The sequence below is a fragment of the Mytilus trossulus genome, chromosome 7, assembly GCF_036588685.1.
Source record: "Mytilus trossulus isolate FHL-02 chromosome 7, PNRI_Mtr1.1.1.hap1, whole genome shotgun sequence".
Taxonomy (NCBI): Eukaryota; Metazoa; Mollusca; class Bivalvia; order Mytilida; family Mytilidae; genus Mytilus; species Mytilus trossulus.
The window spans coordinates 80,611,855-80,756,033 of record NC_086379.1 but is presented as its reverse complement, the minus strand read 5'-3'; the positions used below and the strand labels follow the sequence as shown (position 1 = coordinate 80,756,033).

Sequence of the window (144,179 nt, the reverse complement as noted above, 5' to 3'; positions counted from 1 at the left end):
CAGAGGATTAATATATATCGCTATTTGAAAAAAAGTCCCTACTCTTTACTTAAATGCATACTTAAAATCATTGAGTCTTCTTTCAAGTTCTAACAACATTGTTGTTAACTTTTGTTGCCTTATTATAAACTCATGAAGATACCCACATACAGCCATTTGTGCATTTTTTGTATTATTATTCATCCGAAAAATACATCGTTTACCAACACAAATCAATTTGTTGATGATAAAAATATGTCTTAATCACATTATTCATTTTGGTCAGATGCCCTTTGATACAAAATTTAACAAAAACATTTAAATTTGAAAGTAAATATGATTTCAACGGCAACATTTATCACTGCATTACATTTTGCGTTCATTGAAACATGTGAAATTGTTTAAAAATTAAGTTTATGATATAAATAAAGGCAACAGTAGTATACCGCTGTTCAAAACATATATATTTGGACAAAAACAAAATCGGGGTAACAAACTAAAACCGAGGGAAACGCATTAAATATATGAGGAGAACAATACAGCATTGAAATGTAACACACACAGAAACGGACTAAGTATTAGACAAAATTCGATGAGAATTAGAAATATAACATCAAAACCAAATACATGAATTTGGGATAGAAAAGTACTGTGACACGTCTTATAGTTATGTGAATTCACACTCAAATATAAGAGAAAATAAACGACACAACGTTAAAATGTAGCACACACATAAACGAACTATAATATAACAATGGCCATATTCCTGACTTGCTATAGGACATTTTTAAAGAAATAAAAATGATGGGTTGAACCTGGTTTTGTAGCATGCCAAACCTTGCAATTTAATGGCAACATTAAATATAATATTAAAAATATAATAATACAGGACTACAATACAAATAAATAGGAGAACATATTAGACAACGAAACACATGAATAATAGCTAACAAAAGGCATCAGGTTTAAAATTCAATACGTAAGAAACGCGGCTCGTCCACAAAACTCTCTAATATTCATCTATTTCTCTTAGTTTATGTCTGTTACCTTTATTTGTTTTCTTTTTTTTTGTAGTTTGAACATCGGAAAATAACGGTTGTCTCAATATTGAACTTCAAGGAGGAAGTGCCAGCTTTTACACTTAAACACTGTTAGTGGAATAAATTCCAAGGAAATGGGTCCTATCTCATCTTCAAAATTGGTGTAAAAAAATCACAGTCATGCTATCTTTAAAAAAAGAAGGGAAAAGTAAAAAGGAAACACGATTACAATTGAAATTTTTAATGAACAAATGTTATTGCTTTTCTACAATTTGTTAACATAAACTGACATATGTTCATATTGTTATATTGAATGAGAGATACATTCAAAGTCAATATCCACATTTTCAACACTGCAGGATCATTCGTACTGAATCATTATGACTAAATGTTTGCTATAATTTACATTATTGCAGCTTTTTGTTTGTACTTTGATTTCCTAAAACCATTAAGTTCTGAAACGGTGCCAAATAAATTGAATGCTCAAAGATGATACATTTTAAAAAATATTAAGGACTTATTCCCAAGTTTGAAAAAAAAAGGAAAGTTTTTCAGATAAAATTATGTTCTGCAAATCCTTTTGTAAGTGATTTCGCCTGTAAAGCAGCGGTCCGGATGCATAAAATGTATCAATTAACGTATCATACTTACCAGGATTGAAATTTAGTATTTGTGCCAGACGCATCAGTGACGCTTGAGTAAAAAAAAAGGTTAACAAGGCCAAACAATGTACGAAGTTGAAGAGCTTTGAGGTAGAAAAGCATTAGTATTGTAAAACATTTAAAGTTTGGTAAGCAGATTTATGTCAACACAGAAATGCTGACTACTGGGCTTATGATACCCTCGAGGAATTAAAACTCCACCAGCAGGTGCATCGACCCAATGGTTGTCAATAAACTTATCAGTGATAATAGGATTGAAATTAAGTATTTGCACCAGACGCACGTTTCTTCTTAAAAACACTCTCACTAGTGACTCTCAAATAAAAAAAAGTTAAAATGGCCAAATAATAGAGCGACGTTGAAAAGCACTGAGGAATATTTTTAAAAAGTTTTGCCAAATACATCTATGACTCTATCAATGATAATTCATGTTAACACAGAAGTGCTGACTACTGGTAATGTGATACCCTCGGGGGATTAAAACTCCACCATTAGTTGCATCGGCCCAGTGGTTTTAAATATACTCATCATAGATACCATGATTGAAATTTAGTATTTGCGCCATATGTGCGGTTCATTGAACAGCACGGATAAATAGGACTTGATATCACTGTCTATAGACTGTTAGTCCCCAAGGATATCAACAGTTCAGTAGTTATTCCTACAGTACTGACATGATTTGCAACATATTTTTTCTAGTTTTATAGTTCCACGTTGATAAATTAAAAAAACTACTAAGAAATTATAAGTATTCAACAAGCAAAGTTACAGTGGTTGGGTAATATACAAAATGAAGATGTGTAATGATTGCCAATGAGACAACTATCCACAACAGACCAAAATGACACAGACATTAACAACTATATGTCACCGTACAGCCTTCAACAATGAGCAAAGCCCATACTGCATAGTCAGATATAAAAGGCCCCGATAAGACAATGTAAAACAATTCAAACGAGAAAACTAACGGCCTTATTAATGTAAAAAAAGATCTTAATTAAATATAAAAAAGAAGATGTGGTATGATTGCCAATGAGACAACTATCCACAAAAGACCAAAATGACACAAATATTAACAATTATAGGTCACAGTACGGCCTTCAACAATGAGCAAAGCCCAGACCGCATATAGTCAACTATAAAAGGCCCCAATAAGACAATGCAAAACTAACGGCCTTATTTATGTAAAAAAAATGAACGAAAAACAAATATGTAACACATAAACAAACGACAACCACTGAATTTCAGGCTCCTGACTTGGGACAGGCACATACATAAATAATGTGGCGGGGTAAACATGTTAGCGGGATCCCAACCCTCCCCCTAACCTGGGACAGTGGTATAACAGTACAAAATAAGAACGAACTATAAAAATCAGTTACAAAAGGCTTAACTCATCAGATAGACAAAAAATAAAAGTGAAGGCCATTTTACAATTTTCTCTATTTCGTCTTTCATATTCAAAAGGCGAATACAAAAACGCGAATACGAAAAGTCGAATACACGACAACACAAAATAAAACAACGCAAAATCGCAATGACTTTGCGTTTTTTTTCGCATATTTAACTTCGCGTGTTTGCTCCAATTAAATATTAAAGTCCAAAAATCGACATCACGAAAACGCGAAAATAGCCTCAATCGGCAGACCCTACAAAGCTGACTTCTGTTGAATTTTGCTATTTTTATGAGTCATTTTTTTGTAATAAAGATGAAAACGTTTTTAATCAAATAGAAAAAATATAGAAAACCCCTGATTTTTAATCAAAGACGGACTTCAAAGTTATTGTGAAACTGCCTATTCTAGAGGTGGCGTGAATAAGATGTGGATACTTAAAAATTCCAAAGATATTTTAGAGTACATACAATCTAACTCTCTTTCATCTTGTTACAGTATTAAAACATTTGACTTTTCTACTCTTTACACAAGTATTCTACATTCCAAACTAAAAGACAAATGGAAAGAGGAGTTGGTATTGCTTTGCTTCATAAAAAAATGACCAACGTAGATACAAGTATCTTGTCTTAGGAAGGAATAAATCATACTTTGTAAAGGATCACTCTAATTCAAACAAAAAATTCTCTGAAACTGATATGTTATCAAGATGCTTGATATTTTGATTGACAATATATTTGTTACGTTCGGAGGACGCGTTTTTCAAAAGACTGTCGGCATTCCAATGGGAACAAAATGTGCCCCTCTACTTGCCGACTTATTTCTGTATTATTATGAGGCTGACTTCATGCAGGAACTTCTTAAGAAGAAAGATAGGAAGTTAGCAATATCCTTTAACTCTACTTTCCGCTATATAGATGATGTTCTTTCATTAAATAGTTTGAACTTTGGTGACTATGTGGAACGCATCTATCCCATTGAACTAGAGATAAAGGATGCTACAGATACAGTTACGTCGGCTTCATATCTTGACTTTCAACTAGAAATTGACAATGAGGGTCGGTTGAAAACAAAACTTTACGACAAACGAGATGATTTCAGCTTTCCAATTGTGAACTTTCCATTTCTAAGTAGCAACATTCCAGCAGCACCTGCATACGGGTATATATCTCCCAATTAATACGATATTCCCGTGCTTGCATTTCCTATCATGATTTTCTTGGTATATGGTTGCTTCTCACAAGGAAGCTATTCAACCAGGATAGTGAAGTTGAAATCATCCCTTCGTAAATTGTACGGACCCCATCACGAGTTGATTGACCGTTATGGAATAACCGTTTCACAAATGATATCGGATATGTTCCTCACGTCGTAACTAAAATCCCCTCCCCTTTCATGAATGTGACTTACCGAATTAGACTTTTTATCGGATTTGATATCATATAAGCAACACGACGGGTGCTACATGCGGAGCAGGATCTGCTTACCCCTCCGGAGCACCTCAGATCACCCCTAGTTTTTGGTGGGGTTCGTGTTGTTTATTTTTTTATTTTCTATGTTGTGTCATGTGTACTATTGTTTGTCTGTTTGTCTTTTTCATTTTTAGCCATGGCGTTGTCAGTTTGTTTTAGATTTATGAGTTTGACTGTCACTTTGTTATTTTTCGTCCCTCTTTTCAAATGTATTGGTTTGAACTTTCCTATTAGAAAATCAAAGAAGATAAGCAAGAAAAGTGTATAAAACGAACGAAATATAAAGTGTTTACTTCCATTTAGATTTTCAGCTTGCGAACTCAGGAGAAATTGGTACGCGCATGCATGAAATTATTATATGTGAAAAAAAGGAACTTAACATCAAAATTGATGGAAAATATCCACAATCCGATATTTATTTTCACTTCATAATTGAAATATTAATATTGGGAGTCGTATTTAAAACAAATGGTAACACCTGTACCCCGGCCGTTCCCTCAAGTTAAAGGAGTGAAAAGTATAATCACAAAAAAACCTGAATAACGAGGAAAATGATTGTTCCCTTAGAAATAACATTTTTTTTTTTAAATGAACTATAAAAATACTTGCAAGATATCAAAAATTTAAATATGGGGAAAGGTGTGATATAGTTTTTTAGTCAACATGATTGGAACGATATTTCCAAAAGCAATTTAACATTATCTGGTAAATATTGGATTTATATATATTAAAAGCATTTTTTTATGGATCTAACAAAACACAACTACTCACCTGCTAACTTACAACATCGTTAATCTCACTTTTAAAAAACTTACAATTTCGTTTTTCTTATATCGGGTAAAAAAAAAGGTGATCCGGATGTACACTTATTTTAAGATGACTGTTTTGTTTTGGATGACTGATGTTTCATTGGCATATACCTATACTTTTTTTTTAGCAAATAGTAGTAACACATTGTGATCCTTTATAAAAAGAGACGAAAAAGTCACAATTTGTATAATTTTTAACCAATGCCATAACACATTTGGTAACTGGATGTTACTGTATTACCAATATATTTTAAAAATATGTGTGCAAATATATGTTTTAATAGAAATCAAAGGTACCAGGATTATAATTTAGTACGACAGACGCGCTTTTAGTCCAGTCAATCTAGCATTTTGACCCTAACCCGAAAGTAATTGCAACAGAAGATTTTTAGGTTTTAATCTTGAGCATTATATCCCAAATATACACAGAAAAAAGTCCCATTAGATCTAACTTGAGGAAGACTAAAAAAATCACCATTTAAAATTCCTATAGCGATTTGCATTGAAAAGGGAGATAACTCTCGCAAAAAAGACAGAAATATCAATAGAAATTGATATAAAATTATAACTTTACCGCTTCTATTCCTCAGAATGTATTGATTCTTGATTTTTTAGCAGTCTTTAGAGTATAACAAACAACTCTCAAGGTGATTTAATATCAAGCTATAATCTAGATTTCGTAATTCATTTGTTGACCATTTATTGATTTTTTTCAACATGTCAAGGTAAAGAATCTCAAATTTATCAAAAATAATTAAGCATATATTCTTCTTTTTGTGGTTTATAGTTTCTTTAGATAAGTAAGTTCCTGAAAAAATATAATGCACAGATATAAACAATACCAAATTTTCACATTATTTTTTTCAAAATGGTCACAAAGCTTCAAATTTGCAATTTCTTTAATGAAAAATGCACGAAAAAAATTAAACCACCCAAAACACTTCGGTTTTGTACATTTCATGAACAGAAGATTATATAACTTAGTCTAATACAAACTCATACCCTGATCAAAGTATCATACTTTACATAAATTTCAAGAAAAGAACCAAAAACTGACCAAAAAAACCCTCATTTTTGTAAGAGTTATCTCCCCTTCCCATGCTGATTTTGAGTTTTTCTCAACCTAGATTTTATGGGACTTTTTTCTGTGTATATAAAGGGCATACTGCTATAGATTAGAACTAAAACATTTTCTGTTGCAATTAGTTTGAGGTTAAATCTTAGTTTGACTGGACTATTTCGTCTACATAAGACTCATCAGTGACTTTCATATCGAAAAAGTCAAATAAGCACAAAGTTGAAGAGCATTGAAGATCAAAATTCCAAAAAGTTTTGCCAAATACGGCTAAATGTTTTACATTTCCCAACTCATTCGGTATTTCCTAGAGCTTGCAGCTCCTACTCAGACTGTGTAAAACCGTAAACGTCACCAGTGTCTGAGTAGAAAGTAAATAAACGAGGAGCATTTCAAAGAACGTCTAGTCCTTTTTCTAAAAAAAAGTTCATCGGAAGGTACCAAGACCTTGTTCATGAATACGAATGAACTTAACAAATTATGCATGATGATCTGGAAGTATAGATTCTGGGCACTGACTCTATTTTTAAATCTTAATAACGTGTTATAAAATTGAGAATGGAAATGGGGAATGTGTCAACGAAACAATGTTATAGTATTCTTTCATTTGTCTTTATGAATATTGCTTTTACTGTTTAGTCTTTTTTTTTTGTGATATCCATTTGACATGACTCGGTTATTATACATGTCTTCATTGTGTTATTGTTTCATGTGTGTTTTCTTTATTCTTGTTTTCCATTTTGTCTATTTCCTTTTTATTTCTTTGATATATATGACGTGGCTCTGTATTTATACATTCCGTCATTGTGACGTTGTAAATAAAATTGTATTATTGGATTTCATGTTTGGAAAAAAATCAATTCCAACTGAAAGCAGATAAGCATCCACCCAAAGGGTAGACTGGGGCATAGAAATGTGTTAAATCCTGGATCCTTCCATTCGGGTTGTGAAACCGTGAAGCTGTATGAAATGTTTAATTCGCTGCCAAGTGAGTTAAAGAATGGGGAGTCCTATACTCTTTGCCACAGAGTACCAGGAGGGGTCCGAAGGTTGTTTATTGTAAGTAAAAAGTTCTACCCCATCCAACATACCTTTTCTAGAGGCAGACTTCTTTTTCGATCCATCCAACTTTTGTATTATTGTTAATTTGTTCTCATCCTGGATATACATAAAATATTTACCACAGGACTAATAGACACAATCAATCAGACAAAATTGACTTTATTCGAAAAAATTATAATATTAATCACTAAACCATGAAATTATGGGTCAAGCCAAGGTCATGTAAACCACGTCTTATATAATTGTATGCAAACCTTGTAAAGACTCTACATGCCAATAGTCAACAATACTTCAAAAACTAAAAGAAACAAGTTAAAAATCATATAGTTTTTATGCAGTTTTTGAAACTCCGGGCCGAGGGAACCAATCATGAGAAATCAAATTTCTGTGTGTCTAGCTTGTCACATCATAGTAAGTTTCGTTAAGATTGAGAAGTTTGAGAATTTTTTGAAATTTTTGCGCTTTCCATGTCAACAGTGGTCAATTTGGAATTTCCAAGAGTCAATAGTGCCAGGTAAAATCATATTAAATCTCATCATGTTTGAAGCAATTTGAACTTTCTACATGTTTTCAGTTTCCATAGCAACTGTGACCATTTTGGAAATTCCAGAGTCGGACGCCTCATCTATTCTTGCTAGTTTAAAACAATCATATTAAGCTTCATTAAGTTTGGAGCATGTAGAAACTTTTGCTTTTTTTGCTTGTTTCCGTTGTAAATAAAGGTTTCAGCAGTATACCACTGATCGAAAGTCATAAATCGATTTAGACAAAAACAATTCTAGGCTACAAACTAAAACCTAGGGAAACACGTTAACTTTAAGAGGAAAACAACGAAACATCAGAAATACTGAAGTGATAAAAACATATGAACAGAGACCATTCTCAAACTTTTAATGACAGATGCCACATTGGTACATAGGAGAGAACATACCTTCAAACCTTGAATGATTTGACCTACCATTTTAAGAGAGGAAATGCTACAAAAAGGTTTTTGGAGTATTTAGACTTTTTTTTTGCATTGTTTCAATGGTAACTGCAGCCATTTGAGAAATTGCAAAGCCAAATACTGCATCTATTCATACCAGTCAACGATACTGTGAAGTTTCATCAAGCTTAGAGCATTTTGTGATTTTTGTTTGTTTCTATGGCAACTTATAAGTTCCAATGATTAACAAATTCAACCAAAACCAGTATATACCAGACAACAGATAACTACATTGTATTAAAATTTATTGATTTTAAGTTTAAGCATTCTTAAACAAATCACCAAACCCCCCAAAAAGGTTCATGTTTTCTTCAGTTTCAATGGTGAGAACAGCAATTTTTAGTTCCAAAGTTGCACTACAACTCTAAGACATGTTCAGATTGGTCCCTTTGGCTCTGAGAAAACTCCAAGACAAAATAAGGTGGAAGAAAAATAATAGCTAGATTACCGTTCCAGTATGCCACTTTACTGAAACTATTTTGAAGCTTACAAGTCATTGCACATCAATACATCACAATACATCTGTTTGTAAATTTTAAGATGTTTGGAGCATTTTTCATTTTGCAGTTTCCATGCCATCAGAAGCCATGTCCAAAGTCTCATCTTTACTTGCAAATGAACATTTCTATCAAATTAAGTTGGTACCTCAAGTCACCACTGGCAACATTTGCATTTGTTGCAAAAGATTAAGACTTTTTGATTTTTTTTTACATTTTGCTGCAACAGCATCAATTTTTAACCACTCCAATGTTTCTTTCACAACTTCACATAGTAGTCAACATTATGGTACAGTTCCTAGATTTGCCATTGTAAGCAATGTCAGATGGTACCCTTCCCTGTGTTCATTAATGTTGGAGCATTATGAAATTTTCAATTTTGATGACCCCACAACGAAGTTGTTTGTGCCATATAGTTTTACCCTTGTTCGAAATTCCGTAATTCCGTAATTCCAAAATTTCGAAATTCTGTCATTCCGTCATTCCGCAACAAACCATTATCAAAGTTTTTTTCTAAACGCCTTCAGATATTGGGTTGATTTTTGGTATGCGAGTTAACTATGAGTTACAGATCAAGTTGAAGTTTCGTTCTGCTCCACTAATTTTTGCCGAAATAATGGGCTTTGGACATAGAGAAATTGTTGAAAATCACAGTTATACAGACTTTTTTCTAAACGCCTTCAGATATTAGACTGATTTTTGGTATGTAAGTTAACCATGATGAGTTACAGATCAAGTTTAATTAAGTTGCATTCCGCTACACTATTTTTGGCCGAAATTACGGGCTTTGGACTTGTTGAAAATCAGTTATACATACTTTTTTTCTGAACACCTTCAGATATTGGGCTGATTTTTGATATGTGACTTAACCATGATGAGTTACAGATCAAGTTTAAGTTTCGTTCTGCTCTGCTAATTTTTGCTGAAATTACAAGCTTTGGACTTTTGATAAATTATTGAAAATCATAGTTCTCCAGATTTTTTTTCTATAGGGCTCCAGATTTGGAGCTGATTTTTGATATGTGAGACAACCATCATGTTTGTGTCCACATGTGTTTTTAATTGCAGATTTTTCAGACTTTTGTGTCACTTTGACACATTTAGTTTTTTGCTGTTTTGCTGTTTCTATGGTTACAGAGTCCATTTCAAAATTCCAACAACACCTGCAACATTGACTTATGTCATGTCATATATATATATTATTTTTGTTTCATTGTGTATTCCTTAAGAAAATGCTGTTTCAATGCTTTAATGTTTTCCCCATAAGGGTCAATTTTAAACTTTCTTCAGTTTACATAGCAATGGCAGACATTTCAGAATTTCTATGAACTTTTGGTTCCACAAGTCTCCAATGGCAACATTTGCATAAGATTTAATTAGTTGGTTCTTAACAAAGATGAGGAATTTCGATTTTATTTTTATTTTTGCTGTTTCCATGGCGAGGGAAGCCATTTCAAACCACTCTGATGGCTCTTGCACAACTTCAAATAGTTATCCACCCAATGGTATAGTCCTTAGATCTGCCATTGCAATCGATGGTGGATGGCACCCTTCCCGAATTGCCACTCAATTGCAGCCATTTTGAATTTTATAACAGTCAATGAATATAATTACAACACAACATATTTGTAAATTTTCCTTAAGTTAGGAGCATTTTTGAAATTGTTTTGACAATTTTGCTGTCTCCATGGTTGTGGAGTCCATTTCAAAATTCCAACAACAGTTAAACATTGGCTGGTGCCCTATTATATATTCATGATGTATTGTTGTGTTTGACATATATTCCTTAAATAATGCAGCTTTAATGTTTTTCACGTAGGGTCAATGTTAAAATTTTCTCCTGTATTCATGGCCATTGCAGCTATTTAATAATTTCTTAGTACTGTTGGTACCCCAGAGCACCCCTGACGACATTTGAATAAAATTTCAATATGTTGGCTGTTATAACAAGAGATTCTGAATTTTTTATATTTTTATTTTGTTTCCATGGTAGCGATGGCCATTTTGAACCATTCCAATGTCTTTTTGCACAACTTCACATAGTGGTCTACATTATATTGTAGTTCCATTGAGATTTGTCCTTTCAATTTTGAGAACCTAAGAAATGCAATATGTCACACACATTGATGATCGGGTGAAATAATAACTATAATATATTTTTAAGTTTGATTACATATTTGAAAGTTATGTTTACTGTATATATATTACTGAAAAAAAAAAAGAAAAATTGTGAAAAAAATATATCTATATATCATGTATAATAAAACAGGATTTCTATGAAAATATCACAAAACAAAGTTAGAATATGCAGGTATGATATATGTAGCAGAACACATGGTAAAGTTAAATCAAGAGAACACCTATGTGCATTCCTATATAGTTGTCACACATGTGCAAAACTGGACAATTTTGAAACCACACAAATTGATTACTGGTGTCTCTATTTTTGCAAAAATTGCTTACTTTAAAACATTATCATAAACTTGAAACCATCATATAATTTTATAGACAATCAAATAACAATTTTACATGAAAACATGCCTATTTTAATTATAACTATATTAGTATATATTCTAATGTTAGTTCTTGCAGTAACTGTGTTCTGCCTGTAATTTCTTATCTTACAACTCATCTGTTCCTTTATAGAGATGATTCTACATCTAGCATATATGAGTGAACATTGTAAAAGAAATAGAACACACATTTTTAAGTTAAAGTCTAAAACAAAACAAAAATTATTTGTACAAAATAGGGGAAAAAATCAGTAACAAAAAAGGTATAGTGAAAAATATCACAAACAATAACTATAACTAGTAAATATAAAAATATAAAAAATATAACAACCATTACTGTTTATTATTATGCAAATTTATTATTATGACAATGTATGAGATCTTTGTGTTTTCTCATTGATGTATTTATTCTACAGTAGCTCCATCATATAAAATATCAACTATTTACCACAAATAAAGTCTTACAATGTATACCTCTAAAGAATGAAGATAAAATAATTGTCACACAAAAAAAAAATGTCCAGTAGAAACTGTTTATTACAACCTTGACTTAGAGCTAACTTTTAAAGGGGCACTAGCTTCAAGGGTATAATATGATTTTAATTGGTTCAATCATTAATAAAGGTGAATTCATAAAATAGTAATTCAATTACAGCATCCAGTTTGGTTTGATTTTGTAAAAATAAGCAACACCAAAAAATTTCTCTGGTGAACTATTCACTTGCAAGTGAATAATTGGTTCTCATTGAATCTGTATTAATGTGATCCTCAATTTAACCCACTGACTAGAGATGGTTACTCATGTATAAGTCTTTTCCAACCAATAAGTGGAAAATAATTTCAACATTGAAAGTGAAACAAAGGTGAACCATTTCATTGACTGATTGGATCCACAAAAACTTTTTCTTATACAGGTAAAAAGGACGATTAACTTTATTTTTTAATCTATTAAACATGAAATTAAACATACCATCAGATATGATCTCTATTATACTAAGCATCTAGACTTAAATACACAAAAAAATCTGATATCTATTTTCAAGTGCATGCATTATATTAACTGGGTTTTTTTCCAGACTTATAAGTAATATGGATATACATTGTCAATGATTGTACTAGTAGGTTATAAATCAAATACAAGAATTTGAGTCAAAAAGGCAAACAAATTTGAAGACTAATGCCCCTTAAAAATATCCATCATATTACTTAACACAGTATCAAAACTCTGCAATCATAAAAAATAAATTGTCTAAAAATAACTAGACTATTCATTCTCCATTTCTCAAATACGGTTATAAAAAAAGATTTGGGAAAAGGTTGATAAAATAAGTTACAATAAAAATGTGGCTGATTTGCAAACGTGTTATGATAATTACATTACATTACATGTATGTTTTGTTATAGCACATTGTTTTCATTGGCTAAAAGTAATCTTGAGTCTTTGTGAAATAAACCTTCATGCTGACACAAGCTGCTCCGTAAAGTTTAGAGGTAAATAAAATAACAAAAATATGTACTACTTCAGTGATAATGGACGTAATATGTTTCCATGATCCCAGAAAAAATACTATTGAATGCTTCTTTTACTAATTTGATAGGATTGTAATGCTCATGACAAAATGTACTTACTTAGGTTGATATTTTTAATACACACCAATAAATTTACAAATAGAAGTGTTTAATTCTGAAATGACAACATGGGGCCTATATACATGTAGCATATATCAATTCTTTTGTGTTTACCTGTTTATGTGGATACTAAAAAAACAAAAATGGAAAATTATACGGAAATCCATTATGTTTTACATATTATTTTGAAATATCACATATACGACAAAAATATCAGTAAATTTATGTGACAGTCAAGTAAAGGTTTAAGTCTGAAATAGAAAGATATAAAACTGTTCAGGATTCTTTAAACCAGATTAATTAACCAGATATTTCTTACTCAAGATAACTCTGAGTAGGTGAAAGTTACACATGGGGGCCTTGAATTCAGATGGTATGTCAACAATTTTCTTAAAAACTGGATCAAATGAGTAAGAAGTGAAGTTGCTACTTGCACATCCTATGATCAAGATTTTATTTTCCTTCATAACAGTTCCAAAATGTTCAAATCTCTGTGAGAATCCTACAACTTCTGTTCCTTCTGTTTCATTGAATTGAGCAATATTTCCTTCTCTAAATATTATGAAGATATCTTCTCCAAATGTGACGGTCTTCCCAACACCTCCAGCACAGGTTGCTGGCAATTCACCAATTACTTTAGATTCTCCTTCTATGACATCATATGTCTGGATCAAAAGAGATGCATTTCGATCATTTTGCTTTCCACCAAAAGTATAGATCTTAGATCCTTTCACTGCTACTGTCATAGATGAAATGGCTTGTTTCAGATTTCCCACTTTTTCACATGTGTTGGTATTAGGATTGTATCGTTCTATGGTAGATAGAGTTTCCATGGTTTTGGACATTCCTCCAATAAGATAGATATATCCATCAATGGCAACCATGCCATGTCCCCATCTTGCATCATGGATACAGTTGTACTGGTCCCACTTGTTTAGTTTGGAGCTGAAGTGTAGGACCAGGTGTTGTTGGTTATAGCCACCAGATATGTAGATATCATTGTTGAGAGTACAGACAGCAAAACAGGGACCAGGCTCAATAGGTAATGGCGCCAAATGGAACTGCTTCTTGTCTTGGTAACTATAACATTGAACTTCTGTCTTAGAGGGATCAGGCATCCTGCTTCGAGTACCCACCATACAAAATATTTCTTCCTTCCTGTAAGAAGAGTCCAACATATCTGCATTAAGCTCTGCTAATAATCTCTGTTCCACCATGGCTTTTATTGGCCCAATTTGGTTGAGTTCAGGAAACTTAGTCATTAAATTCCTGACATACTTTTCATCCATTAACTGGAATTTCAAATGTTCAAAGATGGCTACCAGTACCTCACTGCTAATATTCTTATTGGCTGTGTACCATTTCATAACCATCTCACATACAAACTCCTCTGATGGAGTGTTAAGATCTTGATCATCAATAATCTTGAGAAGCTCACCTTCATGCAATGACAAGAACTCCATGCAGTTAACAATAACGGGGAATTTCTTAACAAGAAATGTCCACATGAGAGCCTGTAGATCTCCCAGACTATACAGGAATGTCAATCTCCAAAAACCTATGCAGTTTTCAACAGATAGATTCTTCCGTAAAAAGCTTTTACAAAGATCTTGAAGAGTTTTGATCTGTAGCATGGAGGCAGACTGTAAGACATGTACTACATTATCTATGCTTACAATATTACGTCCTGTGTAGATGTATTCCAACACCAAATGGAAAGCATCACCCTTCATACCCTTTATCTCGACTGATTTCTCAGTGCTTTCTTTAAAACCTGAAACAATCAAAAATACTTTAAATAAATACATGTACATTGTGTAGGTATGATTTCATTTCATACATATGAAGGCACTTTTATGCATTATTATTTTAATTTTAGTTTGTTTCTTGTGTACAATTTGGAGTTTAGTATGGCAATCATTATCACTGAACTAGTATATATTTGTTAAGGGTCCAGCTGAAGGATGCCTTCAGGGTGCCGGAATTTCTCTCTACATTGAAGACCTGTTGGTGATCTTATGCTGTTGTTTTTTCTATAGTCGGGTTGTTGTCTTTTTGACACATTCCCCATTCCCATTCTCCATCTTATTATTATGGATGAAAATAAAACATCATTAAACCTCAGGCTGTACTTGTTTTTAAAATAAATAATGTTTTTAAAAAAAAATCTATCTTCTGTAGACTTATCCCTTTTTTAATTTAAGAAATAATTCCTTCATGTCATGCTTTATGGTCATTTTAACATTGGTAGACTTAATATTTGTTGATATTTTACACTGAGCATAAGCAATTTACTCGTTGACTGGATCAATGTACTAATTGATATAAGCAACCATAATGGTATGTGTACCCATTAATATAGTGCCATTATTAGTCAACTAGGGATTTCCTTTTCAATTACAAAATGAAGATTGAAATCTAAGTAATTGAAGTTTATGATACACATAAAAATACATGAAAACATACATGTACATGCAGTAACTATAGCATTTCCAAACAGACCCATATATAAGAAATTTTATAATTCTGATTAGAAGAAACCTGTTTTTTTTCCCTATGATCTTTCTTACTGATAATTTTTTATACATGTATCATGATACACTCTAGAGATAAACATATGATATGTATCATGTCGAGAACTAAGGGTGCTGTCACCTTTGACTAGGTGAGAAACACCCAAACTTGAGAAATCATTAATAATCTATAATTTTCAACCATTATATTCAATTTACATATAAACTGTAATTCTACATTTTTGTTGGCTAAATAACTCTCATTTCAACAAATAAGAGGTTGAATTATTATACAGTGTAGGACTGTCTCCTTCATACATGTACAAGTATATGTATAATATTTTGACTTACCAGACGTAAACATTGTTGAGAAATATTGGGACATTGACGCCAGAATGATACGATGGCATTTGAAATTTTGCCCTTCAACAATGACTTCTAAATCAGCAAAATTCCCTTCAGCCCATTCTTTACTGATGCCTTGAGACAAAGCTGGAAAATACAAACTCTCTACACTTGGTTCCATTGTAATTATTCTGGTCACCACTACTGGATCATGCTTTGTGCTGGAAGTCTAAAAATATACACACAAAACCATTATGAAGAGTCAGACATTTTATCTTCTTGATTCTAAAAAAGTCTTTAAAGTAAGGACAATTTAAAGCATTGAGCATGTCTATAACACTACTGCTGATGTGCAAACTATTACAGGGTTACCTAGCAGCCTGACGCTGAACCACCATCTCATGTTTATTGCAATGTTCAGCAGTATGAGAGTTATAAACCAGGCAAGCATATTCTATAGTTAAGTTGGACAAGTGATGGGTATGCCCGAGACTGTTTGTGATGGATGTTATGAGATTTCTCTTAAAGAAGCCTAGGCTTTTATTTGTGTTTGCACTTTGCAATGATAATGTCTGTTCAAAGTCAGATTGAAGGGTTATATTATCAGATTAGTATATGGCATTTTTCATATTGCAAGTATTATCAGCCCTAGGTTTAATATAAGCCCAAGAGCGGCATGGCATGATCTTTTTATCATATGCTTCAACAGTGGAGAATTCATATATTGATCCTTTTACGTGGTTCCCATATAAAAGTTCAAAAAGTGAAAAGTTCATGCATGTCGGACCCACAATTTAGTACATTCGACATGAAATATTTCTATCATATGCCTCAACAGAGAAGACAAATATTTTAAATGGATGAATCGACAATAATATACATAATGAACACTGTCATGACTGTTTGGAAAGGTTAACTTTTTTAAAGTAACTTTTTAAATTATGTTTGAAACTTTAAAAATGCATTTATTCAATAATTTGTTTCTTTGATTTTTTGTGTTTTTATTATTCATGTTATTTTACACAATATTCTTTCCAGTATCCAAATTGTAGTTTTGTACTACTTTGTAATGTTTTTTACTGAAAACTTAGCATTGATGTGTATTTTTGTGGAATTTGCTGAGTATTAGCGGAATGCCATGTGATAACGTTACGGTTAAGCATGAGATAACAAATCGAAGTATGTGATAAACTTTCCATATCAGCCCACTAAGCACGAATTCCAAAAATATGCAATTTACGTTAATTTAATGCTATTATCATACAGTACAATCATATGTTCTTTAGTCTAAATACGGTGTATGTGTCAGATAAAGACATTTAGCAGAGGAAAATATTCTAGGGTATAGCTGTGGAGATACAGTAATTGTGTTTGATTGTATCTTTTTTGTTTGATGCAGTGAGCAGCGTGCATTTGTGTCAAGACAGAAAGCCATCAGCCAGTCTTTTTCCCACTTTGCAACAGCATCAATATCTTCCTGAAGGCAATCAAAATCTTTTTTAGATTTGTAGTCCAAGATTACTCTGACATCCAATGGCTGGTTTGCTATGGAACTAAGCTTGTCTGGCAAAACAGCCTTTGAAGGTCAAAGTCATCTCAGACTATTAGATTTGATGCTTTTGTATATGAACATGATGATGCTGTCGTTGGCAACAGTCTGAGTCTACTGGATTATGTCAATTAATAGTAGAATGTAATTGCCCTTTAAGGAGGAATGTAAAGGGGGGTAATCTGCACTGAAGAATGCAAAGGATGAGCGAACAATTAAAAATTTCTTGCACTTTGATCTTTTTACCGATTTCACAGAACATGTTGAATAACAAACCTTTTTCATGGCTGAGGAGGGATAGGAGGGGGCCTGAGAATCCGGGGCTGTTTGCGCCCATTCATGTTTGAACCCAATCATGTTCGCCCCCTTTCCCTTTCGCACCCTACAAGTTCACGCCCAATTTTTATTGGTTTTGTGTTTAATAACTTTGTAATCAAGTTTTGGCAAGTGTATTCCTATAAGTATATTTGTTGTCATTGTCCTAAATTAAAGTAAGACATGTTTTTTGTGTTGAATACAACTTACTTATATTGGTTTGGTGTATTGCTAACTTTTATTTCATTGTTTCAAAATAAAGTGAGACTATGACAACACATTTTATTGTGTTAAATTAATTTTAAGTTACTGCATTGCTATAATTTTTTGTTTTGTTGTTTCAGATCAAAGGGGCCCAGCTGTTAAAAATTTTGGAATTTTTATTTAAAATTGGGTGCGAACAGACCTTGGGTACAAATGTGCGAGGTGTGAACTTGTAGGGTGTGAAAGTGTATTGGGAGCGAATGGACCTGATACCAGGTCCTGATCCAGAAATCACAGGCTTAAAAACGTGATATCCAGACTCTGGTCCTGAATTTATAAATTGACATTCAAACATCCCGAAATTTGAAAAAAGAATTCCCAGATCCCGACAGGATCAATACCGAAATCCTCAGATCATGAGCTTAAAAACACCCGATCCCGAAGTCCCAATAAAGGTCATATCTCCCTTCATGGCTACAGTACAGGCAAAACACATTGCATGAAAATTACCCTTTACCACGCTCTTTAAGAAGTTATCAGGTTGGGAACAACCCCTCGAATGTGGGGTAAGCCCCTCAATGTAATATGTAATGACTGAGACAACTATATGTTATAGATAATAGTAGTCTGAGGTAATGATAATCCCTTTTTAAAAGGCTTTTATGAGGGTATACATTTCAAGGAATCTTCAATGCGCTGAATATCAATATTTTTTAGTAGGGCGAACGGACTCTCTGGGCGAACGTACCCAGGGCGAACATGTTATTACTGTAGGGCGAACGATCCCGATACCCATTTCAAGGGAAATAAAAATATTCTATATATATTTTTTCCTAGAAGTAATGTTTGTAGGGTCTAATTTTACCTAAGCTTTATTGTTGTGTTTGTCATACACTATTAAAATAAGTATTTAAATTATAATTCATAGATTACCTGTCTCGTGTCAACTTTCACCTGCTTACTGGTACCTTCGAAGACCTAAATGGAAACCTGTCTGTTAGGGTTTACCTAAAATAATGAAGAGACATTCTATTTTCATATTGTTACTTTTAACTCTCTCTTTTTTTTTTTTTTTTTTTTTTATAGATATCATGCAATGTTTACAGTATGACGTTTTATAAAGTGAGTTTTATTGCCAATTGATTTTACCCATACCCGAAAAAATATTTAATCTATCAAGTATTGTTAGTTTGTTTATGCTAGGACCTCATGCTAGTGACGGAATTACAATTACAAGAATAAGAACTTTGTTTTTAATGACTGTCTTATTTTTAATTTTTTAGCTTTTTAATTAGATAAAAGATTTTAATTTTTATCAATGAAATTCCACATCACCAGTCAAGAAAATTGATGTTCACTATTATGAGATATTTTATCATATTAAAATTGATGCAAAATATATTTTTACTTTTTAAAATACATACTTGCTCCTTTTAAAATAATTAAGTAACCTCATTTTTAGAAAATTAATCTATAACTCTATCCTTTTATAAAAAAAATAGAATTATATATATATAACTACTATCATTATAGACACTTATTTTGTTTTTGTACAACTTTTAAATATTGGATGTTTAAGTTTTAAAACACAAATAAAACAACAAAAAAACATGTATATAAGACACTCACATGTAAATACTGCTATGGTGCACGTTTCTTTTATTATATTAAAATTTAAAAAAAAAAAAAAAAAAAAATAGATACAAAATAAAACAGTCTGTATATATATATATAAAAACAACTTATAAATGAAAGTAAACCTCCTACATAGTGTGCTGTACATAGTTATCTACATACAACCAAAAAAAATCTTACAAAATTTACCCCAAATACTCTAATAATATATATATTAGAGGTGTTCCTATTTAAAGGAAGCTAATACAGAGAAGAAGAAGACATTGAAAGAAATGAAAGTAGACATGTGACCTGTTACAAGATACAAGTGAAAGTACACTTGCAGAATACACTCAGTTTGAAAAGGAACACATATATATTGTATATATTTTCCCAGGTTTGAAACTCTGCTTATCATACAGTGAAATCATCCGGCTTTAAATGTGAGTTTCTTATAAAAATGAACAATCATGGGCCCTTGTCATCATAGCACAACATTCAACAATTTCTTATATTAAAACCATGTAATTCTTTTTACAAAAAAAAAATAAACGATAAGTAAAATTTGAGCAATAAAGGATATTTATCTCAATGATGTAGATTTTTATAAATTAAAAAAGATAAAAAAAAAATTAATTGATAATAAAAGATTCAACTTAAAATGCAGTCATTTTCATAATATTTAGATAAATCTGTTACTTTGGCAACAATATCAAAATATTTTCTAATTATTTTTCAAGAGTTATTCCATCCATGCATAATAAATTTATAGTTACATCATATTGTAATTCATTTGATTGTATAGCTCAAATTTTAAAATTATCTTTTATTAATTATCATCTCATATTGCAGTTGTTGTGTGGGCAAAAATGAATGAGGTATAAGTTAGTGTCTGACGTTCGTTACTTAAAGTTCTATTTTGTGACTTGTAAGTGTAGATAACTCTTAGACATTCAATGAAAATAAGTGTTATTTTGTTTTACACAAGTTTTGTAAGCTTATAATAGCTTGAAATAAAAGAAAATATATTCATTACTTTGTCTGACCAATTTGAAGTAAGTATTATGGATTCAGATTAATTGCTGTTAAACTTTCATTCTGTGGTTAGATCAGACATTTTCTTAATAGTTATCTATGGAGTTTTAAAACTTGAAACCTAACACTATATTTAGCCTCAATGATTCTGATGGAGACGCCAATACAAGCTGCAAAAACAACCCAATAGCAAAATATATCTATTTAATTTTGCATGTATACAGTGATGGGAGACATTTCACTATGGCAATGCAATTTCATCTGCTGTGAAATATATACATACCAGGTTCTTCTAAATTTAACTTTCTATATATTATAGACATAAAATCAAATCTTGCAACAATTTCAGTACATGTACTTATTCATATGTAGTTTAATTATCTCCCTTGAATTGAATATGTTGCAGTTGGCCTCATCTCATACCTTCTCTTTTGTTGAACCATTTAGATAAAATCCTCCAGCTATTAATGGTTGTGGCCCATGCAGTGGTCTAATTAGTTGAACTACTGTATCACTAGTCAGTCAACACTGAGGTTGAGAGTTTCAAATCCAGCACAAAGCAGGTGCACTTGACTCCAATCTTAATTGACTAAGATCATCAGTTCACCTTCCAAAATCAATGGTTCTCTCCAGGCACTTCTGCTTCCTCCTCCAAAAAAATAGTCACTGTCCCAAATAGCACAATAGTGTTGAAAGTGGTGTTAAACACCAAATAATCAATCAATCAATCCAGCTTATATCCAGCTATTACTTTTGTATTATGAAGAAGACTTTTTTAATGAAATGTTTGTTTTTACTATTTATTATCATTAAAAAGTGCATATAAACCTTTTTTCATATTCTTAAATTAGTATTAAAGATGTTACTCTTTCATCAGATTAAGGCGAAATTAATTGAACATCATGTAATGCATGGTAAGTCTAATTTAAGGGGGGTCTCTGGGATCGGAACCCCCCAATGAGAGTATGAGACCCCCTTTAAGGTTATCATTAATTCTTAACTTCATCAAAATCATTAAGTTGACGAAGACAAATATAGGATGAAGCTATATATGATTCTTCCCATGTGAGAAAAACTATTTCAGTTTAGCAAACTTTATGTATCTTGAAAAATATATTTGAAGGTTTATCAATTTATAGAAATATGCCCAAATCACAAGTTGTTCAAAATAATACATTTTAGTAAAAAAAATCCTGCCACTTGTTTCAAAAAGAAGAGATTTTGGACAAATGTCCAGGCAACAGCAATCTAACAAATTAATAAAAAGATGTAACACCTCTGGGTGTAGGATTTTCACACTGTATTGGCCCATTGGTGGCCTTCAGCTGTTTTTTGCTGTTTGGTCGGGTTGTTGTCTATTTGACACATTCCACATTTTGATTCTCAATTTCAATACAGTATCAATTTATTTTGATATCTTATAAACATGAAGGTTATCTTTATCTCTTAATAGATGAATGAGATTTACTTTAACAGTAATTTTGTAGATTAAATAACATAAGGAAGTTCTAACAGGTCACAATAAATATACTTGGGCAAAAATATATTTATAAACATTTTGTATCTTCAGGAAGTGGTTTTATTCGACTACTTCCTTTTATACTTTGATCCTTATGTAATTTATATTGCAGTTTGAAGTTTGAAGATGGGATGTTTTAAGATACTTGTATTACTTAATGTATTATGGCTTACAACCTTCACCACTGCTTATTTAAGACCTATAATTGGTATGTATATTTTAAATCTTTGTTTTCAAAATTAAACAAGAGGCTTTTATAAGCTTCAAGTTTAAATTAATACATGCATGATATAATTGAGAATAGAAATGGGGAATGTGTCAAAGAGACAACATTTGATGAAAGCTAGCTATATTGTACAAAAATATGATGAGAAAAAAAAGATCTATAAAATGTGTTACTAATTCTTTCTAGTCCTCTAAGTCAATAAACAATAAAATTTGACATTTTTAAGCGCCATTTATGGGCATTATGTTTTCTGGTCTGTGCGTCCATCCGTTTGTCTGTCTGTCTGTCTGTCTGTCCCACTTTAGGTTAAAGTTGTTGGTCGAGGTAGTTAATGAAGTTGAACTCCATTCAACTTGAAACTTGGTAAACATGTTCCGTATGATATGATCTATCTTATTTTAAAATCAAATTAGAGATTTTATCCCATTTTCACGTTCCACTGAACAAAGAAAATAATAATGTGGATGGGTCATCCGTGTACTATGGACACATTCTTGTTTTTAACATCTGCCTATGTTATTAAAACCTTTTTTGGTACATAGGAACTTTGAACATAAAAGATGATTAGCAATACAAGATCTACACAATTGTAAATATGACTGAAACCTGTAAAATACCTAGTGTCCTTAAATTACAATGACAGATTTTTGTCGAGCCTGCAACTTTTGTTGCAGAAAGCTCCACATAGGGATAGTGATCCGGCGGCGGCGGTGGCGGCGGCGTTAGCTAACTTCTTGGAAGCTTTATATTTTAGATGCTGGAAGACCTGGATGCTTCATACTTTGTATATAGATGCCTCATGTTACGAAGTTTCCGTCAGTCACATGTCCAATGTCCTTGACCTCTTTTACATGGTTCAGTGACCACTTGAAAAAAAAGTTCAGATTTTTTGTAATGTTGAATTCTCTCTTATTATTAGTTATAGGATTACTATATTTGGTATGTGCGTACCTTGCAAGGTACTCTTGCCCGTCAGACAGTTTTCACTTGACCTGGACCTCATTTCATGGATCAGTGAACAAGGTTAAGTTTTGGTGGTCACGTCCATATCTCAGATACTATAAGCAATAGGGCTAGTATATTCGGTGTATGGAAGGACTGTAAGGTGTACATGTCCAACTGGCAGGTGTCATCTGACCTTGACCTTTTTTTCATGGTTCAGTGGATATAGTTAAGTTTTTGTGTTTTGGTCTGTTTTTCTTATACTTTATTCAATAGGTCTACTATATTTGTTGTATGGAATACTTGTAAGGTGTACATGTCTAGCGGGCAGATGTTATTTGACCTTGACCTCATTTTCATGGTTCAGTGGTTATAGTTAAGTTTTTGTGTTATGGTCTGTTTTTCTTATACTTTATTCAATAGGTCTACTATATTTGTTGTATGGAATACTTGTAAGGTGTACATGTCTCGCTGGCAGATGTTATTTGACCTTGACCTCATTTTCATGGTTCAGTGGTTATAGTTAAGCTTTTTAGTTTTGGTCTTTTTATCTAATATTATATGCCAAAGTTCAACTATATTTAGTGTATGGAAATATTTTATGATCCATATGTCAGTCCCGCACATTTTATTTGACCATGACCTTAATTTCACGGTTCATTGCACAGTATTAAGTTTTTGTGTTTTGGTCTATTTTTCTTAAACTATAAGTAATAGGTCAATTTTTATTTAATGTATGGAAGCATAATTGTTAGCAGTACATGTCTGCCTGGCATGGTTTATCTGACCTTGACTTCATTTTCATGGTTCACTAGCTATCTTGGTTAATGTTAAGTTTATGTGACAGCTGTAATAAAGCTTTATACTTAGGACTATCAACGTAATATCAATGATTAGTAAAGAAGGCGAGACATTTCAGTGTGTGCACTCTTGTTAAAATAGGTTTCCATGTCTTTGCTTATCCGATTTTAACCATTTGTCTTGATTTCTTTTTAATTCACTAACATTAAGTGTTGAAATTAATTTTTCAGATGAATGAATATGTAAGAAGTAAACACATAAAATATAATTGTTTTAAAACTTACAGGTGTTGTATCTCAAAAGTCCTCTGGTGGCCATGGTGACACAGGAATACCAGCAGACTACATTAAATGGATAGAAAGTGCAGGAGGTGGTGTTGTACCAATAAGGTAAGAGACATTAAAAACAAGTGTGTTTAGTTACATCAAATTTAACTATGTACAGCATTGATTGAAGTAGAAAAACTGTGGATAGACAGTAACATTTTTTTTTTTTTTTTAAATCCCTTCCCCTGGGTCAACTTGACTATAAATCTATGTTAAATTTTTGCACATGTACTTTTTTCAGTAGTTTGATGTAAGTGCTAATATTTTTGGTTTGCTAGAACAGTCTTTTCAAGAACCATTGGTGTAACTATGAAAAAAAATGGACATTTGCTTAATGTTAAATTTGGTAAAGGTGGACAAAATAATCCGCTGTCAACTGCATTTAATTTTTTTTTTAATTACAGGGACCAAGAATCTGAAGAATACTATGAAAAAATGTTTACATATACTAATGGGTAAGTTAGAAAAAATTGTTCATTTTTGTCGTTAAGTTTCTTATTTCTCATTTTACTTCTTGAAGAAATAAAGAAAACGGTAAAACAATGATGCTTAAACTTCCTAACCCTAACCCTAAGTAAGTTGAAAAATGTCAACTTCTGTTGAATATAAATAGTAGGTCAGCTGTCATAAATATTTGAAGAAAAAAAATACTGATAAGCAAATGGCTATGGCTTTCCCTAAAAGATAGTCTCTATATATTAACTTCTTTGTAAATTACATATTTTAGGATTATTTTTAGGTAAAGCCAGTGGCGGATCCAGAACTTTTTCTAAGGGGGGCCCGCTGACTGACCTAAGAGGGGGCTCGCTGCAGTCAAGCTTCAATGATTCCCTATATAATCAACCAAATTTTTCCCACAAAAGTGGGGGCCTGTGCCCCCCAGGCCCCCCTGGATCCGCCTATGAAAGCTTTTACTAATTTGGGAAATGGTATACCGGTAATAGTCAGAAACATATTGAACACCACCCTATTATTCAGCTGCCTGTTTCAAGTTGGAAACCTGTAATTCAGTGATGGTTTTTGTTGCTGTTTGCTGTGCATGTTTTTTTAATCAATATGAAATGGAATTAAAATCCCATTGTCACTGGCTTTATTGCTATATTTTCCAGGCCCCATATCTATCTTATATCTAGTTTTAAGAGTGCAAACAATCAGGTGTAGTAAGGAAGCACATTATTTATATCCTATCTATTTCAAATAATTTAGTAACTTCAAGCTACAAAACTTTTAAAAGCTCACTAAATAAATTACTTTGGGTTATATTTTAATGCTCTAGGGTGACCTATAGTTGTTTAAATCAATTTTATTATAGTTGTCTCCCAAACATTAATCCTACTACCAATCTTCATTTTTATACTACAACCCCTTTGCAAAAATATGCCCCATTATATCATGTATTTTATAAAATGATTTGATCAGTCAGTTTGATTTATGGATTGTCAGTTGGATTACTAATCTATTTCATTGTAGAGTACTGCTTCCAGGAGGAGGTGTAGATCTGTTTACGTCAGGCTATGCGAATGCTTCAAGATACTTTTATGAGATGGCACTGAAGGCATGTACCTAATACATTTGTTCTTTAAACACATGTACATTATAAATACTAAGAATTTAGAATTTTTTTAAATTAAAAAAAAATAAAAATTTCTTTGCCATTTTTTTTGGGGTAGCTGTCCCATAGATTGATTCATTTCATTTGTAATACTAGTGTAATAACAAGATGATAGAATTTTATCAAGGGCTTAACTTTCTATTCTAGGCTTATGATAAAGGTGACTATTATCCTGTATGGGGAACATGTTTAGGATTTCAGGAGTTATCTGCCCTTACTGCAGGAGTATTGGTGACAACAAATGCCAGTGTATGGGACAAGTCTCTTCCATTGAATTTGACTGAAGGTAACATTTTAACTTTAATCAATCATATCTACTATTGTTTACTGAATTGGACAATCATTTTTCTCTCATTTTCAGAATAAGTTTTAAACAGAAAAAAATGTTTGATAAGCTTAAAGAAGATGTTTTAAAAATAAGATTAGATTCAGAAGTGATATTTTTGCTGAACCTCTTTAATTTTCAGAATACAAAGAAAGTCGTATGTTTGGTACTCTTCCTGATGATGTCAAGACCTATCTAATGAAGGACAATGTAACACCTAACTTCCATTCATACGGTGTAACAGTTCAGGTAGGCATTTATAATGGTCTAAAAGTTCATGTGGCCAATTCTTGTGGTGTAACAGTTCAGGTAGGCATTTATAATGGTCTAAAAGTTCATGTGGCCAATTCTTATGGTGTAACAGTTCAGGTAGGCATTTATAATGGTCTAAAAGTTCATGTGGCCAATTCTTATGGTGTAACAGTTCAGGTAGGCATTTATAATGGTCTAAAAGTTCATGTGGCCAATTCTTATGGTGTAACAGTTCAGGTAGGCATTTATAATGGTCTAAAAGTTCATGCGGCCAATTCTTATGGTGTAACAGTTCAGGTAGGAATTTATAATGGTCTAAAAGTTCATGTGGCCAATTCTTATGGTGTAACAGTTCAGGTAGGAATTTATAATGGTCTAAAAGTTCAGGTAGGCAATTTTAATGGTGAAACAGTTCAGGTAGGCAATTTTAATGGTGAAACAGTTCATGTAGGCAATTTTAATATGATAAAAAGTTCATGTATGTAATTCTAATGGTGTAACAGTTCAGGTAGGCAATTCTAATGGTGTAACAGTTCAGGACCCGGTTGCACGAACGTCAGTTAGTTTAACTAACTGTTAAGCCTTTAACTGTCAGTTTAAATTTTAACTGCAAGTTACGTAACTATTGATTAAAAATCCGTTGCACAACAGTTAGTTACGTTTGAGTTTACTAATTTACGTTTAACTAGTAGTTTGGTATTTAACAATCAGTTATGTTCGCCCTCGCGCAATTTCGCGTACTTTTGGCAGACATGGCGTCTATTAGAGAGAAAGGCAACCAAACTGGAGCATCTCAGAAATAACTCTATTACAAGAACTTGTAGAAAAGGATGAGTTCGTGATAAAATCAAAGCAAACAAACACCTTAACAAATAACAAAAAAAATGAAAAGTGGGCAGAAATTTGTTCTAAAATTAATGCAATTGGACTTCAAAAAAGAACGACGGAGCAAGTAAAATATAAATGGGGAAACTTACAACAGAATGCAAAAAAAATATATAATGATGTAAAAAAACAGAGGAAATTGACCGGAGGAGGGCCGGCATCAAAGCCACCATCAGCCGTGGAAGAAAAAATTATTGAAATGATGAAGGACAGACCAAATTTTAGTGGAATATCCTGTGGTTTTGAGTCCACTATGCCTCCAGTGTTTGAGAGTACGATTATTTAATTATGCATATATGCTAAATAACTTTATATGAAATATACAGATACACGTATTTATAGCTAGCAAATCTTTCTTTATTGTCATGTATCTATTTGTTTTGTTCACAAACGCTGGGGTTACAGTCATTTTAATGACGTCACAAAATGCAAAATAACCACATTTTTTACGATTTCGAAAAAAAAAAAGAACTTACCTTTCAAATACTGGTTATTCCTTCTCTTTATATGTACTCAATCTAACAGAGCAAGCGATTATTGAACACACTAAATCCTTTTTTTTCCTTTTAGATTGCATGATTACAAGTTTGACGTTTTGTAAAATCATACATATGAACATGTTTATAGTCATTCTGACTTTTCGCTGAATGTCTATCGATTAAAAAGTCTGAATTTCCAGTAAAACTCGAGTGTATTATCCAACTCCAATGTTGACATTCCAATCATGCACACTTATATCAAGAACATGACGTGACGTCATCTTTTAAAACGTGTGTACACAGAAGAGGCCACCCAAATTAATTAATAGCCGAGTCGAAAGTAAAAAAAAAGTTAGCCCTTCATGACTATTTTCGTATACAAACATAATGTATATATAAATAAGAATACATGTATGTGGTATGAGTGCCAATGAAACAACTCTCCATCCAAGTCACAATGTTTAAAAAAAAATAACAATTATAAGTCAAAGTACGGCCTTCAACACGAGTATTATAGATTTTTTCTGACAATAAAATTGACTGATTGATTGCTTATATAAAAATCTGTTAAGTTTTAAGATCAGATGCATCTTTTCCTTTTTTTATTGTTTGCACGTTGTTTGATACAATAAATTAATACAACTAAATCTTTCGTCACAACACAAATTTCTTTTGCATCGCCTCGGAATAGGGGCAACCGCCAGGGGTGGATCCAGGATTTCAGATTAGGGGGGCGCAATGTTAATAAATTGAGGTTATTTTTTTTGAAATAATAAAGGGGTGCAATGTAGGTATTTCGAATTATTGTGAGGTACAGTCAGCAAGAAATTAAAGTTTCAAGTAGAAACCACCTAAATTCAACCTGACAACAATCTACAATCACTAGTATCATGGACGGACAGATGTAAAACAATATGTTCCTGTTCCACGAAAAAAAACTCTCAGTTATGATGGCAAGGTCTCCTACAAACTTGAAAAATCTTCAACAATCTCCTAACACCAATAACTTACGCACTACGTGTAAGAGATTGATTCTGTATATCTATGATTGAGTTTATAAAGCTGCAGCCCAAAACAGAAGCTGAAGAGCATGCGAACATTTTATTTTGATTCTGTGTTCCTATGCAAACCAATCTACACTCAAGACACCAACACTCCTAAAATAATCTATATATCAATATCAGGTCATAAATATCTGTCAACTAATCCTTGAAAGACATTGGTGCTGGTAGTTGTGATAAACAGAAAAATAGAAACATCCCAAAAATAAGAAGCCCTTGTTTGCAGATCGTCAATGTGTCTTAGCCAATCAACATGGTTTCAATTACAAATGTTAAAATATTTGTTTTTCCCCTGTCACAATGAGTTTGAATCAGCAAATTTTGTGGAGTTATGGGACAATTTTTCAACATTTACCAAAGATGGGTCTTTTGGTTGCAACTCCTCTAAAGATTTCTTTGATATTTGGTAGGCGTCTGATATTTAGAGGTGCATATATACAACACTTTCCTTCTGATTCGGCGAATTGTGTAGTCCTGAGAAATGCATGGGTTTAGGACCATTTTCATTATTTGTTCAAACTGCTTGGACATGTAGCTACTGATATTCTGTATATTGTTCGGCAAGACAATGTAGCTCAACAGTACTAGTCATTCAGGAACGATATACTCCATATATAAGACCAATACAGTGGCGGATCTAGAACATCGCTGCAGTGACTGCGTGAGGAGGACGGGGGGGGGGGGGGGGGGGGCTGACAACCAAAACATTTCATGACTTTTTGAAGCTTTTTTTTCACATATGACTTATCATAATTAATCTTTCATAAAAGGTTGATGTTGGTGGTGGTGGTGGGCCGGGGGGTGGGGGGGGGGGGGGGGGGGGTAACAGCAGCAATTTATTATTACACATGTGTATTATACTTAAGCTCTAGGTCATTTTGAAATATATATAACATATTTGCCTTTGGTAAATAAAATTATCAAACTGAGAGGCAAGTGCTTGTGGATAAAAATTGAAAGATTAACTGAAAAAAAATTAAATAATTTGGGTAAACAACTTCTGATTACAAAAAAGGCAATGTGCATAATACCTAAGTAAAAAAGTAGCCATTATGTTAAAAAAAAAATAATGAGCGAAAAAAAAAGAATACAGAAGTGAGAGACCTATACATGATTACATCCATACATTTAAATGTGTCGGTTACGACATTTATTACAAAAGGACTTCTTGTCACTGAATCCAAATATTAAAAACAGCCTCCACGTATTTGATCATACAATTAAACCCATTCTTTTATATAATTCGGAAATTTGTTTTTTGTAATCCCTTCGAAACAATTAAATTCTCAGACTTCTACAGTTGATTAAGCTCTAGGTCACAGTGACGACAGTATAGTTTTCCCAAAGACAGTGTAATATCATTGGGATAATAACTAAAATCAGAAACGAAACCACTTCGTTTCTCCTTTGTTAAGTTTCGTTTTCATTTCCTGCAAATATAATTAACGACCTATTAAATGACCCAGCTTGCGGACGTGATAGAAAGCACTGTTGTTTTTTTTTTTTTATAGGCACACATACATGTTTATCTAAACTGCTAGATGGAAATTTGGAAAAATATGAAACTGCTACAATATTTTGTTTTATAATTACACCGGAGTTGGATTATATATTTATAACTTCCAAAAACAGAATATCAAACTCGTGTGTCTTGTGTAATACACCCGTATTTTCATTGACGATCGAAGCCCATGAAACAGCTATTGTGGTCTATTGTGTGTTGGTGTGTGTGGAATTATATACTAGGTTAGATTGTGTTGGGAGAGATGATTAAATCCATGTTTGTAGTCATTTTTCAATTATTTTTTGTTATGTTTACGTTTGAATGGAGACTTTTCTTATCCTAAAACTGAACGGTACACACATATATATAGAGAGATTTTCTTTGTTACTAAGAAAAATGAATCTTTTTCTAACTCTTACAAAAAGATAATATTCTAAAGAGTATACCTGCATTTCAACTGAAATTGGCTGACTCCTTCTTGTGGTGTGGGACAAATCATTCCGTAGCAAATCTGATATAAATTGGATTGATTCTCTTTTGAATCGAAACCTTGATCGTATCTGTCTATCACTAAGCGTGGCCAGCTCTATCCTATCGCGATATACTCGCTGTTTTCGCAGTGCAAAAACATTACCAAACAATAACTGGTTTGCCATCTTTGATTTTAACTGACTGTTAAATATTTAATGTTATCCCTCGGGCTTAGTTAAATCTGTAACTTAACTGGGTGAACTAACTGTCAGTTTACTGCTTGTTAACTTTTGTGCAACGCTTTTAATCCCTCGTTAAATTTAACGTCGTGTTAAAGCCGAGATAACGGTTAGTTAAATTTAACTAACGTTCGTGCAACCGGGTCCAGGGGTCTAAAAGGTCTGGTAGGCAATTCTCACTGTCTAAAAGTTCAGGTAGGCAATTGTTTTGTGATTCAAAGTGCATAAAAACAATTCATATTGGATAACATTTCAGTTTGTTGAAAATTTTAATAAATTTAGATAGCTTGCAATAGTTTTCTGAACATGGACATTTTTATGATCCTTAAAATTAGTTGCTTGGAAACGTAGCAAAACTTTTTTCTCTACAAATTTTGAATTTATCATTCTGCACTTTATTTTCTTCACATTGCATTGAAGAAATCACATTATCTTTTTTAGACTTACAATAGTAACTCCAGACTAAAGAAATTTTTTAAAGTGTTGTCAACAAATGTAGCTTCAAATGGGAAAGAATTTCTCTCAACAGTAGAAGGTAAGTTTCCATGTATTAAAAGTTTTTATGATTTTAATTTATAATTGGTTTTCAGGTACAAAGTCACTTCAAGTCTGTATCAGCATCAAAATATCTTCATTTAAACTTATACCAACCCTCCATCAAAGAAATCATGGTGAGCAGCACAAGCACTGGGATATTGTTTCATGTGGGAGAAATAGATATACATGTACCATGAATATGCTGGTACTGTTTGAATTATGCTACATATAAATTGAATGTTCGCTACCTGACCCTCATGAACTATTTCTAGATGTAAATTAAGGTATAAAGTAGACCTATACAATAATATGACTTTTTTGGTGTTAATGTTCATTTGTTTATAAAGTATATTTTAAGTAAAAACGTGCAAGATATAATCTTTAGGACATGCATTTTCAAACCACAACAATCATCAGCTCTTAGATGTATAAACCTCCACCTGATATTGGCTATTTTGGTTTTTACTGCTAGTTAAAAGAATTTGGCTATATATTATTCACTGTCAGTGTTATTTTGCATTTTTCTTGTTTTTCAGCACATAAATATCCTGTATATGGTATACAATGGCATCCAGAGAAAAGTAACTTTTTATGGAACAGTAGATATACTGGATTAGTACACGACTTTCAGTCCATACGGGTCTCACAACACTTTGCTAACTTTTTCATCAGTGAAGGTATTTATTGATTTGTATAAGGATTCAGAATGCACAGTTATGACAAGCGATATATTTATTATTGTTTACCTAAAATCATAATTATTGAGCTTTTTATACAATTTGTAAGATAGCAAATACAGCTACAAAAACTTTTCTGAAATAAGGAGATTTGTTCTGATTGCTTATGATACTACTCTCCAACTGAGTCCAATAATTTTGAGTGAAGCAACTATAACTACCGGTACTTCCTTCAACAATGAGTGACCCATACTGTACACAATCAGCTATTTTTTTTCAAGAAAGTTTATTTGAAATGTATGATAGGCTTTTAAATTTATACAATTAAAAAAAACAGTGGTGATTTACTAAAGGGGTCATAATTTGACATATGTAATTTTATTGTTTGTCCAATGAGTAAAATGAATAGCAGTCTTCATGCAACATATTTAAACTAATATTGATGATACTTTGAATTAAAATACAAAGAAATATTGATTGATATAGTTTGTACCATTGTAAATTTTGTGTAAATGAATGCACATTTTTTTTTACATCTTTTTGTTTATTTTCAGCCAGAAAAAATAAGCACAAGTTCCCAAGTGTTGAGATGGAAGCTAAGTCATTGATTAACAATTATCCAATCTGGTATACAGCTGATTCCTCATTTGAAGAGATGTATTTCTTCAACTATACAATTAATTAAACTATGTTTATGATTCCAGTTGTTGTGACTTTTAAACAAAAAATCTTATTTTAAATCTACATAGAATTTTAAACCAAACAATCTTTCACCAGAGGTTAAGGTGCCTCTGATAGACTTTTTTATACTTTGTCAACATGTACATTTAAACATGTTATTTCAGAAGCATAATAAAAAGTATAGGTCACTGACTCACTATGCTATTTATCAAGCTACAAGTCCTGACGAATTGCCAAATTTTGAGAAGATAATTCTTAAAAAACAGTTTTTTTGAGAAAAAAAAAGAAATATGTGAAATAGAATTTTGAAATGAATTATGAAAAGATAGGTTTATATTATGCTGTAAGAAAAAAAAATAAAGTGTCACTGAACTTATTTTCTTGCTACAGGTATTAAATATTTCTTAAACATTCCTTTATAAAAAATTTACTATTTGTTATCTCCCCTGAATAATTGAACAAATTATATTACTGTTTGAATAGTCTATATTTGCCAATTACCAATTTGATTCTATTATTACACACTTTTTAAACAAATTACTTCCCTTTGTCAATAGTAGACTGGTTCCATACCGGACAAAAGTGGCTTTTGCCAATGTAAAGCATGATGAATTGAAAGTAATGTATTGTCGGTTTAACTAATTTTTTATGAAAAATAATTTCTGATGTCAAAAGTATTTAGCTAAACAACAAGTTAATGTTATTAAAAGATTTGAAAACCTTATAGATAACTCACATTACACATATAGATTTGCTCTTTCTGCTAGCTCTCCATTGTAAATAAAAATGAATGTCCCTCATAAAGGGAAACAACAAAAATAAAGGTCTCTAATTATAGGATCAATTACAGGAATTGGTAAATGGCATATTTGTTTTTCTCAATTGACTTTTTTTTTAGATGTATATTATCTTTAGTTATCCTTTTTTTACTGTATTGTATTGGTGTACTACTTGAGACCTTGTCGAAATGTCCCTCTGCAAGTTTCTTTTATAAAAAATCGATCTGTATTATTTTATCAATGTGTGTGTTTCTCAGAAATCAGGTCAATGTAAAAAATAATCAGCAATCTTTTTTTGAGGGTTTTATCATATAATTGTATTAATTTTTTTATTACTGTTCCTGTATACATAATATTAATAAACAATATTTTACTTTTAACTTGTATTTATTTTATTGACTATCAAGTACTGTTAATTCAGAAATTATTGCATATAGGTACATGTATTGTTTCAATTATTTGAAGAATGGACAAAAATGTGAGATAAATTAATGCGATTTCAGAAAAATCTGAACACAGATATATGTACTGTGGTACTTATTTTTGTAGATTGTGGAAAAAAACCTTGCTTTTTCGTGGATATGTGATTTGTGGTTCTGTCAAAGTCTGGAAATAACTGAAAAGAAGTTTGTATTTTGCTGAACTTTTAAATTTGTGGTTCATCTGAACCAATGAAAAATTGGTATCCAACCAATAATAATGTATCCACATTCCACAGTATAAGATATCAGAAAATGCTAGTTATTATTATTGCATTTTTCATCTAATCACATTATTTGCATAAATAAAGACTCAGAATAATTTTCTGAATTTACATTAATGGAAAGTCTCTCAAACAACTGTGAATCGAAAAGCTATTGTCATCCCTTGGCCTACATTATTGGCAACCATTCAATTACTTGTTGCCAACCCTAGCAGACAATTTTTTTTCTCTTTTTTGTTGTGAGTCATCAGGATAACTATCCTGCACCATAAACTATTGGTATAAAGCTTTATATTTCAGAAGTAAAAGACCGTGATTTTTTATACCTTGTATACATATCCCTTATGTAAAGGAGTTTTTGTCTGTCATATATCCATTGTTAGTGACCTCATTTTCATTATGTTTCGACTTCTTGAAAACAAATTAGTTTTTATGTTATGTGAATTTCTCACTTATCAGTAATAGGAAAACTATATTTAGTATATGGGTTCCTTGCAAACTCTGCATGTCAGTTTGACAAGTACAACCAGACCTCAAAATCAATAGATGCCTTATGTTACAAAGTTTCCGTCTATCACATGGCCAATATCCTTGACCCCATTTTCATGGTTCAGTTACTACTTGAAAACAATTTGTAATGTTAATTTCTCTCTTGTTATGAGTAATAGGATAATTATATTTGGTATGTGTGTACCTTGCAAGGTCATCATGCTCATCAGACAGTTTTCACTTGGCTTTGATGTCATTTCATGGATTAGTGAACAAGGTTAAGTTTTGTTAGTCAAGTCCACATCTCAGTTAGCATAAGCAATATGTCTACTATATTTGGTGTATGGAAGGATTGTAAGGTGTACATGTCCAACTGGCAGGTGTCATCCAACCTCAATCTTATTTCTATGGTTCAGTTGTCAAAAGTTATTTTCTTATGTTTTGGTTGTTTTTTCTTATAATTTATGCAATAGTATATTTGGTGTATGGAAATATTTTATGTCAGTCTTGCAGGTTTTATTTGACCTTGACCACATTTTCATAGTTCATTTTATTTCTTGTTTGGTTTATATGAACTTGACATAGCTCTTTTTCTTGAATCATGTTAAATTTATGTGATAGTTGTAGTAAAGCTTTATATTTTGGACTATCAACATAATATCAAGGTTAGTAAAGAAGGCGAGACATTTAAGAGTGTGAACTTTTGTTTATTTCAATACGAAACTTGGGAGGTCAAGGTTGATATAGCAACTCAAAGGGATGCTTCTTTTAGGAATAAACTGAGTTGAATAAAAAAACAACCAATGCAGGACTCTTCTTGAGAAGTTACTTATAAATATTTAAATTTTTTACCTGACGAAAAAATAAAATATTGCTTTAAGGGGCCAAAATTGGTCTTCCATCCTAATTTCCCAAATTATGATAATTTCTGCTAGCCTTTTCATGTATTATTTTGCATTTGTGCTTAAATTTACTGTAAAATCTTAGCGCAGTTCATTCATTGAAAGTCTGCAAATTACCTTTTCCCCCTAAAAGTCCTATAGGTATTGATTTGAGTAACACGGGATGATAAAAGACTATGAAGTTGACACATTCATGGAGTAACAAACAAAATATGTTTATTCTATGTTTAATCAATAGTAAAAAATCTTGACAGCACTGAGAAACAAACAACACAGGCATGAGAAACTTTCTGATTGAAATTACTACATAAGAAGCATAACAAAACTGTCACAAACATATAATGCAAATTAAAATAAACACTGAAAAATAGTGCTTCTTATAAAAATATCAATAATATAGTATCTTTTATGAGTATTCACTGGTGGTTTTTAGTTTGTTGTAATTTTAAATCTTCTGCAAACTTGGACAAATTAAAATCACTTTATTTACTTGTTCAACAAAGAAAAATAAAACCATATGACTCCTCTGATGGAGAGTGTAGTGATCAGTGCATCAGACTTAAAATAGAATATCACTCTCTCAACTCAAAATTCTAAATTAGTTTGAAATAATCTGATATATTGGTTACAATACACTATATGGTTATTTTGTAATCTCTAAAAATAATTAACTTCCATTTCTCTCCAATATTCAGAACTTCAAACTGGCATGTTCATAAAAATGCATCATAATGGTAGCTGAGTTCTGATTCAATAATCTTAAAGCTCTTATACCAGATTTTATGTTACGGATGCAAACAGGGCACAATGCCATATAACTCTTTAAATGTTTACTACAAACTTTACAACATTTGAAAGTGATAAAAAAAGGAAAATTAAATAATACAATTAAAATCTACATAAAGTATAAAATATAATTAAAACTTGGTTTCAGAAAAAAAACATTTTAGAGGTTATTTAGCTCTACAATTTACTGAAAAAAGAAAAAAAAATGTATCTCATTTTCATATAACCTAATTTTTTATAAAAGGAAATTTACAATAAACATTTTCAGAAATTTAGCAAAATACATAAATAAGCTAAAGTTTTGTAGCCCTATTAAGGGACCATTTCAGGAATCGTGAAACTTTTTAAAATTTTTTTGGATAACAATACGTGTACCTCAAAATGCCCTTTTTAATAAAATATTATTTCTGAAAGATAATTGTGAAATATTAAACTTTCTGAATCTATTTTTTTTTATCATCAAAATGTCAAAATTTACAAAAATATCAACTATTGACAAGAATATCTAATCAAAACATGTGTATAAAAATAGCACAATAACATTTATATTTATATCACAGATTTTATCAAGTAAATGATATAAAACATGGTTATTTATGTGTTTATAGACATATAGCTTTTACTTAGTCTCAAAAGTAAAAAAATCATTTGGAAAGTTTGCAATCCTCACTGTAACGAATACACACAAATAGCCATATTTAGTTATAAAATCACAGGTCAAAATAATGCACAAATCCCATTAACATATAAATAACACAACAACATTATTTAAAATAAATGAAAAAAAAATGTTGTTACCATTTTTTCATTTCTACATATTCACACAAAATTCTCAACACAATTAGTAATACTTCTATGGTAAAACAACAGGGGAAAAACGCTCTCAATTTGTCAATTACAATTTTTGGTTCATTTTTTCCCCCTAATAATATTAGATACTTTATATTTAAACTTATTCACGATAACCTGAACCGAGATAGTGCTATTTCATGAAAATGAAAATGCTACATATACAGGCTATACTCCATAAAGCATAGTATGTGTTATTGATAGAAACAAACATCATTCATCTGTTTCTAAATATTATTTTTTAATTGTTTCAAAATTGGATAGAATATTTTTTAATTCCTAACATAATTTTTCATTACAGTAATTCTGGGTGTTACAGCAGACCAACAAATATAACAAAAGGTTTTTTAAATTCAACAAAGGTTTGCCTCATACAATTTCTAAAAATTCAAAAGGATGGACAGTAAACCCAAATTGAAAATGTTGTGCTTAGGTCACATACTGATCCACATAAAATAAGAAAACAATTAATCTAAATACATAAAACCAGACTTGTTGAAAGTTACTTGATTTTACTGTAATCTAACTGAAGACCAAACACTATAAAAATAAAGATATTGAATCATCATGTCCTTCGTCTTCAGACTTCCATCACATATAAGATTGGATAACACTAGCTTCTTTCCTTCTTGAAAAAAATAATCACAGTTTTTTTACTAATTTGACACAATTTGCTATGATCGTTGATCGGTGAAAGACATCATCAGGCTGTATTCTCCTCAGCTCGTGGACTCATTTCCTTTCCTGTCACTGGCTTGTTGAAAGGAAGCAGACAAAACACCTATAAACAGATAAACATATCATTGTCAGCAAAAGCTTTACAGAACAAGTGTGGACACAGATCAGTGAGGATAGTAATTGTTTTATTTGGACAGTAATTTCTCTCTGAGTTTATAATTTGGTTGTGCCGGCAAACCAATGTTTTCAAAGCTATTTTTTACTTTTATCATAAGTTGCATCTGTTAAAATCATACTATAGTATCAAAAGAGCTAAAGTTTCTTTCACCAAAAAAAACTTTAGATTTAATGAATAGCTGCATAAAAGTTTTAAAAATCTAAGTGTCAATAAAACATGAACCAAAGAACATAAAGAAACAAACCATTGGGCACGAATGATCCTATACAGGTCTTACTGAAATATTGCTTGGACATATACCTTAATCACTATGGTATAGCAAGAGTAATACATTTGTATATATGACAATGAAAGACAACATGGTTCTCAAAATCAATTATGAAATAAAAATGGATGCTTAACTGAGCTGTTCTTCTACCTGGATATATATGTCCTTCTAATCATAATTTGTTCACAATTGTAAAAGAAATAGGCAAAAGGGTCAGATGTAAACCCATTTCCCTACTGAAGATAGTATTCCTTTTAGGAAGATAAGAAATGTTATCTTACCTCTTATACATTTCTAGGAATATCATTGGTTTAAAGCAACCATGTATATACAATGTATAATAAGAGATTAGTAGGTGTGGTTTATTTTAAATACACAGTTTAATTAGTCATGTTACATCCCTGTACAAATAGTTGGTGAGTTTTAGAAACAGAAACCCAAAGTCACTTCCTCCCATATGGTGTTTGTTCAATAGAATTTTTTTTAAATTTTATTTTTATACTAAAAATCTTATCATTTTTGTCATTTTTTCTGTCTTAAATGTCCTGTTTCATAATCAATCATTCCTAATTTTGGTGTCAACCTAGACCTTTTGGGCAAATTTCATATATATGCACTGTTAAAGAAAGACTTCTACCCTTTTTCACAACCTCGTATGAGCACATTTGTGTCTGATAGTTAAAAATCTATTTTTACTATGATTGAGACAGCTATCATAAACTATTTATAGATTTAATTACCTATTAGAAGTATATTATGTACTTTGACAAGCATATTCCTTACATGCTATCATATGTTTTGCTGATATAATTTACTACATATTTATTACATCATGCATGATATATTTCCATTTAGAGCACAACACAATTTTACCTCTCAAAGACTTAACTAAAGAAGGATAAAACCAAATTATATGTGTAATTTTAAAACTAATTCTTAAAAAAAAAGATTTCTTCAAACTTTACATAAAAGAAAATCTATGACTAACTTCACATCCTGTAAAAGCAGAAATTTTCGTGGAGAATTTAATTTCGTTATTTCGTGGAAAGAATATATCCACGAAGTTAAATCCTTCATGAAAATTTAACCTACACATTATATCACTTCCATTTACTGCAAACCATGAAATTAAATCCCCATGAAATCATATGCTGAGTTCACACGTAATTCGAATTGAAATTCGCGTCAACTTCGCTTTACTGTTTTAGCGAAGGTCATTTTGTGGACTTTAGTGGAAAGTTTGTGGACTTTAGCGGCGTTGTGGACTTTAGCGGTAATTTGTTGTGGACTTTAGCGGTGTTGTGGACTTTAGAGGAATTGTTGACTTTAACGGTGCCACAACTGTCCAAACGACGTTAACTTTTAATTCGTATTAACAAAAACGTATTTCTAATGCGAATTGACTAATTTGAATTAGTTAGTTCGAATTAATTCGAATTAAAAAAGAAAGTGTGTGAACGCGATTAGCGAATTCGATTCGCATTCGATTCGAATTCAAATTGAATTAAATGTCTGTGTGAACGAGGCATTATATAGAGACAAAACCACAAATATACCCCATGAATTTTTTTTTTAGACTAAATGTTTCTACAGTATCAATCAATCTTATCCAGACTTATGTTTAGTTAATAAATGCAGACAGCATCTGACATCATTAAACCAGGTTTAACTCGACATAACTTACTGATAGGGTCAAGAATATGAACAGATGATCGTTTTTATTCCCTCAGTTGATGATGTGTTTTCCTGTTTAGCATGTAACTTTTTATTTTCCATTTTTTACACTACCATAAATGCTTGGATAGTACATTGGTTGTTTATGCCAGGTTGTAAAATATTAAAATTTGTTGAATATTGTTTTGTAATTTGTATGGTGTTTTGTTCAAAGACTAATATTGTAGTTAGTTTTGCCTGTTTATAATATTTTGTTAGTATGCATGTGAACTATCTTTTTCGACTATTTATAGTACATGTATTTTGTTAGTAAGCATGACTTATTGTGAACTATTTTTTTCCACTATTTATAGTACATGTATTTTGTTAGTAAGCATATGAACTATGTTTTGTAAGCTTCCTTATAAAACAGTGATAAGATTATAATAAAATGTTAATTCAGAAGATTTAAAACATTAAACAAAATAATTATAATCCCTAAAAATCCAAAAATGTGAAAATAAATAATAATATTATTGGGAAACACACAGTTGACAAATTTCATCACAATTGAGCTCTGAAATGACAGTTTTGATTGGATAACATCTTACAGATCTTTATTTAGAGGTAAAATCAAGTGTTTAATACAAAATTGATGACATTTCCATTTATTCTAAAACAATGTTTTGTTTTTTGACAGGTATTTTTTAGCAATTGTATTATGTGTGATATTACTATTACATGAACTAGGAAATTTCAATCTTCTATTTTACAATCAGAAAATCTGCAGTGCAGAATAGCTCAATTTCTGACAATAAAATTTACTATAATACAATACATTAAAAATTATTCCTTATAAGAGTTATATTAGTACATAATTTACCCCAGTGATTGGAACTATCAATGTTAAAGACTGTGAGTTAGTAATGTGTTGTAGAAATAAAAACTTGTTTACCTTCAGTCTACTTAAAAAGCAGTTTTAAAATTTCTGCAAATTATAGTTTCAAATTAGTGATAAAGCAAAAATAAAATGGAAAATATCTATTGTTTCAACCAAAACACAACCAGGAATGCTGAAAGTCAAAATATTGCACTTCAATTGTATGATTGGGCTTGATAACCATTCTGTACATCATCTCATTTCTAACTGTAGTGCAAAATTTTAAATATGTATAATAAATAAAGTGCAGAAAAAATATTTAATAAAAAAAGCAGTGGAAATTGACTACATCATAAAGTGTTGTTTAATAAAACAGAAGAGTGATTGACATTTATGATAATCTATTTACTATATACATTAGTTTTGATTGTTTTAATGAGGGTAGGAATTCATTTTATCATCAGTTGTCAAACCTTTGTTTTTTGCTACTGTTTGGTGTCAAATAAGCCTTCATCTTTTATTGTCATTTGTCAAATCTCCCTTTGTAGCTACCACCAGAGTCAAATAGAGAATTTTTTATCATTCACTTTACTTTAACAGATATTCTACTGTTCTTCTTCATGTTGGGTTTGCAATTCCTACCCTCTTTCATTGGCACCAATTTTAGTGGATTCAGGAAAAAACTGATTTTTGAAGAATAATTGATTTTCTCGTTTTAACCAACTCTTAATACAACCCTAATAGATATTTCAATTATGTTGAACATATTTTATTCCATGGTTAACCTTTATTCATAAAATCCACAAAAATAAATGATGAAAATTAAAAAAAAAAATTAGAACATATTATGATGTTATATGATTTATGTTGACCTTTTTTGTCGACTCTCTGCTCTTCACAATTGACATTACTAATATGTAACATTTCCAAATACATCACAGACTTTCATGAAAAATTAAGAATGAGGTAACTGAAACAAAACTTCAAAACAAACATGCCATTTTGACCTTGCCCTAGTCCAATATAAAAAGGGAGCTAATTTACTTCTGTAGAATGTTTAAATCAAAATAATTTTAAAGCATTTATTAGTGATATGAATAATGCACTCTGAAAATTAAGTCCCTTTATTTTATAGTTAACAATGTATTTTATACAATTTATAACTGATATAACCCATTGATACCAAAACATGAACATTTTTTGTTGTTGTTATTCATTAATATTCTGGAAAATGTTTGTTATGACATATTTTCCTACCCCTAAACCCTTAGGGTTATACTCTTAAAAAAACCTGGAAATACATATCAACAAAATTTCATTCACAATCTTTTTATGCATGCTTTCACATCTATTGTATAAAATACAAAATATGTAAATTTCTGCTTAAGATGTATTTATATCGGTGTCTATTTCACATTTTATCAATTTTCTACCATGGTAAAAATCAACAGAATTTACATATATCAAACTCAGGGAGGGATACTAATCAAAAACATAGCTTACTTTTCTCGTTGAGAGTAGACTTTGAACTTTGTGAAAAATTGCATGGTACTAGACAGAAAACCTGCATAGAATAAGAAAAGCATATAACATACATCAAGAAAAATGGTGCAAGATACATCAATAAAGTTAAAAAAAACAACCAATGCCATGAAATGTGTCACCATAAAATCAAAAACAATTTTAACAAAATGGTCAAACAGCGACATTTTGTCAGAAAAAAAGGCCATTTCCCAATTAGCTATTCAACATCATTTCATGACATTTTAATATAAATAATTCTATTCTAAAGACATCAACTTATCATGTTAATGAATTCCAAGTTTTTAAATCTCATGATTGCCATGTTTGACACAGAATGAATGTGGTCTAAGAACTTAAACTTAAAATTTTTAAATTGGACATTAACCTATTATGTTCCAATATCCAAAATTTAAATGCATGGTTAAGAACCCCAAGAATTCAATTTTTGATGAAATCAAATAATGTTCAATTTTTAGACCCTTTAGACCTCAATGTGGACCAATTTGATAACCAGGCCCAAATATTAAAACTCTGAATACATGGTTAGATTCAGCATATTGAAGAACCCCATATATTCAATTTTTGTTGAAATCAAACAAAGTTTAATTTTGGACCCTGATTTGGACCAACTTAAAAACTGGGCCCATAATCAAAAATCTAAGTACATTTTTAGATTCAACATATCAAAGAACCCCAAGAATTTAAATTTTGTTAAAATCAAACTAAGTTTAATTTAGGACCCTTTGGACCTTAATGTAGACCGATTTGAAAACGGGACCAAAAATTAAGAATCTAAATATAATTAGAAGTGCCATATTAAAGAACCCCAATAATTCATTTTTTGATGAAATCAAACAAAGTTTAATTTTGGACCCTTTTGGACCCTTATTCCTAAACTGTTGGGACCAAAACTCCCAACCTTCCTTTTGTGGTCATAAACCTTGTGTTGAAATTTCATAGATTTTTATTCACTTATATTAAAGTTATTGTGCAAAAACCAAGAAAAATGCTTATTTAGGACCTTTTTTTGCCCCTAATTCCTAAACTGTTGGGACCAAAACTTCCCAAATCAATCCCAACCTTCCTTTTATGGTCATAAACCTTGTGTCTAAATTTCCTAGATTTCTAATTTCTTATACTAAAGTTACAGTGCGAAAACCAAATGTCTTCAGACAACGACGACATACGTCATACCAATACACCACACAAAATATTTTCAATTTTTGCAGTCGTATAAAAAAAATTGTCCCTTAAGGTTGCTCCATAAGGCTCTCTGAAAAAAACTTATCTGTGGTTCCTTGTTTTTGGTAAGAGAATTTATAAAATTGCTTCTACTGATGGTTCCTTCATTTTCAATGTACCTTCCCTGGGTATCATGTATATTTTGATGGACTCCTATATTCAATTATACAGCAGTGTACATTTGTGTACTTAATTTAAGATTTGTCTTTGCCTATCTGGTATATAGATTGGGTGATAACTTTTTTCTGGAAAGGACTATTATAAACATGGGACTTTAGACATTCCATAAACCTGATTTATCCCCTTACTAGTGTGTCTGTGCCAATTCTGGAGTATGACAGTCATTCAACAATAAGCTGTTTCAGAACCTAAAGCACTATATGTCATTTCATTGTTTTAACCCAAAAATAAAAAAAATAATGTCAAGCCATTGGTGGACTTTCCATTGTCCAGGACTTTTTTAAAAGCCTTTCACAATGTTAAAGTGCTCCCAATTAAACATACATGTATTACAAATGTACCATAATGCATAACAAATTCTGAAACTGCAAATTTCTTCAACGAATCAACAAAAATTTGTTAAGCATAAGGGATGATGTGATTTTGTTTTTCCTATCTAATACAAAATATAAATATGCCTCCCTATTTGCTGTGTTTATGATTTTGAAGTCTGCTTTGTTCCCATTCAATTTCCAATTTACATTAAGCATAACTTTTAAAAAGTACAACAATTTATAATAACAAATATGAAATCATGCAAAGTATCTTATGCAGTTTACAAGAAAAAGAAACATATAATAAGACTAGCTATAACAGTAAAACCTTTCCTAAACCTGAGAAACTGATATTTTAAAAGGCAGAATGTTTACATCAGGAAAGGTTCTACTGTATAGCATCACAATATCTGTGCTTTGACAAACCTGGTCTGTTGAGTACAGTTTAAAAGAAGCATTTGGATTGGTTATGACATATCTCTTTGATGATGGACTGGTCTGTACTTCATTTGTGTCACGGAATCTGTACAAACCTATACAAAGTATTCCTAACTTCTTAAGTGCATAAAGGAACAAGTCTCCATAACTACCCTCTTCCTGCAACACATAGTTTTTAAAATAAAATATTAGTTTTATAATTTATTAAACTGTAAGACAATTTTATATAAACAATATAGAACTAGTATTGATTTACAAGTTGCAATGAACAATATAACTTTAATTTCACATTCAATGGCTTTAAGTATTATTTACGGGTATATAAATTATTTCCAATGATAAAACCAGATAAACTTTTAAGGGAATTGATTGACAAGAAAAGAGATAAGCATTCTAAATCTGTCATCTCCATAATATTCATCAAAAGCATGGTATGTTCTTGATACAAACCGAACAGTAATGGAATGCAATTAAATGTTTAATTTAATAATTTCTATTGATATTCTGTGTAATTAAGCTAAAAAAAGCAAGCATGTAGTCAACAAAGATATGAAGAATATTTAAAACAAAAAAACACAGTCTTGAGCCATAAATTTCCTTCAAGTACCGGTGGTACCTCAGGAAATTTCAACTTCTCTAAAAATATATTTTTGTGAATACAACCCAGGCTCCAAAAAAGCTGCATCGTATAAAATAACCTCTATATTTTTTTTATATTAACTCAAGTATATTAAGTTTGTATATATATTAATTTTACCCCAAACCCTGAGAGTGGTCCTTCAAAAAGTGATAGCTGAGCAACTCTGCATCGATCCCTATTGGCTAACACACTAGGAGTACAGTAGCCTCCTCTCATTCCAGCCCCCTCAGCAAGGATCTGTTCTAACTCAGGTGTAGCTCCTCCTGTTACCAGTGTTCGTATCAATGTTAAAGCATTGTCATTAAAATAACTCTGTAAGTATATAAACAAATGTATAAATTATGTATATAGTGATACATTTATATAGATTTACACTTATCATATATATTGACAACACATGAAAAAGTACACCTCCTACTTTGTAATATTTAAAGTTGTGGAATGACATTTAGCATGGGAAAATCCAACAACTCTTTGAGGGATCTGTGGTCAGCCTGTTTTAAGGCAAACCTCCCCTTCCTTATCACAATGGTCAACTTTATAATATACCTTTTTTCTCAAGTGGCAATCTAATGTTCCCCCCTAAATTCTTGCTGACCCAGATAATCTACCTTCTTGATTTATTGTTAATTTTGTTCCTTGTCTTGAATTTACTAAATGTTACACAAAAAAATCAATTTATCAATGAGGAGGGATAGGGGCTCTGGGATCAGGTATTTTAAGCTTAGAATTACAGGATTGACCCTTTCAGGATCCAGAAATTCTTTTTTTGAATTTCGGGACCTCAGAATTTCGTTTTTTTTAAGCCTGGGATTTCCGGATTTCATGTTTTTAAGTCCGAGATTTCGGGATCAGGAGTCAGAGTTCAGGACCCCTTCCCCCCTCATCAATTGTCTACCTTAGATCAAAAGAGTATAAGAGGAAATCAAGATTATTACTCAAACATGACAGATTTTACAGAATTTATAAAATGAAAGCATATGAATATATTATTCAAAACTAACGATTATCAGAATATCTACAAATTACAATTTCATTGTAAAAAACATGGTGTAAAAAACATGTTGTCTTTTCTGAAAGAGTTATCTCCCCTACTTACAGTACTCATCAATGAATCCAGTACACTAACAGCAAATGCAGTACCACAGGCAAATGGTTGTGTCATATATAGAGGTGTGTCAGGGTCATCTTCATCATCCTGATCTAAAAACTGGACGTTGGAATCATTGGCTGAAAACAAGTGCATAATTTTAATGACTATAGTTGTTAAACAGACTGAAAGTCTACGTAAAGACATTTTTTTTTACATTGATTTATTCGAAAATAATAAATTAAATTAATAGTTAAAGCTTCATGTAAAGATTTTACAATGATTTAACGTTTGGAATAACTGCTTTTGCTTAAAAATAAGATATTAGATGAAAAAGCTGCATGTTTGTAACATTAGAAAGCAGAAAACAGAAAGCAAGGATGTGAATAGGTTAGTTGCTGATCCTAAATGGAAGCTGTGCAACAAAAATAATACACAATTATTTTTTTATTTTGCAGATCTTAATTGTAGCTCTCAGCCTCAGCCTATTAAAAAAATTGAGCCTTCAACAATTGTTGCAACAAACTGCATTTAAAACTACTTACCTAATTCAGTAATTAAAGGAACATTTGAACCACACACTGAACCCCTCCGTGATTGTTTTGCTGGACTGCCTATAGGTGAAAACCCTGGAGGAAGAAAACCTGCAAAATGATGAACATAAATTAACATGACTTGTCCTTATATTGTGCTGTAACACCTCTATCACAGGTTAGGAGAGGTTTGGCCAGACGCAAACATGTTTAACTCTGTCACAAGTTGGGAGAGGTTTGGTCAGACACAAACATGTTTAGCTCTGTCACAGGTTAGGAGAGGTTTGGCAAGATGCAAACATATTTATCTCTGTCACAGGTTAGGAGAGGTTTGGCCAGACGCAAACATGTTTAACTCTGTGACAAGTTGGGAGAGGTTTGGTCAGACACAAACATGTTTAGCTCTGTCACAGGTTAGGAGAGGTTTGGCAAGACACAAACATATTTATCTCTGTCACAGGTTAGGAGAGGTTTGGCAAGACACAAACATGTTTATCTCTGTCACAGGTTAGGAGAGTATTGGCAAGACGCAAACATGTTTATCTCTGTCACAGGTTAGGAGAGGTTTGGCAAGGCGCAAACATTTTTAACTCTGTCACAGGTTACGAGCGGTTTGGCTAGACACAAACATGTTTATCTCTGTCACAGGTTAGGAGAGGTTTGGCTAGACACAAACATGTTTATCTCTGTCACAGGTTAGGAGAGGTTTGGTCAGACAAAAACATGTTTAGCTCTGTCACTGGTTAGGAGAGGTTTGGCCAGACGCAAACATGTTTATCTCTATCACAGGTTAGAAGAGGTTTGGCCAGACACAAACATGTTTATCTCTAACACAAGTTAGGAGAGGTTTGGCCAGACACAAACATGTTTATCTCTGTCACAGGTTAGGAGAGGTTTGGCCAGACTCAAACATGTTTAACTCTGTCACAGGTTAGGAGAGGGTTGGCCAGACGCACTAATGTTTATCTCTGTCAGAGGTTAGGAGAGGTTTGGCCAGACGCAAACATGTTTATCTCTGTCAGAGGTTAGGAGAGGTTTGGCCAGACGCAAACATGTTTATCTCTGTCAGAGGTTAGGAGAGATTTGGCCAGAGGCAAACATGTTTATCTCTGTCAGAGGTTAGGAGAGGTTTGGCCAGACGCAAACATGTTTAACTCTGTCAGAGGTTAGGAGAGGTTTGGCCAGACGCAAACATGTTTATCTCTGTCAGAGGCTAGGAGAGGTTTGGCCAGAGGCAAACATGTTTATCTCTGTCAGAGGTTAGGAGAGGTTTGGCCAGACGCAAACATGTTTACCTCTGTCAGAGGTTAGGAGAGGTTTGGCCAGACGCAAACATGTTTATCTCTGTCAGAGGTTAGGAGAGGTTTGGCCAGACACAAACATGTTTAACTCTGTCACATTCTATTTGTGCCTGTCTCAAGTCAGAAGCATATTAATTAAGTTATTGTCATGTGCTGATGTTTAAAATATCTTTCGTTTGTTTTAAAATATGTTTTGTACAATTATCTCTTACTAGTGTCTTGCTAATGTTCCACTGCCTCAGATTGGGAACTTGGCAGAGGGATGAGTGCCCTCTAAAATATTTGACTTACCATTTTTAATTTGCCAATCCAAATTCAGAAACCTGGAATACAGTGGTTCTTTCTTTGCTGTATATAATATATTTTTTGTTATAGCGTTTTGTGATATAGGGCTTTTAATAAATATAAAATGTTCTCTTGAGGGTTACTATAATTCATTAGTTAATCAATGTATCAAGTTACTAAACATTTCCTGTTTCATGCATTTAAAGTCCTTTTTTCTAATGAAAAAAAAAAATAGTATCTGATATATCAATGAATCAACAGTATTCTATTATTATCACTTTAATGTTGTAATAAACATTTACGAAAGCAAAACTGTGTGTATTTCATGACCAATAGCTTTTATTAAACCTACCTCCCGCTCCTACTCCTTGAGCAGAAGCTTGTAATAAACCTATGCTATCATCGAATGTCATTGCTTTAATGTTTAATGAACATAAAATGGCTTCCTTGTCCACTAAATGTGGATCATCTAAGTTCTTGTCCTTAGCAGATATTATAACACACATATCACAGAGGTTTACATTCACTGCACGCAGATTGGCACGGTTCAATGGAGAACCCTGGAAAAAAATATTAATATAACTAAAAGGGTTGTGACCAGACCAAGGATTAATTTTGTGTACAATTCAATTCCTTAACAGGATCTATAAAACTCATACACTCGTGTCAGATAATTTCTTTTTTTGGGAAAGACATAAAAAGTTTCAGGAAAAAAATTAATAAAGCATGTCAAAAAGCAATAAAGGTTAAAAAAACTTGTTATATATTCTTTTCCGATAATATTTTAACAATTTTTTAATGCACTTTACTTGAACATTGTTAAATGCAAAAAGAATCTAATTCATCAATCATAACACTGACTTTTATCCTATATAACTACAAAAGTTATCTAGAAATTAAGAGATTCAAATTTTTAATACTATGAGTTGCATTACTACAAGGAATAACAAAGTTAGAAGTATGCTATCATGAATAATGTACAATACAATAACAAAAAGAAAAGTAAAACTTACAGGTAAAATAGATAATTTTGGAAAGTTTTGAAGTGTTTTCCATTCTCGTTTCAAATATTCCTGATTGCCAACTATCACAACATGTTTCAGTTCTTTGTAGTGGAAATTGCTTGCCCTAAGTGGCATCACCTGATTACGTAAACCAACTAATGGAGAACTGTCATCAGCAAATAAACACACAACAACATGGTTACATAGCACTGTCATGGATGCTTTGTCACGGTCCTGCAAAAAGGAATCAATTAATAGTGGAACAATTTCTCATACAGATTACTTATGGATGCTTTTGTCATGGCCTATTGTTTAAAAGGGACTTAGTATTTTGCCAAACTTGTAAAAAAGCTTTATTATATATAATATATGTATGTACATTAGACTCTTAACCAGAAAAACTGTTCACCTACTGTGAAAAACTAATTACAATGGACGTGATTGAAACAAGTTGAATATGTCCAGTGGCTGATCCAGGGTTCCCCAGGTTGGAACCCCCTCTTTTTTTGGGACGATCAATGCGTTTGAATTGGAGCAAAGTTGGAACCCCCCCTTTTTAAAATGGCTGGATCCGCCCCCGATGTCTTACCCTTTTTAAAGCCATTCCAATACAGCTTTTCTATATTCATGATATTTGACCACTATTTCTAGACATCCCAAAGGTGCCAACAAATGTTGGTATCAGAAAAGAAAATGTCTGATGCCACAAAGAAAAAGTGATTTAAAATGAAGTCATTGTAACGGACACCACTGTAATCCAACTTACCATAACAGCTGTTTCTAAAGGACGTGAGGGACACCAGTGGAACATGCCAGTTGAATCAAACTTCCTTGGTTCTTCTCCTGGAGCTACACTCTGATCATTGGATGTATCTACAGGTTCTTTCTCCAAGGGAGGTAAATGTTGTTTACTTGGGCTAGTAGGCCTAAAAATATAGGGATCATCATTGATCAATTAATCTAGATGGTAATCTTTAATGGTAGATATACATCTTTAACAGTATTAACTATTATTCTGATGATATGGAATAATTTTACCTCTTTATAATTTTTGAAAAAAAATTGCCTGCATAAAACAAAATTCCTCCTTTCAACAACAAAAAATAAAAGGTTATATATAAATGCTGGAGTTTGTTCATACATGTTTATAAATAAATTCATCATCAACAATAATGGAGAAGAAATATTTTTAAAGTGGACAATTTTTTGATATTCTGAATAAGTTTTAAGACATTTACACTGTAAAAGAATTCTGATTATTGTTATCAATGTATATATGGATGCTCATGCTTCTCTGTCTATAATAAATCTGTAGAAAATCTTCTTCGTTAAGTTCCAATCTAAGCTATGTACTCATAAACAATTATGGGTATCTGCATATGCTAAAACAATCCCATGTTTTATGCTAACATGTTTTATGCTTCTTGTAATAGAAGCCAATCTAAATGCATACTAGATATATATTCTATTTGCACATTCCAAATATATAATAATAGCCAGTTGCATCATGAGATTGTGATACTTCCAAACAGCTACAACTTTTAATATACAAGGTGCAAAAACATCTTGAGAAATCTTATAAAGAGGAAGTCACATGACAGAGAAATTGCAAAAGTCAAAACTTAGTAAAAATCAGTACGAGTTTGTCTACATAAAAGTGTTGTAAGATTCAGCAAAAGTAAAAAAATCATGATCTCTTCAATTAATAAAGACCACAAAGATAAATTTTTTCTCAACCATAATTCTAATTACCCTACTCATAAATTCCCTCCAATCACTATTCAACTTGTGAACAGCTGTACCAAGAAAGCATTAGACACCAGTAACCAATATTTTTATCATTGATGTAAAAACTCTTGAACATAACACATACCCGTAGCCAGGGGGGTTTCGGGAGGTTCAAATGAACCCCCGCTTGAATACAAATAAGCACTGTTAAAATCAATGTTCTGTTCAATTGTGACTGTTAAAGTCGAGTTTGTGAATCGAACTCCCCCTTGGAAATTCCTGGCTACAGGCCTGTAACACATCAGAACACACAATATATCAATTAAACTAAAGACATAATGGTTAGATTGACAGGCAATGATATACAATGATATGTCGCCAGGCCATTAAAAAATATTGATGACGAAGCCTTATTTTGTCTATATCTTCAATAAAATGAAATCATTTAAATGTAAAGATGCTGCAGGCTCCATCTCACTGAAGCAAAGTACATATATGTATCAAATCATGCAGCTATATTTTATGCCAATCATCTTATACATACCCTAAGTCATAAAAACTGTAAACAATAAACAATAAGTGTCATGAAGCTAACACATTTAAAGCTTAAAAATAAATTTCTTTCATAGAGATATGAAAATTACCGAAAGAAATAAAAAGTCTAATAGATCTACTTCATGCTGATGTGTGACACAACAACTCATTGCATTAAAAGTCTATAGAATGAAAAATAAGGAGAAATTATGTCCTTAAAAATATCTTCTTACTGAGTAGGCAATGAAAGAATTCTGCACAAAAAGGGAGCTAATTTAAATAAAAAAAATATAATATTAATAAAACTACTGAGTGTATTGTCAAAAACCTACATTTGTCTAATGAACGAATGGCAATGTTGAATTCAAAATTAAATTCAATTAAATACTGTCTTTTAATATAATCACTTATTTGAAAATATATATATGGGAATACAACATTTAAATGTAAAACCAAAAAAAAAGTACTACTATCTATCTATTCATTCATTTATTGTGTATGTGATTTTACAAAAGGACTAAATCAATGCCTGCATATCAATTTAGCAGTGCATTTACAACAATTATTCTATTTGTGCTTCAAATAATATAACTAATATAAATAGAAGTAAATTTAAAATATTTAAATAAAAATATAAAAAAATAGCAATTTCTGTTTTTCTTACTCTTTATTTGCAGTTTTAGACCAAAGCTGTGCCAATGCCCTGAAGATGTCAAAAATAACCATGTAAGTATAAGCATGTAATATGATAGAAAGAACATTTAAACCAGTACAAAATAGACACCAATTGAAGCAGATCTGACGGTTGTTAATCGGTTTACATGAACTGTATCACACACTATTAGAGCTACAACTACTCGTATTTCATAGAACGTTTTATTCTTTTATAAATAGTTTCAATTTATGACATCATTTTCTTATACATGTATCTGTAATATTTAAAGTTAAAACATGATAGGGCATCATAAGCATATTTGGCTGTGTACATTAAATTGAATATATTTAGGCTGCACTCTAATAAACCATTTATTCATTCATTCATATAAATAGTTTCAATTTATGGAAATATAAGAAATAAGATAATTTTCAACTACCGGTAATCATAAATATTGATGTTAAATAGGAATTGATTGACAGTCAAGTATGTCATTTTCTATGCAGTTTTGCAAAAAATAGAATGTCAAAAACAGTCTGTAAATACAATGAACCAATGAAATAAGGGAGATAACTTTTTCAAAATTTGAATTATAAAACCAATTAAGGAGGCTCGCGGGTATAAGATTTTCAGAAAAAAAATAAACATTAATTTTTCAATACAAATTTTATTTATAACCTTAAATAGTTGTAACTTTATCATTTGGTACAAAAATCGTTCCAAAAAATCAATTTGTTTTTACCCCAGATGACTTTTAAAATGTAGATATCATGTAAAAAGCTCCAAATTATCTCCCTTTGGTGCAAAAATGCCATTTTTTGGCATTAAAATTGAAATATCTTTTTTAACTTATCAGTGACCTATATTTTTTATTGTTGTTTTCAAATAAGCTGTACATAAACTAAATAATTGTAAAATTTGAGCGATTTCTGTAATTTAGTTCTTTTTTTATTTCGATATTACTGTTTTTTCTCCTATTAGTTCAACAGAAAAAAAGGACATCAACAAAAATGTATGCTTCTTTCGAAGGCAGATTGTGAGCGTAAATGAACGGTGACCCCATTTTTTTGTTTCATTTTTCTATTAAGTATAAGATAAAGTTCATTTATAGAAAAATAAAGAAACATCCTATATTAAATTAAAAAAAATCATTTAGACCCGCGAGCCCCCTTAACTACTGGATAGACTCTGTCCATCACTGCATATCTGAATTGTAAGCATACACCTCTTACTTAACCAAATGTGTACATTGTTTAACAAGATATTCTACACACCACACATACATTATAAAACAAGATTATTTATAGATTTTCCTATAGTTTTACCAAGGATTTGAATAGCAAGACAAATACTATCCAAATCCTTGGTTTAACATAAATACTATTCTACCATGCCACAATTACTTTAGACTGCTGATATTAAATATTACATGTCTTGTAAGAGTTAGCTACCCTTCTATTAGGAACCTTCTTCAACAGGTTTTGGATAACAATGACAAAAAACACTTTTTACACCTACAAGAACTTTTTTAAACTTTCCAATTGCCACTCAAACAGATATTATCTACATTGCCATGCTTTTAATCATCATTATGGCCTCAAAAACTACTCTGATTATATGTTTTTGTAGCATTTATTAAGTGAATATTGAACAATGCTGAGAAATTGCATATATATTAGGTTTTTATCAACTAGAATTTTCATTATGCAAAATTTTAAGCTTTAGCATTTCTAAGCATTCATCATAATGCAGATTATTTTTTATATAGAACTCCTGTAAGAATCATTCAGTTAAAGCAGTCATGTTAACTATAGCTCTTACATTGTTGATCATTTTTCTGCTTATATTTTCTACCTATCTATTAAAGTTGTGTAAAATAATTTGAAGTAAAATTGAAAATCGTCAAAAATCACCATTTAAGGACAGTAACCCCTTGTGTTGTTGGTCCTGTTGCCTTTTTCTGGCTAGGTGAGCTAAAAACAAGGTAATTAACTCTTACAAGAGATAACTAACATTTAATCTGTAATGTACAAGCAAGCTGCTCTTCCATTTTAACCTCTTAATTTCCTGTGCTGTTTTGTTAACAGTTGGTTTGAAAGGGGACAAATCAGAACATGCATGTCCAAGAACGTTAGCAGGTCCCAAAGTTATTATTACTCGCATATCAATGTACTGACAGGGAGGGATCAAATATCACATAAACATACCAACGGTTTCCTTTAAAACTGGAAATTTAAAGTCAAATTTTTAATATAAAAACTTCTAATGCTAGCATTTCCATATTATTCTATCTTCATTCAGTTATTATTTTGTTTAATCTAGAGAAATAAAAACTCATTATGTTTTCAATATATGACTTGAAATGATGTTATTGGCAGGGTGTAACTTATAGAACAATATTTTAAGCATCTATAAGCATTCCAGCCTACTGCATGTACAAAATCAAACATTTTCATGCTTTTTACTTGATCTTTACATTGCTAATCTGGGACCTTTCATGGAAGCAGTACTTTTCCCTTTAGCAAAAGGAAAGGAGAAAACATTTGATATTTTGTCCTCGCTTTCGTCAAACTCATCTGGACTGTAAAAATTCAGACAAATTAACATTACAAAAGCCACCAATAAAACTTTATAGAATAAGGGTATTATCAGCCATTAGAAAAAACACAATTCATAGATAAATATCAAAAATTTGTAATAAAAAATGTGAGATATTAATGGATATATCTTATTATGCTGTGTAAATAATTCATCTGTTTACAAACTTCTTGTAAGCTGTCAACTGTGTTTAGATTGTTGCAAAGGCATTTAAAAATCTAAATGAAACAAACGAATTTGCACAGATGGGACTCCAGAAAAATGGTTAACAGATAATAGTTGATTGGTCATAAAACAACAAGATAACAAAGATGGCAGTTTCTTACTACAATTTTACTTAACGTAGGTTTCTTTAACATCTTATTTATTTTGTAGATGATTATGCAATAATTACTGATTGTTAACTATAAATATTCATGTAGAATCGAATTATATTGAGAGGTTACATGATAAAAGGGAAACAACTCCTAAAATCAATTCCTTACCCAGCGTTGACAGCAGCATTAGCTTTTGTTGATGTTCTTCTTTCTTTATTTTCTTTATTTATCATTGGATTTGCAGCTAAAACAGACAAACAAATGTCTAAAAGAGAGGTCTAATGCAATACTATATAATTGTAAGAAAACAAAATTATTTTCTTCATACATAAATATTACAGTCTTTGAAAGAAAAAAAAATCACATGTTTGGTCATATGCCTAGCGATTTATCTATTTTAAAATAACTGAATATCATAGTAAAATAGAAATTCAATAAATTTGCCTGGGTTCATCCTATATCTGTTAATATATCTAAATAACAGTTTTTATTTAAAAATTAAATATATCTATTAGGTTAACATATTATAGGTTTGACTAAAGAGTTCCAACTGCAATAATGAGAATCAGCTAAGTAGATAGAGAGAAAAAATTTAAAAGTACTTAATTCAATCAACAATACTTAAGATTTATCCTTCTAAGTTCTTTTGCTAATATTAAAATAAAGCTCTGGATTACATAAACTACAGCTATATTGTATGCTTTCTGAACAAAAACAAACCCTGAAAGTGACCTCTAACTTCAACAACCAACTTGTGCCTACTGCTTACCTTCCCATTGATTTAATATGATGGAAATCTTAACAGTAAATCTATTATCAACTTAGAACTTTTTATGATTATTATTTACAGAGCTAAACTTCTTATGAAATATTTTGGTGTTTATAAAACCTCTTTTGTTTTAAAGAATGATATACCAATAAGCACACGCTGCACACCTAGGAACTCTGTCCTTACATGATAAACAATGTATTTTACTTTAAGAAAATGCTAGTAAAACAGTTAGGGAAGAAATGAAAATTAAATTAACCACCTTGAGAAAATAAACTGTTTGTTCAAATGGTTTTTTTTTAATTTAAAATAATGCAACTTATATTTGTCAAAATCCTTAATTCAAAGTTCTTTGAGTAAATATATATTTGACCTACACCAAAGTATGTACAAGATGAGTGATAAGATATACAATATGACTCTATCTATATCTAACTTGTTAGCGCTGTTATTCTGTCTCATACACTATATTTGGTTAATGGTTAGTAGAAGCTCTTTGACTAGTTTAATATTTTGCATTTTTGACTCACAAGCTATACCAACTCTGCTTTTTTTATATCGTTTCATCCGATGTATTGCTATAATATAATAATGATAATAGACAATCTTTTACTAACAAAGTTTCATAACTACTACTGAAAACTGAAAAAGTGCAAGTATTTTTGTTCCTTGAGAACTACATCCTAAAAATCCATATTCAGCAAAATCAAAAATCATTAAAAGTTTTGAATGCAAAGTCTGAATCCATCAAGTAAAACCACACAGATCAACTCATTTTCACAAACCCTGGAAGCTTCAGCCATAAATGAACATACTTTCACATTTCTACTTTTACAATCATTCTTTTATATATATTTAAAGCTGAACATGGTTTGTACAGTTACATTCTATATTAAAGCTTTCTATATTCACACTGACAGCAAATAAGTGCTTTGGTTGTAGTAAATTTAATCAAAGTACTGAAGTACTGAACATCAGTTGACCACAACTTATTGTAAAGGATAAACTGTCTTTAATAATAAGAATAAATACTAATCAGTGAACCATATAAAAGTCAAGGTCAGGGTCAAGTGAAAACTGTAAAATGCATATGGTTAAATGAAAACCAGGCTGGCTTCAGAAAAGGTTATTCTACAGTAGACAATATATTTGTTATTCACATTTTATTTGAGTTGCTAAAGAGGAAAAAGAAGAAACTATATTGTGCTTTCGTTGACTTTGCGAAAGCTTTCGATACTGTTTGGCAGTCTGGTCTTTGGTCAAAACTTATTAAACATTCGATTAACAGAAAGATGTATAACGTTATTGTCAACATGTACAATAATATCAAATCACGTATCCACTTTGGATCAGATTTTTCTGAATTTTTCCCTTGTTCTATTGGTGTTAGGCAGGGAGAGAATCTCTCTCCTTTGCTTTTTTCCATTTATCTTAACGATCTGGAATTGTTTTTACAGAATAATAATATAGAAGGTTTGTGCACTATCTCTGATGAGTTAGAAATAGAGTTAAATGTTTATTTAAAATTGTTTGTCATTTTATATGCTGACGATCCTGTCTTAATGGCAGAATCTCAGATAGATTTACAAAGACAACTGGACTCCTTATATGAATATTGTGAGTTATGGAAACTAAGAGTAAATGTGGAAAAAAGTAAGATTGTAATTTTTTCACAAGGTAGACTACCACAGAATATTGTTTTTAAGTATGATAATATAATACTTGATATTGTGAGTGAATTTACTTATCTTGGTGTATTACTGTCTAGGTCAGGAAATTTTTCAAGAGCTAAAAAAAGCAATGTGAAAAAGCAACACATGCTATGTACGATATTATTCAAAAAGGTAGAGTACATAATCTGTCAATTGAATGCCAACTTGATCTATTTGATAAAATTGTTAAACCAATACTTCTGTATGGTTGTGAAGTCTGGGGTTTTGGAAATAATTCAATAATAGAGAGGGTTCATATTAAATTTTGTAAAATATTACTTCGAGTAAAAAAGTCTACTCCTGATTTTATGATTTATGGTGAATTGGGAAGATATCCATTAGATATTTCAATTAAGTTACGAATGATAAATTATTGGTTCAAGTTGGTAACCGGGAAACCGGACAAATTGCCTTTTATTTTGTATAACTTAGCAACTGCCAAATATGGTACAAATATTTTATGGTTAAAACAAGTCAAGTCAATTTCAGACACGTGTGGCTTGTCATATGTATGGAACAATATCTTTTTTGTAAATAAAACATGGCTACATGTAACCATCAAACAGAATTTAATAGATCAATTCAAACAAAAATGGCTAGCAAGCCTACCGGAATCACCAAAAGCATTAAATTATCGTTTATTTAAAGATACTTTGGAGTTTGAGAAATATTTGAATATTTTGGATGACAGGCAAATATCCTTATTTTTTAAATTTCGAACTTTTAACATGAAATTTCCAATAGAAACTGGAAGATGGCAAAACATAGAAAGAGAAAACAGAAAATGTGTATTATGTAATTCAGATGCCATTGGTGATGAATACCATTACATTTTTAATTGTTCAGCTTTTGATAACTGTAGAAAAAAATGTATTGCATTTTACTATAGAAATAGTCCAAACACATTGAAGTTTTATGACTTAATGAATTCAAAAAAATGTTCAGAACTGAACGAACTATGTAAACTTATTAAGGAGATCAATAACAAATTGAACTTTTCTGGGTGAACAATTGTGAATGCCTCTATCTACTTTCGTACATTATTTATTTATGTAATTTTGAAATATGTATAATTATCTCTATACCTTTGTAATTTGGTTTGTGAGAATAAAGATATATATATATATATATATATATGGTCATAAAACAAATTCAGAAATTCTGTGTGAATATCACATATTATTCCACTGCATGTTTATATTGATAGCGAAATTAACATTTGATGTATCATCAATTGTTTGTGTGACCATTAGAACATATTTGAATGTGTAGGAACACAAAATTTAGTGGATATCTTCACATATAGTGAAATCAAACAAAACAAACTGATTATAATAAAAGGTTATTTTTAGGATAATGGTGTTGTGAAAAAAGAAATATCCTAATCCAAGAACTTAATATTCATATCGAGATATCATAAAGATTCCAAATTTCTGAGTCACTTCTGGCATTTAAACTTATAATAACTCAGAAAAAGATTTTTAAATTAACTATTGAGTATTTGTTGATGTCCATGTAATAATCCTAAAAGTTAATTGAAAAATAACTTGTCTTGTAGTATCCTGTGAATTAAAGTTCCATCAGGCCATATAATGTAAGCAGAATTTTAAAATAAGTTATTGTAAATCTTCTGTATATGGAAAAAGCAGAAATTTGGTTATTAAACCACCAATCATCACTGATATATATGGATGCCTACTGAATTGTACACTCTTGTTCTGTGAAGCTCAGAATACAATTAATAAACTTACAAACAATATGAAGCTGTTATATAAATTTAACACACTGTTACAACGATTCTTCATTCCAAAATGTACATGTATGTTAGACTATTAGTATTGACTAACAGAACATGCTTGAAATCTCACCACTTTCAGCTATTGCAAATTTCCCTGTAGTATAATTAGAACAATTTGCTAGCAATAACAAAAATAATTTGAAATAACTCAAAATTAATGACAAAATATATAGTGGTTTGTCATCAGTGACATTATGTGAATGACACTCAGTACAGTGAAACCTGGCTAAACTGAATCCTGCAATTTAACCGAAAACCTGTATAAACCAACATGTTCTTAAAAGTACCACCATATCAAATTGTATGTGTTGTGAACCTTATGAAGCTGACCATTGGTCAAAACCAAACAAAATCTTATGTCCTGAAGATGGTCAAAACCAAACAAAATCTTATGTCCTGAAGAGGTTTGGTTTAATCAGGTTTCACTGTTACAACAAATTAGTGACAATCAATCTAATAGACTGTGTCCCCATGCCTCTCACCAGTTCTTAACAAAGCCTGGGTCCCTGTTTGAAATAGAAAGTGCTACTGTTTACATTCTTATTCCTATTGTGTTAGAATTATTTGATCCTTTTTAGCAATGGTGGTGCTACTATCAAAATATCAGAAGAATAAAAAGTTGCATAATCCTATAATAACAAAATCAAACAGTTATTTTTTTAATTCAAATATCCTAGATCACACAAAAATTTGGAACATATTTAATAATTCAAATATCTTAGATGTGACACTTTGTTGGGATCATAAGAAAATTTAATCTCAATTAAAACATCAGATTATAAAATAGAGATTTACTAGGTAATATACATGGTACATAAAATTTTGACTTACTGAACATGTTCAATTGGAAAAAGTGAGTTTACATATACATGTAAGTGGATTTTTTTTTATTATTTCTTCTATGATTTATAAAAGTTTTTAACTACAAAACAGAAGTCTGAAATATAACTTATAATTAAAATAAAAAGCTAAGCCTCTTTTGTAAACATAGCTAGTTTAAATCACACTATTCTGTAAAATAAACCTTTTCTCCATATTCAAATAAATAAAAAAGCATGCATACATAATTTCACGTACAACATAAAAAGAGAACATTTTTTTCTAAGTTGCTTATAGCCAATTTTACAACCATTTTAATAGTGAAGCTTAGTACCAAGACACACACATACACTGTGCTGTTTGTTAGTAACAAATATCAAATTAAAAAAAGTAACAGGAATAAAATAAACCTTAATGTAACTTGTTTATGTATTATATAGAGAAGTTTAATATACTAACAAGTTACTAATGTTTTGAAAAAACTAACCTTTGAAAATTTTCTTTTCATTTCTTTGGTTTTTTGTTGTTGTTGTAGAAATATTGCAAATTGTAATACAAAATATTCAAATTGAGCTTTCATTTTTTGTTGCAGTTTTAGCAGATTTATATATATTTTAAATTGCCAGAAGTTGCATAAGCATGCAAAAAGCTAAAATCCCAAATTCCTAGAATAAAAAAACCCACTTAAACCACATATATCTTTATTCAAAAAAGCTTTTCAAGTTAACAAAAAGTTCTTTGCAAGATTATACAACATTAAAAGAATTTCACAATACTGAATCTTATCATTTTCAAAACAATTAGCCACTTTGGCCCTACACCACATTTATCATAAATAAATATTTAAACAAAGAAAAATGATAGAAAGACATAAATAAATCAATTTTAACAAAAGACAACATGAAATGGTAACAAACCTATAACAGCTGTCGCTCCTTTCTTGAATAAAGCCACTGATAGAAAATAAAATCAAAGAATTATCTCCCTTACTTGAATAAAGCCACTGATAGAAAATAAAATCAAAGAATTATCTCCCTTACTTGAATAAAGCCACTGATAGAAAATAAAATCAATGAATTACCTCCCTTTCTGTACAACTTAGACTGAGATTGATGTTTTGCTTTTTTGTTATTTTTTTAATCAAGCAGGCATCATTACATTTAGATTTTGAGAAGTGTTATTAAAAACCACTTTGGTTATTCACAGGAATGGTAATTAAACAATGAATTAACAAGAATGTGTCCACAGTACACGGATGCCCCACTCGCACTATCATTTTCTATGTTTACTGGACCGTGAAATTGGAATAAATTCTCTAATTTGGCATTAAAATTAGAATGATCTTATCAAAGGGAACACGTATACTAAGTTTCAAGTTGATTGGACTTCAACTTCTTCAAAAACTACCTTGACCAAAAACTTTAACCTGAAGTGTAACAGACAGACGGACAAACGAACAGATGGACGGACGGACGAACGAACGGACAAACGAACGGTCAAACGGACGCACAGTCCAGAAACATAATGTCCCTCTAATATCGTAGGTGGGGCATAAAAAAACAACTTCAAGGATCAAGCGTTATACAAAAACTTCAACATGGACAAAACTAAACAGGATTAAAAGAAACCCCCAACTTAATAATTTGAAAATATCAAATATAGAATGATGTCTGGTGAAATGTAATTATATATCCTAACAGTACTTCAACCATACTATTACTTTAATAATATTACTAGAATACTAGTATACATAAACTTATATTTTTAAATAAAAAAAAAACATCTTGAGAGGCACAAGTGGTGAGATGGAAAAGTGTTAAACTATCTTATCCATGCTATTTTTATTTGATCATACAAAGTTTCCCTGGTTCTTGTCAATTCAAAATAGGTTCTAATTCGGCTGAGGTTACCAATTAAATATAAACACCATGCAAACAAATCTTACTTTCAGAGACAGTTACATGATAACGTTTGTTTATGGAAAGTTAAAGGTTTGGTGAAAATTGTAATATGATTGGACGTAAGCCAAGATGTACCAAAACTGTTCATGCTAGTCCACACATATTACCAAATGACATAGAGCATCTATGTCCTCCCAATAATAGCTGGGCTACAACTAAAAATGGCTTTCCTCATTACTCGATCATGAACTGTTGATTTAAACATATACCCTGTCATTTGGCGTAAACATATACCCTGTCATTTGGTAGATCTCAAGCTTATCATAATAACCAACAAAGCAAAACATCAAACACAAAGCATCTATAAATAGCATTGAAATAATAATCTATTTTTATCAATTAACAGCATCTATAAATAGCATTGAAATAATAATCTATTTTTATCAATTAACAGCATCTATAACTAACTATCAATGTCACTGAATCTATGAAAAGTTTATGTATCTATATACAACATCAACAATCAATTCATCAATTATTTTTATATTAAAAACAAAATCGCTGGATTTTTTCCATTATGACTGTAAATTTTCGCAAGGTGTTGTTTAAATATTGTAAACATTTTCTAGCTGTGTTATTCAGTCTAACTCTATCAATCTATACTAACTTGAAAACTAACTAAATTAAGTTTTTATGGGGTTGAAAACAAACAATTGGGAGGGCTCAGTATCTATATATAGACCTTGACTTAATCAAATCCTGTGACCATAACTGCCTGTATGAATTCATATCCAATGTATTTTTATTTGTGTACTTTTCAGTGTAGGTATCTGTTTTTTCCCAGTTATTATATCAGGTATTCCTCAAATAACCAATTTTACCCCACAAGATGTATTTGTGCTTTTCCAAAAGTCAGGAATTTTATCAGACTTGTTTTCAGTTCTTTCTGGAGGTTTAGGTGTAAGGTAATTTCTGCTTTCTCAATAATTCATCTTAGACTTATACATGTTATAGTAAAAACATGCTTGCAGAATTGTGTGATAAAACTTACATGGTCTACATCTACATTTCTTGATGGCCCTAGCTTCTTTCAGAGCTCCATGACAGGCTTGACAATAATAAAAGGCTCTAAAATAACAAACATACAAGTATGAAGGTAAATAAATATTGAGCAAAAGATAATATCAATGTAATTCAGTTCAAAATGTACTTTTAAAACTCTAATAACAATATGAATTTGGATAGCTCTTTTTCCTAAAACCCTGTTTCGATCAGTAGTTTAGTCTTAAAATATAGACTTCAACCTCAACCAGGATATGCATGGCTGTCATTTACTTCATTCAGTTTTTATTTAGAATTAAAAAATCTAATTTGTTTTAGTGAAATTACAAAAGCTGACCATTATTGAAGACATCAAAGTGTAACCTTTCAGTAATTTTTAAAACTATACCTTTTAACTTCTTCAGCAGATTCAGCAATGAAGAATCCCTGTGTAGCATTTTCTATTTTGATTTTGGATCCAGGATTGATAGCTAGAGTGCTCTCCCTTCCATCTTCTGTACGTACTTCAATAGCCAGTAATAGTAATTCTAATTTGGAAAAACATAATCTGAAAATAGAGACAAACATATTTTTAGCTTTCACATGTTTATTTTGGTAAGCATTTGTTGCTGGGTTGCAGTTTCAATAACATCTAGTTTATTCATGTTAAGTTTCACCAGAAGATGTCCTCAAAATTTAAAAAAAGAGAAAGTTTGAGTATTGTCTTTATTTCAATAAATTCAAAACTGAATGTAATTTTGAGTAAGAGCTAAAAAATTTGTTATTTAGAAGCTATGAGAATTATTAAGGTGGTATGGGTGTCTTTCGCCATCTTGGATTGTAAAAAAACAGAGAATCTAAGGTCCATATTTTCTATCACATTAGCAAAATTTGATGCAATAATGCTGATATTTCATGGTTTTTTACATTTAAAAGATCCAATTTATAAGAATATAACTTAAAAATATAAATATATGTACAAGTGTAGATTATTTTTGGTTGTTTTTAAATATTTTGAAATTGTCATTTTAAGGGGAGGTAACTCTAAAACAGTGCATTTTCTGTTGGATTGTTCATGGAATTTTCCTACTTTGTATTTTAGCCGGAAAAATCGTACGGTGACCCTATCTTTTCTTTTGATATTATCAAAGCATTGTTTGAAAGCTATATTTTCCTAATTTATTTTACAATTCTATCATTTCAATTAGTTTCTATTCACAAAATGGTGTTTTTTTTCCTGTATAATCCATACAAAATGTGTCATTTTGTCACGACCCGTAGCTAGAAAAAATGCACGGTGACCTATCATTTTTATAATATTTTTTAACATGTATCAATAGATACTACATTTTGGCGAAGTATGAACAAATTCTATCATTTTTATTTTAGACTCCCATACCACCTTAAGTGTCATAAAGTGATTAGGACTTTTAAATCAGAGTTCTGAACTCATGGACATTACACTTTTGTATAATAATCACTATAATCTAAAGCAGCATGAACTACTTACTCAGCAGCTTCTGGGAATGTCATACCATTAAAGGAACTAGATAGATATTCTGTGTACATCTCCATGGCTGTTCCTCTCAAATAGTCTTTCTGCCAATCTGGTAACTCCATATTCTACAAAAAAAATCATTAGATAAAATTGTACGGCCAGTTTGGTAATGTAATGTATTCCTTCACCACAAAAATCTATTCATGATATTCATATTCTTTAAAACTTGCTAGTTCATTTTAAATCCCACCATAAAAGCTGTTTAGAAGCTCAGTCAAATTTAACATAAAGTCATATGAACCAAGTTCATGAAATTTTTGAATAGCTATTGGGATTACCTTCAGTTGGACGGCAAACAATTTAATGGCTTCTAAGGTCAAGACATTGGTTATGTGACAGAGTTTACGTTTTTTGGAAACATGCATGATTCAGATTTGAGCAATTCTAAATAAAATCCACTTAGTCATTTAGGAAAGTGCAAGCCTTTGGGACAAGGGAGTGACCTATCACTTGTCATTATAAAATCAAAGGTTGGCCTGCTACTAATTCTGAATTCTATTTGTTTGGGGTTGGGGTAATTTTGAGACCCCACTTTTTCCCTTTGACTTCTGAAAATGAACAGGATTCCTGCATTATATATGCCTTTGTAAATATGGAGGTAATCTTAAAAATGTCAAACAAAGTTATATTGTTGTCACTCCACTGTCTCTTTGGTGACCATCTATTGAGCTGAAAAGTGTTTTAAAGAGCAAATAAATGACCAAACAAACAGACATTAATAAGACCTAGTCTAAACAGCCTGTACCAGTACAAAAGAATTATTCAAAGAATCCATCTAGTAAATCAACTTTTCTAATGTGATTAATGTTATACAATTTATGCTTTGAGAAGAAGATTAACGATATCTCTTTTCAATTTTTTACTCAAATATTGGAAATTTATTGTCATTAAAATGTTCCATAAGTCATTAGATTTGTCATTTATTTTCATTGTTTTAGTTACTTAAATATTAAAATCAACATAAAATCTAACATATATTCAGGACCATATTCATATTGTTTTATTGATATGTGTTTAAAGTAATAAGATCTACTTCCTTTAATGAAAACCTTAATCACATACATAATGTGTAAATCAATACACTGATTAACTTACACAAAAAGTGTCAATTTTATATTAGAATTTAAGGTCTCTCTACTGGAAAAACCATGCAAGGTTTTGAGCATTATGCAATTTGAAAAAAAATCCTAATTAAGTCTGAGATGTGAATTTTTAATGGTAATAGCTAGTCAATTTACGTAATTAGCTTTTGCATCTGCTAAATCTACTCACAATTTTTTCAAATTGAAAGTAGCCTTTTAAAATATTTATTCATTACACACATTGATGCAGTGTAACATGTTGGTTTATTCGATTTTGTTAATAACACATATATTATCTTGGTTATCATAGAATTTAATAAAACTGTATATCAAACTTCAACAAATTCACACAAAACCTTATTTACTTTCCAAACAGTGCAATAGTAAACAGTTATGTGGGCTATACACCAATAAAATAGCAACCATATGACACAAAGAAACAAACAAAGACATTTGATCTTCAACAATAGAATGTATCTTAGATATCTTAGATGATCTATAGAAGATGTCAAGATCTTAACCCTTTCACGGCGAGTGTATCCTTGAGGATACACAATGCGCAGGGCGCATGTATCCTTGAGGATACACAGTGCGCAGGGCGAGTATATCTTTCAGGATACATAAATGTTGTCCCAACAAAAGCCGCAATTTTCTGCTATTTACCGTTCTAAACAGTTGAAATCAATGTTTCAATTAAAATCTATGATATCTGAGGGTATTATTTCAGTTCTTCAACAGCATTAAAAACATCGTGAAAGGTAAATAAATCAAATCAATTCTAAAATTAGAACCGGAAACACGTTTTGAGGTCATGTGGGGTTTCAAAATGGCTTCTCTCGATAACGATGAGTGGAAGTACAGCTGTTTTCTGTGTTTTGATGAGGCCCTTTATAATTCTTAGGTAGTTTTAACTATATAATAAAAATAAATGGTTCAATATATCTTAAATACATATGATGGCGATCTTTTTAAAGCCTTTGATTCCCCCCACAAATCGGAACTAGACAAGTAAGTTTTTTCGCGTTCATGGCTTTGCTACAAAATCAATTCTCGATTTCGAGGGAACAGAGATATGGCTTTGAAATGCTGGTACTCGAGTGACACATACACTTTGATTGAGTATGGGGTGAAATAAGCGGATAGGGCTGTGAATGTACGGGAGAACAATGCACAAAATTGAAAGTAGTTTAGGAAGTGAAACTTCGACCGCTAGTATTGCAGTGTGAAAATGTTGACGAAACTAAAATTTGCAGGCTCAGTGAAACTGATATAATTAATGCCGGACAAGAGGTCTTACTTTATGGGGAAAGGTTATAGTGAGGGCTATAGTGATTCAAATATAAATTAGAAAGCCAAAGGCAAAGGGGAGCAGGAGGTTAATATTAATTGGTGAGGAGCATGTAGTTCACTGGTTGTTGTTGGTTCGTTTCTGTCATTTTCATTTCAGATTAATTGTTTTGTAATCAAGTACATGTAGCTATATATATAGACAGTTAGTTTTCTTAGTCGAATTGTTTCATATTCCCATGTCTGGCGGGCCTTTTATAGCTGACTTTACATTATGTTTTTTTTCTCATTCATGAAGGCCATAAATTTTGTTGTTATGTCGGTTTTAAAAGCTCTTCAGAGCTTATGTTTGTAATTGCTTGCTTATACCGACTCTAAATAAAGCTTTATAAGACATATTATGTCTTATGTCTATATAGTTGCCTTTAATTGCTTACATCCACTGTATTTGAACTTTGTTGGATAGTTGTCTTATTGGCAATCATACCTCATCTCTCTATTTTCATATTCACTACAAAGGCAAAGGCCAAATGACAATAAAAATGCCTTGGAGCTACAAATCAGAAATGAAAGCATTTCTTGGTCTTGCGTACCATTTACTAAGTTATGTTGGTTATACAGAAATTTATGAAATACGTTTTCTGTCCATCAAAAGTTTGATGTTGAGGTTAGATCTAAAATTGTCAGAATACTGAGTCCATTCTCAACTTAGCTGAATCTTTAGACTTGCCTATCATTGAAAAATATATAATGTTAACCCTTTTATGTTTGTTTGTGTTTTTGGGTTGCTATTCATTCCAATTTCCCCAAATTTCCATTATTTCATATTTAATCCATACCATGGCTTTTATCTAATAAATATTAAAAATTAATTCCTCAATATATAAATAAAAAGGACTGAAATAAGACATCAGGGTCAAGGCAACACAAATAAATTGATCCCAATGATGCCATTTGATTTATAGACATTCTAAAATTACTACAGAAATTTCAAATGTATTGTATAATTACTTCGTAAAAATTAAAAATCAAAACATCAATACCATACACAAAGATTTTAGAGTGTTCATTTGATATCTTGGAATCTTGGAATCTTGTGAGATTTTGAACAGTTCATTGAATTATATAAAATATTTCTTGTAAGACAGAATCCAAGCTATCAGAATTTTCCTCATTTAAATTCCAACACTAATTTAAATAAATATATAACGCAAGTGTCAAACTCTACAACGAATCATTGTATACTTACAGTTTTATCAGACCTCATAGTGAAGAGATTTGCCATTAGGGTAGAGAATCCTGGAGCCAAACAACTTTGAGCTATAAACCCTAGCTTCAGTTCAGCCACACAGACGGCATCATCTCCTCTTTTCCAGTCCCAGCTGGGAATATTCAGGAGATAAGCCTAAAACAAACATTGTATTGTAAGTTGAGAAATAGTTGTAAACCCAACCTTCTTTTTCTGGTTTTCTTCATTTCTAAAAAGACTTAGTTGGTACTTTTGATATAAGAAACAAAAGAACTCATAGTAGTATACAGAGATGTGCATTGGCACATTAGGCTGAAAAATTACTAAATACTTCATTATTATCTATTCACATGTTCCAGGATAACTACAAGCAGAAGACAAGTTTCCCTTTATAAACAATACTTTGAATTTCAACCTTCTGCATAGTATAGAAATACATATAATCTCATTGTTGTGTCCCAGTTATTTTTTCACCAAAGGAATTGATATTTCCTGTATCCCACTGACTGAGATATGATATGAAAAAGTGATAGGGAAGTAGGTTAATAAGGTTGGCTTTTTCTGTAATGTGATACAAATTTGCAACATTTCCTTTCCCTAGCTGTTAGATTTTAACGCTCACAATATCACAATATTCAGTGTTTCACCTGTATGACTGGAACAGGCACCCTCATAGGCAGTCAGTCCCCCCTCCCTAATATGAAATTTATGTAAAAAACAACTGTTATAAATGTAAGAGGACTATAGTGATGCAGTGAATCATTATATCCTTTACAATTGAGTTGCTCACTGAGAATTTGCATGGTCCTTTTTGTTTGTTTGTTTGTAAGTAATCACCCTTCTCTATTCACTAAATAACATCAATCTAATCTAACTGTATTTCTATTTTACACTGTAGGATACTTTTTCATTATCTGATCCTACAATACATAAGTATAATTATCAAAGGTGTTGTTTTCACGCCACAATTTCATTACTATTTGTTTGCCTTGAGAAGTTGAGTGTATATTCTTATGAATAAAATATAAGAATCCTGATAGATAGTAACTGATTCAAATGAAAGTCTCTATTATTGATCAGACTTAACAATTAGCCATATATAAGGAAAACTACAATTTTCCACATATATCTAATTAAATCTACAAAAATGTTTTTAATTATGTTTAAAGACCAATAGAAACAATGAAAATCAATGTTTCACTGATGAACATTGCAGATATAGTGTAATTTAGGTAGTTTGGTCCAAAAACCCATCCTGTTTTATGATAAACAAGAATGTGTCCAAAGTACACAGATGACCCACTTGCACTATCATTTTCCATAATCAGTGGACTGTGAAATTGGGGTCAAAACTTTAATTTTACATTAAAATTAGAAAGACCATATCATGGGCAACACTGTACTAAATTTCAAGTTAATTTGACTTCCACCTTCATCAAAAACTACCGTGACCAAAAACTTTAACCTGAAACGGGGCAGACGAATGAACAAACGAACGGTCACACAGACCAGAAAACACAATGCCCCTCTACTATCATGGGTGGGGCATAATAAAAATATATTCTTGTTTTCCTCATGAAGCAATCATTATTTGTTTTATAAATATTATGTGAATAAAAAATTCAATAAATGAGCTACATCAGATACAAATTGACCTCATGCAAGTGCATGTATCCATGTACATTGATTAGACTTCTTCAGATACAAATCGACCGTATGCAAGTGCATGTATCCATGTACATTGATTAGACTTCTTCAGATACAAATCGACCGTATGCAAGTGCATGTATACATGTACATTGATTAGACTTCTTCAGATACAAATCGACCGTATGCAAGTGCATGTATACATGTACATTGATTAGACTTCTTCAGATACAAATCGACCGTATGCAAGTGCATGTATACATGTACATTGATTAGACTTCTTCAGATACAAATCGACCGTATGCAAGTGCATGTATACATGTACATTGATAAGACTTTGATTAATTTTGGAAGATTCAAATAAGAAATAAAAGATGATTGGTGTATGATGTTTTGTATAGGGTTCTTTTATCAAGTATATCGCCTCAATTTTCAATCAGTTAAAGACTTTGCATAGAGATTTGTTCAACCCTAAATAAGTAAATAGATTCATTTGCATAAGGTCAATTTCTATTCAACACAGCTCAAATGAATAATTTATTTTATACCTTATTATGATACTGCATCAACTGTACAACAACTTAGATATCAGCATGGAAGTTTTTGATGGATATCACCCTCATTATATTAGCAGCATCCATACCTTATTATGATACTGCATTAACTGTACAATAACCTTGATATCAGCATGGAAGTTTTTGATGGATATCACCCTCATTATATTAGCAGCATCCTCCTGGTCGGGGTCTGTACAGTATTTATTGGCTAGAACTAAACAGGCATCAGCTGACTGGATCTGTATTATAAACAATATTAAGGATGTACTTAGGTGATCTAAGGTAAAATTAAATAAATCAAGAATTCAAAATTGATACTTTAAGCTGGAAGAGTATTGGTTAAAGGATCAAAACAACTAAAAAATATTGACAGGTCATGGAGCTGCTTTCCTAGATATTTGATTTATAAAATATGGCGGGAAAACGCTGACTCAGACTTTTGCCTTATATTTGCATTGCTATTATTTGGGTCTCAAATCAAAAGAAAGAGAATCAAGAATCTGCTTAAATTTTGTCAAATGACCTTTTATGAGCTATTAAGTCTTATGTTAAAATATAAATACATGTTATGGGGCAAAATATTTTACCTTATATGGTATAGAAAACACCAAGAGTCCAAACATTTGACACTTATTCCAAAACCTCACCTAAGTACATATTTAAACACTTTTCCATTGTCCTTATTTCTCAAAACATTGACATGGAAAATAGAGATAAACTGAACTAGTACACACTTTTATTTAGGGGCCAGCTGAGGATTTTTCTCACTGCATTAAAGACCCATTAGTGATCTTCACCTGTTGTCTGCTCTTTGGTTGGGTTGTTGTTTCTTTGACATATTCCCCATTTCCATTCAAAATTTTATGATAATCCATGCATTTTTTTTTTATGAAAAAATGAGAACTCTCAGCTTCATCTCACCTCAGGGGTGTTCCCCTTTATAGAGATTTTAAAAAAATCAAAAAATCATGGTCTTTATTTATTTTCAAGGAAAAGGCAATTTAATATTTCTTTTATATAAACCAGATGCTCCGCAGGGCGTAGCTTTATACGACCGCAGAGGTTGAACCCTGAACAGTTGGGGCAAGTATGGACACAACATTCAAGCTGGATTCCGCTCTAAATTTGGATTGTGATTAAATAGTTGACACAGCATAGGTTTCTGACACAGAATGAATGTATTCATATGAACTTAAAATTTTTGTTTTCTCTTAGAGCAATTCACTATGCTGTTGAATATTAATCCTCTCAAAAAAATGTTTGAAGAAATTTTCTTTTTATTTATGAAATTTTAAATGAGAAAAATTGAACCCAATTTTTTAATCACATCCCCCTTTCCCTTATTCCAAAACTAATTTCAATTAAAATATTCTAATGGAGTTTGCAACAATTACTACTCATTTAAATACATCATAAAATATTAAGATGTAAAAAAACTGCTTGTTATCACTGAATGGTCAAGATTATTTAAATTTATCAGTTGGTAGTAAAAAGTGAATATACATTGTATATTGTATATGACAAAGATTTAAGTTGATTCTGGACAAAGAAAGATAACTCCAATTAAAAAATATTCTTGCAGATATTTCTTGCTTACTTTACTGGACAAAGAAAGATAACTCTTAATTAAAAAAAAATTTGCTATTTCACAATATTGTGAAATTAGATATTTCTTGCCATTGCACAATACTGTGCAATTGAAAAGACTTGCTATTGCACAATACTTAATATAATAATTTTAGATCCTGATTTGGACCAACTTGAAAACTGGGCCCATAATCAAAAATCTAAGTACATGTTTAGATTCAGCATATCAAAGAGGCCCAAGAATTTGATTTTTGTTAAAATCAAACTTAGTTTAATTTTGGACCCTTTGCACTTTAATTTAGACCAATTTTAAAACTGGACCAAAAAATAAGAATCTACATACACAGTTAGATTTGGCATATCAAAGAACCCCAATTATTCAATTTTTGATGAAATCAAACAATGTTTAATTTTGGACCTCGATTTGGGCCAACTTGAAAACTGGGCCAATAATTAAAAATCTATGTACATTTTTAGATTCAGCATATCAAAGAACCCCAAGGTTTCAATTTTTGTTAAAATCAAACTAAGTTTAATTTTGGACCCTTTGGACCTTAATGTAGACCAATTTGAAAACGGGACCAAAAATTAAGAATCTACATACACAGTAAGATTCGGCATATTAAAGAACCCCAATTATTCAATTTTGATGAAATCAAACAAAGTTTAATTTTGGACCCTTTGGGCCCCTTTTTCCTAAACTGTTGGGACCAAAACTCCCAAAATCAATACCAACCTTCCTTTTATAGTCATAAACCTTGTGTTTAAATTTCATAGATTTCTATTTACTTATACTAACGCTATGGTGCGAAAACCAAGAAAAATGCTTATTTGGGTCCCTTTTTGGCCCCTAATTCCTAAACTGTTGGGACCGAAACTCCCAAAATCAATACCAACCTTCCTTTTGTGGTCATAAACATTGTGTTTAAATTTCATTGATTTCTATTTACTTTAACTAAAGTTATTGTGCGAAAACCAAGAATAATGCTTATTTGGGCCCTTTTTTGGCCCCTAATTCCTAAACTGTTAAAACCAAAACTCCCAAAATCAAACCCAACCTTTCTTTTGTGGTCATAAACCTTGTGTCAAAATTTCATAGATTTCTATTAACTTAAACTAAAGTTATAGTGCGAAAACCAAGAAAATGCTTATTTGGGCCCTTTTTGGCCCCTAATTCCTAAAATATTGGGACCAAAACTCCCAAAATCAATACCAGCCTTCCTTTTATGGTCATAAACCTTGTGTTAAAATTTCATAGATTTCTATTCACTTTTACTAAAGTTAGAGTGCGAAAACTAAAAGTATTCGGACGACGACGACGACGCCAACGTGATAGCAATATACGACGAAATTTTTTCCAAAATTTGCGGTCGTATAAAAATGATGCAAATGAAGAAGTTTATTATGGGTATCAAAATCAAGTTGAGACTAGAGGCATTATGCCTGTTTTTAATATAAGACTGAAGAACCCTTTACCATATTATGATTACTGGCTAGACAGCTTACACTCAATGACTCTGTTACTACATTAAATACAATTTCACTAGGCAAATATCACTTTTAATTTCGTATATCAATATAAAGTTTTATTAACCTTTACTCTTTCTAGATCATTGGCGTCCATCACTGTTCCCTGGAAAAATTCTACTTGTGTGAAGTGTCTCTTTAATAAACCTTCTAATTCTAGATCTGGCAGCATTCTGTAAACAGATTATAATTGATTGAGCAATCATCTTAAGTGTCTATAGTGTTAACATACACCCACTGAAGTCATTAAAACATGTAATAAGTTATACACTGTTTATTCTAAATGCTTTATATTTAAAAACAGTACCAACTTTTGTGGATTGAGAAAAGCTTGATGGTAAAGTCTGCATTTTTCTTAGATGTTTGGTTTTGGTTTTCCAAATGCTGCATATTTAAACATATGAAAATTTGTATTTTGTAAAACATCTAAATTTGTGGTTTACCTGTACCTGTAACGGTTTATTTCTTCCTCTGTGATATTTTATCCAGAGGATAATTTGTCCCGGTAATTTTTTTCCAGGCATGGTATTTCACAGGTTGATATTATCCAAAGGAGTGAAAATCTATCTGTGTAATGCGAATAGTATGTACCGGTATATCTTTGCCGTACTATATTTCATAGATGCTTGTGAAATAAAGTCCCATTACCTACTATGTAAGTTACTCACAATCAATATATACCTGACTATAATTATAAAATGTTTTATAAAGGTAGACCAAATTTGCATAATTTATCAAAGGGAGGTAATTATGAGCAATTTGTATTTTAAAGATATTAACATAATATGTTTCTGAATCTATTTTATAGTGAAATTTTTCCTTGAATCTTAGATTTTATACATTCATTTATATAAAAAGATGACTTACAATTTGATTTAATAACACAGATAACATTTCACAGGTAAAAACTATCCAGCTGTTAAACATGCTTTTGTTCCAATATATTGTTATACTATGATGTATCTGACTTCCATATAATCAACAACTACATCTCTGTTCCCAGACAAAACTATTTATATTGTTAAAAATATCATCATAATCAAATGCTTCTATTACTGATAACAGTAGTAATGCAACTATATTTCTACCTTACTTTTAAATTTATGTTTGTACTGAGATCTGAAAACAACTCACTTTTACATGTTTTTCACTTACCTTATTTATCATGATATTATTTCACAATTAAGATCTTTGAAATTACTTCTGGTTTTCATCCCTATGTTTCATTATAATTTTCTTTTTAAAAGGATGATATTGACTTGAATATTTCAGGAAATTTTTTCAAGGATAATTTGTGAAATTATTTCCCATTATGAGACTTTTTTTTTAACAATTTGACTTTATTTCAAATACACTATTACTATTTCATAGTATATTAAAGGATAATTTTTTTCTAATAACTATTCAATAAGTTAACTACCCAGATAGAATTTCACGGCAAAGGAAAAAATATCCCAGGGAAATATTTTCCTCCGGATAAAAAAATAACAACAACTACTGTGACATTTTTTCCTCCGGATCAAATTTCACCCGGATATAATTTTGCTTTACATACCCACTGAATCTACCAAACGGTTTCCCACAAATAATAATGAATCCATAGATCAAACCTTAAACAAAACTTAAACAGATAACAAAATAAGAACAAAACTCAAACAGATAACAAAATAAGAACAAAACTCAAACAGATAACAAAATAAGAACAAAACAAACAGATTTAACATATTCGAAAGTGTCAGCTATTTGAAGCTTCCTATCAAATTTATCATTATGCTTTTGATACATTTCCCTAGAAGTATTGTAAACAGATGCATTAAGACTTCATAGGTGGATATTGAATTTGTCAACCCAAGGAAAAGATTCCCTGAAGAATAAGGAAGACTTAAGCCCTTTTATCATTCTAGACAAAATAATTTCCGAGATTGTCCAAGGGTAGACAATCTACTGTCTATTATTTGTGTTGTCTACTTGGAGAAAACATTTTATGTCTCTTATTACAGCAAACTTGGACCAAAAAACCTGTATTGCAATATTACCATTGTATAGTAAATAAATATGTGTAATGTTTGATAAAAAAAAATGCATAAAAATGACAAGTTATAAGGAAGAACAATAGCTTGGCAGCACAACAAACAACAAAGAAAAATGTTCATCAGTGCAATCAGATATAACTGTTCATTTCTCTCTCACATAAATGTCCATCATCTATTCTCATAGTTTGATATCAGACTGATTACTACACCCATAACTCACGATTAGCCTTGTAACTTTGTACCAGGAATTGGCAAACATATATTAGTCAATTCTTCATGGACAGATTTGTTTATATAATTATGTGAACAAATCCAATAATGAGGTAATTTCTACAGGCTTTAGTCAATAACCAAATGACAGAATGACAATTATCTACCTTAAAATAGTTATACAAGAAACCAGAGCAGATGGCATACTAAGACTTTATGTGATTAATGATTGTCTAAGGAAACTTATTACTGGAAGTCCTATAACTCCTCGTCATGAAATAATGTAATTTGAAAAACAAGGTTAAAAGAAATGAACCTCATCCTACACTTTTGTAACATTTGCAGAATTTTTCTGATTCTTATAGTCCACTTTCAAGTTACTGTGGATTCATTTATTTTCATGGTTATCAATTTTCGTGGATTGCTGAAAACTTGCATTTTCGTAGATTTCTGAAAACTTGCATATTCGTGGTTTTGCCAATCTCTGTATACAAAGCCTATTCAAAATACTTTATTCGTTGAATATTTGAATTTGTGGTTCACCTGCACCCACAAAACCCATGAAAATTGGTATTCAACGAATAATAATGAATACACAGTATGTCCTTCACCCAAAAAGTTCATCAATTATGTATGCCTTTATGACATCAGTTACCAGATAGAGGGGATAAAGCCTGTATTACCTGCACTATTAAAGTAAATAAAGCGACCTTGTAGTCCTTATTATGCAGGATAAACTATTCATAATGTTTGTTCTGTAAGTACTTAATCCTAATGACAGCATTCCTCTTTATCAATGATAAGAATATAATTAGCCAAATAATTTGAACAATATAGAATCAGATTTTTTCAACCACTGGCTTAAACCCCGAAAATCTTCAGTCCAGACTGAATCTGTATGATCTGTTACAGCTTGTTATAATAAAACACCCATGCAACCACGCATCCCATATTGCAGATAGGACTCGACACAAATAATTAATTTCGTGTTTCAGCAGTTAAGCTTGGGATGGTCATTTTAAGATGCATTATTTGAATATAATCAAATATGAAAATTATTCATGTTTATATTGATATATTTATATTTTAATTCTTCTTCAATAGATCTAGTTATTACGACAGATCTGCCATCATCAGGGGTCCAACTGTCAATTTTATGTTACATTCTTTAACTTTGATCTACTAAGCACAGTAGTTGTCGTTTGTTTATGTAATATATACGTGTTTCTCGTTTCTCGTTTTGTTTATATAGATTAGACCGTTGGTTTTCCCGTTTGAATGGTTTTACACTAGTAATTTTGGGGCCCTTTATAGCTTGTTGTTCGGTGTGAGCCAAGGCTCCGTGTTGAAGGCCGTACTTTAACCTATAATGGTTTAATTTTTAAATTGTTATTTGGATGGAGAGTTGTCTCATTGGCACTCACACCACATCTTCCTATATCTATATCTCCAATACTTTTATGTTTGCTATACGCAGGAAGTGTCTACAAGATGCCCTTAAATGCATGAATGATGTTCACTAAAACTGAAGATTTTGACAAAAAAGAAACAAACTCAAAAGTGATACAAATGATTTTTAAATGTATGTTATACTGCACTTTTAGAAATATGCTGATTAGTTGAAAAAGTATTTCACTTTTATACATAATGAATAAATTTCCAAGTGTAATGCAATTAGAATAGATTTGATATAGGCAGTCACTTATTGACATTTTGCAACTAAGATTATTCAAATTATAGTAAATTGTAAACTATTTCAGAGCATTTATTTGCATAGAACAACAATATCAATATAGAATGTCACTAAAGATTGCAATCATCATCAATTGTAATACGGCTTTTTAAAGTTCTAAAGCCATTTATTCTATATGACTAGTCATGTGGGAAAAGTCACAGAAATAAAAATAGTTCCCGTGATATTCAATCAATGCTATTTTCTTCTGCAGACCATTCCATACAATACTAAAATAAAAGTCCTTTTTTAAACTTACAAGGACAATTTATCATCAGCTTATACCAGAGCTTTTAATAGCAGTAATTTTATAATGATAAAATAATCGTATTTTAAAAACTAAAATCAAAATGACCTTTATAGTTTAAGTTAGACCTATATAAATTATCCCTTTTATTTCTATAACAGTACATTATGGAAATTGCTTGATCCAATGCTATAACTGTAATAGTTCACTATATGGAAATTTATTTGAATCAATTCTAATCACTGTAACAGTGCATTATGGAAATTTATTTGAGTCAATAATTTACAATATACCTATGTACTGATATGGCTTCCTGAAAAGTATAGAGAAGCAAGGTATCTGGAATGCTTTAGAAAGATTCAATGCAAGAATGGAGCTAAGATGTGTTTATAAGCTGTAACCCTGTAGTAAGTCATCTAATGGCCTTGACTTTGGCCACTGATTACTTGAATATCAATAAGATTCAATCTTTTTCCCTGAAGACATAGTATTTGACAATCAATGATTAGAAATAGGATGTTAGACTCAAACTATACAGTAAAATCTCCTTGGTTTGTGACCCCTTCTATAGCTATTTTTGCGTGAATTTTTCAAACTTTAATTGTATCAAAACTACTGATGTAATGAATAATAGAGATAGGCCATTTTGTTCATATACTAAGGGGAAACTTGATGCAAAGCATTATAATTTATTGTTTCATTGCATTTAATAGAAAAAGAGTACTTTGTGGCAAATAAATCAAGATTTTTATAGAAAATCCACAGCCTTTAATACAGAGATTTTTGTTATAAAATTTGAAACATAGATTACGGTACTCACTTGCTTTTCTATGATGTGCTAGTGTTTATTTTTTACAAAAAGTTCTAAGCAACCTGTAAATTCCAAAATACCTCATGTTAAGTCACTAAAGTCGAGCACACCCTAAAAGGTGTTCTTGATTTGGTCCTTATTTTAATTTGTTTTAACCAATACCTATATTAAAAAACTTGTTTTAAGGAAATCAATGCTAGCACTGCATGCAATAATCTTATATCTATCAGTCATGAAATTGCCAAATATGAGGGTACAAGGATAAATGCTGTGGATTTTCTATAAAATTTCCATAGGTTTAGCATTGAATCAACACAAGGGTACATAATCCTTAACTTGAAATCTGACCTTCATTCTAGAACTCTGGTAACAAAGATATGGACAATTTCAAAGCATGATATGAATTGGAGGGAAGACTAGATTTCTTTGATGAGAACAAGTGTGAAACATGCTAACTACAGGCAAGTGGATACACGGACAGAAGGTCCTGTTACTTAAAATTATGTATCCTCCCTAGGTTCATTGCTTGGAAATAAAGTTTGAATATTTGTTCTTCATTTAACACATATGTTTTGCTGACTTCTCTTTATACCTTTACTATGCATTAAATTACTAAATTTAAGGTTTTTTTTCTGATGGGTCAGGGATGAATATTCATATCCAATGGTATTGACAAAACTTATTTAACACTATTACTGTGAATTTATTTTTATGGGTATCAATTTTTGTTGATGGCTTAAAACTTGCATATTCTTGGATATTTTATTTTGTGAGTTATCTATGGTTGTAATACCAGATTCCTCTGAGAACTCTTTATTGAATTCGTGTACTTCCAATCATTTAAAAATGTCTTATGGACTAGTGACACTTCTCCATTATATGATGACCACTTGACATCTTAGTTTGCATTTTTATTTGGTCTAATCAATTTTCTTCACATACCTCCTTTATTTCACCAAAATATTGTTTTCTACTTACTTGTGAACAAAGACTATTTCAACATCCACATCTTCTCTGTCTTTGTGTAGGAAATCATTGAGAAAATTTGAGACCGAATCAAATGTTATATGACCACAGACTACAATGTGCCTAAAAATAAATACAGGAATTGTGAGAATTTGAGAAGTCTGATACTGAATCAAATGTTATATGACCACACACCACTATGTGCCTTCAAATAAATAGAGGCATTTTGAGAATAGCAAAATGTGGTTTTGTTTTCAAGTTTCATATGCTAATTTTTCCACTGACTATTTCATTCACATGAATAGCTTATTTACAAAAAGAGAAATTAATATGACCTACTGAATAGACTATTTACCAGGCTTGTATTAACATGAGCAACATCATGGGTGCCACATGTGGAGCAGGATTTGCTTACCCTTCCTGAACACCTGATCCAGATCACCCCCCAGTTTATGGTAGGGTCTGTGTTGCTTAGTCTTTAGTTTTCTATGTTGTGTCTTGTGTTCTATTATTTGTCTGTTTCTCTTTTTTGTTTTTAGCCATGGCGTTGTCAGTTTATTTTCGATTTATGAGTTTGAATGTTCCTCTGGTATCTTTCACCTCTCTTTTACAGAAATGTGGATCTTCAGAGTAAATGAATTCTCAATAAAATGGTATGTAAGGATTATATAATGACAAACTTGGTTCATAATATGACTCATTCAATACATTTTATTAAAATTCTCTTATTTCTCAGTGCATTAACTGCTGGAGGTCAGAAAGTTAATTTATTAGATGCAGTGTTTTTACAGATAGGTAGAATAATAGATAAAACAATAGGATTGCTCATAAGATAAAACAATAGGATTGCTCATAAGATAAAACAATAGGATTGCTCATAAAGTAAAAAAATGTTATTAATGCAAACACCATCAATGTTACTGACATCAAAGAAATCCAATGAGGGTTTATAATTGACAAACTTTATCTCTCTTCGTCAGATGTATTGCTAGTGATTCATGTAAACATCATATCTCAACACAACTCAACTTACTTTTTGCCTCTTTCTTTTTTATATGATCCCCCATAAACCTGTCTTCTACCAAATATTTCCAGTAATTCAGGAACAAAACTGGCAAACATACCCTACAAATGTTATCAAGATATCTTGTATAAGGAATAAACAAAACTGGCAAACATACCCTACAAATGTTATCAAGATATCTTGTATAAGGAATAAACAAAAATGGCAAACATACCCTACAAATGGTATCAAGATATCTTATATAAGGAATAAACAAAACTGGCAAACATACCCTACAAATGGTATCAAGATATCTTATATAAGGAATAAACAAAATCAGACCAGTTGGAACACACTGCATGCAATCCATCATTTGAGGTGGACATATTGATGAATGTAATATACAAGGAGAACAAAGATTGCAGCTTCAATGTTATTACAGGTAGTACAATCTTTCATAGTAATTAGAAAGTAGCTTGTAGAGGTACTTCAGATATATATAATTTAGATATTTCTGTAAACTGCACTTTATGATTGTTTTTTAAGAAGAAAATCATAGTTTTGCATGATACTGTGTGTCAGCTTTGACGGGGTATATTTGGATTGAATGAGACAGAACTGCATGTTTCTATTTACTTTTTAGGCAAAAGTTTCATTCAGTGGTGATAATCAATGCAAATCATTTGTATAACTGTGAAGATTACGAGGAATATAAAATTATCAGTACACCAGTATCTATACATCATTGGCTTTGAATTTCTTCAGTTTGAGTATGTATGATGAAGGTATCAGAAAAGCACATTGCTCATAAGTGGTTTGGGCACACCAAATCTAGAAAGTGTTAATTTCATTTTACTTCTGAATGTGAATGACAAACTAAACAACATACAAAATTGACAGGCATGGTACTTATTTTTAAATCTATATTTCAAAGATTCAAATACTTCTCAAATTTCAGACAGTGAAAACTATGTAAATTGATCTTTTGTTTCATTGGTTTAATGACCCTTTATTGAAATATTTTTTCTGTGTACTTACAATACTTATCATTATGAAGAGGACAATAAAGATTCGACCAATATCTGTCTTAGCACTTATATCACCATATCCAACGGTTGACATGGTAACCAATAAAAAGTATAAACATTCCCAATAACTCAGACTTTTAGCATTTTCAAAGTTTCTCCATGGATCACCAGAATTTTCAACCTGAAATGACAGAAAATAAGAAAATTATTGAAATAGTTAATAACTTGTGAACTGTTTCCTTATTATAATATCCTCACCCAACCAATTCATCTTCATTCAACTTCAATTGTAACAAATGTTTCTTATCTACCCTAAAAAAACTTGTAACTCAAAGAATATTTTTATGGCCTGATACTCAGCTAGCAGAAAACTTTTAAGATTAATAAAGCTGTAATTACATTACTTTACTCAATTCTATCCTTTTGTCTTTTTCAATATATTTCCTTCATCAGGCATCAGTTTGAATTCCAATTTCAATGTTTTTAATATTTATTGCACTTTTAGCAGTATGTTTGCTGTCAATGTATCAGAGTATATTTATGGTTCTCTTACCTACCTTTTTTTTTTATTCAAATTGCAATTTTCATCTTTAATTTCAAAAACTAGCTTTAATATACTTGTTACCGTAATAGTTTGAACTTACTAAATGTAAGAAGCCTCCTGACGCCAGCCATAGACTGATGAAGTAGGTCAACATTTGACACAGACGGATCATAGTACTGGTCTGTAACATGTTTAGGTACGTCAGAATGTCGGGGATAGACATTAGTCTTAAAGCTCTCAAAAATCTTAAACCTACAATAAACAAAATAAATTGTAAAACCTTGTTGACAGTCATAACATTCAAAATATCTCATATATTTAACAAAAAAAGACCCTGACATTTTTTTTTTTGTATCCGAAGGTATTATCAGGACTCTTGAGTAGTATACAACACTTCATAATGAGGTATCACAGGATTGTGATATCTAAATGAGAATAAAGGAGTTAACACCAATATAACAAAATCACTCCAGCACAGTTTAGTCTTACTATAGAACGTTTTTTATCTGTTTTAAATGTTTATTTTAGACCAAAAATGAAAATATCATTTGTAATAAAGTTTGCTTTAAGCTGACACTGAATTTTTTAATTCAACCAAATTACTACTTTTTCTACTACTTTAAAAAAAACCATGATGTTTACTGAGCAAAATGTTTATTTCAATTTAGGGATAAATTTGCCTATACATGTATATGTTTCCAGACCAAATCATTTTTGGAACAAAAAAAAGATTTTCACAGAAAAAAAGAGAGAACAGAGTTCTTATGTCCCCCGCATTGCACTTATTTTAACATTTCCAAAGGGCAAAACTCGTTTAGAAAAAGGAAATCGTCCACTGTTAAAGAACTTGTTCAAGGAATTGGTGATTTTGACCTACCAGTAGTATCAGTTATATAAAAATCTGGCGAGAATTATATCTGTGAGAGCACAAAAAAGGCCATTGTTTATAAATTTAATATTTCAAATGGGAATTAATCTTTAAAAAAAGTCTATCGTCCACCGTTTTAGAATTTTCTATTAATATTGCGGATATTATCTTATAGTGTAAGTTTTATGAAAATCTGGCAAAAATTGTACCAGTTAGAGCATTTACAAGACTGGACAGTTGTACACCAAGTTATTATTTCCATGTCCCCCACAATGCATTACGTGTGGGACATGCAATTATCTTTATCAAGTGATACAGATGAATAAACAACAAACAAAAACAATACAATTTCATTCCTTTAATCAATTCTTTAATTATTCTCATCACAAGACGGAAGCCTTATCTCATGAGCTTTGGGTCTTATATCAATGAGTATTTATTCAACCCCCTAACACACTTGACTACAAATTAGCTATTATCTTTTCATGATGTTTCTAGCTGCTGACCTGGACATGACTGTTCTCAGGCCAGAATCAATAGTCCTATATATATATATATTATATACTGTTATGTGAGAGGATAAGACAACATGACATTATCTCATTAAATTATGGGAAACTTTTTTACTGTTTTCTATTAAACAAATTATTGTCTTGATTTTTGTAATCTAAATTGGTTTTCGATAAGTACCGAAAATTAGTGGAGGATATTTAAGATAATGTAGCATTTAACTTATCTACAGGCCAATTAATATTGATTTCCAAGTAATGAATTGCAGAATATCGAAACGAAAATACATTATCTTACAAGTGTATACCTGTCTGACCAATATTCTTGGATGAAGTTTTAAACAAGACCATGGCAAACATATAGAACAAGAATGTGTCCAAAGTACACGGATGCCCCACTCACACTATCATTTTCCATGTTCAATGGACCGTGAAATTGGGTAAATAATCTAATTTGGCATTAAAATTAGAAAGATCATGTCATAAGCAACATGTGTACTAATTTTCAAGTTGATTGGACTTCAGCTTCATAAAAAACTACCTTGACCAAAAACTTAAACCTGAAACTTGCACTTTCATTTTCTATGTTCAGTTGACCTTGAAATTGGGGTCAAAAGTCAAATTTGGTCTTAAAATTAGAAAGATCATATCATAAGCAACAAGTGTACTAAGTTTCAAGTTGATTAGACTTCAGCTTCATAAAAACCTACCTTGACCAAAAACTTTAACCTGAAGTGGGACAGACGGACGAATGAACGGACGGACAGACAGACAGAACGCACAGACCAGAAAACATAATGCCCCTCTACTATCGTAGGTGGGGCATAAAAACTTCTTTATTGGCTTTACCAAGTGAAATTAAATGGGATGATAATTATCTTATGGTAGCTACCATTGAAGCTTCTACTGTTCAATCACACAATTTCCCATTTTGGTGCATTTAGGCGTCGTCACTTCCATTCCAGTGTTGAGCCAGTGGTTGGAAAACTATAATGTTATATTGTATGAATTATTTGGCTCATTGAATTCTCAAAATTGACAATCAGCATTGCTGTCATTAGAGAATTAGCACCTACAGAACAACCATTATTTCTAGTTTATCCTGCACAATGAGGATCACTAACGAAGACGCTTGATGAACGTAAATAGTGCAGGGATACAGACGACCCCCTCTATCTGGTAAATGACGTCATAAAGGCGCGTATAATTGACAAGTTTTTTCCGGTGACGGATGAACTGGAAAGTGGTCTATCTGGTTACTACCAAGTTGGTGAAGTAACTGACTACTTATGATCTCCCAATTCAAACTGAATGTGATGAAAAAATTTAATACTAGTATCAATAAAGAAACCACAAAGTTCTATTTCTTCTTGAAAAACTCTTTATTCAACCAACTAAAATTAAAGTAAAAAAACTATGACATAAATGTTCCCTGTGAAGTAAGAAATGAAGGACACCACATGGCTCCTGTTCATACTGGTTAATACCCAACATAGAGACAATACAAACATCAACTTTAGAAAAAGCTTGAAACCATGAATATGTCTGTCATTTTAAACCTGGAAACTAGACACAATATTTAATTTGAACAATAGATTAAAAATGAAATCATTACCATTACAAATTTAAGTAAAAGATACTTTAAGCAAACTAAACTAAATCAAAATTTAAATGTGATCCAAATGACACTCTATAACAATTATAATAGTTGATTCTCCATGGCAGCAAGAGATTCTGTTAACAACAAATATTTACTAAATTTCAAATGGCAATATTTCATTATTTACAAAGCAATTGATAATGTATATTATACAAAAAGGTTAAAAACGTTGGTCTTTTTCATGTTTTTAAATCAAATGGAACTGAGACACTTGAGTCTTAGTGAATAATTCTATGAATAAAATCTATTTATTATTTTTTTTTATCAGTGACAATGTACTGTTGACAGATGAAGACACTGATAGAAAAATTGATTTTTACTGTAAAGACTGGATAGGTTTTTAATATCTACTATACAAGATATTGATTTTGGCTTGAAACCGCTTCCTGGATACAGATATGTATATTCTGTATATTTATACAAATAAAAGGATATATTGAGAAAAATAAAATCATCAATTATACTAGGAACATGTATCCTAAGTAGTAAATCACTGTATGTTTCTAGGGGCCTTGGTGGCCAAGTGGTCTAAGTAGTTACTATTGTAATCACTAGCCAGTCAACACTGAGGATGTGAGTTCGAACCCCCCTTAAGTGTCAATTTTCCTATCGAAGGTCAGTGGTTTTCACTGGGCATTCCAGCTTTGTCCATCCATTAAACCTGGCCGCCATGAAATAGCCTAAATGCTGTGCTTAAAAGTGGCGTTAAAACACCAAAAATCAAATCAAAACTCTGTATGCCTCTGTTACAATATAACTGTGAGACTGATAATTTTGTATGCCAGATGCTTGGCTCTTCATTTTCTAAAGACTAACAACTGACCCTGGAATTAAAACCAAATAAATACCAAAAATACTGATGTTTTTACCAAATGTAGGTTAGGTAGCTAAGGTAAACCATTCCTGGGTAGAAAATCCTTAGTATCCCTTGATAGATCTATAAGATGTTATTAAGAAACCTCCTCACACAAACTTAACTATTCTCTTAAGTTCTTTTTTAGTAATAATAGCTCCTCATGTATTGATGTATACATGTACTTGGTTTTCAAACTTTTGATTTTAAGTTTTGAGATTATGGTTAATCAAAGAATGAGCCCTGTGTGTATAAATTTTATAGTGTTAATTTTACTCTTCTTAATGAGTCTTTTAACTCTTTTCATATTAGAAAATGCAGATTTACAGGTTTAATCATCTATTTCAAATCAGAAACATAATCATGGATAATATTAAAAGAATTGGATGGATGGTCAATTATCAAGATATTTTCAGCCATTTTTATGATAAGAAATTAATATGTTTAATACAATTGTAAGAAGCTACAAGTTGAACATGCATATTTTAATAGGGCTATGATCAGATACTTAGCCGTTAGACAGTAAACATTACCCCCACATTACAGCAACCACTTTGTGTACCACTGAGAAGGTGGGAATGTTGTCAAAGAACTCAAATCTAATCAATTGTGTATATATTCAAATGCAATTATGCCCGCAATGACCTAAGAATTGTCTACCATTTTTTTAATTAAATGACACATATTCAATACATAAATATGCAAATAACAAGGCTAAAGTCTTTCTATTCAGGAAAATTCATTTCTTGAGTTGCAATCAAATTATATAACATTGATGCGTTTCTTGAAACTACAAGCCTTTTATTGATTAAAAACTTCTGGAATAATTAGCCCCTGGAAATCCAAAACACCTATCTAAGGTAACCAATATACAAAGAGCAATTGCAAGGTCGTCAACACTTACTAGTGCAAGATTATTATAATTTCAAGATTTAATAAATTTTCATGATTTAAAATCTTCAGTTTTGAGCAGACAAACATTGATGGTTTTCCCATTTGGTGCTGTTCATATATTAGTTATTCATATATTTTTGGTACAAAATTCTGGGGACTGCCTGTACCAAATCCTCATACTTAATGCATATAGTGTGAATCAACAAAATTAACATTGGGTTTACTTTTATGGGAGAAAAAGAGGAACATATTACTTTGTGTGATGTAGAAATCATTTTATTACTTAGTGTGAGGTAGAAGTCACTGTTATATTATTACATTTCTGAATGTAGAAGTCATTTTATTACCTTTCTGAATGTAGAAGTCATTTTATTACTTTTCTTAGTGTAGAAGTCATTTTATTACTTTTCTTAGTGTAGAAGTCATTTTATTACTTTTCTTAGTGTAGAAGTCATTTTATTACTTTATGCGATAAAGAAATAATTTTATTTCTTGGTGTGATGTAGAAATAATGTGTTACTTTTTGTGATATAAAATTAATTTTATTACTTTGTGTGATGTAGAAATAAATGTTTGACTTTTTGTGATGTAAAAATCATTTTATTACTAGATGTGATATCAAAAATATGTTTTTCTTTGTGTGATGATGCAAAGCCTTTTTGTTTTAGTCTAGGGTTTGTATCTTTCAGTATACAAATTCTTGTTTTAATGTTGCTATGAAAAACACGTCCGATATTATGTAGAATATAATAACTGCATGTTGCAAAGTATGAACATTCTATTTATTGCCTTTATAGAAGGTATATCAGATTTTAAACCGACAGCTTATTTAAACTCTTCCTTTCATCAAATAGTCAATTATTTTACAGATGTATATATTTTTCACAGCCTATAAATTCTCTCAGGAAGAAAATAATCATGTATTTGATTGACCTAAAGAGGAATCATTTAACATGAACAGATTTGATGTAAAATATTAGCCCCATGCTGTGGGATAAATGTTATATTAATGTAAATGCAACAGCTCTGTATAATTTAAGGTTGTATGAAGTTCAGTACACATAGCATCATGAACTACATTGTATATAAGCTTATATGTAAAGTTTAACCTATTTTACAAGCTTATTCAGCTGAGTTAATATTATCATTATCATCTTATTATAGAAAAGATGAAATGCTTCTTTCTACCTCATTCATAATTTGAGATGGACATATAAATTTCTCACTACATTGAAGACCTGTTGGTGACCTTCTGCTGTTGTTTTTTTATTTGGTCGGGTTGTTGTCTCTTTGACACATTCCCCATTTCCATTCTCAATTTTATATAAAGTAGGTGTCTTACTTTTAAATTTAATTTCTGATTTCATGTGACTGATTCAGATTTCTATGAATTAGAAATTGAGGTTGAAAATAATATAAATCTATGAACTCCTTTAAAATTGGATGTATATCGAAACCTAAGAGGTGCCCTTTTTTATGCATACCAAACCTAAGAGGTACCTTTTTTTATGCAAACCAAAATCTAACAGGTACCCTTTTTTATGCATACCAAAACCTTAGAGGTACCATTTTTTATGCATATCAAAACCTAACAGGTACCCTTTTTTTTTATGCATACCAAATCCTAAGAGGTACCATTTTTTATGCATATCAAAACCTAAGGTATCTTTTTCCAATCCAATGTAATTTTTACTGTTTGCCAATGAATTACTCATTTAATGGAGGAGAAAATTTTGATGCCAATTTACTGTTTTCCCATCACTTACTCATTTGAGGAAAATAGATTTATTGTTATTTTACAGGTCGCCCACCAATTCTTATCAAACTATGCAGACAGTGCCATTTATTTCAGTTTTATATTCTATCTTTTACTTTAATGTTTAAACACTGTGCATATAACAAATATAATGGCATGTTATATGAGCTAATGTTCAAATTTTTGTCTGTAACATTGAAATTTCATCTGTTAATAATTAATGATAAAATCTTCATTTAAGTCAGTAACGAAATGTCATATTCAATATTTCCTATAGAATTCCTGAGCAGTAGATGAGTAGTATATTCCCAAGGCTAGCTTTACTTTCACTCAAGATAAATCTTCTATGATGCATGTCACATAATGCATTCAAACTGCATAGAAACACTATGTTTATACTTTGTTTATAGCAATTTTTCATGAATTTTTAATTCCATACTATGGACTTGTGATGCCAGTCTTATTTACTAGATGATCTATTACTCCTTTGCTATTGCATTATATTTGTTAAATTGGTCACTTATGATATATTACAACATAGCAACACTACAAAAGGTTCCTTGTACAATTATATTCTTAATTCAAAAGTATTCTATTATTCAAATATCAAAGGTATACTTAAACAAACGGTTTGGACAAAAGGCAACGCCTATACAAATCCTTTCCCATTAAAGATGGATTAAATAATCTTAGAGATTTCAATATATTTCAGAAAAATTCATAGATCATTCATTATTGCATTAAGTCAGGGGAGACAATCATATGAAGGACTGGGAGTGAAATCTTTAAATGATTGATTGTTGTTTGTTTAACTTCCACTGGCAAAAATATATAAGCCTAATACTACAAGCAGTAGGTTTACCATGATCTCATACACAAATTACTATGGATAAACGCTCTTACTGTTTGATGCACATGTCATTTAAATCTGGTTTCATAAGATGTTATTAATACAGGAATCTTGGAAAATTGCTTTTTAAGAAAAAATGCATAAAGATTGATTGAATAATAGATTTTGGTAAAATGGATGTCAAATGATGTTAATTGCCTATTTCATTGATAGACTGATTGATTGAAGGAAGATGGCTTAACATATGCTTTGATTGATTGATTGATTGGTTGAAGATGTCTTTGATTGATTGATAGATTGGTGACTGGTTGACTAGTCTAAATATAAGATCTGTACCTACCTAGCCAGTTTCTGTCTAAATAGATGGCAACAAATGATGGAGGAATGGTGAAATAATCCACAAAGTACCTACCTAGCCAGTTTCTGTCTAAATAGATGGCAACAAATGATGGAGGAATGGTGAAATAATCCACAAAGTACCTACCTAGCCAGTTTCTGTCTAAATAGATGGCAACAAATGATGGAGGAATGGTGAAATAATCCACAAAGTACCTACCTAGCCAGTTTCTGTCTAAATAGATGGCAACAAATGATGGAGGAATGGTGAAATAATCCACAAAGTACCTACCTAGCCAGTTTCTGTCTAAATAGATGGCAACAAATGATGGAGGAATGGTGAAATAATCCACAAAAGAAAATATTTCTAACCAAAACAGTAGCTTGTCGTTTGCTGCAACAAACTGAAAATAAAAATAAATATATCTTTGATACATTTGTTATTGTAAAAACATGGATGAAGCTTATTACACATTTAATATGGGTTTTGAATGCATAATTATGAAGGGGTCATTCCAATAATGTTGTTACTGAAAATCAAACATGATTTAAGAATTGAATGCTGCTTTTTGTAAATTCATTGAGGTGTAAAAGCTTTGACTGTAGTACATTTTGTATGAAGTGTGGAAGCATTTTATAATAAACTGATCCTAATACTTGAATTATTTTGATATTCTTTTATAATTGATCTGCTGTTTCGTAATATGTATTGTTATTATTTTCTGATTTGCATTTCTCATCTTTTATGTATGAAAAGAGGAAAATCTAATCAAAGTTATTAATCTACTTGATTTCAATAATCAAACTTGAGTATTGTTACTGAAACTGTTATACTGTTTTTCCCAATAATCTTTGTTAACAACAATGGCTTACACTCCTATCACCAACCAAAGGATCAATTGCTATCTTATATCAAGAATGAGTTTAACAAACACAGATTTGATTTTAAGAATTCATGAACACCAACAAACAATAAATTGTCTTTTTATCTATTCATGGCTATACAAGTTAGCATGTTAACAGCTGCAATAAAGTATAGCTTCAAAAGTATTATTTTTTGTATAAAAAAAATATAAAGAATACATAACAATGTGATCAATTGTGAGATTATACAACTTATATTTACATATGATATTGGTTAAAAAACAAAATAACTGGCATATAATTGGGACCAACATCTATGTTAATAAATGTTTATGATCCTTGAAAGAATTTATTTTTTAAAACAGTTTACAGTTGTCAATTCATTGCACCATTTTCTTAGACAATCTAGAGTTGAACAAAAATAGATTTATTCTTCATTGCAAAAAAAGGTAAAAGAGTAAATCTGTTTATGTCTAGATTTTATGTTTTTGTAGTTAAGATGAAAGAAGATAAGACAAGATTTAATCTATTAAAGTGTACAAAAGCAAGTTATTTTCTAATCAATTCTTAGTTATTACAGGGGCGGATCTAGCATTAAAAAAGGGGGGGTTCTAACCCAGAACAGAAGGGGGGATGGTGTTCCGACTACATGTCCCATTCAAATGCATTGACCAACAAGTCCAACCCCCAGAACATCCCCTCTAGATTCGAGCCTGTATTACCTATAAAAAGGTTGAAGAAACAAGCTGAATATATTTCCAAGACAATAACCAATTGTAAAACAGATGTCTCTAAAATATTCACTGTCATACAGTCAATAAAATTGAAACAGTTGATCAATCAATTACATTATCAATATTGCCTTTAAATATTAATTATTATCAGAAATGTTTCCTAAAGGTATTTTTCTAATAGTGCAAATAACCAACAACTCATAAATATTTGAAGAAGTTGGATGTATATAATGGCTATTTTGAAATATCAAGAAGAGATTCCTTATGAATTTGGTTAAATATACTTATTATATAGATGGATAGATACAGGTGGATGTATATAATTTATTTATATATCAAGACAATACCAATTCATATATTACATAAATCAGAGACTTATTCATTTCATTTTGAAAATTTTAGAAAAAGTGTTATTGCTTGAGGTTGTAAAATTTTAATCTAAGATTACAACAATACTTGACTACATGAACTGTAAAATTGTGTAGGAAATATAACCAGAAATGTCTCATATCATTAAGACAAGATCATTACAAGTACATAAATTTCTGGAGAATGGTAATAAAGGTCTAATGGTATTGATGTTCTAAGGAAAGAGAAATAGGAGATTTCTCCTGAGAATGAAATCCAATCTCCAAGACAAAATCACTACCGTTTGTTTCTTTAATTGTGAAAGTAATCTGAATACTCACTCGGATGAAAAAATATATCATGAAAAATACGTTGAAAGCAAGGTCTACTTGCTGGGAAGGACTGTCTGCCCATGGGTCACAGTTTTCTACTTCCTCCCTAAAAATAAAAGAAATTATAGGTTAATTTTATTTTTATGCACTATAAATATTCATCTGACAACCGACATTTTTCTCTGAAACAGACAATGGTTACTTCACAGTGAAGATCATAGAGACATTTAGATATGTTATATGGTTATCTAGAATTTCTATATGACTAACTTCAATTACAACATCAATATATGTTAAATAAGCAGACAAATACATTTTTGTGTAAAAAATCTGATATAGTTGATATTTGCATGATCAACAACCATCATAAACAATCATCAAATATTTGCCACTGTACATTATGCATGACACACAATCAAACATCATCAACAAAGCTTGTAAATCTGGTGTTTCATAATGATGCAATTTTTTTAAAACTTTTACTCTATTTTTATCTCTGGAAAATTTAGCACATACTTCTTTTATGTTCATAATTTTGTACATAAATTAGACCATTGGTTTTCATTTTCGAATTGTTTTACATTTTTCTTTGCAGGGCCTATTATAGCTAACTATGCAGTATGAGCTTTGCTAATTTTTGAAGGCCGTACCTTGACCTAAAAATGTTAATTTCTGTGTCCATTGGTCTCTTGTGAAGAGTTGTCTAATATTGGCAACAATACCACATTTTCTTTTTTTTTTATATATACTTAAAATGTTTAATCTAGCTGCAATTGTTTGCACCTGTCCTAAGTAAGGAATCTGATGTTCATTGGTTGTCGTTTGTTTATGTGCCTTGTCAGTGTTTTGCATTTCTTGTTTTTTATATAGATTAGACCATTGGTTTTCCAGTTTGAATTCTTTTAAACAAGAATTTTTTTAGGCCATTTATAGCTTGCTGTTCGGTGTGAGCCTCATACAATAAATCTATGCACATTCAACCCTTTAAAAACCATATGAAGGTACTTAAAAATCAGTTAATTTTAATTCTTAGAATTATACATTGTGCTTCACCCATGAATTTATGTTTTTTTTAATAATACATAGCATTTTGTCTGTTTTTCTATGCATAATGATGTAATCATGGGAAGCATGTGCAGTCATGAATGTTGCATTTTATTGAGGAGAAAAAAAAGACTGGATTTTTGTCTGCCAATCCAAAGTACAGATTCTTCTTAACAAACATTATTGTTGAAGGTTGTACAGTAACTTATTATTGCTTTTATCTTCCTCAAATAAACCTTGATGATATTTGTCAAATTGGCAATCATAATTTATCCCCTTATCATTATTATGTAACATATATATATGTATGATTGGTACTCGTTATATATAAGTATATATGCTATGTATCTAAGGCTGGCTTATATCAGGTATGCTAAAGACCTTGGAAGAAGCTAACCGTGAAGAATGACACACTAACAGGAAGAACCAATTTCCTATGTTTATCAACTCAGTATGACACTCAAATATCATTTTTCTGATCTGAGGTGTCTTAAAAATGTTATCCAACTCATTTGTCCATAGGACTAACAACACTTTGAATTGATGGAAATAAGTTACATTATTTTTTTTACAATTTCAGTGGACATAAGTATCTTGAGTCGATTTCATAAAAAAAACTTACCGACTTAGATTGATCGGAAGATTATTGTTCATGACTTATGGTCAATCTTAGTCTTAAGGGGGCTCGCGGGTCTAAATCATTTTTTTAATTTAATATAGGATTTCGCTATATTTTTCTATAAATGAACTTTATCTTATACTTAAAAGAAAACTGAAATAAAAAGATGGGGTCACCGATCATTTACGCTCACAATCTGCCTTCGAAAGAAACATACATTTTCGTTAATGTCCTTTCTTTCTGTTGAACTAATAGGAGAAATAGCGGTAATATCGAAATAAAAAAAGAACTAAATTACAGAAATCGCTAAAATTTTACAATTATTTTACAATTATTTCGTTTATGTACAGTTTATTCGAAAACAATAATAAAAAATATAGGTCACCGATGAGTTAAAAAAGATATTTCAATTTTAATGCCAAAAAATGGCATTTTTGCACCAAAGGGAGATAATTTGGAGCTTTTTCAATGATATCTATATTTTAAAAGTCACATGGAGCCAACACAAATTATTTTTTTGGGAATGATTTTTGTACCATATGATAAAGTAACAACTACTAAAGGTTATAGATAAAATTTGTAATGAAAAATAAATGTTTAATTTTTTTTTTTTTTCTGAAAATCTTATACCCGCGAGCCTCCTTAAGTATTTTCGACTCCTGGCCTTTGTTTGAGTCTTGTATTTCTCTAAATTTTAGTTCATTTACATGTTTGGAGTTAATAATGACATTCATTTTCCCTGAACTAGTACACAATTTTATTAAGAGACCAGTTGATGTCCACCTCTGGGTGCCAATTTTCATGCTGCTTTGTTAACCTATTGGTGGCCTTTATCTGATATCTGCTCTTTGGTCGGGTTGTTGTCTCTTAGATATAATCTCCATTTCAATTCCCAACTTTACATAATGGTCTCCAAGACATCATACCTCCACTTTTTCCAAAGACAATAGTCTTTTATTTTTCAAGAACAGTAATAGATCAATGATAAATTCTATGCTTTAGCTGATTCAATTAACCTCTTTATAAAGTTGAACATGTTAAATGATATTCATGCTGTTCATTTCATTACTTATGCAATAATTCACCTACAGGTAACACTGCAGTGTATTGTCTGAGTACAATGGAAATTGATCTGGAGTGGCAATCAATATTTTAAAATGATCTATATTGTATTTGATAGGTATAACATGCAGTATAGGAAATTTGTAGAGGAAACAGGAATGGGAATTCTAAAATCTATTGTTCATATGTGACTGGTGATGCAAAACAAATAGATAGTCCTTAGCAACATATCAAGTTTTCAATTAATATTTTATAAACTCCACCATTGAGTAAATCCAGAAATCATTTAAAACTTTATGCAATTAAAATTAAAAAATTATTTTTTTTTATCCATAATTACAAATTAGAAATGCCTCTTTATATTTTTTACTGATAAATGTTTTTCTTATATATTTTTTTCTCACAATATATGAAATTAATAATTTTTTTAGGATTTGTCAAATGTGGACAAAACAAAATTAAAAAAAAAAACGAACCTACAAATCCATCTAACAGATTCTAAGTTTACACATAACGAATAAACACCTTGATCTAGCAAGTCTGTTTCAATCAGAACCCATCGTACTGAGTCAAAATTTCACATTTATTAAAAAACAAATTATAGTTGCCTGGCAAGAGTCATCAGATTTTTTAAAGGTAAAATTTGTGAGGTTTCTTTAAAAAAAAATCCATCTAGGTTTTTAAAGAACATAATTTTACATAAATTTACCTAATTTTACATAAATTTACCTAATTGTATAGGAAATATTATTCAAAATCAGAAAATTAAAGACTGTAAATACATCAATCCCAAAATTGATGCTTTTTATGATGAATATAGGCCATTCTCAACATTGATTCAGCCTGTTCAGTAATCTATACTTCTACTGGTATGGTAATCCCTTAGTTACCATATAATTCTAAATCAAATATACAAGGAAGAAATAAGTCAGTTATGAACAAAAATTATATTGGAACCAGGACAAGTTTATGTAAATCATTTATGTATGTGTGTCTGCACTTTCAGTCTCATTGGTGGACATTCGGAATCTTTATAAAATTAGTTTTACCCACAGGCACTTGTCTCAAAAAAAAAATCCTATATACCTTGTTATATTAAGGTATATAGGAATCATTTTTTGAGACAAGTGCCTGTGGTTTTACCCATATCAAGAAATGAAAAACTATGCATGACTTAAAACTTTTTTTAAAGGGGGGAAAGGGGGGTCCAGTTTTTGGGTGGATTTATTATTGATGGAAAATTTGAAAAGTTCTTTAAAATTTACTACTTTTTTTTCAAATCAAGGCAATTTGGAACTTAGCATGCATGTATATGGTATCGATTTTTTTTGCGGAAAACTAATGATGTATTCTTTGCTGAGGCGCAAGTTCATATTTCAGAATGTTGGTGAGACCTATAGGATAATCCATCCTGTTTACAGAAATTTTAGTGAAATCCTTACCACAAATGATGATTCATGAATCATCAATGTGATTTACAGCCTGATTTTTACACGATTTTTATGTTGACCTTGAGCTCCCTTTCAGTTTAAGTGTCATTTAGGTGCTTTTTAATTGTTAGTTAATGATGTATATCCTGGCATTTTTTATTCATATCCTACATTATTAATAAGCTCATCATTATTAATTAATGCAAAAATATAACAATCCTAAATAAATCTTAAGAAAATTGCATCATGATTTTTATTATACTTCAAAGTGATCATTAGAGAATGAATGCCTTTGGAACTGGGAAAAAAACTCAGCAACAGTGTGATAGTACTACAACATTCATATAAAATAATGAGGTTTACATAATTGCATGATATACATTGTAGAGGGGGTCGGCGGGGGTCCTGATCCTGAAATCCTGAATTTAAAGAAATTTAAATCCGGACATCACGAAATTAAAAAAATATAATCCTTGGATCCTGAAAGTAAAAACACCTGATCCTCACGTTCGAAAAAGGTCCTGCCCCCCCCCCCCCTCATTGTAGTTAAAAAAATCCAAAACAAAAACATCAATAAGTATCATATTAACTTAAATTTGAGGATTGAAATCATTTACTTACGTTGATGCATCTATAAAATAGATCATAAGGGATGCTATACTCAGAAGAAACACCAGACCAACCTGAAAAATAAATAAATAATATTGTTGCTAGTTAACTTTTTCTGATAAAAAAAAATCCAAGCTTCTATCCCACAACCACTTTCAAAATATGATAGATCAGATCAAGACCTAGCAATTCCATATAAAGGAAGGATTATGGTAATGTCAGGCTATAATACCAAGTATCAATTTCAAAAAAAAATAATTATAGTCTATCATAACTCTTTATAGAGTGGCTCTTGTTGTTAATTTGTGTTTTAAAAAGCTGTATATTTTATAGGTAACAAGTGGTGAGACTTTAATAAAGTATTTGTCTAGTTTTGTCTATCAACTTTTTATTCTGATCATTAATGAATTTTATTCACTCATCTGATAATTGTTTATTTTACTTTTATTAACTGACATAACTGTTAACATAAAGCATGTTCTTAATGTAAAATTTATTACAATTTCCACTTATTTTACATAAATTTTACCAAGTTGATACTAAATTATCCTAGAAAGGTTTAGTCCAAATGATGACATTACCATAGCTATTTAAATTATTTAATATGTTTGCTTTGAAGTCTTTCTTCGTTAACGAGGGATCCATTAAATGATCCAGAAATGAACCTTCAGCAGTATCATCTGGACCAGAGACATATAATACATGTCTCTGTCTGGACTAAATAGGGCTTTAGTTTGTATTTGGGAATAGAATACTTGTATTTGTAGAATTGTGACATCGTGACAAACCCTTGATCTAATATAATTTATATGTGCTATCCGAAACATACAACTCACATATACGTATGTCTCTGATATAGTATTATATGTGTCATAGGTCTATGCTGAGACTACTATAACCTGATACTACTATAACACTTAGTCTCAGGTCTATGCAAGGATTTGTGCTCAACAAATCATTGGTCTATGGTTCTATATTCAAAAGCCTGTTGAAATTCTTGACGAAGGCCTTATGTTAATGCTTAATTTTATAATACTTAAGGTTCATCATAACCTTTTGGCTAAAATGGCCGTATTTACACCCCAAATTTTACTCTGAGTACAGACTAACCTATACACATGCAACAGTTTTAAGGGATGGCAGGAACTAGATATGTAAATTTTAATGCATTTTATGTTTCAGAAAATTATAAACTTTTCTAGATTTTGCTATCAATTTTTTTTCGTTCCTGCAGAATGTGCAAAAATTAACTAAGTAATGAAAACCATTGAGAAGCTCCCCTCATATAATCAATGTTGTGAGTAGTATTGATTTAAATGGACAATAGATGGACAATATACACCTGTAAACAATAGGTGATTTAACAGGTTTAAACTGTGTAACTGAGTGGACGTATGAAATGAAACTCGGGTGTTTGTTTATTTTTCTATCTTCTGCAGACTGGAAAAAAATGACCTTAAAAATTGAATGCTTCTTTTTGTAAATTTATTGGGTGGTAAAAGCGTTGACCGAAGTACATTTTGTATGAAGCGCGGAAGCGCTTCATTCTAAAAATGTACGCACGGTCAACGCTTTTACAACCCTATAAAGTTTCAAAAAGAAGTATTCAATACTTATAATTACATTTTTTTAGCTAAAATCATGAAAACACGATTTTTATCCAGTTTTATTTAATTCACCTGTGCACTTTTTTGTGGGACCTCGTGTCATCATGCATGATAGCTGCGGTATCATAGCTCTTTAGGTCCTTTTGAAATTTTTTGACTATTTAGGGACCATAGATAGTCAAAAAATTTCAAAAGGACCTAAAGAGCTACGATACCGCAGCTACATGCATGATAAATGTTATTGTCTGATGCAATTGTTTACGGAATAACATGTTAGCCAATCAGAACAACGTATTATAATGAAACTTACATCTAATGTAATTATATCAAAATGCAGGTAAGTTTTTTTTCTTTCTAAAACGTAGACTTCATATAACTTTTATATATCTAGTTCCTGCCATCCTCATCCATGCATTAAAACTTTCCTGGATGTACCAGTTTGCCTGTACTCATAGTAATTTTTGAGGTGTAAACACGGCCATTTTAGCCAAAAGGTTATGATGAACATTAAATTAGTCCAATAATTATAGGCAGTGTCTGCGCGTACCCGCATGCGGGTACGAATAGTCAAATTGCCGTTCTAGGCTGCGCGTACCCACATCCGTTTTTCTAATAAAATGCCATTGGATCGGATATAAAATGTGAAATATCTACGGAAATTATCGATAAAATGGGAATATCGTGTAGAACGAGTGAAAAGTATGAAAAATAATATTTTCAAATTGTATTTATTAAATAATGATACATAATAATCATTACAAAATTAAATGCACAATGATGGAAAATGAACCTGTACAGTCCCTGTAAAAGAAAAACATGATAGAAATTAATACTTTTATAAAATTTTAATGCAAATTTAAAGAATATTTTTTTTATAAATTAAAAATATACCCATATGATATTTTAAAATAATCTTTAAGTAATTTTAAAATATATAAAACTACTAAAATTAAAGCACGACTGTCGAGTTTATAAAAATTAAGATTTAAAGAAGCAAGTAATAATGATTAATGAAACGTGAACGGAGGCTGGCAACATTTGAAATGTGCAGCCGGGTTGAAATCCGTGCCAAAACAATCATATTTGATATGTAAAATGTGTTCCAAATCTTAATTAGTTACATGAATCTTTTGTAATTGGTTTAAATTGATATTATAACTTGCTTCTTTAATTTTTATAAACTCCAGCTTTGATTTTAGTAGTTTTATTTTACTTTTTTCTTTTCAGGGACAATTTGAAAATATTATTTTTTCATATTCTTCACTCGTTCTACACGAAATCCCTATACTATCGATTATTTTCTTACATATTTCACGTTTCATTCCCGATTCGATGGCCTTTTATTAGAAAACCGGATGTGGGTACGCGCAGCCTAGAACGGCAATTTGACTATTCGTACCCGCATGCGGGTACGCGCAGACACTGCCATAATTATAACTGTCCATATACCTAATATTTGTCATCAGATCTACAAAAAAACAAAATCACCATAAGAAAAACAAACCGGATATCTAAAAACTATTCTCCAAAACCAATATCGTAACACTCGCGTCGGAAATTACGATCATGCAAGTGTCGCAAGTGATAAAGCATCTATCGCATCGGTGGTGTCGGAAAAAGCTCTCGGCTTCTAGGCTCTGATTGAACAGAATTTTAAGCAGTCTTTAACAAATCTGTGTTGACAAGGTTGTTCAAATAATTAATATTTATGATGTCTTGAAATTCTATTAGGATCTATTTCTAGTAAAGCTTGGACTATTTACACAGGCACTGGCTTGTTTCAGAAAAATCTCCTATATATACCTTAATGCTATATTAAGGCAGAGACGTATAATACATTGTATTATATGTCTCTGATTAAGGAGGGGGGGGCAAGGGGGGGTCCAATAACAGCAAAACAGCAAACTGATTTGGCTTAAAACAGATAACAAGGAATCAAAAGTGATAAAAACAGATAACAGTAAATGAAAGTCAATAACAGATAACAGTAAATCGGAAATGGCTAATAACAGTTAATAAACATCTTTAAAAGTATGTTGATTTATGTTTAATAACTGATCATAACTGATCACAACTAAAATAAGAAAGCAACATTTGAAAGTTGACATGTAGAGATCTGTAGACAATCAAAGTTTAACGGAATTTCATCGACACTTTAACGCTTCTGGCACTTCTGGTGGTAACAGCCCTCATAAAGTCTAATGATCTTGTAGAAATAATTGGTTCAATGTCTTCAATCTCGTGCTGTTCCTCGTCATCTGACTCTGAATCGTACTCAGATAATTGTTCAAACTCTTCATTGTCTTCATTAATGACTTCTTCTTCAATTCCAACCAGGTCTGCCCCTTCCTGTATCTCCAAATCCTCTACGTTTCCTGTATTTTCCTGAGGCACAGATGACTCATTAATGACTACTTTTTCAATTCCAACCAGGTCTGCCCCTTCTTGTATCTCCAACTCCTCCACGTTTACTGCACTTTCCTGAGGCACAGATGGAACATTCCACCGAAATAATATTTTTTCTCCTGGTTTTACATTACTCTTTTTATACATATTCAGTGGCAAGGTACCAGCTTTGAATTTAGTTGTTTCTTGTCTAACAGTCCTTTGTCTGACACATTTACCAAAGTCTTTAGCCCAATTTCTCATAATCAATTGGTCATCAGCACTCACGTTAGCTTTTGGTGATAAATGCTGTATAACTGGCATGTCACACAATGTCATTCTGCCGACAGGTACTGGGTAGTAGGACTGTGCATGTGTGTAGTAAAAAGCTGACCAATTGACAACCCTCTTGACACTCTCATGAACTGTGTCGAACAAATTTCTTGCATACTGAAGACAAGTAGGAAACTGCTCCTTAAAATGGCTGGTTGCATGCAAATTTTCTACTTGTACAGTCAGCAATGTCAGGAGATCAACTGGATACTCAGCATTGTGCATATCAAGCACTGAAGTCAGATTCAAAAGTTCAGAATTTATCATCTCGACTGATCGGATAGTTTTATGTGCGACAGTTCCCTCTGGACCATTTGTAGTCTTTTTACTTCCAATTATACCATGCACATTTGCCTGACATTCCTTCAAAAAATTGCAAAGAAGTTCCACTTTTTCATATGCCTCTCTTACTGAATGCTTAGGGACTTTTGTGTGCTTCATATGTACGGAAAATGCTGCGTACAGCAACCTTAAATGTCTAAGAAACTCTATTGAATGTTTCACTGTTGTAATCAATTTCACAGCACCACACTGGGCATCTGTAATGAAGATATTACATTCATTCTCAATACATAGTCCCATTGGTTGACTAAACTTGGCATTTTCTGAGGGCCCTGAATCATTACCTTCTTGTCCAGTTCCTGCTAAAACTTGTACTTCACCCCTGTAGTATCTTTTCACAGTTCGATCTTGTATGTCTGTAAACACAAATTCATCATCCTGTACTGCTGAAATTCCAAATACCTCTCTGCATTCAGTTGTATTATTTGTCAGAATAACTTCTTTTTCTCTGGATGCAAGGTTCAATTTGAAGACTCCACCTTGGTCACCACTAAAGGAAACATACACTGTATTCACCTTCACAGAAAGGGACAATATAGTCTTGCAAGCAGGAGGATAGTCAGTCAAATCATTCATTACTCCTTTCATTACAACACCATCAGACTGAAGACAGCATGTATAAATTGTTCTGCTGGTATCAGATGCTACAAGAAGCATAGTATCAGACGCTGAAGTTATACAAGTTGGAATGACATCTCTTGACAGTTGTACTTTACTCAAGTCTACACCATTTTGCTTGTACTCAGTTTGTTGCTGATTAAGATTTTTTTGCAGTTTATCACGTAGTTGTTTGATAGAACCAGTAACTGCTATGTTTCGTTGTTTCAATTGAGTTTCTAGTTCATCCCTTTTCATACTTTTTACGACGGTTTTAATCTTAGGTGGAAACATCTCAATGGAATCCTCAAAATTGCATACATAGACAATTCCGTTTGTAAAAGTAATTGCTTCTAGCATCTTTGTATTGATGAAGCACACTTACGTCTGCAGGTACATGTAACTTGACCTCTAGAAGTCGGGTTATTTTTTTCATAGGCTGTAAATCAAGGACAAGGATTTTACCATAATTTCCACATGTAACTGCAATAGGATGAGGATACAAACCAACCTTGTTCGTTGAATTTATCTTAAATTCATCAGGAACAATGCTGTGTACTACATGACCAACTGTATCCAGGGTCTCTAAGACTGATTCTTTGGTTAGCTGTAGAATGCAATTAACGTCCATTCTGTCCTTATTCATGACAGCATCTTTGCTAAGAATTCTACGTAGACTGGGGATGTTGTCGCGAAGATTTTGTATAATTGCAAGGCAAGCCCTTTCTTGCCCAAGCATCAACATCCAATTGGCAAAACCTGCTTTCAAACTTTTTTCTACGTGAACAGCATCTGCCATGCAGGAAAATATGTATTGGGGTTGAAGACTTCCATTCTTTCGATCTTCAATGATCGACTCCAATGCACTCTTATTGCCTGCTTCACAATCTGTACTTAGTGCTGAAACAACATTTCGTATGCAAATTTGACCTTGTTGTAGGCAGTACTTGCATGCCCGTAATGATGGTATGAAGCTTGGCTGATTAAGGGTCACAGACATCCTTCAATTCAATACAATCAGAGCATGAAGAACAACAAGTATCTGCAACAGCTGCAGAAAGAACATGTTCTTCGGACAGTGTTCGTTCTGCACAGGACTTACATGTTTGATAAACAGATATCTCTGATAGAAACTGGGCCTTCATCGCATTACCAGTTTTTCCAGCCTTTGGTACATACATCACTGAAACAGGAAAGCTGACAGTATTGTCAATATTTGTCAAGTAGGTAACATTGGCCTCACTTATAACATTGCTTTTCAACCATTCCGGATCAGGTATAAGATGATTCTTGACGTACTGAATATCTACTCTGTTTACTAGGCCTACATTTACAAGTTGTTGTTCATCAAATTCAATACCTGGTTTTAAGGCTGTACCATCATTTTGCATTGAAACAGCATACACTTTTACAATTTCAGTATCTAAAAAAGGTACTATGTTTGTTGACTTATCAGTTTCTATTTTAAGAAATGTTTGTAACCATGGTTTATAAATACCACTCTTTGTTGTGTAGCCAGTAGACTTGTTTTGTCTAGTTGTTCTTGAAGGACCTCCAAAATTCATAAGGGCTTCCCCAGCCTGTTTTATGCCTCCTTTGCCTTGGCCATGCCACATTGGTCCCCTTAGAAAGTCGACAGTTCTTTCTCCTCCCAAGTATTTGATTGTGTTAAAAAAATCAACAACCTCAGGGTCATACTGTGAGTTAACATCATAAAAAATGATACACATGTTTTGCAAGTACTTGTAAAATATTTTTTCTTTTGAAATCAACCCTCTTTTTAAAAGGTCATTGAGTCTTACACATACTTCATCTGCCTTTTCAAGTGAAATTGGGAAAATATAAAAATCTTGATCTGACTCTTTATTCCAATCTGTTATTGATTCTGCTTTTGAAAGTTCTATATCTTGATCACTCTCAATTTGAGATCCGTCTAGGTCTTCTAAGGAATTACTATTGTCTTGTGGAGATATGGCTGTTTGTGTAAACTGTGTATCAATATCCTCTGGCCATTCCAATGACTCTTCATTTTCATCACTAAAAATAATCACAATAAAAACTACAATGATCTACAATACCTTTTGAATTTTATAATTCTGGAATATTTTTAATATTTTGTTCATCTGCATTCTTTTTCATGCTAACTCAAGCAAAGGTTACTTGTACTGATAAGTCTGATATAACAGATCATAGCATGATCTTACATATATTGCAAAGCAATGGCACTGACTTATAAAATTCTACACCTACAGTAGGATGAATTCTCTCATTAAAAAAGACGTGGTATGATTGTCAATGAGACATCTCTCGAACAAAAGACCAAATGACACAGAAATTAACAACTATAGATCACTATAGGTAATTGTACAGCCTTCAACAAAGAGCAAAGTCTACACTGCATAATCAGCTATAAAAGGCCCCGAATTAACAAATATAAAACAATTCAAACTAGAAAAAGTAACAGCCTAATTTACTAATTTACACCAGTTTCATTCATGATCATTCATCTATTCTATTGTAATAAAAAAAAACAATGAAAAGGTAGGGTGATTGGAAATTTGACCCTTTTACGCTCCTTGTTTTGGAGTGCAGTACTGACAGAGGCTATGCCTGGGCTCAAGTAGCTTATTAAGCATTCTATTATGCTATCAGGACTATCATGGCTTTTATCTTGGTTTGCTGCCTCACTCTCTAATCTCTCTGGCACATCCATGTTTTGGTGAGGATCAATAACAATAGGGGAAAGAAACCTATGTTTAGGTGATGGTCTTTGGTGGATATGTAACAGAAATACTTCTCCGAGTAAGGAGCACTCTATTAGCAATGGTAGGACCCCAATTGTCAGTGCTCTTCAATTTTTTACCAAAAATTGGCTTTTGAAATTCTAACATTCCAATTTTCAATAACTGATAACAGTAATTACATTCTCACAATAACAGATAACAAAAAATTAAAAAGTCCTATAACAGCTAACAAGGAATAAGCCAATAACAGCTAACAGCAAACATATTTTTGGAATAACAGATAACAAAGAATTGATTTGCCCTATAACAGCATAACAGTTATAACCCTTGCCCCCCCTCATTAAGGTATATAGCAATTTTTTTCAGAAACAAGTGCCTGAGACTATTTACTAGTCCTCGAGTAAAGCTATGATTGTGTCACCGAAAAAATAGGACCGGCTAAAATAAGTCTAAAGCGAAGGATGAGTTCTTATATTGGTTAATTTTACATGGAAATGTGTAAATGTCTATGAGGGTGGGTCAAGGCCAAGTTTTCTATGTTTTTTCTCACAGAAGCAATCAGTGATATATGTCAAAGAGAAACCTGAATGACGCCAAAGGGACTTTCAAACTCATAAGTCGAAAATAAACTGACAACATAAATCTAGTACTCCTCCTTGAAATAGCGTACTTGTGATAACTATACAATACAATACAATACAAAACAATACAATACAATACAATACAATACAATACAATACAATACAATACAATACAATACAATACAATACAATACAATACAATACAATACAATACAATACAATACAATACAATACAATACAATACAATACAATACAATACAATACAATACAATACAATATTTTTATTTTCCAAATTAAAGAGCCCAATTAGAGCATAACACTAATTACAATACGATAGGGTACAAACGTTTGAAACTCGTAGTTTATGGAAAGATCAAAGTACTGTATGACTCAGCTGCTCCCCTACCACGAAAGGATCAGAGTGCCCCTCCTTGTAATACTCCAGAGTTAACCGTCGCTTCTTTAGATCCACTTTCATCAATATCGACACAGGAACTTGTCTCAATAAATTTCTTATGTTTAAATTAAGGTATATTAAAGGGGGGGGGGGGTCTGAGACAAGTGCCTGTGAATATAGACCTTCATTTTTCCCAAACTTCATAAAATACTGATCTAACGATTTATTGAATTATCCTATTACACAATATTTGTCTAGTTTACATAGACTTTAAAATTGGCGTTTTAGTGTAGAAAATGTTGATCAACTTAAACTGATAATATGAATAATTTTACATACAAACATTAAGAGAAGTATATGCATACATATTTAATTTTAGCTGTAATTTTACCTATTGATTTTAAAGTCAAACCGATATTAGTTCATATATTTTCTTAAGAATATGGAAATGAAGAGGATATTGATTAATACATTCTCTTTCCCTTTCTTCTATCAATGAAAACGTTCTTATATCCTAATGGTATCGCCAACTGCATTCAAATTAACTATGTAGCTTTCTTAGATGCTTTTGAAACACATATATATGTATATATTTCGGCTTAACAAATGGTCTTCGTCAGTGTCGATAATTTTGACAAAACTGCATGCCAGTCAGTTTTTAGGCGTTGCGACAAGAGAAGGACTGGACACATGCTGAACCTTTTGGACTAGACAACTTTATACATATCTGTTAGATAACTATGTATTGTATATAATTTTACTCAATACAATAATAATCAGCATTGTATTAAAGCTTAAGCCATGACTTTCAAACATTTACTTAAGAAAGTTATATATAATTTGATTTCATTGCCGAATGTTATTTATTTAAACTCAAGCTATAATGTTATGTTGTGTAAAATGTTTATGACTGCTTGGGCCTTATAAGGAAATAAAATATTCTTTTTCTATAGAATTAAGAAATATTTCATGGGGGCTTGAATATATCGTGATTTTACCACGGGTTGGCCCTTTATGACAAATATTTTACCCTGAGCGATAGCGAGGGGTAAAATATCGGCATAAAGGGACAACCCGTGGTAAAATCTAGATATATTCAAGCCCCCATGAATTATTTCGATTCTAATAGGACAAATACGGCAATTGTTTTGGATCGAAGCGCTCTAGGTGAAGGCATTATTTGCCGTTCCCATAAATAAACGCACTATTAAATTGACGTAAAAGAACGGAGCAAACTGAGTGAGTGACATGCTGACTATTTTAAATAACATATTTAAATAGGTTTGGATGAATTTAAATGATAATTTTACTTAAATGTCTTATATGTATACAAAAATGGCTTATATAACTCGTTTTAGCATCGTTTGTTTACATTTCCTTGTTGTGATGATTTTCGGTTTCACAAGCGTGTACTTTCCCGGTAAATGCTTATATTCTGACGTCAACGTTCTATGACGTCGAGTAGTTCATTCATAAAAAAAGCATATGACGTGGGAGTACGATCGGAACAGCCCAAACAATATATTCATATTTTACCACGGGTGTGTACTCAAAGCGTTTGAAGGACGTCATGTTAGAATAGTATTTATTGCGTTGCAGCGTGCGTTGCAGGGTGTCGAATGCCGTGGAGAAGTCCAGCATGTCGACGTTAGTTTGACCAGCATCATATATATCGTTTCATCTGAGACTACTATAACAGACTGTTATAGTAGTCTCAGGTTTCATGAAGTTATGCAATATGTCTAGTAGTACGGTTCGACACGAATAGTCAGACCTAAATCCACGGTTTACTGTGAGACAATGTCAGCTCTGTGTTCTTGTTTATGTACTTTACCATGTGATCGAAGATGACCAGTTTCAGTATCTTACACGGTACATACGTGTATGATTCTTATCTGAAGCTTTCGGGTGAGAATTGCCAGTTTTTCTTTCCTGAATACGCTTTATATGTTAGCATGTAACCATGCAGTACCTGTGTTGGGCAGCCGGTCCAGTTTTTATCGGTTTTTTTATTCGAATATGTAAACATGCATGAGCACTGCTTGAAGAGCCGTAAAAATATGTAGATTAGCATAAATGATATAATGTAATGTGTATAGAACTTATGTGAGACGACAAGGATATTGACAGACCTGCCAAAAGTATTTCAAAGGAAAATACAACAGACTGATACGACTTCCTTGAAAAACTAAGTCGTACAGACACATGGTCTAGATGGCGGACTTATAAATGACAAAATATATGATGGAACTATAAACCAGTATAGTCTATGGTCGTTTTTCTTTTGATTTGAATTCCAAATGGAAATGTATGACCGTTTTTTGGGTGTTTTTTTTTATCCAATTTGAAGTTACTTTTATGAAATGTCATTTGTATTTCATTTTTATGCTACTGTCGGTTTTTGCTTTTTTATATGAATAAGTGATTGATTTATTCAAAGCGGCAAGGCTCGAACGAAATATTGCATCATAATCTATAATTATCGAACGAAATTGATTTTAGAATTATAATTGCATGTCATCTGAAACTGTTATAAACTTCTAAAATCTATATAGTATCATATAAAATAAAATTGAGAACGGAAATGGGGACATTACATGTAAATACTTTACAAATGGAGAATTGCATATATATCACATGTATGTCTTGAAATAAATATATTGTAACTGGAAACTAAACTGTTATTGCATATCAATTACAGGTATTACTTTACATGCATAGAAACTTAAGTTTTATTGCATATGTATACATTGTGATTTATTGTCTATAAAACTATAGAATTATTCGATTTACTAAGTTTTGCTTACTCATTGATTGGCTTAACCGTATATAAGGTATATTATGGAATTTTCAATTTTATTGGCTATCCAACTTCGTATTGGATGTGGCCTTCTAACTATATTGATTCCAGCGCCACTGGCGAGTCTTATGTAGACGAAGCACGCGTTTGTCGTACGAAATTGTAAGCCTGGTATATAGTTGATGAGTTGTACAAGAATATTTTTAATCATCGACGTTGAACCTATCGACTAGTGACAGCAGCTGATGGTATATATATAGAATGGAATTCAAATGAGCAATTATCTATCATTGTCTGTTGTAGTCTTGAGTGAGCACATGTGTTATAACTTATATATTCTTTTCTATCCTATACATTCATCGCTAGGGTAACAAACATCACTCTTTGCATAACACTGACTGATAGGTTGCCAAGTATTTATACTACATAGAAATCATCATAGAATACTACACGTGTATTTTTTGTTTACTTATCTTCGTGTCTTTACAACGTCTTTTACAGGAGTTGGAGGAATACATACATTGTAGTAATTTACAGTCCATACAAATTTTAAAACTTATTAGTCCAAAAGTATGTAAGAGTATTAGTTTGATAGAAGAATATGATATGTAACATGCTTTAAACAAAAAAATATCAAATCAAGTTATTTCAGAATCCTGGGATGATAAAGGAATATTTAAAAGTAAGAATGAATAGACTAACTTACCAAGATTCTTCCGGTCATTGTTTGGCCAGAAATAAGCTCGCCAGCCCAGTCTTTTGCTTCTGTCATCCATCCTATTTCTGGGTCTGGGGTCTTTAAGAAAATAGTACCTCCTCCAGCCCCACTGACTGTTTGGGAGCCTTTCCTCTTCTCAGGAATAGGTAACGGTCCTGTATGATTTGCCACTTTTGCTTGAGGTATTTTTTTCCTTTTGTGACAACATATCCACAATATTAGACGGTATACAGCAATAACAACAATTCCCGCTAAAAATGTAACGAGACTGGAAAGTAAGAAAATGTACCATCTCCTTTCTGACAGACAGTCATCTATCGCAGTAGTGTTTGTCATCTTGATGGAATATTCAGGCTCAGTCTTTACTACACAGACTCCACATATATTTCCTCATAATAAATATAAAGTGACAAGTTACAACAGATTGCTTACATTGTGAATATTCCCACATACAACAGTACTTAAATCTGTAGTACAGTTATATTTACAATTTCTGTCGTTAAATCCCAAATGTCAATGAATGAAAACGAATTGATATGTTGTGATTGTTTACATGTGGTTATTCGTCGTATCGAACTCCATTAAGTAACGAGTCTACCTCCCCTTCATCAACAATCTTTGGTTTCTATGTCATCAGTCAAATGTGGTGGTGACAAAACATAATTATTACAATATGCTCCATTCATTGAGACGGATTCTCTTCTGTAATGTTGTCACACAATAACGGGATATAAATATTAAAAGCTTGTTAGTCGATCATTTATCTTTCATCGAGGCGTACCGTTGATTATCGATCAGCTTCGATTTTCTTAACGTTTTCCTCACCATTTTGTTGCTCAAGAGTTCTGCCGTTAGCATGTGCTATATAAAACCGATATTTCTACTTAACAACAAATACATGTAGATATATATTATCTCTGTGATTATTGGCATATTATGTTACTGTAATATAACGATTTGCTCGATCGATTGTTAAAGGAAAAAATATTGAAAATCAAATGTCACAGCTGAATAGAATACCACTATAGTATAAACGTGCATTCAAGAAGAAAGTTGAAATAATATCCAAGTATATCATATATAATTTCGCACTTGTGATACCGTGTAGTTATAGCAAGATAGTACGGTTTATAAGTAAATTTAGACATAATTTTGTGATATTATTTTGAAATTGGTATTTAATTCTTATTTAAATTAAGCTTGAAAAATTACTGTGTTCCTAATTCCTATTTGTGTTCTCACAGATAATGCGGACGTAATTGTTTTAAACTTGTTGATCTTCCACTAATCGAGGTTATGAATATATATAATTATAAGCTCATTACAATACCTATTTAATATTATACAGATTTGAAACATGCGGATTTCGGGTATCAAAGGTTCACACTGGTTACTCGGTGAATGGAAGGAACTCAACAATAGTTCAAACTTCTTTATACAGTTATTTTGTGTAAAAATTAGGAACTAAAATATAAAAAATAGATTTTCCGCCGTCTATGTGGTATGATTAATATAAATGCATATGTACAAGCCTGGTCACGACAAATAAAAGTCAGAAAAAACGAAAATGTATTACTAAAGCTCATATACTATAATATTAAGACATATAATATAAGAGATGTCTCTGCTAAAACTAATAGGCACAAGACTTCCTGGCATTTGAACCCCGAACCGTATTTGTGGCGTTGGCTTATTCCTTCAACCAGGTGGGTTCAAATTGTAGTCTTTCTAAAACAAGATTGTTTTATAACAGTAGATGTTGTTTTTTCAGTGTGCCAAGACTCTGTGTTGAAGACTATACTGATGGTTCAAAGCATTATATCCTCCCAAGCGTGTCTGTATAACAACCCAAGTACGAGAAAAAAATTATTTGAACATTTGTTATTTAGATCATAAATCACACTGCCAAATCTCCTGAAAAGATGACACCTTTTTTGAGACTGTTAATGATTTTGATAGAATTGAATAAATGATCCACGGATATCTCTTCTTTAAATTTATCTATTAATATCAAATTGAGCACAAAATTGATTCATCATTTTTTTTACGCAATCCCACTGAAGATTTTTACTGTAAATATCACCCCGTTCTGAGATTGACCAACAAAAGATATAGGAATAGGAACAGAGAAAAGAAATTCACTCTGAAAATTGAATTTTATATACTGTAAAATAGATATATTTTAGATGTAAATGATGGCAATAAATTAAAGGCAAGAAAAAAAAAGGATCTTGAATATCTCAATCTTCTTTGATCAGTATAAAGGTATCGATTCTGTATAACAGAAGTTTGCTGAACTTGATCAATCCTGTGGTCAACAAAGCTAAGTTAATCTTTTTCTTTGAAATCTGAAATATTGATTGCAACTAAAAACTTCTACATGAGAAATCGTGTAAAATTTACACGGTACAATATTACATGGTACATTGAGATTTTTGAAACAAATTGGAAATTATAGAAATTACTATTTCAAGAGCGACAAATCCAACATTTGTTTTTAAATTCTTGTTTACTCTGCTCTAAATGTAAACGTACTTTATTTGACAATCACAAATAGTTCAAAATGGCTAGCGGCAACAGATAATCTATACATATATGGGAATATATTGCTTTGGCCATTAGACAGGCTGCAAATACAAAAATACGTGATTTTGCAATGACCAACAACTAGTCTATATATGTAAACGTAAAAGTATAATGGGTTAAAAGAACAGAAAAAAACTTCCTATTACGGTCACTCGCGTTGCTAAATAACTTTAAAACTTTATGTTATTTTTTACCTTATTTGTTTTTGGTATGTAAAATCTAGAGAAATAAAGGTTTTGTTTAACCCCCCCACTTTATTTAAGTATTTGCCTGTCCCAAGTCAGGAGCCTGTAATTCATTGGTTGTCGTTTGTTTTATGTGTTACATATTTGTTTTTGTTCATTTTTTTTATATAAAAATAGGACCGTTAGTTTTCTCGTTTGAATTGTTTTACATTGTTTTATCGGGGCCTTTTATAGCTGACCGTATGCGGTATGGGCTTTGTTCATTGTTGGAGGCCGTGCGGTGACCTATAGTTGTTAATGTCTGTGTCATTTTGGTCTTTTGTGGATAGTTGTCTCATTGATGACCTTTGCATTTTTGTGATGTGCTGTGCACTGGTCATGAGGAGAACTACTGCAGAATGAGATACTATATTCTCGGTTCTTTTTTTACTTTTTTTTTGTTTCCGTATTAATAAACTTTATATCATATTCTTTTAATATTAAATCGGCCTCATTACACTCAATGCCTCTTACAATAATAATATCCTACATTGCTCATATTATCAATTTATTATTTGTGCATTACTTATTGTGTATTTCACTAATGTTTATATAATCATTGTATTATGATGTTTTTGTATCTTGCCCGACACGGGCCCATGATTGGTAGAATAAAATAATGTCTAACGTTTAATGTTTAAATGTGTATAGAACTGAAAAGACCCAAGGTGACGGATGAACGTGCTAGACATAGAAAATATAGCAATTTCAAAGCTCTTTCCAGCTTTATCGTGAAGTTATCTAATTCCTGTCCAACAATGTTAAATCGAGATCATGCATTGCTGGGTTCAATATACGATAATGTATATCTAATTTTGTTGTGTAACTTGTCCTGCATTGCTGTTGGTTATTCCATTGAGAATGTATTTTCGTAAACATGTCACATACTAGTACTGATACACACAAATACTCATGATTTTTATAATGGTAAGCTATATCTTCCTTCAAATCATTCCTTTAAAATTTCGACCTAACAAATATATTTCTGCAGAATCATCACGACTAGCATTCGGTTTTACATATTTCACATTTAAAAACAGTTTCTTCATTGCATCTTCCAGTAATGTTTGCTGACCGCCCATCCATAATTTACACAAAACTGCTCCATCATTTTTCAACACCACAGTTGAGAATCTAATAACTGAGGAACAAAGTTCAATGATTATGTGATGGTCCATCGATCTATCGCCTGTACATGCAGGGGCCATGTCACTAAGAACCAAATCGGCCTTTTTGTTACCCAGTTTTTGAAGAATTTCAGCCTGTGTTTTAGCTGAAGTAAAGTCACACTTGCTTAGTAAAATAGCACCTCTAATGGGATTCACATATTGAAGGTCAATGCCTATAGCAGTCCCTTTTGGCAATTTTATATCTGTAAAATATGACAACATTAACTGATTTTCAACAAAATAACATTATACCTATACTCATTTTTCACATGCTAGATTATATTTATACATAGAATTGTATTCTCATTAATTTTAGAGCAGGTTAACCCTAGTATGTGGTTGTCTATTGTCATATCTTATTAATGTCTTGTATCTAATTTTGTGTTATTGATATATCTTTGGTTTTGGTTTATTGTTTTACGACTTATAGTCAGGACTATCCATTATCATAGCTTACCCAGTAGCCATGTGTCTGTAGTGGAAGACTCTATATTGCCCTTACATGTGTATTTTGTTTAATTCTGACGCTGGGCAGTTTTCTGATGCCATACAATCCACGTTTCTGGGAACCTAATGTGGCCATTTCGCATTTTAGCATTTGCGAAATCGAGAAAATTATTTTAACTTCGCGTTTTTCCTTAATGTTGAAAATAAAATGAAAACATGTCCCAACGTTTAATGCATACATGAAAACATCAATATTGGAGCAAATGTTATATATACATATACTGGTAATTGGATAACATGTCTGTAAAAATCATACAGTACTAGACTTTGATATACCAAGAGTTTGATATACCAAGAGTTTGACTTTCATTGTTCCTAAATCGAATACCATAAATACATTTAAACAAATCAATTTGTATTTTAGTAGTTTAAAAGTGTCGCATTGTATACTAGACAAATGTACTAATGCGACAAAAATTAGTTTAATTCATATTATCAATAGGGTATATATTTATAAATAGTTTATTGAGAAACATATTTTCCCGACGCCGTAGTGACTGCATGCATGCGATCCCCGAGAAACTGCTTCCTAAAAGTCTGAAAGGGAAAATTTGAAAGAGAAATTGTATCGAATGAGTTCGTCAAATTACCGCACTTGATCCCTTAATACATATTGAAACCCATGCACACTTGATCCCTTAATACATATTGAAACCCATGCACAAACTACAAATTGAAGCCCTGAATGCACAAATAAGGAAACAAACCCTAGTTTTGAAATATCCGACTTACGGTATATGATAACCGCCACAGACCAGGGCATTTCAGTTTGTTGAGGAGGACTGCATTTAGGAGGCCATAATAGGTATTAATTATTGTGATGATAAATATTTTTTTCCAATCAAAAATTCGTCAATATTCTTCATTGGTAATGAAGTGCGTAACGATGCTATTAGTTATTGGTTTAATTTGTTGTAGAAAATAATTATCATTTTTTTTTATATATATACAGGTGTTCGGTAGGTACGTATCTTCCAATGGAATAACAATTCATGCACAACTTAAAACACACGTAGTTATCATACCACACTAGTAAACTAAATTAAGAACTTTTGTGCACATAATGTTAATAATAAAAGAGAATGAAGTCCTCAGTAAGAAAATCAACATATAAATGATTAAAAAAATCGGGAACCTTTTTTCAACTATTGAACAGTGTTGAAACTTGCGCGATTACATACAGATGCTGTCATCATGACATGTCGTAAATCACACGATTTCCAACAAATTTGTATATTAAATAAAATAAAATAAATTAATTAAGTAGCAACTGTCTGCTTCATATAATATGCTTAAGAAGGCAGCATAAATGGTAAAACCCAGAGTAAAACCGTTTTTCTTCTTTTTTTTCGCCAGGGTCTTTTTGTGTAAACATAATGGAGCATACGTAACTAACGATGCCTCTCTGCCGGACTTGGCCTACTCGGTTCTTGTATAATAGTATAGTTATGTTCTGTGTAGCCAGATCTTAGCCATGATGGGCGAATATGCTGAAATGTCTTTTAAAAATCAAACACAATTGAATGCTTCGTGTTTAGTATTTTTCGTTGAGGTCCCTGTATTTTTCAGATAATTCTCATCTTCTCTGCTATTTTTCTCCTGTAATTTTATAGGCTGTCTGTTTGACGTTGTGAAGTGTTATGACGTTATTTACAGAACTTTGTAGTTCTTTTGCTTCATGCAGTGCTGATTTTTTTGCAAGGACGTCAGCCTCGTCATTGCCAGCTATATTGGCATCATCCATGTCCTGGTGTCCATGATATAATTACATGAAGTCCTTTTTGCCTTAGATGATCTATGTTTTCTTTTATATCTCTTATTACGAAAATATAGCTATTTGGGGCCCAGTTCAGTCTTAGTAGTCCAATCCTTTAGCGCTTTGTCAGATAATTATTTCTTTGTATTGTCTTCAGGCTTGTACATATTTTCTGTAATGCAGCATTCAAGCACTATGATAATCGTTATGAGTTCTGTCAGGAGGATGGATCCTCATTGTGCCACAGGTCTATACAGTCCTGCAGCAGGTTTAATGTTCTCAGCATAGATGTAGACCACAGGGTCCTGGGTTCCCTTTGCATGATCCATATGTGAACCGTTGTATTGCTTGTTCGTGTGTGCAATCTCCCATGAGTTCTCATATAAGGGAACTACAATTTGACTTTTAGAGTGGGACTAGCATGATAAATTGTGTCATGTACCCCCTAAAATTGAAATGGTAGCTCAAAGACAAAGGTTCTTCTTCCTTTATAGTACACGGCCTCCCATTGAAGTCATTATCGTACTGTTTACGTACATTTTCGATGTGAGAACAACTCAATAATGACATATGTGCGGGTATGTACGAATTATCTACAGTGGTGATTGTATTAGAGAATATAACATTACTTCTATACTGTATAGTATAGGCTAGCTATAGCCTACGGTAACTTGCTATTTAATTTCACAAATCCAGTCTACTAATTAAAAATTATTATCAGTAAGTACAACTGTATTCGATGATTATTTAAACTTACCACAGCCGTTTGAGTTTATCTTCTGAACAATAACTTGAGTCCAAGACCCCGGAGCACACCCACAATCAATAACAAGTTGTCCAGGTTTCAGTAACTTGTGTTTTGCATCAATTTCTATTAACTTAAATGCACTTCGACACCTCCAATCCTCTTCACGTGCCCTTTTAACGTATGGATCCCTAGCTTGCCTTTCTAACCACATGTTTGAGCTATGTTTTTTGCCATAATAACGTTTGATTGTCGTTAAAACTCTAAAATGATGCATTTCTACACGTGCATTTGTTTATTATTTACATTGGAAATCCCCTTCATTCGGAATAAAATGTTACTAAGTTAAAACTGTTGGTCCCGATATAATTATGAATAGGCACTTTAGTCTAGATACGGTACAAAACGTCATAATTTTTTCATTTCTGGATAACAAATCAGTGCGGAATAAAATAATAGTGCAAAGTTTTCAATAAATAATTTGAAATGTCTATGAGACAAAGACACAACAACTGCACTAGCGAATCAACAACAAAACAACTATGCATTTCTATATTAACAGTTGATATTTGTCACAGTCTCATTTACAATCATAACGCGGAAAACCCAATTTTACAATAAGCAATAATCTAATTAAATGCATTCTTTATTTAGCACTGTAATCTGAATTTTAAACTTTTGATAATTGGTAAATAGTTGTGAAACTTTTTTTTTTTATCTTCGTTGCTCATCATCATCAGTATTCAAAAATTCACAGCCGGATATAATATTTCAATAATTTTACAAAATTTTGACATATTCTGATTGTTTGTTTAATTAATGACTAGAAAGGAAACGTACTTTAAAGAATAAAGCATTGCAAGCTTTAACTTGAAGAAAATGCATCTTATCTTCTATTTCCTCATGCAACGCGTTTACGTCAGTTTTCTGTTTTCTAATTTGATATTAATAAACATACATTCTTCAAGAATACGCCAAAGTCTAAATCCGGAAACGATACGAAAAAAGTTGAAAGATGAAAATAAAGTTAACAACACAAAACATCTGTTTACAACAACAACTTTTCCCAAATAATAAAAGCATTAAGCTAAGACTTAAGACAACCATTTGAGTCATAGAAGAGCATAGAAAAGTTATTTGCCAAGGTTAAACTACCATTCAAATCTCCTCCATTTTAAAATTGATCATTGGACCTGAGACTACTATGTTATAGTAGTCTCAGATTGGACTCACAAAAGGTACACAATAAAACATACAATGAAAATTAGTACATGTTTTTGATAACCATGCATATAAGATGTACCAAAAAGTTAATTCATTAAGTGTCAAAGATATCTGGTTTATTCAAGATGCTTGAGGTAACTTGTTCATAGATATGGTATAAAGTTCATTGTCCTTTACTGTAATATTTGTCGCTGTACATCATATTATATTACATACAACTACTTCTGAAAGAGTTACAGGAAGACCGAACCATGTGTAATGCCGGACAAGAACATGCAGTTAAAGAACTAGAGATGATACCAATCGGGCAGTCGATCATTGTCTAAATGACACATACAGAGAACTATAAATAAATACCGACTCTTAAACGGAAGATTGACACTCTCTTCCAAAAGGTCCTGATAGGAATCGCATGTCCTGGTTTATTGTATCAATTGGAAAATGCATATTCCCGATGATATACAAGTGCTGCTGGAATGTTGCTACATAGAAATGGAAAATTTACAATATGAAACTATGATAACCTCATCTACGTCATTTCACTGAGGTCTCTTCTGACTGAGATATGCCTCATTGGCAATGATACTACATGCATCTTCTTTTTTTACATCATCTTTGTTTGTCGTAAAGCGAATGATTCTCTATCGAACCCAAGTACAAATTCAGTCATTTGAATTAATTAAGGGTGATATCACAACTATTTCTTAGTGAAATTTGAGGTTCTTGGGCTTTGCTGAAATATCAAAAAGTTTAGGTCCAATTTTAATCCCTCCAGTGAACGTATGCGTACATGTAGCATTATAATGGGATTGATTTGAGAAGTTATTTGTTGATATGATTTTATTGCTACAAATGCAAAGATGTTCATGCAATTATCTTTATTTCGCTGTCACATCTTATTTCGTCTTGAACTTAGGTCCAGTTTAAGTAATCAAATTATATGTATCTCAAATATTGTAACTGTTACTTTATGGCCAATTTTTTTTTTTATGTTGACAATCCTCATTTTCGTAAAATTCACTCTAACTTAAATAATCATCGTCAAAGTCACCGTAAAAATATCAAACTCACTTTTTTGGCAAAATGTATCCATTGCTATAGGAATATGCTATTTTACGGGCTTGAATATAGAAAAAAATATCAGAGCCGGCAAAAGAGCATATTTTCAACTTTTGCCGGCGTCGGCAAACTGCCACTGCCTTCTATCAATCTATCTGTATATCTTCTGCCAATTAAGGCACACCTCCTGGTACCCGGAGTACGGTGTATAATAAATGTTCAATACAGAATATCCTCCACCAATATTAATTATTTACACTGATAAAGTTCTTTATCCACACATAAAACACATATGTATGATTTAAAATCTAAAATTTATAATTTAAAATTGAATTTTAGATATATATTGCACAGAGGTGATCTGACAACACTATTGAAATGATTAATGTTTAATGCCACCTTTTCGATTCTTCTTCTTAGGCATAATGTTCAGTAATTCATATCGCTTATGGTGCAATTTGTATATAAGATGCCTACACAATGGTTCTAAATGAATGTTAATGTCATTAGTAAGCTCTAAATGTGCCGAGGTGATACAATAGGCATAAGGATTCACTACGACAGTGAGAAGATCTATTTCTACGGACAGATTATATTTGGCAAACAGCAAGCTACAAGTGTTGGTGATCTTTTCAAGAATATCTCTACGTATATATTCAAGCCGGGTACAGCCTAGCAGAAAATGAGCCGTTGAAAGTGTCTCTTCACTACATTTGCATAGCATACAGACAGCATCAATTTTGTTTTGATTAAAGGCGGCTCTATTTGTTTGGAGAATGTATGTGCCAGTTGCAATTTTTAATCGAACTGGTATCTTTACAATATCTCTGATGTTTGCATCTACAGTTCTTGCTATAGGATGACATTGCCCTTTCTTATAGCTCATTTCCAGATATGAAAGTGTTTGAAATAACTTAGATTCGTCGTTAATACGTTTTTCCCAATAGCTTTTAATCTTTGTTGATATTATTTTTTTCCACAAAAAATTGGATAATGGAGTTATAAGAAAACTGTAAGGATCATCAATGTCATATTTCAGGCAAAGCTTTTTTTTTTTATCTCAATGAACCAACTGTTGCTTTTCATATTTTTATGATACCAGAGACATATAATACATTATATATTATATGTCTCTGATGATACTGAGCTGTCTCTCTGCAATTCTCCATATTCCTTTGATGTATTCCCTGACCTACATATATTGCACTCAATGTCTCTTACTATGATTATATCCTCCATTGCTCATATTATCAATTTATTATTTGTGTATTACTTATTGTGTATTTCACTAATGTTTATATAATCATTGTATTATGATGTTTTTGTATCTTGCCTGACAAGGGCCCATGATTGGAAAAATAAAATAATGTCTAATGTCTAATGTCTAATGTCTAATGTCTATTGCCAAACAAAGTGAATGCCCTTTTATGAATTTCAGCCTCTGCCGGTAGTTGACCCGATATGATATAAACAGCAGGATCTGCTACATTTGTAGTCAAAGATAATATTTGCTTCAGCATCTTTTTGTATTGCTTACTGATTAGATCTAGATTTTTCCCACTGGGAAGTAATATGTCTCCAATCCGAATAGCATAACTGGAAGGATATATGTTTTGACTAAACTGATTGTCGTAACCGGATCTAATCCATTTTCGCCATGTAGGCCAGATGCCATTAAGCTATGAGATCTCCTTGCTTTTTTAAGATTTTCTAAATAAGCATAGAAAATTATGATCGGAACTACAAGATCTAATTTAGCATTTCCGGAAAATAAATTGTTCCGAAAGGCAATAAAAAATTAACTGGTAAAAACAAAATTAGTTTGCCGGTTTCACTAGTAGAAAGCTGCTAAGCATAGAATTAGAAACTGACTATCTCCTCCATCATATGTTTTATGTTTACACAATCACCGTATGAAAGTCTGTTTTGACAACTACCCCCCCCCCCTTTTTTCAATGAAGGTTTTGATACTACATGTATTTATTTCTGCTTCCCCCTCAAATGTGTCAGATTATGCTTTCTTGTATTGCAGTAGAAATAATTTTTAATGTGTCACAACTTTGCATGCTGTTTGACCTGTGCTTTGGATATGCACCTCCCTTTTTTTTATCTGTATCTGTATTTCCCACTTGTGTAATTAGGATGGGTACGTCACAGATTCCTTTCAGCTATTATGTGACGGGTTGGTCTGCGCACAATTAGTCGCGCTTGCTGAGGAGGGCATTTATATCATTAAAATAATAAAGGTTCATCAGAGTCCGAGATTACTCTGACATCCAACGGCCCCAGCTTGTCTGGCCAAACAGCCGTTTGATGTCAGAGTAATCTCTGACTAGGTTCATCATAACAAATGGACAAATATGGCCATCTTTCCAACTAAAATATTACTCTGTGTGCAGACTTTAACCTGTGCATAGATATAGGAAGATGTGGTGTGAGTGCCAATGAGACAACTCTCCATCCATATAACAATTTAAAAAGTAAACCATTATACATGTAGGTTAAAGTACGGCCTTCAACACGGAGCCTTGGCTCACATCGAACAACAAGCTATAAAGGGCCCCAAAAATACTAGTGTAAAACCATTCAAACGGGAAAACCAACGGTCTTATCTATATAAACAAATAGCAGTTTAGATAGTTTTAATGCCTAGCTTCCACTAGATATATAAAAGTTAAATGTATTTTGCATATCAGAGATATGAAATCTTTTTGGGATTTTATTGGGCATTTTTTTTCCTTCCTGTAGAGGCGCAAACAGTAAATAATCTTCAGATCATTGAAGGACTACTGAAAACCTAAAGAAGAAGAAGAAGAAGGAGTAAAAAATAAACTATTTTGGGATTCAACTTTGAGATGCTCCCTCTCAGTTAGGAAATGGGTTGTCTTGTATTGATAGTCCTTGATTGACATGGACTATAGATATATACACATTTAGAGGTGATTTAAAGAGTTTACCAAAGTGGACAGTAACAAAGTAATTCAGGTGTTTGTTTATTTTTACATCTTCTGCAGGAAGGAAAAAAATGCCCATCAAAATCCAAAAATGATTGAATCTTTTTGAAGCACAAAAGGCATTTAACTTTAATTTATCTAGTGGATGCCAGGCCTTAAAACTTTCCAAACTTCACAGGTACATGTAAGTCTGAACACTGAATAGTTTTAGAGGTGGAAATACGGCCATATTTGTACATTTGTTATGATAAACCTTAATGACTGGGGTACGTAATCAATGTAATACATATTTTTTGTTTTAAGTTTTAACTTATTCATTTGATAAAATCATTCTCTTATTGGTACAATTTTATGCAGTAGTTTATATTTGATGCCCCTCTTTTCTTCGCGGAATGATTAAAAATTTAATCTGCTAACCGTACACAAGGGTAGGAACAGAGGAATGCATTTTAACTTGTAAACACCATTGCTCTTTATTGAGACAATCAGCATCAATATCACAGATGGACCATCACACTTCAGTGTAACCACTAATGCACAGCCTAGGTATCAAAAAGTAAAAGTCACAATATTAGTATTGAACTTCACCATGTTAACAAACACACTTCAGCTTGACCATCATGGTTCAGAGTCTTACATATATACATTTTGTATTTTAATTACAAAAAGATTTTCAGAGTTCTGCTATTTATAAAAAAGAAGATGTGGTATGATTGCCAATGTGACGACTGTCCACAAGAGACCCAAATGACACAGACATTAACAGCTATAGGTCACCGTACAGCCTTCAACAATGAGCAAAGCCCACACCGAATAGTAAGCTATAAAAGGCCCCAATACGAAAATGTTAAACAATTCAAACGAGAAAACTAGCGGCCTTATTCATATGAAAAAAATGAACAAAAAAACAAATATGTAACACACAAACAAAATTAATTTATTTAATGAAGATTGTGTTTCTTTTACTATGTTTACTCAATATATAATATTTGTATCATACTATTCACTGGTAGACATGATACATGTACAGAACACAAAGAAAAATAAATATCTTTGACATTGATATTTCAGGTTATAGCTGGAAAATGGATTTTATTAGAACTGTTTCCTTGATCTGTATGAGGAGAAAACCGCTCTTTGTCAATCAGAAATCAGTTGTAAGATGTTTTTGTCAAAAAGGTAAAAATTTATCACAATAGGAGTAATATCCAGTGGCGGATCCAGGGGGGGGGGGAGCATTTAGTTGGACCCCCCCCCCCCTTTACTCTGGGTTGGGAGCACACCCCCTCCCCCTTTTTAAAATGGCTGGATCTGCCACTGATATCATTATAGTCAGATAAAACCAAATGACCAGTCTATAAACTTTTATCCTAATAAATTACTGTACACATACTCATGGTCCTCATAAATGATGTATGACTTGTTTAAACATCGTAATCCTGTTAATGTACTGACAATGTTTATGTATTGACAACACCAGCATTTAATTGTACTCAAAAACACAATTAGAAAATGAAATTATTTTTTGAAGAATGGTCCATATATTTCCTTAACTAGATATTTAGTACATTACCATAGATTAAGAAAAAATGCCTTCTTACTTAAGTATTGAAGTTTGACATTGCATATATTCATAAATAGATGCAGTAGATACATATGTACAATATACAGATAAATAACACATGTAGTTAAAGAGATCAGGGGTCGAAGTTACCACTGGTCCGGAGGTCTGGGACCTGTAGAATTTGCGCTGGAACAGTAGATTTTGTCAGCTGGTGGTTCGGTGGACCAGTTGAATTTTGAAAGTTGAAGTTGGAGGTATTAAAATTGATTAAGTTAATTAATATCTCAGGTTTTCATCCTTCACAATAAACAAAATATGGAAATTTTTGGAAGGGGTTAAAACTTTATCAAAATCAGGATACAATAGCTTCTTTTATCAATGTATAATATATGTAAAAGGCATGAAAATAAAAGTTAGCATCTTTAATTTATGTTGGAATTTGTCAAATGTAATTTTTTCAGGACCAGTAGATTTTGTGCAGGACCTGAGTAGAATTTTCAGTACACTGGTCCGGCTGGCCATTACAGAAAAAACCTTAAATTCGACCCCTGTAGATGTATGATTATATATGTCATGTACGTGTATATCTAAAAACGTTTTGTTTTTTTTTAGCTTCAGAGAATAGCTCACAAAAGATAGACAAACCTTATGAGTCAGCTGTTGATAGATTATACAAAAAACTGATGGGAAAAGTTCCACAATCAGGTAAACTTTAGTATACTAAGATGTATTAAAAAGGAATGTGTTAATGAGACAGTTAACCTTTTATATAAATTAACAAAAGACATCAAGACGTCAAAATACAGTCTTCAACCAATAGACAGTACACAATATGTCCTGCCCTTATTTCCCAAAAAATAAATTGAACAGGTTATCAAATATCTGCCATTGAAACCTAGTTCTCACAATAACATCAGAACATTTATACAAGACAAAATACAACTAATGATGAAGTACCATACTTTAAATAGACATGTGACTTTTTGGCCGAGTTAATCTAGCTTGTATTTTACATCTCAATTTTCCCCTTGTTTCTTTATTTTGATAAATGGAAAAACCAAAGGTAAACAAAAGCACACAAAAAGTCTTTTACTATGAAATGACACCATTATAAGTATTTTGTAAAAGAAGCAGACTTTGCTATTACTGTTGAAGTTTGTACAGTACTATAAACTATATAAATTCTTACTTTGATGGAGTCAATTTTTGTGTGTAGAAATATGGAAACATTATGAATTATATCCTTTTTTCAGATTTTGTATCAATAAATACTTTTTAGACAATGATAAATACAATATTTTTTGTTTTTTTGGGGGGTGGGGGCATAGGTTCTAGCTATATATATATATATAGGAGGCAATCATATTATGTGTTTATGCCATTGATGCCTTATTACTCTACTTTTCTACATATCTTTACAGTTGTAGTAGTGACAACGGCAGAATATGATATCCTAAAGAACAGGTGGATGAACAAAGGATTAACCTGTACGTCCTTCACAAATGTCTCTTACCATCCACCTATTGTATCATTCTGTGTAAATCACCCAAGGTAATTCAATTGTGAATTTTCCATTCCTGAAATTAGTATAAACTTTACTTAAATTAAAGCTTCTTATTATATTAGCTTAGGTAATGTTTTGTTATAGAAATTCAACAATGTTTCTTTATACAATAGACAGTTTTTTGTTATAAAACTTAAAAAAGTTTTTTTAACGGTAATTTTTTTTCTTCAGTTTGATATCCTAAAGTTTATATATATTGCTCCTCAACTTTTTAGACCTAATTTATGGCAAGCCGTTTAACTATTCATTCGAATTTCAAGATATCTCATATAATATATAAGATATCTCCTTTAATATATAAGATATCTTCTTTAATATATAAGATATCTCCTTTAATATATAAGATATCTCCTTTAATATATAAGATATTTCATTTAATATATAAGATATCTCCTTTAATATATAAGATATCTCCATTAACATATAAGATATAAGATATCTCCTTTAATATATAAGATATCTCCTTTAGTATATAAGATATCTCCTTTAATATATAAGATATCTCCTTTAATATATAAGATATCTTATATATTATATAAGATATCTCATAAAGTTTCTAAGATAACTTATATACTTTATAAGATATCTTCTAATATTTATAATATATCTTATAAAGTATATGAAATATCTTATTAATATTTTTTATATAAGATATCTTATAAACTATATAAGATATCTTATAAAGTTTATTAGATATCTTGAAGTAAGAATAAATAGCAAAATGGCTTGCCAAACTAATTGCTTATATTGAAGGTAATTTTAGAGCTGTGTTATTTTTACACTCTTTGCATACATGCATATCTTGTGTATTTATTTTCTTCATGTATCTTTTATATTTTCCATTTTTTCAGTAAAATGCATGATCTACTTTTGAGAACTCAGCACTTTGCCATCCATGTGTTGGGAAAAGATCAGGTAATGGCTCAGATATTTAGATAAGAAGATGTTGTTTGATAACCTGTGAGACCCCAATCCACTTCTTCAATGCCTTGGATATAAACAATTATAGGTCACCATACAGCCTTTAACAATAAAAAACACCATACTGTATAGTCAGCTATAAAAGACCTTTTTTTCTAAAGGCTCTGGAAATTTGTACCTCTCAACCGGTATTTTTGGCAAATACCCCTTGTAAGCACGATATATTTGTATAAAATTCATGTGAAAAATTTCACATTAGATTCATGTGAATCTCAACTAACAAGAAATTGTTGAAAATTTGCACGTGAGTTTCATGTATAAGCTCGTTTGAGGTGAATCTCACGTGAAATTTTTCATGTGAAAATTCATGTGAGCAAATTTTGCCTGCGTAAACTATTTTTACTATTGTTTGTAAATGATTAAAATGAACCTACACTTACAGGTTGCATATAGTTTAGAATTTGCCAAGCATGTAAATGATGATATAGATCAATTTGCCAGAGTACCACACACACAGGGACATGAGGTATTGTAAAGTTATTTTTTAGCATATTATTATGATTTAAAATTTAAAACAACATTTGGATTTAAGAAAAAAACCAGCCTCAATTTTGCCTTTTTTGATACAGATTTGAGAAAAGAAAGGACATAGATTTGTGATGTCTATAAATGAACATTAATTTGTTAAAGAACAAAAATTTGAAGCTGAACATAGATTTTAATCTTACATACTTGTGTTACAGGGTATTAATGCATTTCAGACTTTCTTTAGAATATGTTACTACATATTTTAACAGTTGTTTATATTCCTATTTAGACCTTGTGTAAAATCAAACAACAAGATATGACTACATGTGTTTTCAACCATTTAAGGGTTTTCCAAAACTGACCATATTTAATATACTCAAAACATAAAATACAATGTTAATTTTGAAAGACTTGCTGATGACAAATGAACTCCTACCCATTCAATTGTGTAAATATTGAAAAAGTCATCATAATGAAAATTTCAGGGTTACCAAGGGAACCCCCATACAACAAGAAAACTGCCAAAAATTTACAGTGCAAATGCACAATAAAATTGAATTAACCAAAATGTGTTATATATTAACAGGGAATTCCCATTATAGCCGGCTGCTCTGCTGTAATGCAATGTAGAGTACACTCCGTACACACTGTTGGAGACCACCATGTATGGTATGGCAGTGTATTTGATGCAGTTGTTTCAGATAATGCTCCAGATACACTTTTATATTACTTTAAGTGAGTTTGTTTTTATTCAGCTTTAACTTATTTATTTGTTACACACCTATAATGTTTGAAGTCAGTTACCTTTACTGCTAACATGAGATAACATATTTTATACCTGGGTAAAGAGGTCATCGTGTGAAACTAGTTGAGGTAGATCGTTCTTCTGCTATGTCTTCTAATCAATTAAATTAAGAAACAAGGATTGAAATTTTATATTTTCGGCGACACACGTTTCATCTTCCAAAAGACTCATCAGTGATGCTGGAATCATAAATTGTAAAAAAGGCCAGATAAAGTACAAAGTTGAAGAGCATTGAGGACCAAAAATTCCTAAAAGTTTTGCCTATACAGCTAGAATTACTATAGGAAGAAAAGCCACATTGGCTTTTTTTTTTTAGGTTTTCAAAAACATTTAGTAAAGATGTATTTTGCATACTGATACCTTATCCTACATGTCCTATTAATTATTTAAATAAGTTGAAAATCACAGTTTTTTTTAATAGTTTTTTCATTCTTAAGGAGGTTCGCCTGTATAAGATTTTCAGAAAAAAATTAAACATTTATTTTTCATTACAAATTTTATCTATAACCTTTAGTAGTTCTTACTTAATCATATGGTACAAAAATCATTCCAAAAAATCAATTTGTGTTGGCTCCATGTGACTTTTAAAATGTATGTAGATATCATTGAAAAAGCTCCAAATTATCTCCCTTTGGTGCAAAAATGCCATTTTTGGCATTTAAATTGAAATATCTTTTTTAACTCATCGGTGACCTATATTTTTTATTATTGTTTTCGAATAAACTGTACATAAACTAAATAATTGTAAAATTTTAGCGATTTCTGTAATTTATTTCTTTTTTATTTCGATATTACCGCTATTTCTCCTATTTGTTCAACAGAAAAAAGGACATTTACGAAAAAATGTATGTTTCTTTCGAAGGCAAATTTTGAGCGTAAATGAATGGTGACCCAATCTTTCTATTTCAGTTTTCTATTAAGTATAAGATAAAGTTCATTTATAGAAAAATGTAGAGAAATCCTATATTAAATAAAAAAAATGATTTAGACCCGTGAGCCCCCTTAAGTTGATTTAACATATTTTCAAGTAAGGTATCCTTATATTACCGGGAGGATTCAAAGTAGACACAACTAATAATATAAAAAAAGAAGATGTGGTATAATTGTCAATGAGACAACTGTCCACAAGAGGTTAAAAATAACACAGAAATTAACAACTATAGGTCACCGTACAGCCTTCAATGATCTTTTTTACATTTCATTTCAGATCTTTTAGATCAGTAGGTGATGAAATATTTATAAAAGCTTTTGAGGATGCAACTTTACCCTATGAAGACTGGACACATGAAGCTCATTTAAGAATGGCCTGGACTTATATCACTGAATATGGTAAAGAGAAGGCTACCCCTTTTATTAGGTAGGTTAAAACACTTATATTTCAGGATATGGGATAGGGAAGGCTACCCTTTTTATAAGGTGGGTTAAAAACAATTTTATTTATTTTTTTGATAACACATTTGTTTGAGTAATTTTATTTTTAAAATTGTACAGTAATTTCATTATGAAGTTTTTTTTAGGCATAGAAGTGTAGAAACACAGCTTATCTTCAGAAATAAAAAAAAATACCATCTAATTTCATTAGGACATATTTTCAATCTTTTTAGCACCATTTTCATAGGCCTACTTTATATATGTTGTTATGCTTGAGGAAAGAACAGAATATGAATTATAAATACTTTATAAAGCACATTATGTATCAAGTAGCCAAATACTATAAATATTTTTTAAAATCTGTTCATGTTTTTTCAATGAGAAGAAATTTTTGTATTGTGGATTCATTTATTTTCATGGGGCACCAATTTTCGTGAATTAAGGAAAACTAACATGTTTGTGGATATATAGTTTCGTGGTTTTTCTGAAATCTGCATACAAGCCTTTATGAAATTTGGTTTTCATTGAACATATAATTTCGTGATTCACCGGTTCCCACGAAATCCTCGAAGATTGGTATCCAACGAATAATAATGAATCCACAGTATATAAAACAAAAGATGTGGTATGATTTCCAATGAGAAAACTCTTCTCAAGAGACCAAAATGACACAGATATTAACAAGTACAGTCCTTCAACAATGATCAAAGCCCATATTGCATAGTCAGCTATTAAAGGCCCAGAAATGATAAAGTAAAACTATTCAAACAAGAAAACTAACGGCCTAATATATTTACAAAAAATGAACAAAAATATTACTTACTTACTTACTTTACTTATTGTCTTTGCTCCGATCTGAGCATAAGGTCAACACAAGTCCTCGCCACTCTGGTCTGTTCTTTGCCATTGTTTCTGCCTCTCCCCATGTCATCTTTAGGTCTTTTAATTCATTCTCTTTTGTCCTCCGCCATGTTGTTTTGGGACGTCCTCTTTGTCTCTTCCTCTGTGGTGTCCATCTAAGGGCTGTTTTTGTTATGCTTGAGTTTTCCTTTCTCAAAACATGTCCAAGCCACCAGAAATGCTTCTGTGTTATCTCGTCGATTATACATTACGACTCGGATATTTTTAGTAGGTTGGTGTTCGAGATGGTATAAGGCCAAAATATTCTGCAAATTTGTCGGAGGCAGCTGTGATGAAATGAAGAAAGTGCCCTCATATCTGCTTTTGTAACTCTCCAACATTCACTTCCATACAAAAGAACAGGTTTTACATTGCTATTGTATAATTTGATTTTTGTTTTTCGACTGTATTGCTTTGAATTAGATGTTCCTTAGTTTTTGAAATGCTGTTCTTGCTTTTGCCAATCTGTTTTTGATGTCCTTTTGTGTAGAATCTTTAGTGCTGATGACTGTGCCCAAATAAATAAATTTATCAACTTTTTGAATTTCATTTCCATCAACCTCTAGTTTTTGTCGAGCCTGCAACTTTTATTGCAGAAAGCTCGACATAGGGATAGTGATCCGGCGGCCGCTACGGCGGCGTTAGCTAACTTCCTAAAAGCTTTATATTTTAGAAGGTAGAAGACCTGGATGCTTCATACTTTGTATATAGATGCCTCATGTTAAGAACTTTCCGTCAGTCACATGTCCAATGTCCTTGACCTTATTTTCATGGTTCAGTGACTACTTGAAAAAAAAGTTAAGATTTTTTTGTAATGTTAAATTCTCTCTTATTATAAGTAATTGGATAACTATATTTGGTATGTGCGTACCTTGCAATGTCCTCATGCCCGTTAGACAGTTTTCACTTGACCTCGACCTCAATTCATGGATCAGTGAACAAGGTTAAGTTTTCGTGGTCAAGTCCATATCTCAGATACTATAAGCAATAGGTCTAGTATATTCGTTGTATGGAAGGACTGTAAGGTGTACATGTCCAACTGGCAGGTGTCATCTGACCTTGACCTCATTTTCATGGTTCAGTGGTTATAGTTAAGTTTTTGTGTTTTGGTCTACTTTTCTTATACTATATGCAATAGGTGTTCTATATTTGGTGTATGGAATGATTGTAAGGTGTACATGTCTAGCTGACAGGTGTCATCTGATCTTGACCTCATTTTCATGGTTCAGTGGCCGAAGTTAAGTTTTTGAGTTTTGGTCTATTTTTCTAATACTTTATGCATTAGGTCAACTATATTTGGTGTATGGAAATATTTAATGATGTATATGTCTGTTATGCAAATTTTATTTGACCTTGACCTCATTTTCACGGCTTATTGCTCAGTGTATTCTTGTGTTTTGGTCTGTTTTTCTGAATTTATAAGCTATAAGGCAACTATATTTGTTGTATTGAAGAATTGTTAGCTGTACATGTCAGCCTGTTATGGTTCATCTGATATTGACCTCATTTTCATGGTTCATTGATCAATGTTTTGTTTTCTTGGTTAATGTTGAGTTTATGTGACAGTTGTAATAAAGCTTTATATTTGGTCTATCAACATAATATCTTTGATATGTAAAGAAGGCGACACATTTCAGCGTGTGCACTCTTGTCTTTGAGATGAGGTGTTTAATCTCATTTCTTCTGTTTTCTGTGTGTTGAGTTGGAGTCTGGTTTGGCTTGCGAAATGGCTGAGTCTGTTGGTCTTTTCTTGCATATGATCATGCCCAGATGATAATAAGGCAATATCATCTGCAAAATCCAGGTCTTCCAGTGTTGTAAACATAGACCATGTTATTCCTCTTTTCTCGTCACTTGTGGTTTTTCTCATTACGCAATCGATTGCAACTAGAAATAAGATAGGAGAGATGATGCATCCTTGTCTTGCCCTGGAGTCTACTGCAAACCATTCTGTCTCTTTGTTGTCTAATAAGACAGAACATTCAAATTTTGTGTATAAGCTTTTAATGAGGGTCACTATCTTGTCTGGTACTCCGTATGATCTTAAAATTTTCCAGAGAGTATCTCTATGGAAGTCAATAAAGTTGACAAATAGTGGTGTTTTCCATTTTATGTAACGAAAATATGTAACACTTAAACAAACGAGAACCACTGAATGACAGGCACCTGATTTTGGACAGGCACATACATACATAATGTGGCGGGGTTAAAGATTTTCGTGGGATTCCAACACTCCCCTAACCTGGGACAGTGGTATAACAGTACAACATAAGAACAAACTATAAAAATCAATTGAAAAAAGCTTAACTCATCAGATGGACAAAAATACATGTAGACGTGGCTGGGTAGTTCACTTTATTGAACAAATTTTTACTTTTGATTGTATTACAGGGAAGGAATTCAACATTTCAATGAACAAAACAAAGACAAAGTAAGTTTTATAAATACTGATTTAGTTAATTTTTACAAAAGATGCACATATATTTTATAAGGTTAAGTTGGTACTTTATCTAATTAGATCTTATTAGATTTTAAAGAATTAATTTCATGTAAATTTCATACTGAAACAATGAAAGGCAATAGTGTGTCCAACCCTTGGTGTGGGATTTTTTTTTCTTTTGTGAATTTTAACTTCCTTCTGTTATGTATATGAAGACAAATTAAGATCATTATTAAATGTTTATAAAAAAAAACTGTCAGAAAGGGATACTGAAAGGCCTTTAGTTGAGTAAAAGACGGAATAAGTGAAAAAAATAATGGAACAAACAGAATTTTTGTATTATACATGTTATATTAACCTTAACAAAACAACAAGAAAGATGCTCATGGTAGATCAGAAGAAACCATTTATTCTATGGAAGAATGAAAGTTATCTTCATTATTTATTGTAGAAATACGAGATTTTAAAACTATACTAGACTCACAAAGCAATTCCTTATATTTTCAGGTAAAGTTTGGTTACCATGAGACAATAACAGGATTCTATATATCTATAGTAGCTGATAGTGTTAATAGAACATCTGCAGTAACTTTTGATGAATTTATATCAAAGAATTTGTTTTTATTTGACAAAAATGTGATATCTAAATACTATACAAAAGACAGACTTTATAGTGATGATGCCAGACACAGGTAAGAGTATAATTTTAATTGAAAACTAATAAGTTATGGATAGACAGAACACAAGAACAAGAGGCTCTCAAGAGCCTGAATCGCTCACCTGAATTTTTTTGGTTTAATCTCTTATCAATGATTATTTTGTCTTTTCAATTTATTTAAATGTTCTTTAAATCGTCCTATTCTCTTCAAAAGCCCAAAAAAAAAATCAATTTCTCCTATGTTCTATTTTAGCCATAGGAGCTATGTTTCTTGACATACAAGGAAATGAAATATAAAATTTATACTAGATACTCTGAAACTCTGAAATTCATTTAGCCTAAGTTTGGCTGAAATTGATACAGCAGTTTCAAAGGAGAAGATATTTTAAAGTAAGTCAACATGATGAACAAATTGTGAAAAAAGTTTTTAAAGGGCAATAACTCCTTAAGAGGTCAATTGACAATTTTGGTCAAATTGACTTATTTGTAGATCTTACTTTGCCGATCATTTTTGCTGTTTACAGTTTATCTTTATCTATAATAATATTCAAGATAATGACCAAAAACTGCAAAATTTCCTTAAAATTACCAATTAAGTGGCAGCAACCCAACAATGGTTTGTTTGATTCATCTGAAAATTTCAGGGCTGACCTAATGAACATTTTTACCCATGTCAGATTTGCTCTAAATGCTTTCGTTTTTGAGATATAAGCCAAAAACTGCATTTGACCCCTATGTTCTATTTTAAGTAACGGCGGCCAATGTTTTTTGACGGATCAAAAATCGAAGCGCACACTTTGTGCAGGATACTCTAAGGAACAATCATGCTAAGTTTCATCCAAATCCATTCAGTAGTTTCAGAGGAGAAGATTTTTTAAAGTTAGCAAATATGATGAACAAATTGTGAAAAATTGCCATTAAAGGACAATAACCCCTTAAGGGGCAATTGACAATTTTGGTCATATTAACTTATTTGTAGATCTTACTTTGCTGATCATTTTTGCTGTTTACAGTTTATCTTTATCTATAATAATATTCAAGATAATGACCAAAAACTGCAAAATTTCCTTAAAATTACCAATTAAGTGGCAGCAACCCAACAATGGTTTGTTTGATTCATCTGAAAATTTCAGGGCTGATAGATCTTGACCTAATGAACATTTTAACCCTGTCAGATTTGCTCTAAATGCTTTCGTTTTCGAGATATAAGCCAAAAACTGCATTTGACCCCTATGTTCTATTTTAAGTAACGGCGGCCATGTTTTTTGACGGATCAAAAATCGAAGCGCACACTTTGTGCAGGATACTCTAAGGAACAATCATGCTAAGTTTCATTCAAATCCATTCAGTAGTTTTAGAGGAGAAGATGTTTGAAAAATTGTTAACAACGACAGACGACGACGACGGACGCCAAGTGATAAGAAAAGCTCACATGGCCTTTTAGGTGAGCTAAAAAAGACAAATACTGTGGATTCATTAATATTCGTTGGATACCAATTTTCGTGGATTTTGTGGGTACAGGAGAACCACGGATTCAAATGTTCAACGAATTACAAATTTCAAGGAAAAAAGGAATGAGTGTAGACTTTGCCAAAACCACAAAATTAAATATCCACATGTATGCAAGTTTTCCTCATACCGCGAAACATTGGTACCCATGAAAATAAATGAAACCACAGAATGTTGTTTTAGAACAAGAATAAAACTGAGAAACTTCATAAACAGATAAACACCATTAATCACAATCAATCAATATTCTTCAAATTTTTAAGACTTTAGAAGTGTTATTTGCAGCCATTTTTTAAAGCCTCTGTCTGACATATTTAAGCCCCTGTCATATGACGGGGACATAAAGTTTTACCCTTGTTATATGTTATTATTCAAACCTATATGATGTAATCAGATGGAACATATTTATTTTTCAGTTTTGTAATACCTAATATATGTCCCCTTCCATGTTAGACACCAGTGGAAGAATTCCACCATCAAGTATCATGTGATATTATTTATTTTTTCAGTTTTGTAACACCTGATATATGTCCCCTTCCATGTTAGACACCAGAGGAAGAATTCCACCATCAAGTATCATGTGATATTATTTATAATAGGCTTTATTAATTGTGTTAGCAGTGTACTTCCATTTCATTAGAAATTTTATGTCTCTGCTTTGTCAAGCAAGATGGATTGAGATTTTAATAGTCTTTGTTTGTAATATGTGCTGATCTGATTTATTTTATTTTTAGGTCTATTTTTAAGAAACTACTTACAATATTAATGGTATTTCACCACTTAAGACTCTGGTTTCTTTCATTCTTATTTTACAAGCATAACATCATACATAAGAACCATATCTAGTCTTTTATGTTCAACAATGATAACAACTTTGTTAAGTGTTTTCAACACCATAACTATGGCTGAAATGCATGTTTGAGTGACCTTTTGTACAACCAAGTTTTCCTCCTATGGTTTGTAATACCTTCCATAGTTCTGTTTACCTTTCGATTTGTTTTAAAAAAAAGAAGTGCTTGATCATTAAGTAACAATTTTTTTATGCTGTAGCAGAGGAGGGCATTAAGTTTTGGCCTTGTCTGTCTGTACGTAGGTATGTCGATACGTTCCTACATCCCAAAGTTGGTTTCTGTTCTCTAACTTTAGTTTGCTTCAACCATATGTTTTGTTATTCAAACTAAATGCTTATTACAGAAAACAGATCAAGTGTGAATTTTGGTTGCATCACTTTTACTGTTCTAGAGTTCTGCCCCTTAACTAATGAAAAAATTCCTGAATTTTTAACTGGATTTTTGCGACTCAAATGTTGGTTATTGATTTTGGGATGTACGGCGGGCCGTTAGTCAGGAGGACGGCAACCAAATGTTGTCCAAACATTTACTCATGAACCGTTCAACCAACGCCTTTAAAATTTTATTATGTTGTTACTGACAACAAAATGAAGGTCAAGTTTAAGAATGACGATTTTGACTTTTACCGTTCAGGAGTTATGGTTCTTGAAAGATTGAAAAATAATGTTTGCAGTCGTGTCCATGAGTTTACGCATGAACTGTTCAACCAAAGCTTTTCAAATTTTGATATTTTTACTGATGACAAAATGGAGTTCAAGTTCAAGTTCCATTATGTTGATTTAGACTTTTACCATTCAGGAGGTATGGTTCTTGAAAGATAAAAAAAGACTTTTCCATTCATGTTGTTGCATTTACACATTCAACCTCAGCTCTTTCAAATTTCAATATGTTGATACTGATGACAAAATGGAGGTCAAATTTGATATTGAGGATTTTCAATTTCACTGTTCATCAGTTATGGTTCATGTGATATTGCTAGGACAAAAAAAATGTTAATAAATCCGGTTTGCTGTCGTTGTGACAGCCTCTTGTTTGTTCCTGTTTCTATCCCAAAGTTGGTTTCTGTTCTCTAACTTTAGTTTGCCTTAACCAAATTTTATTAACTTATACAAAATATATTTTGTTTTCATGTTTTAAAATCTTTTTTTTACATATATATACATGTGTAAGTATAGATAGATAATGTGGCTTGGATTAGAATATAGTTTCTTTATCTACACGGGTTATTTATTATGAAATAGGAAAGGTGTATCACCTTCTACAGTGGATTGAGATAGATTATTATGATTTATATTATAGTCTACAAAAATGTATATCAAGCCAGATATTTTTTGTTGACCATTGTAAACTTGTATGCTGGATTATGCTCTTATAAATTGTGTTCATTTTGTGTATAGTTATGAAATGTTTTCCTTAGAATGTTTCTTTGTAAATTATCATGCTAAAAACTATAATTTGGATTTGTCTAAAGCAAAGCATTCAAAAAAAATTAAAAATAAATTGCTGTTCTAATAAATATGCAAGTATGTTATTATTAGGTTGTTATAGCATTGCTTTCTGGCTTCAATAATTTCTGTTTGTTATACTTTGTTAAATTGTTATGTTGTTGTATTTTTTTAAACAATATTTGAAATTAAAAGGAATGAGTGAAGAGCAAGTGTTACTGAAACTGTAATAGAACTGTTGTTGCTTTCTCATTACATTATGAAACATTGTAAAATTTAATGTAGTGCTACATTTGTTATTTTTACTACCCGGTACATTGTGTTGTTTTGTTATTTTGTATTGTTGTGATAAATGTCTCCGTTGTAGAAGGCAAAACATTGTCTTTTAATAAGTATTTAAGCTTAAGGTAACACGATACCGAATGACGTTACGCCACGAGTTATCGTTCCTGACGTTATCGAATAACGTTCACACATTGTTGCATGATCAAAAAAATGTATCCAAGTCAATGCAGCAGGTTCTGCAATTATAAAGTGATCTTAAATAATAAAAAAAATATTTTTGGTAACTATGTGAAATTTTTAACGGAAATTTTTTCTAGATGCAGAGTGCCAAGAGTTTTGATGCAATACGTAACGGTTAACTTATTTGACATAGATTGCTTTATCGTTTTCCGGCAATTCTTCTGCTCATTGTTAACCTTTAAAAATGTATTACTTTACTTTTAAATATTCTGTTTCTTGAATATTTAAGCATCTGCACGATTTAACTATGTATGTTCTTAGGCATAAAAGACTGAGTTTTGTCACTTTATTTTATTCTTGGTTTATTTTTGCAATAAATACTTATTCATGATGCACGCCGTATCCCCATGAAGTTTTCTTTTGAACGTAGAATTCTAATATATAGAAACTTAGGATGATGTGTAAAAAAACAGGAATTGTACAACTATTAATTCGTATAAAAATGGTCGTTAAAACACCGTGAGGGCAAAATGGAAAAGGTTATCATCTGGATGAGAATTCGAATAGAATTAGGCGAAAAAGAACAATTATACATTTTTCAATCAGACTTTGAAACCCACACAGTTTGTTAGTATGGAATGTAAAAAAGTGGTTTAACTTTGTTATTTTCCCGAAAAACTTTCCCTGTGTTCAAGTATAAACAGTCACTGAAAAGCATTGCCAGGTCTGAAGAGAGTAAATCCGATATAGTTTCTGAAACATTTATAAAATAAAGTGCTAGCTTTGTAATCATATAGATCAAATTTGCACGGGACAGACAGCAAATTCGGAATGAGACCTGAGAAAGTTAACGTAGACTGAGAAATACATGAGAACTTGGTTCGGCAAAAATGAAATTAAAATTAATTCAGGTCCAGTTAAAGTCTGATTAAAGACAGCCCCATGTATCCACTTGCGTATATAAACGCAAGTTGATAGTCAGGACCGGCTGTAGTCAGACTGGTTCGTGGACGGAAAAAGAATACCAGAAGAAGAAGGTTCCTTCGAAATTTACAAGCAAACGTCACTGACTAACTTTTTATTCAAACGACAGAAAAAAAGTCTTGTTTCGTAGTGAGTACAAATAAATACATTTTATTTTTCTGACAATGTACACAATTTTTATGTTTTGTTTTTATTCTACGAATTACACCCCAAGGGTGACCAAAGACAAAAAAAACGGAAATGTTAGTTTGCTTACATGCATTGCTACTTCATTTTAGATCTCCAAATAACTATTCCGTTATATGAACTAGATATTCAAAAATATGTTTTGTCACCAAAATCCTAATAGGCACATATCATCATATTGTGTCACTTGTGTCCGTTCAACCGTCAATCCCGCACTTGGTATACAGGGTGTATACGGCTTATTATTTGGCACTGCAGTCTTTTTACTTCGGGTTTAAATTATATACATGGTGTTACAACTTATATTAAAGCTGCGCATATCTTCTGGATCTTCTTTATTTTTTGTTCATGACAGGTTGCTTGATTAGGCAATTTGATAAAATATAAAGGCACACAGAGTTTAGACTCCGGCTTTCATCTCCTAAATGTGGAATTTCAAGCTGGAACCTTTATATTTCGCAGTTTGTTTTACTTATAAAGAATGCATATCTGATCTCAAGATTTGTTTTGTAAATAATTTTCCACAAATGACAGACATTTTGTGAAATGTTGCGTACAGTTTGCAATGTTTGTCTTGCTAGCTGATCAACCAACTGACACATTTACACCACACAGAGTACGCTATACTTATGTATGTAGCAAATTAAGATTATGACCGAGTTCTGAAATTTCTTTTGAGTGTTGTTATTTTATTTTTTAGAATGTGTACAGGATCATAATTTTCACAATTAACAGAATGTTCAACCTTTTTTTGATTGGTGCCTCAAATGTGTCTTTAAAACAACTGTTTTCAAAATTGTATTGTATCGTCCCGAACATGCATAAACCATTTGCCACTGAACGTTAAACAACCATAAAAAAACGAGCAATTATAATACAGTTAACTGGATCAATTTTTTAAAGTACTCTTTTTCTGCATGGATGAAGCGATGCCACCATCATCAGTGTCTTGAAGGATGGAGTTAAAAACTAAGTTATTCAAATGAATCTCACGTCAAATTTTTCATGTTATTTCCTCGTGAGCTTTACAAAAATATGAATGTATTTTTCATGATTTTAATTAAATTTTAGAATTAAGATATTATTTGAATAATCTTATTTAAAAAAATTAACGTGAATTTAACGTGTAGCCTACCTATTTCCGGTGATTTGTTCATGAACTAGTCTATCATAAGATTCACGTGGAACAAACCAGTTCAAGCAAGTTTCAAGTATATATAAAAAAGAAGATGTGGTATGACTGCCAATGAGACAACACTCCACAAGAGACCTAAATGACACAGAAATTAACAACTATAGGTCATCGTAAGGCCTTTAATAATGAGAAAAGCCTATACCGCATAGTCAGCTATAAAAGGCCCCAAAATGACAATGTAAAACAACTCAAACGAGAAAACTAACGGCCTTATTTATATAAAACAATGAACGAATAACAAATATGTAACACATAAACTAGGTTGGTCCCCTCCGTAAAGCATTCAGTATGCCTTCGGAATATACAAATTTTAACCAAGAATTTCAATAACGGCCGGGAAACAGACTACACATAAACAAACCACAACCACTGAATTACAATATGCTCGTTTGGTGTGAAAATCAGACAAAATTAATGTTAATTCATTTGAGTAAAATTTCTATGAGCGGGACGAAATATTTCATATTGCCGCTTACTAGGAAATTACCCGATAGGGTAAATGAAAATAAAATGAACACCATTCGGATTCCGACACATATTTTGTTTCCCATTTCTCTGAGTAAAAATAACGTTACATTCTGTATTCAATAACGTCACACGTTTCCGCCAAATTCTAAGGGTATCAATCAACTTTGAAGCCATTTATCTCAAAAACAAGGATGGTGACATATACGTTTCTATACGTGTATGGATTCAGTATGCAATCCTGGATATTATGTTAGTTTTTTGTTTTTCTCCGTATATCAGAAGATAGCCATCCATTGGAAAATCTAGAAAGGTAAGCCGAAAAATAGGCATTTCCCCTATATACCTAAGTAAATTTGTCGCCAAAATTGACGTTTTCCTATGAAAATACCAAGAAAACAAAAATGGTGACCCCCATTTTTTATTACATATTCCGATGTAACTCGATTCAAAGAACATGTGTGCCAAAAAGTTTGGAAATCGGGAGATATGCCTTTCGGTATCGTGTTACCTTAAGGTATCTTTGTTATGCTTTCTTAATAATAAGCAAACATAAGTTTTGTAAAAAAAAAATTCTACATGTATTTATATTAATTTAAGAGTAATACATATGATAATGTAAATTAAGAAATTCTTGAGTGCATTTATTATTGTGATTTATGAATATATATCAGATATCATAGTGTGAGCTCTTATTGTTGTGATAATCACAAAGTCACTATTTGCATAATAGTTTAAACATATTTTATTTGCTCAAAGCGAAAAAGGATCAGACACAAGTAAAACATACTTATAAAGTCTTCTCCACAATACAATATATACAACAATACAAATTGAACATGAGCATGCATCATATAATATAAACAACATACATATTACTTATCTATACTGAAAAAAGTAAAGGGAATGAGAAAAGAACGACAGAGATTAAGTTGATGATGATAATGATGATGATGTGCATTTTACCTATGTTGATACTATACTACGAGGAATCGTTTTGATCTCTTTATAAAATTGAATACTTGTTTAAGAATTTGCACATTTTGATCATAGGAAAGAGTTTCTTTTCCAAAAACCAGTAGTGTTAAGTCCAAATCGCAGCCTTCGGGAAGCCAGCTGAGACCATTAAACAGAATAGCCCTTTCATTTAAATAGAAAGGACAATCGAAGAAAAAATGGTGCATGTCCTCAATATCCAAACCACATTTACATGTTGGATCAGATATAATGTTAGCTCTAAACAAGTCACAATTCAAGAACGATGCCGAACATCTAAATTGGGTTAATATTATGTTCAATTTTCTTGGACCATATAAATAATGTTTTAAAATAGATTGATTCTCATTTCGAATTTCGTAGTTTTTTAATTCTACTTTGAATTTTGATAACGAGTCTACATTTCGAACTGATATGTTCAAATTATTCCAAAGTTTAATTGTTGATGGGATAAAGGATTGGGAAGTCAGTGTCAGCCTGCAAAATGGTAAAATGATATCTTGTCCATTTCGCAAGGGATATTGTGTTGTACATTGAATTTTAGGGGGCACAAGGTTACATAAATATTCAGGGGCATGTTTATTCTGAATTTTATAAAATAATTGTAGTTTTCTTCTCTTTCTTCGTTCCTCTAAAGTTTCCCAACCAACCTCTTTTAAGACAGTCTCAGAGTGTGTGTAAACAGGCAAACCTGTTACAATTCGTGCAGCTTCAAGTTGTAGCTGTTCTAATTTAATTGAATAACCTTTTCCGCAATTGTCCCATACTTCAGTTGCATATTCAAAAATTGGTCTAATAAATACTAGATATAATTTTTCCAAATTTTGTCGGCTAAGTTGATATTTGAGTTTTCGCAATATATTCAGATGTTTTTTAACACTATTTAATATGTTTTCAACATGGTTGTTCCATTTTGCGTCACTTCTAAATGTAACCCCTAGATGCTTATGAGATTGCACAATTGGTATTTTTTTGTTGTTCATAGTAAAATTAGGGTTTTTTATCTCATTATTTGAGAACATCATAATTTCTGTTTTTTCAGGATTAAAAGACATAAGCCACTTTCTTGACCATTCATCCAACTGTCTTAGGTCACGACTAACAACTGACTGTATAAGTTCCTCGTCATGACCCGAGTAGCTGAACGAAGTGTCATCTGCAAATAGTCTGCATAAAGAAGTTAACTGTTCAGCAATATCGTTAATATATATAATAAACAATAAAGACCTGTCAGTAATTTCTGAATTTACACTATCTACAGGTGTCAACATGAGATTTAATTTATCGTGTGCATTTTAAACTTTTTTTATAATTTGTTTAGCAAAAGCTTTTTTAATAATAAAAGAGGTACTAAATAGACAGAAAAATGTGTTCATCATTCAGATATTCATTTGTATTCATCTGTACTCTTCTTCTCATTAAGCTTGTTTTTTTCTTAGAGATTTTATAAGTGTCGTAATTAAATCTGTGACCAGAAATTTGTGTTCTGTGTATGATAAGGTAGAGATAATTTTTAAAAAGATTACTCTCAAGAAATTATTTATTACCAGTTATTAATTGAGTTGTATCAAATTATTAGCTGAGTTGTGAATAATTTCATCCATTCAGATGCGAAAATTTCATGTGGACTCATTATTATTCGTTGTATAAATAAATGTTATGGTCATCTGGGGAATCCCAAATTCCAATGTCCAATGAATTACAAATTGTCTTTAGGAATGCATTCAGACTTTGTCTAAACCACGAAATCAAATTTCCATGAAAATGCTAGTTTTCCTCAATCCACGAACCTTGATACCCACGAAAAATTATTAAATTCAAAGTAGGTCAAATATGAAGTGTAATAAATTCAATGTTTACCAAACTTTTGTGAGATTTACTATAAGGCCAGGGTTTTTTAATTTGTTGGTTTACGGATTTTCCCCATGAAAAACTCGGGTCGGTCAGTTGGGAAAAAAAAAAAAAAAAATATCTTACAAAAAGAATATTTTAATTATTTTTCAGGGATAATGCATTTGTTAGGGTCAGCGGGAATAAAAAAGCATGAAAAGTCAATTTTATTCTTATTCTGGAAATCAGCAAAATGGGGTCTGTGGATCTGTAAACCAGCAAATTAAAAAGCCTGGCCTAAGTGAGTAAAAGACTTGTATTTCACACCAGCAGGTCAAAGGTCATTGCCACAGCAGCTATATAATGCAACAATATATTTTGAGAGAAAAAAAAAAGAATTTTAAAGAAATATCTTTGAAATCATTCATACAAAATGTTGATGCTTATGTCCAGTTTCTTGACATAACCTTCTGGTAAAAAATCAGATCTTATCCAATCATGGGTTGTCATATAAAAAGAAGATGTGATATGATTGCCAATGAGACAACTCTCCCCAAGAGACTTAATGACACAGGAGTTAACAACTATAGGTCACTGTACGGGATAGTCAGCTATTATATGCCCAGAAATGGCAAATGTAAAACAATTCAAACGAGAAAACTAACTGCCTAATTTATGCCATGTTCCTTTTACATTAAAAACAAAGACCCTTTTGATTGTGTAGTCAAAGAAGGTCCAAGAAAAAGGTCAGGTTAGATATAATAGAAGTATATTCTTTTTTATGTAATTATAAAAAAACATATCAGTTTTATTTTTAAAATCATTGATCTAGTGCTTTATAACAGATATACACATTTAAAGTTAAAAACACAGAAACAGAAGCGCAATACACTGTTTATAATAATAAGATAGATAGTTATTACTTTACAATAAACATATTTATATATACTAGTATATAAAAAACAAATAAAAATCATTACACACTTAGAATTTAACAGTTGATAGTAAAAATGACTTCATGTTATCCATACAACATTCTTTTGTGGAATACCTCTGTAAGCACTGTCTCCAATTCTTGTGAAATCTGAAAACAAATATGAATTCCTTGAATGATGTTTTAA

The 144,179-nt window shown here is 31.5% G+C and overlaps 6 protein-coding genes across 8 annotated transcripts in view; 2 read left to right on the top strand and 4 right to left on the bottom strand.

Annotated features, from left to right (window-relative positions):
* Nucleotides 1-12,945: 12,945 nt before the first annotated feature.
* On the bottom strand, nt 12,946-19,217 carry LOC134725952 (kelch-like protein 6). The gene is made up of 4 exons (XM_063590270.1): nt 19,199-19,217; nt 18,977-19,051; nt 15,982-16,204; nt 12,946-14,891 (listed from the first exon to the last, which is right to left on the bottom strand). The coding sequence occupies exons 3-4, from the start codon at nt 16,154-16,156 to the stop codon at nt 13,414-13,416; spliced, it is 1,653 nt and encodes a 550-aa protein (XP_063446340.1). The 5' UTR covers nt 16,157-16,204; nt 18,977-19,051; nt 19,199-19,217; the 3' UTR covers nt 12,946-13,413.
* On the top strand, nt 19,123-33,494 carry LOC134725953 (gamma-glutamyl hydrolase-like). Of its 3 annotated transcripts, none has more exons than XM_063590272.1 (10): nt 19,123-19,165; nt 22,324-22,419; nt 24,467-24,569; nt 24,911-24,961; nt 25,977-26,061; nt 26,266-26,404; nt 26,586-26,692; nt 31,776-31,869; nt 32,408-32,548; nt 33,103-33,494. In XM_063590272.1, the coding sequence occupies exons 2-10, from the start codon at nt 22,338-22,340 to the stop codon at nt 33,231-33,233; spliced, it is 933 nt and encodes a 310-aa protein (XP_063446342.1). In that variant the 5' UTR covers nt 19,123-19,165; nt 22,324-22,337; the 3' UTR covers nt 33,234-33,494. The 3 variants fall into 3 exon arrangements, with proteins under 3 accessions (XP_063446342.1, XP_063446341.1, XP_063446343.1); XM_063590271.1 differs by lacking the exon at nt 19,123-19,165 and adding an exon at nt 19,950-20,100; XM_063590273.1 differs by lacking the exon at nt 19,123-19,165 and adding an exon at nt 20,692-20,712.
* Nucleotides 33,495-38,233: 4,739 nt separating this feature from the next.
* LOC134725951 (calcium-activated potassium channel subunit alpha-1-like) lies at nt 38,234-111,257 on the bottom strand. The gene is made up of 28 exons (XM_063590269.1): nt 110,146-111,257; nt 97,666-97,727; nt 92,899-92,995; nt 90,904-91,015; nt 82,986-83,137; nt 82,352-82,522; nt 81,344-81,435; nt 80,323-80,433; nt 74,379-74,484; nt 71,284-71,436; nt 68,994-69,149; nt 65,328-65,440; nt 64,227-64,385; nt 63,828-63,904; nt 61,793-61,828; nt 60,539-60,562; nt 55,946-56,021; nt 55,339-55,443; nt 52,218-52,232; nt 50,712-50,871; nt 49,955-50,179; nt 49,294-49,501; nt 47,368-47,466; nt 46,832-46,962; nt 45,850-46,044; nt 45,081-45,251; nt 42,898-42,958; nt 38,234-38,518 (listed from the first exon to the last, which is right to left on the bottom strand). Exons 1-28 carry the CDS (start codon nt 110,491-110,493, stop codon nt 38,457-38,459), a joined length of 3,477 nt encoding a protein of 1,158 aa, XP_063446339.1. The 5' UTR covers nt 110,494-111,257; the 3' UTR covers nt 38,234-38,456.
* Nucleotides 111,258-113,009: 1,752 nt separating this feature from the next.
* On the bottom strand, nt 113,010-117,488 carry LOC134725950 (rRNA methyltransferase 2, mitochondrial-like). The gene is made up of 2 exons (XM_063590268.1): nt 117,157-117,488; nt 113,010-114,339 (listed from the first exon to the last, which is right to left on the bottom strand). The coding sequence occupies exons 1-2, from the start codon at nt 117,419-117,421 to the stop codon at nt 113,912-113,914; spliced, it is 693 nt and encodes a 230-aa protein (XP_063446338.1). The 5' UTR covers nt 117,422-117,488; the 3' UTR covers nt 113,010-113,911.
* Nucleotides 117,489-123,456: 5,968 nt separating this feature from the next.
* On the top strand, nt 123,457-136,634 carry LOC134727284 (uncharacterized). Its single transcript, XM_063591662.1, has 10 exons — nt 123,457-123,560; nt 124,558-124,650; nt 125,367-125,496; nt 126,361-126,424; nt 126,873-126,956; nt 127,545-127,693; nt 128,971-129,120; nt 132,426-132,465; nt 132,982-133,166; nt 135,151-136,634. The coding sequence occupies exons 1-10, from the start codon at nt 123,467-123,469 to the stop codon at nt 135,185-135,187; spliced, it is 1,026 nt and encodes a 341-aa protein (XP_063447732.1). The 5' UTR covers nt 123,457-123,466; the 3' UTR covers nt 135,188-136,634.
* Nucleotides 136,635-144,023: 7,389 nt separating this feature from the next.
* LOC134727283 (uncharacterized) overlaps nt 144,024-144,179 on the bottom strand; it is a 6,794-nt gene continuing 6,638 nt past the window's right edge. The window contains exon 5 of the mRNA XM_063591660.1: nt 144,024-144,142. Coding sequence (XP_063447730.1) covers nt 144,080-144,142 — 63 coding nt within the window. The 3' untranslated portion in view covers nt 144,024-144,079. The remainder of the gene's footprint in view (nt 144,143-144,179) is intronic.

Bases quoted from the DNA above. Each gene is read 5' to 3' on its own strand.
- LOC134725952 (XM_063590270.1), bottom strand. From the start codon at position 16,156: ATGGAACCAAGTGTAGAGAGTTTGTATTTTCCAGCTTTGTCTCAAGGC. The intron at 14,892-15,981 runs GTAAGTCAAAAT...TGATTGTTTCAG, and splicing joins CTCAACAATGTTTACGTCTG to GTTTTAAAGAAAGCACTGAG.
- LOC134725953 (XM_063590272.1), top strand. From the start codon at position 22,338: ATGGGATGTTTTAAGATACTTGTATTACTTAATGTATTATGGCTTACA. The intron at 22,420-24,466 runs GTATGTATATTT...TAAAACTTACAG, and splicing joins TTATTTAAGACCTATAATTG to GTGTTGTATCTCAAAAGTCC. The intron at 24,962-25,976 runs GTAAGTTAGAAA...ATTTCATTGTAG, and splicing joins ATGTTTACATATACTAATGG to AGTACTGCTTCCAGGAGGAG.
- LOC134725951 (XM_063590269.1), bottom strand. From the start codon at position 110,493: ATGACAAACACTACTGCGATAGATGACTGTCTGTCAGAAAGGAGATGG. The intron at 81,436-82,351 runs GTAAGTACACAG...TAACATTTGTAG, and splicing joins TCTTCATAATGATAAGTATT to GGTATGTTTGCCAGTTTTGT. The intron at 38,519-42,897 runs GTAAGCTATGTT...ATCTGTTTATAG, and splicing joins GTCTACTCTCAACGAGAAAA to GTGTTTTGTCTGCTTCCTTT.
- LOC134725950 (XM_063590268.1), bottom strand. From the start codon at position 117,421: ATGCATCATTTTAGAGTTTTAACGACAATCAAACGTTATTATGGCAAA. The intron at 114,340-117,156 runs GTAAGTTTAAAT...CATATTTTACAG, and splicing joins GATAAACTCAAACGGCTGTG to ATATAAAATTGCCAAAAGGG.
- LOC134727284 (XM_063591662.1), top strand. From the start codon at position 123,467: ATGGATTTTATTAGAACTGTTTCCTTGATCTGTATGAGGAGAAAACCG. The intron at 126,957-127,544 runs GTATTGTAAAGT...ATATATTAACAG, and splicing joins CACACACACAGGGACATGAG to GGAATTCCCATTATAGCCGG. The intron at 129,121-132,425 runs GTAGGTTAAAAC...ATTGTATTACAG, and splicing joins AAGGCTACCCCTTTTATTAG to GGAAGGAATTCAACATTTCA.